This window comes from Myiozetetes cayanensis, unplaced genomic scaffold, assembly GCF_022539395.1.
Source record: "Myiozetetes cayanensis isolate MyiCay16 unplaced genomic scaffold, myiCay2020 scf4, whole genome shotgun sequence".
NCBI lineage: Eukaryota > Metazoa > Chordata > Aves > Passeriformes > Tyrannidae > Myiozetetes > Myiozetetes cayanensis.
The window spans coordinates 68,199,948-68,344,126 of NW_026087631.1; the positions used below are offsets into that span (position 1 = coordinate 68,199,948).

The 144,179-nt window shown below is 39.1% G+C and overlaps 1 protein-coding gene across 1 annotated transcript; it reads left to right on the forward strand.

Moving 5' to 3' along the window:
* Positions 1-17,043: 17,043 nt before the first annotated feature.
* On the forward strand, positions 17,044-82,576 carry PIK3C3 (phosphatidylinositol 3-kinase catalytic subunit type 3). The gene is made up of 25 exons (XM_050329058.1): positions 17,044-17,181; positions 19,172-19,360; positions 19,887-20,030; positions 22,029-22,158; positions 25,812-25,898; positions 28,019-28,114; positions 33,986-34,057; positions 35,145-35,249; positions 35,764-35,856; positions 36,564-36,749; positions 38,058-38,209; positions 39,420-39,507; positions 40,623-40,690; positions 43,717-43,822; positions 44,701-44,817; positions 45,425-45,556; positions 47,599-47,727; positions 48,057-48,126; positions 48,723-48,787; positions 50,798-50,882; positions 51,744-51,818; positions 60,655-60,823; positions 65,509-65,599; positions 78,154-78,279; positions 81,855-82,576. The coding sequence occupies exons 1-25, from the start codon at positions 17,114-17,116 to the stop codon at positions 81,867-81,869; spliced, it is 2,658 nt and encodes an 885-aa protein (XP_050185015.1). The 5' UTR covers positions 17,044-17,113; the 3' UTR covers positions 81,870-82,576.
* The last annotated feature ends 61,603 nt before the right edge of the window (positions 82,577-144,179 follow it).

Consider the following 144,179-nt stretch of genomic DNA (forward strand, 5'->3'; position numbering starts at 1 on the left):
AGGTGTCGGCTGGCTGTGTCTCCTTTCACCTGAACATCTGTAGGAATGTTTTTTTGTCTTTTGGGGGTTCAAGATTCAGGATTCATTGAATCAGAAACCTGATCTAGTGGGTGGCAGGGAACTGGAACTAGATGATCTTTGAGGTCCTTTCCAACCCAAAAGATTCTATGATTCTAGGCAAATAAAGAGTTATTATTTTTACTCAGCTATGTTCCCCCCCTACCCCCTCTACTAGTCTACTAGTAAAAATCATCTGGTCATTCCAATCAGCTACAGGAAGTTCAAGACCATGGATGATAAATTATGTGCACCATCTCTAATTACTCTGTCATCTGTTTTCCCATAAGTACTGGGCAATTTCAGTGAAGCCTGAAGTAGGGAACTCGAGTTGCACTTCCCTGTCACATGTGCACTGTACTTTGTTTGTCTCTCTGAAATACAAATGCTACCATTTTTCCTGTAGCATCCATATTTCTTTTCACCACATCCCTCTAGTTCCTTCTCTCTCTCATTCCCTCTCTCTCTCACAACACTTGACAAGTTTCTTCCTGACAAAATGTCCATCTGTAAAAAATAAACAGAACAATAACACCTTGTAGGCATGACATTAAGTGTTGCTTGGGTTTTATTTTTGTATGAGTACCTATATATTTAATTAAACACAGTCCTGGCACCTTTGTAATTGCTTAAGAGTATTCTAACAAAAACCTAACTGCTGAAGTGGGTAGAATTGCATATTCCTTCATTTTTCTTGCTCTCCTTTAGCGTATTCTGTGCAGTGCAGCAGTGAGTGTATGATTTACTATTGTCCTGGAAGAAGCTCTGCAAAACCCTACCTTTGATTCCCTTCCCCACCTCGGACTTTCACACACACAGGTACACATTTTGTATCTGCAGTGGTCCCAAGGGAAGACCTGATTCATTCCTTATAACTACCTGCAGTCAGTGAAGTTTCACCATCACAGATGAGTTTGGCCCCTCCAAGCAAAGCTCTGTAGTGGTTACAAGATATATATGAAACAACCCAAAAGGTATTCCCTTCCAGATTATGAAGCAGCAGATCAGACAGACAGATGGAACAGCAGGCAGACAGGAACAGATAGGATTTTATCTCAGAAAAAGAAATGGCAAATAATTCCATGGCTGAGCTAGGAGCAATGCAGCTCTGGAAGAAATATTTGAAAGGAATTTCAGGGACTTGGAGGCAAGTTGTGACTAAGAAAATAGATGTAACCAAGTGGAGGAAAGGGTAGTTCTCAGGCATGCTTATGTCAGGTTCTGCTCCTTAACCCCCCTGATGTTATAGGACACACCTGGCCACCAGATACAAACAGTGTGTGACTTCTGAAGACGCTGGGGTGAATCTTTGTAAAACAGCAGGAAATAAAATAAAAACTGCCCAAAGTTTACTTTTGAACAACCTGCACCCTAGAAAATAAGTAACTCCTGGCCAGCAGCTGGTCAAACTGAGGAATTGCAGGGTAAAACTCACATTCAGAGGTTTCACCCGAGGTCTTATTACCAAAGCCAAATCCTTTGGTTCAAAGCCATTATGCAACAGCAAATCTGAGTCATGAGATCAGTGCTACAGCTATTCCTGAAACTTTGTTTTCGTGAAAAATGTTCCTGCTCACAGGGGCTGCCATGAGACTAATGAATAGACTTTGTCCTCAGGGAGAACTTGTCCTGTGCTCAAGGAGCTTTAGGTCAGGCCCAGAGCTGTTGGTTTTCTGTGATGAGGCTTGCCATGGACAAGCAAAGAAATACGAAGCAACACACAGGGACTCACCCTTCCTATGGAAAAGTTAGGTCTAGATAACAGTCATTCCCTACTAACTCTCTGTATCATTTAACACTGTATAATATTTTTAGATGCACCTTTTCAACCTTAATGTTATTCACTGTTGTATAAAGATATCACATGATTGTTTGGGGGGTTTTTCTGTTTTTTTTGTGGATGTGTGGTTTTTTTTGTGGGTTTTTTTTTGTTTGTTTGGTTTTTTTTGGTGGTTTTTTTTTTGTTGGTTTGGTTTGGTTTGGTTTTGGTTTTGGTTTTGGTTTTGTGTGGGGTTTTTTTGTTTTGTTTTGTTGTTTTGGGTTTTTTTTTGGTGTTTTCTTTGCAGTTGGATAATCAGAGATACCAAACAAATATTTAGAGGTTTTAGAGCTCAATGGCACAGAATAAGTCAGAGAAAAATCGTTTGACATACTTTTAGAAAAGACCTGGTGTTTTGTTTTTTTTTTTTCCCGAGAATAAGAATCAGCCTAACCTTTCCATGTACATTAAGCAACAGTATCGATCTGCAAACCTCCAGGGACAGCTTATAGGCAGGAGAGGTCAGGAAGAAATGCTCCCAGTTGCACAGCAGGGTGTTCATCGGGAGGAACCTGAGAGAGATATTTGTTATTCACAATTTCCTGGAAAATCTCGCTGACCTCTCCACTGGTACTCCTGGTTGTAAAAAAAAATTTGGGGAATGAAGCCAAGCCAAAGCACCAGAGTAAACTATTTAGCCTGGGACAGAATGCAAGAGGTTACCCAGCACAAAGTGAACAACAGGTTTGAGTTAATGCTATGAAGTCAATTAATGCTGCAAGACCAAAATCTGCAGACAAGGTACATTCTCAAATTTCCAGGTAGCCACTGCAACATCATTCCTATGGCTGGAAATTCCTTCCCTCCTTACTTTTGGAAACTAGAAGTCAGAAAAGAGAGCTTCTGCAATTGAGCTGTCATTTCTCTAGACCTGCTCCCTATCTCTTCCAGCCTTCCCTCCAGAAAATGTAAAAATTGCAAAAAGTCAAAAAGTAAGACACAGGCATTTATGGCTGTGCAGGCATGTGTTTGCATGCATGTGAAGGAGACAGATGGGGAGAGGATTCCTGACCCAGAAGTGTGATTAAATCCAAAGCAGGTTGATAAAGGATCTACTGTAGTAGGATGTATTAAAAAAGAGAGTTATTGTATCTTCCGAACTGATCAAGGTGATAAAGTAACTGATCACACAGAAGAACTGCTGGAACTGCACCCAATTCTACTCTATGAGTAAACAGATCCTGTGGCTCATTCAAGAGGCTATAAATTTAAGCTTAGTATTTCAGGTCTATATCTAAAGAGTGACAGAACCTCATATCTCCTGATTCATCCAGAAAGAATGCATCATCTTTTTGTACCAGTCTAATCAGGAACACTTTTGCCATGTTCATTTTTCTTTTTAAGTCAAAAGAGGCACAGAAGAGATTTAGTTTCCTTTTTTTTTTTTTTAACATATTTTTTAAAATTTTTTTCCCCCTTCCTACTGGATATGGAGAAAATAAAACCATCCTCGACTTTGCTAAGCCTCTGACACAGGTACCCTCACTACACATCACAGCAGAGCAGCTCGTTCCAACCCTGTTCTTTAAGTACCATCTAGTGGTTACAAATATATTTGCATTTCTGCTGTTGGAAGATCTTTGGATTCAGATTTCTGTCTTTTAGAGCTGAACTAGTCTCACCATTTTCTGAAATGAAACAAAAAGCAACACTCTTCCACCTATTATTCCTCCTCTTTTTTAAAAGAAAGTAAAATCTTCATGTCTTTTACCCACCTTGTCTCAGTCCCACTGGGGGCAACTTCAGAGAAAAAAGGGCTCAAGAAAAATGTAGCTGTGTCTTTTTTTCTTTTAGATATAGAAAACAAATGTCAATCCATGATCCTGCATTATCTCACATTTTTTTTTAAATGTAGTTAATTTTTTTCCATTAAGACCTTGACCCATATGTCTCTGAATATGCATTTGAGAATTGGCCTTCGATTTGAGCCATTTATTACTTTTGAAAGTATTGCTCCATCTATCTGCCTGTCTTACATTAATGTCTCTCTTTGTGTGTTCCACTTTCCATATTGCCTGCCATCTGTTATGTGATCAGTGAGAGATAAGCCTGGTTTGCTTGTTCGATTAGTTATCTTGCTTTCTATTTCAGTGGGCATTGGTTAAATGTACCTGTGCTGTTGCTCCTCTGATATCAGCAAAGTTACACCATGAACAGGGAGAGGTGACCTCCTCTTTTCCATCAAATCTATGTGATCCTCTTCCAGTACAAGGCTCTGAATGTCAGCCCCCTTCAAGCAATTGCCTGGGAGAAATTTTATTTTTACCTCATTTTAAAATGGGTATTTATGAAAGGTTACGTGAAAATGTTGCTGAAGGCACCTGTCTTCTCCCCTGATTACAAAGGTTGCTCATCGATGCAGGTCAGAGGGGGCCCCTGGACCATTCCTTGCCATTGATGTCCAGCATCGGTCACACTCCTCATGAAAGAGCCCTCAGGAGTTTTCTCCTCTGCCTGACCAGGGCTGGAGGGAACAACAGCAGCTCAAAGGGTCCAAAGTCATGTACGATGAGTTGAGACCTGGCGTGCTCAGGCTTTTATGTGCAGGGCAGAGCCGTGAGGGCAGCATGTGGAGTGAGGGTATGATGCTGTTCACCTTCCAGGCCTCAAGACTGCCCCAGTAGCTCCTCAGGAGCCCCCAGCAGCCCTCACTGGCTCCCTAAAAGCTACAAGGACAGCCTGAACACCAGCCTGGACATAAACATCCCTAGGCGTCTAAATTCAAGTGTTTTACTTACACACAATATCCCACTCAATACTTCAGTCAGCTAAAATTTGGCAAGACAAATTCCACCACAGAAGATTACTAATTTCACCTTGTAAGTCTAACTGGCAAGTGATGTGAGAAAAATAAAGACAATAAAACATTTATCATTCTCACACTGCCTCAGCACGGGTTATTACCCTCTCTGAGTTTGTCCCCACAAACATTCAATTTGGTGTTTGTCACAAGTGATGGAGCAGGATCCCATAAAGAAGGTCCTGCTGCTGATGGAAAATGTTTCTGTTCCTAGTCCACAGTCCCAGCTGCTTATTTCCTCTCTTCCACACTGGAGATTTCCAGCCAGATCTGCATGTAACCATAATCTAACTCTGGAGACATCAGGAATATGTGCATGAGAAGAACTCTCATTATGACAGTTTAAAAAGTCAGTAAAGTTCCGGAGAAAAGCATCATTTAACTACTTTCCATTTGAAAAAACTTAGAGATTCCCCCCTTTTCCTGTTAGAATACAACTCATGCTGCTTGTATCATATATCATAAATTGCTGCCTAATGTTGAGCTGTGAATTTTCATCCTAGAAATTCTGCTGGAGACATTTTGACATGAGCACAAGATTTATTGCTGGGCAGCCAGTGGATCTGACGTCTGTGATGACAGATATTCTTTTTTCAAATGAGTATAATGACACTGAAAAGAACAGGATCAAACTTAATGTCCCTGAAGTCTTTTTCTGTGAGTTGCAGATGTACCCACAAGCAGATTTCTAAAGGAATCCCCATCAGCAGAAGCAGCAGCACCATATATGTTTATCGAGCAAGAAAAATGTACATGTCTGTTTTATCAGGAAAATGTATTTTGCCTGCAGGATTGGGGGGCAGGAAGGTGGGGTGTGGAGACCTTAAGCCAAACCAGTGGGGAGATCCTGCTCTTACAAGGGAAGATATGGCACATCCGTGGGCTACAGCACATTTCTGTTAGGTTACCCAGAGCGAATAGTTTATTACGTATCATTACCTCTGAACAACAGATAATCAATTTGGATGTGTCCTTATTTACCTGGACAAACACTGGAAGGCTTTGCAATTTAATGGCCTAACTGTTTGTTAGAACAAATAGACCTATTCAATTCTGAGATCACAGTCAATCTGACGGTTTATAGCTGGTTGGTTTCTGCTTTCAAACTGTGAAACTCTGATTTGTTTTCAAGGTGTAAAATTAGCAGTAACATTTTCACATGCTAACGGATAAGTCCCTTATTGAAACATATAACTGCACTTGCTCATTGCAGAGTGAAAATAGCCTTGCTCTAAACCCCAGCACAAAGCCTGTGGCCTGCCTGAAATCTCACAAAAGCCCTGAAGTGATATCAGGTGTGAACCAGCCCAGGCAGTGGCTGTCTGCTCAAGAGTGAATTTCCTCTACTAATTTACAGGTTGGAGCAGGATGTTTTCCACTCATTATTAAATTATATCATTTGTATACAGCTCTGCAGAGTAGCAATGGAGTCCTTGAGCGGAGCATGGGCATTTAAAACAGTAATTCTTCATTTCATCTCTGAAATGATTAGCCTTGGTAAATCACTCCGAACCCTGAAAAGGGGTGTTAAGTCATCTCCCCTTGGTTTAGTAATATATTCCACAGTGTAATCAGACTACTGTAAATAATCACAAGATTAAAAAATGAAGGAATACCTGAACTCAAACCTCTGCCTGTAGATACCTGAAACCAAAGGAGTGGGAACAACATTACAAGGAAGGGAAAAGCAGCAAGGGAAGAAAATGCATTTTACCATATTAAAACACTGGTTATTTTTTTTCTGTTCAGTTGGGTAAGCCAAACTAAATCTTTAGATTCAGATAGCCAAGGCAAATTTTGAAAATATCGAACCAGACTACAGTGAGAGAGCTGAAGATGGAAAAAAGGGTGGTAAATGGAACATCCTGTAAATCTGGCCATTATGGGGTGGGTTGCTGTGTCTAGTACAAACATCACCTTACCCAGAAATATCCCAGCATTAATCTGCTTGAGAGACTTACTGGAGTTTGGAATTATAAAAATGACACCTATTAGAATGTACTGAAAAATACATGTGGAGTGTATGTAATAAATGAGACACTCCAGAACACAGTGATGTTCCAAGAGGATGCTTCAAAGTGGCACGTGAATGCTTCCAGCCCTCTCTGTCCGGAGGATAGCTCCACCCGGATGTGCAATTTATCTGCACCTATCTGCATTTCCCATTGTTTTTCTTTAACTTTAGTGTAATTTGTTTCTACAAGGAAAGATAATTACACTGTAATAATGTTACTTTCCTGCCTTGACACTGCCCCTTTTGCTTTAAAAGTCCATTCCCTTGTTAATTTTAGTAGTCCTTCTCTGTAGTCATTCCATTTTGGATTTCTCTTTTTGTGGCCTCTAGTGCCTGCAAGATCCTGACAGAAAACTTTTGTACTTGCCTTTCATTTAGTTGCATCACTTTCATGATTTGCAGACATTACACAACTTCTATAAAGCCCTGTTTTTTCCCCCTTCCTCAATGATTACTGATGATCTATTTAAATCAGAAATAGGTAAGTTAAAATTCATCTAAACCTTACAAATGATACCACAGAATAGGTTGAAAAGGGATCTTATCAGCAACCTAAAGGAAAGATCCACATCTGACACAATACTTTTATAAAGTTCACTTACATTGTGGTTATCTCACTCTTAGCCATGCTGAGATGGACTACTTTCTATTTAATAAATATTCCCACTTAGCTCATAGAAATTGAATATAACCATTTTCTGAAATGTGTGTTAGTTAATCACCAAGCTACAGAGAGCAGCTGCCTTTCAGTTCCCAGTGATACCTCTAATACCTCTACTTAAAGACTTGATCACCTAATAACTAAGCTAACACACATTGTCACTTAGATTTCCACATCACAAAGCTTCTAAAGCCTTAGATTTTGTTTGTTTGTTTGTTTGTTTGTTTTCAGTTCTTAACATAAGTGATATTTATCAATCTTTTACTGCATTTTCAATTCAAGGTTTTCATTAAATGGGGAAAAAAAAGCCACACTGAATCCTTCTTATTACCGTTAACACTAATATTGTCATTGTCATTACCTGACAGAGAAGTAAGTTCTTTAGCTTCTTACTAAGGCTTCTTGCCTTGGAATATCCATGAATGACATAGAAGGCTTTTATTGGAGATCCTGAATAAACTTGTAGAAACATTTTTGAACCATGGTGCTGTAAGGATTTATTCAGTTATTGCCAGGGATCAATCTTTAAATTAACTGTGCCTTTATAGTACTAAAATTCTGCTTTTTCATTAGTGACATAGCTTAATTGCTTCACAATCAGGGAAAAAAAAATAGAAATAAGAATAAAGAAAAAAAGAAAAGCAGCAAATACCTGCCTGACTTAACCACATTAAGCAGCATGGTGCAGAATATAACTTAACAGTCCAGTGAACTGTCAGTGGCAGAAGTAATTGGAAATTGGTGGGATAGTTCTCCATGTGATGGGGATAGGAGTTTTTCATGCCTGTTTTTAATGGGCAAATAGCTCTCAGGGCAGCTTCATATTCTGTCATTAATTTGTAAAGATCCTTTATAATGTAGAAAAGTTAAGATAGCAAAAAAAAAAAAAATCCAATTACATGTTTAATGACTTGGCATTTGTGGTAATGCTATCTAGCACTAATTCACCTGTTAGAAAACAGTCTATCTTTTAGCCCTTGGGGTTAATAGAGTGCAAAAGCCTAGTCTTATCAGAGGGTGGGAGAAAAGTGAGTAATTTTTTCCTACCAATAAGAAAGAAAAGCAAGAATGACAAAATTGATTATGAATTTTCAACTCGCTTTTTTAAAGCTTAGCACTATTATTTATGAAATGCTTTTTAAAAGGAAATAACAAATTTATAAATGCTGGTGCCTCACTGGTCCTTGGGATTTTGCAGAGGCACGTGGTGTTCCTTTCCTCTTCTGCCCAACATGAGCACCCACTGGAGTGAGGTGTGTACCCAAATCTTGTCACAGTGCTGCAGTGGTGATGCTGCAGAGCCTGCCCTCGAGATCAAGCCCTGCTTCACTTCTACATGGAAGTGGGACCTGTAATCAAAAATATGGTTTGATCACTCAATAGGTGGGGGGATGGATTTATCCTGGCCTCAGCTGCATGTTCATAACTACACCGAAATCAACAGTGGATGCTTAAATGGAACTAAGAGAATTTGTTCCACAACAGCAAAGAAATAGAGCTTATGCAAACATACATATTCATTTACATGTCTCCCTTTATCAGCCACTGCTTTATTTGCATCTCACCCCGGATAAAAGGTTAGCAAAAGCATTTGTAATGAATGCTTCCATTTTAAAACATTTACATAGTCTGCAGTATAAATTGCATATTCTAACTGACTGCTCTGGTGTGAATTTCTAAGTCCACTAAAAGGAAAAGAGGCAGCATTTACCGTGTTTATGCAACAACTTCTTTGCTTAATACCAGATTTGTCTGTGTCATGGCTAAACCAGGATTAGCAGCAGAAATACTAAATGATGTTAGAATTCAAACAATTTTGTGTAGTCCATGTAGAACATGGAATTACTGGTACTGTAAAAAAAAAAAAAAATAAAACCAAACCAAGACAAAACAAACAATTGCCATCAGTCCAGTCTCTAAAACCAGCAGTTGACCATTAAAGGTAAGTTCTGTCTAATGGCTGGAACACAAGCCCTGAAATCAAGGTTTATCACTCCTGTTCCTGGTTCGTGGTTCATCTGTCAGGAGACAGCTAATCAAGGCTGAATACTGAGCATCCAGACTACTGAAATCCAGTGATTTCATCTGGAATTCTGTAACCTCACGTTTTCTGAATAAGCATGCCTGTAACTTGTACCTGAACCCTTTAGGGTCAATAATGGGTTTTGTTCTTAATCTCAGTTGGACAAGGAAACATTGAACTTTATATTACCTGTACTCCATCATCTCTCATCTGTGGCACAGAAGATACAAAATTCAGCACACCTCAAAAAATTTGGATGTGTCTGATGCTTAGAGAATTAACACTTCCAGTGTGCCCTTCAGTGATCTAGAGGTTACAGATAATATACATTTATCTCAGCTAGGGGAGGGGATTCACCCCATTTAAAAACAGCTTATAGAAACAGGGTTTAATACAAGTAGGCCATGTAGGTCAATTTTTTGAGAAAAATAGGATTGCAAATGGTGGTACATCCTGACCTCACACAGTTATTGAAAGTGGGTGTGATTATATTGCTCTTGAATGTTACCTTGTAACATTCCTTGCCTTACTCCTTACCTTGACTCTAACGCAAGGGGAAGCCAGCCCAGACGAGGTAAAATTATGTATCCCAACACAACAATTTAAATTTAAAGAAATTAAAAATCGTTTGAATCCTTATTTGGATTTGGAAGCTATGAAAATAGAGTCTTCTGTAACTGGATGGATGGATGTATGGATGGACTGTAACTGCATGGATGGATGGATGGTCTAAATTTTGTCTTTCCTGTACGGTCAAAACTTATGTTTGTGCTTTTTATGTTTGTTATTTTTTTTAAGTTGTTATTATTGTTCTTCTTATTTGGAACAACCTAAAAGAGATGTTCAGCTACTTTGCGGATGCATGGGGTGCAGAGTCAAACTTGTTTTCCCTAAGTTAGTTGAAAGTGATGGGCCCTCATTCCCATGGCAAGGAACATTTCCTTTAGAGCAGCTGACAAGTTTTTCAAGGTGTTTCTGCACATCCTGTAGGGAAAGCAAATTGTCATCAAAATTGAAAATTCAGAATATGTTTTTTTTTTTTTTTTTCCCTGAAGGTCCTTAGGGCTCTTGAAATGCTAAGCAGAAAACTGAGCTCAATGCATATGGAGGAGATTTTCATATTTTAAAAGTCAGACAGAGTGTCAGCCGGCAGACGCAGCAACTCCAAGAATCTTCAAAAAGGCAGAAGCAGGAAAGTTTACTGCTTGTTCCACGGACACATTATTTTAGCCTGTGTTCTGCAGATTGAGAGGCAGATTGCCTAAGGTCAGAGGGTGACCCTGCCCTGCAGTTTGAGTATTACTCCTTCTTTTTCTTTTTTTTTTTTTTTTTAAAGTGCAAATTTACATTTGGCTGCAACCTGCCTCCTTAATGATGGATCGGCCTTTTGTGCAGGTATGAGCTCTGATTGATGGGGCACAGGGATAGGAGAGGAGAATGGAGCAAACAAGTTTATAAATTTGACATAAGATTTGAATCGCAGCAGGAACTCTGCCAGTCTTCTTAGGCATAAAATTGGACTGGCTGGAGATATGTAATGCATGTATGATGTTTCAGCACTTATTGCTTTCATAATATCTTTACTTACTCAGTTAACAGACTACTGAACTTGCAAAATCTGGCAGACCAGGGTGTGTTTTTTTTTTTTTTTTTTTTTTTTTAAACAAATTTTTTGATGGGGGGAGGGAAAAAAAGAACTGAAAAACCTAAAATTACATACCAGGTCTTCATCTGGGGTAATCCAACATAATTTACTTGATTTCACTGGAGTTTCACTGATTTTCCCTAAGTGATGACCTGACTCAGTGTTCTTATTTTGTTTTACCTTCTTTTTTTTTTTTCCCTTCTGAACAGGTTGTGTTGACATTTCATGTTTTCCATTATTATTACTCCTTCCTCTTTGTTTTGGGAATTATATGGCTTATTGACTAAACAGCATTAGAAAACTAAAGTTAATAGGCCAAACTCTTTCTTCCCTAGTGCAACTTAATTGTGTTCAAGTTATATAGAGTTGAATGAGTTCAGGGACTCCTCCAAAGGGGGTTATTGGAGAGGCTGATTCTACAACAAAAAGGGAAGTCCACAGCTTTGCTGTCATTTCAATGGAATTTAAACATTGCAAGAAGTCCAGTGCTTCGTATTTAGTTGATGTGATGAAACTGGAGTGTACTGAGCACAAAAACATAAAATCATACCTTGTTTTACTGGATTAGAACAAATACTTTAATATTATCAAGAATTCCTTTAATAATACACCTGTATGTCTACCTGTTCCATGGAGAACTCTGAGGTGTATGGCCAACCAGAATGACCATCTTCTCCACCATATTATTATCCAAGGAGGTATTTTAAAGACATGTAGATGTGGATGGCTTAGTGGAGAGCTTGGCAGTGCTGGGGGAGGTGTTGGACTTGAGGATTTTAAAAGGTCTTTTCCAACATAAAAGGTTCTATGACTTTTAAATTCTATCAGTGGCAACTGAGGGAGGTGCTGACCGACTGGTATGACAAATGACCCAGGAGCAAAGTGAGACTCTTGTGGTTGTGTCAAAATAAATAAGGTGGTTTCTAATCAGCACATTACAAGGACAGCTTTGTTCCAAGGCTAGAACTATAAGAACAATCAGTTTTTAGATCCAAATGATACTATGAGGTTTGAATTTAACTCCAAAATAACTGGTTTTTGTGGGCACTTAATATCATTCAGTATCTATAGCATAAGAATCAATGACCTTTTAATGTCCTTATAAATAAATATAAAACATACATTTGAGGAAAGGAAAGATGGTTTCTTTTCTAAAACTTCATTCTTATCCATTTTTAAAGGAAATACAACAACCACGAGCTAACCACCTCTCCATCGTGGTTCTGAAAACCTGGCCATCACTGTGGTATCCAAATAGCAGAAGCTCTCTCTTCTGTACATCCAGCACGTAAAGTCTTTCTCAGGAAAGACTAGAGGGAAAAAGGCAGTTGCCAAGTCAGTTTTGTTCCAGTTCATTAGTGACCGAGAGTCATTATCGTCTGACAGATGTACTAAGGGTTATGTATAGTTCCTAGTTGTCTCAGTCCAGTTTTTAGTGGACAGATGTCCACATTCAGAAAACACAAAACAAGTCTGACAACAGAGCAACTCTGCTGAAAATCTTCACCAAGAACATGGGCCCTGGTTGAACACCTGAACTGATCAGTCCTCTTGAGTATCGTGGTAGTCCCAGTAACAGAAAATAGATGGTGTATGAGGCATCAGTGTTATCTTCTGGAAGATGGTATATACTTCTTGGTAGGATTAAGAGGTTACATATTTCTCTGTGGCTATCAATCGAATATGAACTGCAAGTGATAGTTTTGCTTCAAAACAAGAAAAATAGCTCCATTCCCTCCAAAGAGTATCATGTCAGTAGCAGATCTCTCTATTGCTCCCACAGTTTTCTTGATGCTTCACCTCACCAGACTTCTGGGACCTGACAAACTATCAGACTGAAACCCAGAAAAGGGATGGGGGAGATTTTAATGCATGAGCAAAGCAATGAAGAGTGTCAACCTCCTGCTTACTATATGTTTTCCCATGACAAGAATGGCATGACATGAGCAAATAACTAAATCTAGGTGCAGCTAGCCAGTTACTGATAGTGTTCATGAGAAAAAAATAGGTTCCGCTTTGAATACTTTTTTTCTTAAAGACAGTGTAAATGCTTACATGTGTTGAGTTAAACTGGTGTTTCAAGATCAGACCCTCAGGTAAATTTTAGGGCACTGCAGGAATGTGTGGCTGGGTTGTGCTGTGGCAGAAAGTCAGAGCCTGTGCCACTGCCAGAAAGCAGGGAAGACTAGTGGGGTAGCCAGGTCAGGTCCAGACCTGGGCATCAGGCATCTCCATGGGGTATGGATCATTAGTCCAGGAGTGGGAATTGGCTCAGTGGAGTCCATGGCTGAACCAGGCAGGGTTGGTGTGGAGTATGAGATTGTTTTCTCTGGCCCTGCTGGGACACAGAACTGCTTGAAATGGGGTCCTGGGCCATAAACAGACCGTGAGGCCTATTAGTCTGTCACACTGCTCTCAGTTCCACCCAAAGAACAAAAGGGACAGATGTCCCTTCTTCTGTTGGCACAATGAAGAATTTGTTTCTCAATGCATCTGAAGCATCAGTAATCTTGACACTCTGGTTCATTTCCAGAATTTGTTCCTGCTGTCACATATATGCAGGTTGCCTCTACAGTGTTCATGCAAGTTTACTCCTGGACTTCCTTCTGGAATATACCAATTAGTCTCCTTAAAGAAGAAACCCAAGCGGAGTTGTCAGAAGACTTTGCTTATGGAAGTGCTACAGATCAGCAACAGAAGAATGGATGTGCCTTGTTTGACACCCAACAGTCAGAATAATCCTGCCCTACTTCAGTGGGCCAGAAACTGAAACACTCAAACACCACAAAGAGCCCTCATGCCATGCCATGCCCTCGTGCCCTCATACCATGGGTTGGTAGGGATGTTAAATGTCATCTTGTTTTAACACCCTGCCATGGACAGGGACACCTTCCACTAGACCAGGTTGCTCCAAACCACATCCAGACTGGCCTAGAACGCTTCCAAGGATGGGGCATCCACAACTTCTGTGGGCAACCTGTGTTAGTCCCTACACAATGTCTATACTACGTTGCCACTTTGAGATGGAAAACACACACATAAGCGATTCCGTCTTTTGGGCACAGAAGTGGTCACTGAACCTTAGAGAAGAGACAGACCAAGTATTATTGCAGTTGGGATGTGGATGGACCAGTCTGTAGGGCCCAAGTCAAGAAAGGGCAGGTGTGATTCACACAAACTACTTGACTCAGGGGCAACAGCCCACGGTGGCTGTTTTCATCAGTACAGATGTTGCCATAAATGCCGAGTGCCCTGAAGGACACACAGAAGTGGCAGCAGCTCTGTACCAAAGGGACCCTGTTCAGCTTTCCTGTGCCACCTCGGCTGTGGGCTTGTGGCATTTACAGACACTGCTCCTGCTCAGGCACCCGTCACCTCTGGCAGGATCTGTGTCAGCAGCGTAGGCAGCGACTCCCAGATATGCACAGTATGCGCATCACCACCTTTTCCAAGTACCTCAGGATCCTTCAGGTCAAAAATACTCTTTCCATCCGCATCTGTGGCAGTATCTGAGAACCTATAACTGTAAGGTTATTTATATGAGATAGTGGTATAAAGTGACATTTCTGATTGAAATAGCATCTTTCCTCAATTTTATAGTCAAAAATGTCTTTTCTTTTTTCTCTTTCCCATTTTTCTCATCTTTTGCTTCACCTAATTTACCCATCTAGTTAGACACACCGAAATCTGAAAAAGCTGGGAAATAAACCACTTCAAAAACTTCTTTTAATGCCGACTTCTGTAATTTTTTCCCTTAGTTTTTTTTTTTCTATGATAAATAAAGTTCAATAATGAACTAAAAATGCCTATAATGGAGAGACAGACTGTGAGACTATCTAACTGAAACTTCTAATTCCATTATTCAAAAAAGAATCTAACTTTTTCTGAGAAAAAATGTCAAAATAGGAACACAGATATAAAGGTAGTCAACTGTTTGTGTACACACAGAGATAGCTTTAAAACTGTGAGATTTATTTGTCTTTTAAATTTTTACAGTTTTTATGTTTTTCTTTTTCTCCACACCCAGGAAGAACAATATGTTTATTTATTTTTGTTACGGAAAGCAGAGATTTTAGGTAAAAGAAGGGGTAGGAACCAAACTACCAAACAAATGGAAATCAACAAAAATTATGAGGCAGGCAATAAATGAATGGCAGCTGCCAGGGCTGTTGAAACTGTAAGAAAAAGTTGGATAAAAGATCACCTTTCCTGTGTAAAGGCATTTGTTAATTTAATTGTGTTACAGTTACATTTTGCACTCAAGACACATACCAGTGCTGCAGCGCTAGAAAGCAAAGACTTCATAGTAGTGATATATGGTTCTGGGTCATGGTCTTCTCTAGTTTCCTAATTGTTTTGGAGAAAAAAAGGAAGAAAAGACCACCTGGTCACAGCACCTGATGGGGAAAAAAAGTAGTGTTGAGGTGAAAAAGTCCTTCTTTCCTGAAAAGAAGCATTCTTCCCCTGCCTTGGCCTCTTCCCTCAGAGCTACTGGTTTGCAAGAAAAGAGGATTAGCTGGCATGTCCTTCCACATCCACCCATTCACTCATTCTTGCTGTGAAAATGGAAGAGAACATGGTTTTTCCAAGTGACAATTATCTCTGTTTTTAGTAAGAGCTGTGTTGGGAGAGAGCACCTCTGTCTGAATGCTTCCTCAGGACCAATCCTGCTCTAAGTATAATGAGCTATAGCAAAACAGCACTTTCTATACTTTTGTTCATCAGTGCTGAGAATTTCAGCAGCTGTGGTGGAATATAAAACACAAAACTCCTCTTTGTCAGCACTGGCTGCTTTGCCTACATTGACAGAATAAGCGTAGGACAGTAATGACAACATGAATATAATATCTACATTTTTGTCACTTAAAGATGCCTACAGGCTGTATTAATACTCAAAACACTAAAGACTTTTTAAATCATATGAGTATTTACAATATGTAAGCTGGTGCCTGTGTCAGATGTAGAGCCATTCTGCACTTAAATTTTGCAATGTTGTTTTCTGTTAGGTGGTGATTGCTGATCACCTACTGCTGCTGACAGATGAGGTTTCAGGAAAAAAAAAAAATAAAAAAATGAGAAAAAAAACAGTCTTAAAGTCAGCAAGGTGATAACAAAATGATGACTATGAATTCAGCGATCAACCTGTCCTCTGGTGGCAGAAGGGCACAGTCATTTGTGCTTGGTCCCTGTCAGAGAGAAGGAGAAAAGGAAAAAAAATTCTTCCCAGTGAGGGGGGTGAGGCCCTGGCACAGGTTGCCCAGAGAAGCTGTGGCTGCCCCATCACTGGAAGTGTTCAAGGCCAGGCTGGGTGGGGCTTGGAGCAACCTGGGATAGTGGAAGGTGTGGAAGGTGGGGTGGAATGAGATAAACTTTAAGGTTTTTCCAACCCAAAGCATTCTGTGACTGTCCACAGGAGGCCACGAGGATGGTGAGAAGGGCTTTGAGGGGAAGCCGTGAGAGGAGTGGCTGAGGGCACTTGTTCTCTGGAGGAGACTGAGGGGAGACCTCACTGTGATCTTCAACATCCTTATGAGGGGAGGGAGAGGGGCAGGCACCGATCTCTTCACTTTCATCACAGGTGGCAGGACCCGAGCGGGTGGCACGAAGCTGAGCCAGGGAAGGCTCAGGCTGGGTATCAGGAAAAGGTTTTTCCCCTAGAGAGTGGACGGGTGCAGGAACAGGCTCCCCGGGACAGTGGTCACAGAACCAAGCCTGCCGGAGTTCAAGAAGCATTTCGACAACGCTCTCAGGCGCGGGTTCTTCTTCGGGTTCCCCTGTGCAGTGGCAGAAAAGTTAGAGTGGGTGATCCTCGTGTGTCCCTTCCAACTCAGCACACGATTCTCTGAGGCTGCTAAAGCGCTCCAGCCACCCCCGCCCTCAGGTGGGACAAGATCTCCCCCCCCCTTCCCGCCGAACCCGCGCCCACCTCGCCGCGCCCCATGTTGGGCGGGGGGGGGGGGGGCGCTTCGGCCCGGCGGCCATTTTGGTAAAGGGCTGGTGCCGCTCCTTCCTCCCTTACTCAAGATGGCGGCGGCGGCGCATGCTCGGAGCGGGGAGCGGCGCTGCCCGGGGGCGCTGAGGGGCAGCGGCGGCCATGGGCGAGACGGAGCGGCTGTACTATGTGTACAGCTGCGACCTGGACATCAACGTGCAGCTCAAGATGTGAGTGAGCGCCGCCGCGGCTTTGCGTGGGGAGCGGCCGCTGCCGCCGCGGTGGGGGAGGCCGGGCCGCCCGTCCCTGGGCGCCCGGCAGTGCCCGGGTGGGTGCGGGCGGTGCTTGCCCGGCCCCGTGTCCCTCACGGCACCCGGGGCTGCGGGTGCCACTGTCAGGGGAGCGGGCGGGACGGGCCGGGCGAGGGGCCGGGCTGGAGCTGGGCTGCGAACGCGGATCTCCGTCTGCTCAGGTCCTCTGAGGCAGAGGTTGGTTGTCAGTGCAGACTGGTAACTTTTCACCTGCCGGTGTCACAGAATCGCGGGATGGTTTGGCTTGGAAGGCACCTTAAAGCTCATCCAGACCCACTCCCCCCGCTGCCAGGGGCAGGGACACCTTTGATAAGCCCAGGTTGCTCCAGATCCCATCCAACCTGGCCTTGAACACTCCCAGGGATGGGCCCGCTTCTCTGGGCAACCTGTGCCAGGGCCTCACCACCCTCATAGGGAAGAATTTTTTTCCTAATATCTCATCTAAACCTGCTCTCTCTCTCAGTTTGAAGCCATTCCCCCTTGTCCTGTCACTCCAGGCCCTGTCTTTACTGCAAGTTGCCCTCATTTGCTGTAAGGCCACCGCAGTGTCACAGCTCGATCCTCAGTGCTGGGGGAAGGAGACAAACTGGTTTGTTTCTTCCTGTGCTTCCGTGAAAGCAAGGTGCTCTTAGCCGGGTTTTTTTATTGGAAGGACCAAGTGCTCCAGCACCTAAGTGTGTTCCCAATTGCACATGTGGAAGCACTTCTGTTTAAGCTGAAATTATCGTTCACTGGTGTATTTACCTTTTTTTTTAAGTCACTTTTCTGCATCGCAGCAGTGGGATATTTACAGTTGTGCAGGAGGGATGTAGCTGGATCTAAAATGTAGTGTACCTGATGGTCATACCTTAAAGTACATTACACTTTTCTGGCAAACTAACTTTGAGAAGGTTATTCAGGGTTATTTAACTGAACAGATGATGGTAGTGGAAGATGTCCCTGCTCATGGCAGGGCACTGGAACAAGATAATCTTTAAGTTCCTTTCAAACCTAGCCTATCTGCGATACTGGAATCAGATTCATGTGTCCTCTTTGCTGTTTCATTCCACCAAACAAAATTAAATTAGCATTTTTTTTTATTTTTTGCATTGGACTGTATGTCATCTTGAAATGTGCAGTGCTAGGTACTTGCAAGTAACTTGTTCGTCTGCTCTGAAGTGTTTTTGTGGTTCAGATAGATTTCTGTTTGCTGGAAGGTTGATCTTATGTCTTTTCCTGTCACCACCACGACAATTCCTTTTTTGTGTTAACATGTGCATCCACTGTCAGATGTTCAATGTGTTTGATTGTTTTCATTGTGGTCTAGCCAAAGCCTAAGAAATTCTGTCTTGACAGTAACAGTGTGCAAAGTGTTGCAAGGCTTTAACCAAGTTTTTTTTGAACAGTCTGCTTAACTGAACTTTGTTTTGTTGTTGATTTGAGAGGTGACTGACATACAAAGCCAGTCATACGTTTCATAAATCTTAAAAATTAAGATTTACTTACCATATCAGGTTTGGAGGTTTGTTTGTTTTTCCAAATAGTATCTGGAGTGCATGTAATCTCATGTTTGGTTTGGTTTGTTGATGATAGTAGCATATGGCATCTCGTTGTTGCCCTACTTAAGGTTCCTAATTTGAAAATCCGCAGATTGTACTAGAAGAAGTTATCTCCACTGAAAAGGCAAACAAGTAATTGTTGCCTCCCCTGCTTTTCCCTCCCGCCTCTAAATCACGATAACAGTGCATTCTGTTCCTCTCTGCTATCTGGATTTCACTACCAGCAAATAATGCAAAGCGAGAATAGCCTTAGTATTGGGTTATCTAAATATGAGCTGTGGAAATACAATAGCATCTCTACTATGGATAAAACAAATTCTGGTTTATCTATGTTTTCTCTTTCTCTTTTTTCTTCTCTGTCCCTCCCGTAGAGGAAGTCTGGAAGGGAAAAGAGAACAGAAGAGTTACAAAGCTCTCTTAGAAGATCCCATGCTGAAGTTCTCAGGACTGTATCAAGATACCTGCTCTGACTTGTATGTAACTTGTCAGGTGTTTGCAGAGGGGAAGCCTCTTGCTCTTCCAGTTAGAACTTCCTACAAGGCTTTTAGCACAAGATGGAAGTAAGTGACTTGCCTTTTATTTCATATTCCTCTTAGTTGCTGGGGCATCAAGTTATATGGATAGATATATATGTGGGGTTTATTTCTGTCAGATTTGGTTACTATTGTCTTTTTCAAATGAGTTATGTTTTTTCAAGTGTCTATATTGGCTAGTGTTACTCTGACAGCACACCACCAATCTTAGGTAAGTGGTAAAATAGTTACTTTTGTTGTTACTTTGTTGTTTTTTAAGTTGTTACTTGGGCATGTTTTACTATCTAAGTAACTACTGAGGCCTGGACTAGCACATTTTCATACTGTTTGTTGACAGCCTTGTCACGTAGTCATCAAGCCAGACTGTTTTTCTTTTTGTCTTTAGCCTTTTAGTCATGCTCAAGACAGGTATTTGAATGGTTAAAGCCCGCAGGAAAATAGTCCTTCTACCCTTAGAAGTTGATAATTCTGAAGAGAATCTGGGTTGTATAAACTAATACAGAGTAACTTGAATTCTAAAACTTTATGACTAATAAAAAGTGTTTCTCTGCAGCTGGAATGAGTGGCTGAAGCTGCCTGTGAAGTACCCAGACTTGCCTCGCAATGCACAAGTGGCTCTGACCATCTGGGACGTGTATGGACCCGGTAAAGCCATTCCTGTGGGAGGAACAACAGTCTCACTCTTTGGGAAATATGGGTAAAAGTGCTTCTTCTTCAGTGATGCGCGTTTAAAGCTCACTTGTGAATAGTGAGGTAGCAGAGGTTATGAGAGAGAAGTTTTTGAATCTTTTCTAAACCAAGTTAACAGTTACATGTTTGAAAAATCAGATACATAGATTATTTACTCACTTTCTTCCTGACTCTGATTTCATTCATGCTACGGTGTGATATGAAAGAAGTCTTCTATGTAACACCAAAATTTAGGCTTTTTTAAGGTCTGCAGGGTTGGATTTTAAGGTAGCAAATGCTGAAATCACTTCATATCTATACTTTTGTAATGCATGGATGCCAGTACTGATTACTTAAAATAATTGATTTAATTGGCTTGCAATTGATCTGTTAATGTAATATTATTTTAAGGAATAAAATATCACTCAGTAAATCAGGGGTTTTCAGAGTTAATATTCTATGATCCAGTAGAGGATACATGGAAAGGATCTTGACTGAGTACAAAGGAGACTGAAAAAATAGGATGTTGTTTAAGGAAAATTATGAGGTGCTGGTACTTTTTGTGGTTTGGAGTGAATGTTAAGTTTTGGATAGTTCAGCATTGTAGTGTACCTGTAAAATGTGACATGAACACTTTATGAGTATATGCATTAGGGATGCTGTTGTGTCCTTTTCCTTACTCATCCTCCATTCTATACAACTGACTTTAAGTAAGTTTCTGACTACTGGGGGTCTGTAGCATTGAGTGTTTAGCAAAAAGGTGTGAAGGAGGAGGTGTAAAGACTAAAGAGTCTGGAAAAAAAGACTAGGAATATTTTCCTAGTATTTCCACATAATGCTGGAAAATGGGGAAAAGTAGCCCGTTCTGTCTTACCAGTAAATAAAAAAATAATACGGTTAAACTGAAGTGCAGAAAAAGTTTGGATTAGCCTTAGGAAAGCTGTTCTAATGATGCTTGAATGCAGGGAGTGACTGTAGAGGGAGAGACTGTCATCGAGGATACTGCTTTGACAAAAAAGATTCACGTTGTCTTAGGGCAGAAAATTGAACTGTTGGTAGTTGTTAAAGCATTAGAGCACAGCACAGGGAAAAAAGGTAAAAATAAAGTAAATTTATAAATCCTATTTTCAGCATGTTGGACCTGGAGGAAATGGAGAGACAGCAGTAAAAAAAAAATTGAATTTTGTAGTTTGTAAATGGAAACCTTGGTAGTTGTATTCCACAAAGTGATGCATTAATTTAAGGTCAGACAGTCCTTCTCATTGTTAAGGGTTGACTTTTTAAGGTGTTCCTTTCAGTTGCATTTACCTGAAGTTGTTAGAGTTTAGTGATCAGCTCTGGCAGAGGTAACGCACTTGATTTCTTGGAGCATCTTTTATAGGTAGATCAGCACAAATATGCAAGGGAAGCAGGGTTTTGCAGAGAGAAGACGTGGTCGATTACCCTGCAGAGTTCTGTTCAGTGCACACTTTCAATTATCAATTCAATTTCAAGCATAGATGGAGAAAATGGTGTGTGGAGGGTTGTGGCATCTTTTTCTTGGTGTGTTTTTTTTTTGTTTGGCAGCTCAGAAGGCTGCTTTATGTCAGTTGACCTTCAAATGAAACTTAGGTAGCTTTTTAGTAGATTTTTTGGAGGGGTTGGCAGACCTAAAGTTACTATTATAATTTGCACACGAAGAGGAATGCTTTCTGCTTCATTACAAATAATAAAGCTATGAAGGTCGAGCTCTGTCCTCAGGTTGTATTTGTACCACCCCACTGACTTTGGGAATTATCCGTTTTTCTTCCACTTGCCAAGTAAATTATCTCAGACTTAATATTTCTTCTAAACTCCATGTGCCAGTAAAATAAAGGCTGTAGGGGGCACAAGGTGCAAGTCACTTTTTCAGTAGAGTTCAATTTTGAAATTTTGTAGTTTTGGCAAAGGAAACTGCTTCATTTTCCTGCAGCTGCTGCTGTATTTTGATTCCTGACAGCTGCATTACTTTGAATTTACTGAAGTGATTCCGGGTTTTTCCCTGCAGGATGTTTCGACAAGGAATGCATGACTTGAAAGTCTGGCCCAACGTGGAAGCTGATGGCTCAGAACCCACCAAAACTCCTGGGAGAACCAGCAGCACAGTCTCTGAAGATCAAATGAGCCGCTTGGCCAAGGTAATGGAATAGCAAGTAGCCTTTAAAATGTATGTGACAAGCTTGCACTTCACTGGAGTGAAAGGAAGACAGGCTGCCCATTCTGTTTGGGTGTTTCACAGGATTTATACAAAGGAGCGAACGAGATCATGCACGTTTGCCTCCAAAGTATTTTTTGAAAGGGAACATATGAGTACCTTCTAATACACAGAGCATTGTGTTGCAACAGCTTAACATCCAAATTCCGTCAGATTTAGTAAGAGCACCTCCTACCAGTAACTGGTGAGGACAGTCTAGTTTCTTTCAGAAACCATCCTTCAGTTTTAAGGCTGTCTGGTGTAGTGTTTACATACGTGTGACATATCTCTGCATTAGAAAGAACTTGAATAGAATGGCAAAAATCAGCCCAAGTTTCATTCATTTCAGCTCATGAATATGTATTTATATTACTATTTTATTCTCCAAACTTTTGATGACAGTGTATATTCTTGCCATCAAAACTACTGCTGGAATTAATCAGAAAATGTTAGTTATTCAAATGTTTTACTAGCTGATCTCTGATTACTCAGGTAGGATTACCCGAAACTTTGCAAACCACTCAATCCACTTACTCTCTGAGCTTTCTTCTTAGTCTTGGTCTCCTAATTTTTATCCTCACCTTTGTACAACTTTCAGTGAAAATAGGTCCAGTGCCATAAACAGATCCACTTTCTCATCTAGACATTTATCACAGCAATAAATTAACTTTCATTTAGGGTCTGTCTTTTATAAGTTCACATAGAATTTATAATGGAAAACTCATTAAAGACACTTGATCATAGTAGAATAAATCCCCTCTGGCCTACAGAATCTCTGTAGACAGACACTAAATATCAAGGCTTGTTTACAGTTCATCAAATGGTTACATGATGTATGCAGTGGGTTTCTGAAAAAGGGTTTTACAGTGTAGGCCTTCCCTTTCACGTTTTTTCTGTTAAGCAAACATTAGCACTTTCTTATTTATACTCCTTAGCTCAAGAAGCACAAATATTGTAGATTGTTTCAGTCTTAAAAATAGCTGGTTCTGCTGTAGCCTGTTCTTTTGGCATTTCCTCAAAGCCTCTGAGCAATAGGAGGGTATTCTTCTTTCCCATGCTATTTGAGAGTTGTTGTTAATGGGTAACAAAAAGCTGATAACATCACTGCCCCCATTCTTTTCTTCTGAAAGCTGTTTTGGGAGATACTAATTGATGAAAGAGGAGAGTGTTTGCATTGGTACTTTGTTGTGGTCCTTTATAAAAACATTTTATATTTAGACAGATGCTAACGAAATGAGTCGGGTTTCTGGGTGGTGTGTCTGTGGGAGTTTTCATTTGCACAGCTGTTTACACAGCAGAGGAGGTTCTTGTGTTGTGTCATTCCTAAATAGCCATTGTTTGAGCACAATCGGCTTCAGTTTCTCTATGACTTACTTGTCAGTTGCTGAATGCCTCCTCATGCTACTGTGTGAAGGTATATTTTAGCATAGGTAAGAGGATAACAAGTAACTCTTGAGAAGAGCTTGCTGAAAGGCCTTTTCTCCATCTAAAAGATAACTTTTTTCTGGACATACTTCTGGTTCTGTGTCTGTATGTGGTATTTATTATTACAGGGAATTTTTATAAAAATGGCAGTGACTGGCTGGTGAAGGAGTTGCATCCTTTTACCTTGAATAATTGATACTATGTCAAGTACTCCCTTCCGTGTTGAGGTAGCATGCCACTGTGCTCTTACAAAACACATGAATGTTGCCGGTAAAATTGCTACTGATGGAAAAGCCATGGCTTGGCATCCTGGAGGCGTGAATGCAGATTTTTTGTGTACTAAGGAATATTAATGAGAAGAGTGTGGAGTACCTTACCATACTCAAATATTAATGACATTAGAATATCTCTCCCATGAGTGGTGCATTAACTTATTCTGCTTAAACTAAAACTACTCTTAAGTTCTTTTTTATCCATTTCCCTCGCACCTTCTGCTGGCTGAATGAAATTAGGTAATAATAATGTTGAGACACTATCTAAAGGGATGCCTCTTATTTACTAGCAGATGATGAATACTTCTCTCCCTGAAGGAAATGCACTATCTTCTCTTTTATTTTAAGCTTTAAATATTAATCCAAGAGAACAGTTCTTCATGTGTACATATAAGTCTGCAGATCTTCTGGGTCTTATATGCAGATCTAATTAATTGCTGTATTTTGACTTTTTTCCATTGTAAGGGAGGCTTAGAGGTTTAAGATACTAATAATTTTCTTCTAAAACAAAAAATTACTTTTTTTCCTTTATTCTGTAGTGCAGTGAACAAGAAAATAAACTAAGAATTTGTGACCAAGTTATGTAAATAACATTTTTTTCCCCTGGACTTTGATAAATGCTATCCTCAATCTGTGTGTCAGTGCTGCATGCAAGTATGTGGTATTCTGAAAACTTTCATGTGTTGGTTTAAGGTGGGGCTTAGAGGGGCTACCTTGAGTAAGTCAGTAAAAAAATACTTTTCTTAGATAAAAAAACAGTGGGGAGTAACTTAGAAGTGGGTAAAGTGATGGACATGGAAGAGTAAGGAATTTCTTCATCGCTAAGGAATTTCTTCAGTGATGGTGTCCAGCCTGCCTGAAACAGCATTTTGGGTTATAACTGGTGTGCTTGCTTTTGGTTCTCTGCTTTTGAAGTGTATATCGAAGTTGCATATGAGGCAAAGGCCAAGTTCTGTATTATCCTTTTAGTACAGTCCTGCCACATTCTGTCTCTGCAATATTGCTGAAATGAAATTTGGTGAACTGGCTGCAGAATATAGCATAAGATGGGAGAAAAATTATCACTGTATTGTGCTCCTGTTTACATTACATTCAGCTAAGCTAAAAGAGCTCAGAGACTGAATTTTTGATTTTGTTTGCATCCAGCATCCTGAAGTGTTATTAAGGATTAGACTTAACCATGTCCCCTGTCTCGTCCTTCTTTTTCTTTTTGTACTGTTAAGTTTCTGAAGTTTGTGGAATCTGAATATTAGCTGTCCCAGAGTTTACTGGAGATAAACTAAATGAGAAAGGCCCTACTGTATCCTCAATGGAGTTCATTCATAGAAGTTTCGGTGGTCTTCCAAAGTTTGCATCAAAATGTAATTCCTTGTATCGATCTGTGCTGTGGTCTAGAGCCTAAAGAAATGTCAGGTGAATCAGCTGCTGCAAGCAGAGAGTCTCATAGTTGTTACTGGATTGTGTTTCTGTGTTTCATGGAACAAGTTCAGAACAAAGGGCATCAGATGATCATGGCAAGTTTACTATTTAGTGCCTTTTGAAATGACCAATCCCTAGCAAATCACGAAATGAGTTAAAAAAATTTAAAAGTTAGGATTTTTCTCCCAACTGAATAGCTTTTTAGTTGCTTTTTAATTTGTGGCTCCTTTTGATTAGTCCTTTCCTTTGGTAGAGCCAAGAACTATATTTGAGGATTAATATTCAGTGAAAGATTTTAAACCTCGTCTCTAGTAGACTTAATAGGAATCAGCAAAGCTAAATCAGATAACATGTTTTTGAAATGAATGAGTGTTGGCATTCAGAGCTGATGCCATGCTTGCTTTCATAAGTCATCTACCTTAAAATTTAATTCCGATCTTGAGAGGGTGCAGCGATGTTATCATTGTGTTTTTTCTTGCAGCTCACTAAGTCTCATCGGCAAGGTCACATGGTGAAAGTGGACTGGCTGGACAGACTGACCTTTAGAGAAATAGAAATGATCAACGAGGTAGGTCACTGAACATCAGATTTGTAATTTTGGGGGGTTTTAACTTGCTAATATGGAGCCTTCACTTGCTTAGGAGACCAACTCTCAGGTACTTATCCTGTTTTTCTTCAACTGCCACTGTATATGATAAATAAACTTCCAAAGATGCTTTTATTTCAGCAATAATAAGAATAATAGGATAGTTTAGGTTGGGAAGGACATTTAAAGACCATGTAGTCCATCCCCCCTGCAGTCAGCAGGGGCATTGTCAACCAGATCAGGTTGCTCTGGGCCTGTCCAGGCTGGCCTCAAATGTTTCCGGGGATGAGGTTTCTACCATCTGGGCAACCTGTACCAGTGTCTCACCACTCTCACAGTAAAGAACTTCACCTAAAAAGTCTAACCCTTTTGTCAGTGTGAAGCCATTTCCCCTTGTCACTCCATGCCCTTGTCTAAAGTCCCTCTCCAGCTCTATTGGAGCCCCTTTAGGCACTGGAAAGGGCCCTGAGGTCATCCTGAATCCTTCTCCAAGTTGAACAACCCCAAATCTCAGCCTGTCTCCATAGCAGAGGTGCTCTGGCTCTCACAGCATCTTAATGGCCTCCTCTGGACTCACTCCAGCAGGTCCACATCTCTTTTGTGCTCAGGTCCAAAGCTGGACACAGCACTTCACGTGGGGTCTTTCCAGAGCAGAGGGGCAGAATTCCCCCCTCACCTTCTGCCCAGGGTGTTTTGGGTGCAGCCGAGCACACAGTTGGTTTCTGAGCAGTCAGCTCACAGTGCCACGTCATATCCAGGTTTTCAGCCACCAGAACGGACAAGTGTCGTATGTGTTTTCAACTTCAAGTGAACTTGATCACAGAAGACAGACTTTATTAATAATTTGGAGCAGCTTGGAGCAAACACTGTTAAGCATGGCTAACTTAGCTCTAGGATTTAGGTTGTGATGGGAAGCTTTTTAGACATACAGTCTGGTCCTTGCCTCTAGACCTATCCAACTGTATTTTTTTCATTTTGGGTACTGAGGAAAGACATTTGTAAGATTTGAATGATTATTAAAAAAAGCAATAATCTGATAGTTAAATATCTGAATGAGGTTTTAACCCTCATTGAGCAAAATCACCTTCCAACTGTTAAACTCATTATATTCCTCTTGCACCTCAGAACTCTGTTTTCTGCTTTGTGCTCTGAGATTTTTGTTGTCTTATTTATAATTCGACCTTTTGGAATCAGATTTTTTTGTTTAACTAAAATTTGTGTTTTTATAAACTCTTATGAATATTTTAGGTTTTTTTTTTAGAAACAAGCCTATCCCCCTTTTATCCCCCCCCCTTTTTTTTTTCTTGTTTTACCCTCTTCTCTTACTGCAAAAGTACAGAAAAATAAAAGTTACTAGTTCCTAGAGCAGTGCTTTAAATAGAGAACCACTTTGCCTATGCTGCAAAGTCAATCCATTATTAATACATTAAATGAACTGAAATTACTCGCTGTTGAAAGGGATGTGTGCTTTTTTTTTTATTAAATGTACATTCCTGGTGGTGGTTATGTATAATAACTTCTTTCTTGTTTCCCACCTAGATTCTAAAATTCTAAGCACTTTTTCTAGGTAAAGCGTCTAAAAAATGCATACATGAGCAAATCTTCCTCTGAAAGTGAATGAGCTGCAAATCTAATCTTGTAGTCCAGGCTCACTTGGCCTCCTTTATGATGTTACCTAAAAAGTGATTTTTTTTTCATATCTTCTGTTTTTTGTCTTTGACATGCATAATTGTATGTAATGATTTAGGGGGGAAAAAAAAGCAAACACCAGCAACCCAGCAGTCACCTGGTAATCCTTTGTTACATTTTTTCACACCTTTAGCCCACAATTGGAAGGCTCTGATGAAAAAAAAAAAGGTTTTTATCTGTTACATGTGGATGTTTATCATGAAGTGGGAATGTGAGGTAGTAAGAATGTCAGGAAGGAGGTGATACTGTCTCGAGTAGTGCTGTGAAATGATTAACTGAATAATTGCTACAACAACTGATAACCTAATTAATCAGTTACAGTACAAGGGAAGTAGGGTAATTGCTGTACTGAGATTGCTCAAGATTGATGCCCTGCAATAAATGATACACATCTGTGGTGGTTCTTTTCTCAGAGGGAAAAGCGAAGTTCCAATTTTATGTACCTGATGATTGAATTCCGCTGCGTCAAGTGTGATGATAAAGAATATGGAATAGTTTACTACGAGAAGGTATGTGCCTTGCAGGCTTTATGGTCGTCCTTAAAAAGCAACATATGCACCTAAAATGGATGGAGTTTTTCTGCTGAGGTGAAATATTCTGCTGCAGGATAGCAGCAGACAGCTGTCACTGGCAGTTGTTTATGTACATACAAATCAAATAGTATAAATGCAACAGGGTTGCAGAAGTCAGTCATTTGTGTAATAGAGTTCAAGATTACAGAATTTAACAAGTGTGAGTGATTAAAAAGTTTTTGATTTATAGTTCCTTCAGTCATCCAGCAGTACTTTCAGAGTAGCTGTATGTAGAATTATGACTTAGATCAGGAAGAAACATACCTGTATTGAGTGGTAACTTTATAAAAGATGAGTTACTAAAACTTTGCATGGCATCTCTGTTGGTGAATATTTTCTGTAAAATGAACAAATATAGAAGCTCAGTGTTCCATGCTGAAAATACTGTGGAAGTGATTGAGTAAAACACTTCTGAATTTTAATGTCTTGCATGTTTTCTTGCTGTTAATGAAACAGATACACAAAGCAGTGCCTTCAGTATTTTTTTTTGAGTTAGAATTTAATGGGGTGAAGGATTAACAGTGAGATTAACAGTCAGCAGTGGACCTGTGTATTGGGGAAAGACCCACTCAGAGAATAAAAACAGTATATCTGTAATCTCATTGCAAAGAAAAATGCCTCTTAAATTTCTCAGCATGTTTAGATCTGTAAGAAGTCAGAAAGTTACTGAGAAATGCAGCTTCATGGGAAAGAGAAAGAGGGTAGAAAAAGAGGCTGGAGTCCTTCTGAGATCAGAAGTACTAAGTTTAAGGAGCATCTATTCTGAGAATTTTAAAGAGTCTAATTCAACACACAAAAATGTTAATACAATGGGAAATGGATTACAAGTATTTCTCCGTGTATGACAACGTTACCAGTTGATGCAGACAGAAAAGCTGTAATCTAACTTCAAATTCATGAAGAAGGTAGTGAAAAATATAGTAATAAATGGCCAAAAGCAGGATTTCAAAAATATAATAAAAATCTGAGAAGATACAGGTTAGAATCTGCTTCAACTGTATGATCTGTTGCAAGTTAAAACTTGTTTTTGGTTTGAGCTTTGGGTGTGTTTTTTGGGGGTATTGTTGTTTGGGGTTGGAGGTTTTTTGATGTTTGTTTTTTTGGGAAGGGGCAGTAGATTTTATTTTCTTTTTGTTGCTTTGTTTTCTTTTAGTTTAGTTTCTTGGTGAATTTTGGTAATTGTAGTGAAACTGTGCCTTGGGCATATGTCTAGGTTAGCTCTTTAGCATTTCAGTTTTTGGACTGTAGTTGACCATGAGACCTCTGTCCACATTTGAAAATCTTTTTGCCTTTAGAACAGCTTGTTTCATAGTGCTTCTGTACACTTATCATAGAATCAGCAATTGTAGAAGACAAAAATCCATTCTGTTACAAATCACAATGAAACTTACAATGTGTCGTATTCTCCCATGAAACAACATAAAGCTCCTTACTTCTGTGGAATTCAAGGAAATATTTGTCTGGAAAGCATAACAGAACATGATAAAAACAGATGTTTTACTAACAGGTTTTTATAAGAGAATGTGCTGTACCTTCCTCAAGGTGCAAACAGATGAGCATGGCTACTGTGTGGCTTTGTATCCTCTTGGCTTTTTTCTTTTCATAAATGAATATGACATTCCTAAAACTGACTTCTCTCCCTTACCCCCTGGCAACCTGCCATTATAGATGAATTGTTCCTGATTTACACACTTTTTTCCTGATTTACGCTCTCTCTTTTTTACCTGTCGTTGTAGTCTTACAGATGTGCAAGGTGCAGGAAAGGAGATTCAGATTTCGAGCATGCACCTTTCTTTTAACGGGTGTTTCTGACCCATAATAAGAGTGCATGGAACAGCATAACTATGAATTGTTATCTCTTGTGGAAATAAAGTAATTGAATGTGTAATAGTACATATTAGAGCTATAACTAACTACAGTTTGAGGGATTTGTTGTTATTCAGTAGCTTTTCAACAAGTTCTTGACCCTTTTCTGACAGCAGTAGGAAATGGTACATAAATTAGTGCCTGTTTCCTCAGTTTTGTCATGCTTCCAATTACAGCCTGCAGTATATGTATGGGGCATCACCAATCCAGTGCACTGAGCATAATGAAAGTGGGTTCTGTTGTCACCTGCCTGTGACCGATAGTTGAAGTGGAGATTACTTGTCACACTTCTGTTGATGTATTTGTTTTCAAGTGTTTAGGAAGAAGTAGCCTGTTAAACAGCGGCTGATAGAATTTGAGATTCTTTGACTCGACATTCAATTACAATGAAGTGAAGTGGCAGTGTCTCTTTCCGTGTTCTCTGTTGACTTCATTTTAATACAACACCCAAGACGTGAGGGATAGAGTCTGCGAGTAATGAAAGAATCTCTTTGGGTTCTCCACTTAGGCAGAAATTCAGTGTGACTTACCAAGAAAAAATAACATCAGCATTTATCATTTATGTGGTTTTGGGCAGGTTTCAAGTGAAACTTGTGTTTGAATAAATGATTGCACTCCTTCACCCAGTTTACTGAAAAGTTTGGTTATCAGAAACTTTTTCATGGATTTAAAGAAAGAAAAAGTAGTGTCTGCACCACTGCTTGTCCTTTTACTTGGGAGAAGTTGGATCTCATTGGTGTTACTTGAAATGATGTTTTGGTTAAATAATAAGATAATTAGAACCTTCTTATTTACTGATGTTGCAAAACTGATTTTCATGTAAGTAGAGAAGAATGTTCCTGGTTTGGAAAATTCTGCAGATTTTATCAGCTGTCTTAAATGGACTCTAATGTTTATACAAAGTCACACACACTGACCTTAATGTAGTGAAATTCCTCTATAGCTCTGTAACACAGCAGTTTAAAGCAAGTTAGTGCTTTTCAGTGTTGATGTTGCTTTTCTGGTGGCACAATAGCCAGGTTCTGGCTGCTGTGGGGAGTGATGCAGCCAAGAGCAGCAGATTCATGGAGTGAGGAGGTTGCTGCAGGCCCAATGTCTGCACCATGTTCTTGTTCTTGGAACTGGCTTTCATCACGTCCCACGGGGCTGGATGACTGTTGGCAGCTGGAGAATGTCAAGGATTTCTAAAACTTCCATGACGTTAGCTAAAGCTCACTACATGGGCATAACAGGAAAGACACTTCAAAAGCACACACCTGACCAAATTCCAGTGATAATTTAGGCACTGGTATGGTTTGTAAGTTTGTATGGTCGGGATTGCGGTGCTACGTGTGATGCTCTCCAGGTACGACACAGTTAGGGCTGTATATTAATCCAGTCAGAATAGTAATTCAGCAGTTGACATCCTCCACCAGAAAATTAATGTAATTGTGCCTTCTTGAGGTTTTCATGAAACAGTCTCTTGGAAAATGTTGACTCCTGACACTTGTCCCACAAATGCTTGGCAAAACTTGGTTTCATACCCTTTGGCTGAGGCTTTGTTCTGTAACACAATCAAACACTGGGAACAATTTTCCTGGTGCTTGACCTCCATGTCTAGAACCTTTCAGCTTTGCTGTCAAGTGTAATCTAACTGCATTCAAAGAGTTTAAGGAGCAGTCATTATAATTATTCTTTTGAAAAGTTCAAAAAAGAGATGCCAGCAATGAGTGTAGAAATCATTCTTCTAACACTAGTCTTGGAAAAAAAATCCCCAATCTTTTTTTTAGAGGGTGTTATAAACATTTGGACATGAGGCAGTGGAAGGCTTTGCACCTTCTTTTAGGTTTGTATGTTAGCAGATTTTAGGTAATAATGCTTTTGTCATTCTCATTCTGATAAGTTCTGAGTTGTTAGTACATGTCATAGACTTCTGACTGTGGGGTAGGTGTTCCACTTTTACAAGCCTGCAAGCTTTCCTTTTACAGTTTATGTATGTGGGTTTTTTTCACTGAGGGAAAGATGTAGTAGTATAGGGTGCTTATCCCTAGAGAATCCACGTGTGACATGGATGTTAAAAATGCCTTAGTAGGATTTTGAATGCTTGTGTTAGTTGCTACTGAATCCACTCCTGTGTCAAGTTTCTTATACAGGATTTTTATCTGAAGGTTTTAAATGGAGTGGAAACCTGTCACTGGGGCTTTGGAATCCTTTATTGTTACATTAAGGTGAAGTCAGACTGCAACCTTATTATGGTTTTGAATTGGAAGATAAAGAATTAGTGGATAGAAATCAGTCTGTTGTCTCTTGTCATCAGATACGTTTATGAAGATAAGGATTTCCCACCCCCCACACTTCCACTGTTTTTTATACAGTTTGACTTTGTAAAATTGCATCAACAAGATCTGAGCATTCTGTCTGATGAGATGGCAGAGGTTTAGTACAATGTGAATGCTGATCTGTCGCTGTGGCTCCAGCTCAGTTCTGTCTATTGTTACAGTGAGGCAGCAGTGCTTTGTTATTATAGAAGTGGAAATACTTTGAAAATACTATTAATTCTATTCAATTAGGTCAAAGTTAAGTTCATTATTTAGGCATTATGGTTTTAGAGCAGAGAAACTGTAAGCAAATGTCATCTTGGTCCTCTTCAGTGTTTGCATGCATGTTCTTTTTCTTAAAGACTAGTTGGAAAAGCAATCCTGCTCATGTTTTGGGACCATCACCAGCCACATCCAGATTGTATGTTTATTTCCCTTAACTAGGAAGGATGTATGCGTTCTTACTGCTTTTATTTTGACCGTGAAATTGTTACTTCAGAAAGGCATAGGACACTAAGAAATGCAATACAAATGTCTTTCTAAACGTGCATTTTAATAATAAGAGATATTTTACCATAGTCAGCGACACAACATTTATGTAGTTGGAGGAAAAAATGTTTCTACTGGAAGGTTAATGGCAATTTTAGCTCATGTTTTTCATTGATGATGAATGATTCTTTTCTTCCTCTTGAAACAAGCCTCTCCTTTGAAAGTTACCTCTGAAAATTATAGAAGCAAAAGCTGTCCCAAGAGGCATATGTGATTGGAAAAAGAAAAAAAAAAAAAAGGACTGTGGGGGCAGAAGTTACCTCAAAGTTACATTACTGAGGGAAATTTTGATATGACAAAAGAACCTTATTCTGGGCTGAAATTTACATCAAAGAAAATGAGAAAAAATTAAGTATAAATAGAACATAGCACACATTATGCTGGTGTTGTTTTGTGTTTTATTATTTTATACTGTCTTTTAAATTAAATGTTCTTTCGTAGCTGATGGCAATTAATGCTTAGCTACGCTTCTAAGTTTAAAAAGCCCAAAACCACACTGCTATAATAAACTGAGGAAGAACAACAGAGTTACTGGCTTTGTTGTATGGTGAAAGGCTTTTAATTTCTTTTTCTTCTGCCTGGTTTAAACAAGAATCTTTTAGCTTCTCCCTTCCTTTATTTACAAACCAAGGTTAGACCCATCTAAGGAAGGCCTCTGGAACCCTTATAGATAGGTACATGTATATCTTCCTAAATTTGTCTGTGTTGAACCTTTAGGAAGTTTTTTCCGGCAACATGTCAGTTATTTCTAGGAGATGATTTTGTTTTGGTGGAAATACAGAGCCTGGTTTGTTTTGGTTTTGTGCTTGCGGAGGACATGTGAATGATAATGGCAAATTTTTCCACTCATCTGTGATGCCAGCAGAGTAGTGAGTTGCCAAGCTGTATATCCTTGGGTGAACTTCCATCTCTCTTGCCACAATGTTTGTCATCTGGGCAAACTAAAAATAATTCCTCTTTTATTTTTTCCCTTTATAACTGTCAAAAGTCAATCGGATGCAGTTGCATCATTCTTTCACTGTAGTACAATTCACTGTGCACTAATATGATAAGTTGGTTAATATCGTTAATCTGTCGTTAACTTTTTGTGATATAGGACGGTGATGAGTCATCTCCAATTCTAACAAGTCCTGAAATTGTTAAGATTCCAGATCCCCAGATGTCTATGGTAAGCATGCTCCATGTAATGCCATCTATATTTTTGTTGAACTTTTCATAGAGATGAAAGCTTGCTGTCTTAAATGCTTTAAAATTCCAGTGCAAAGGTGTATTTGACCAGTTGAGAAGTATCAGTGGGTTTGAATTTTATAATTTCTTTTTCTGCTGCCACTGGTTTAAAATAAAATAATTGATTTAATGCTTATGTTCATCTGCTCCTTTCCATTCTTAATGTGCTTGCTTCTGAGGTGTAAGTAGGGAAGCAGAGAAGGGGACTGTTGGCAAAAGAGGTCAGAGGGTGGGAGAGTAAGGTAAGAGGTAACTGAAGAAGAGAAAAGTAGAATTTTAGAGGCTGGTGCAGTAGCTCCTGGTCAATTCATCTGTTAAAATATTTTCTCCCTACGCTCTCTTGTATGTTGTCTTTCATGTAGACAGTGCCTAAATACAGTTCTAGAAAAGATTTCCATTATTGTGGATGCCAATTCAGTGGGACTGGTATTGGCAGCTTTGGGAACCTTAATGTAAGTGGGCTTGTACTGGCAACACTGTTTGAGCACCTTGTAATCTAACACTGCAAGAGCAAGTCTGACAATGCTGGAAACTGCCTTGGCTGCTGAAATCTCATTGGCACTGTGGCTCCTATTGTCTCTCCTACTGTTTCTAACATGGTATTAACAGTGGGACAAGTTTTTGAGATGTTCTTCTTGCATACAGAGCTTTATGCTGCAAACATCATCCTGAAAAGATGTTTTTGAAGTGTCTGGCACGTTTGAGTGCTGTCAATCATGTATGTGTTGACTGAAATGCTTACCTTTTGCAGCAATTCACCGGAAGGCAAGGTAGAGTTTGTTAACTGTGTGAAGTCATAAACCAAAACAAACCCTCAAAATTCCCGACAACCCTTTACCCATTATTAAAGGAGTTTTTTGTAAAACAAACAAATAAACAAAAGGACAGAAGATACGGGAATTTATGTGAATTTTAACTGCCATGCATTTTTCAAGAGGCTGGTGATCTTCGCTAGATGGTTTCATTTCAATAGTAATTTTCTGTGACTTATAAGTATTTGTGAATACTGACTTACCCTCTGCGTTTAGGAGAACTTAGTAGAAAGCAAACATCACAAGCTTGCTCGAAGTTTAAGAAGTGGACCTTCTGATCATGACCTGAAGCCTAATGCAACTACACGAGATCAGCTTAATGTAAGTCAGTCATATGATGGCTAAATTCAATTTTATTAGGTAGGTTAGTGATAATATGTTTGACAATATATTATTAGTCATAGTATATTTAATTGGTGACAAATTAATTTCAGTTTCTAGAAAACCATTAATGATGAAATGCTGTTAAGTGTTTGTTACAAGGACTTAGTTAGAAGGGTCCAGCTCAGAGAGAAACAGAAGGTACTTGCTCATTTTTTTTAAAACAGTTTTGAGTGGGTAAGAATGTGTCTTTTGTACATACCATGTAGGTGTGAATGGTAGTCTTAAAGTAACTGTATATATTCTCCTGCACTGCCAGTTCAATCACACACATAGCCGAGGAGCGTCACCGTGATAGCATGAGAACTTTGTGTTATTGGAAAGCTCTTTTTTTATCCCCTAGCTGTTTTTGTGTGCTGTCAGTGTTGTGCTTTGTCACAGTGTACTCCATTAACTTGCTGCTAATTTGTCTGTTGATGTTTCTAAACTTACTTTCTGACCATGTATCTAATAGATCATAGTGAGTTATCCACCGACAAAGCAGCTAACTTATGAGGAACAGGATTTGGTTTGGAAATTCAGATATTACCTTACTCATCAGGAGAAGGTAAGTTGAATCATGGAATGGTTTGGGTTGGGAGGGACCTTGAAGATCATTTAGTAATGATCTGGAATTGTTTGACAAAACTTCTTAGTGAAAGAAGAGCATCATCTGGCAGTCTTTCTGCAATATCCTGTCCTTACAGAGATACAGAGCTTCAGTGTCTTAGAAGCTAGTCAAGATTATTTTATTTGTTCTGTAATGTTAATGTTTTAAAAATTAGTGACTGACATTTTTCCCACTAAATCAAGTGAACTGGGTATTACTGCAGTAGTCTTTCTACAAACACTGACAATCAGCTTAAAGTGCCAATTTTGCCAGCTTTGTCTTCAACAGAAAAAAATTATTTAGGAGGAGCTTCTTCATCCCTTTTAGACAAGGGTTAGTATTACAGGAGTAAGGAGCAGCACACCAAAAACCCTGAGTAAATTGAATAATGAAATAATCCCTCATCAGTAGGCGTTTTTTTATGTAGTGCTAATTGTGATAGAGCAGAAACAATTATCTTTACATTTTATTTGGATAACTCAGCTGCTGTTTTTTGGGACATATTAAAAGAACTCAATATTGTATTGTCAATTACATCAGCAAAGTCTGTGTTTATGTAAATATAATCTGAATCTAGTTCTACCTTAATGCAAAACATTAATTGTTGAAATAATTAGTTCAGCCTGACATTTTACTGATGAATTGTCCCATTTCTTTCTGGTAAGGCCCTGACAAAATTCTTGAAATGTGTCAACTGGGATCTACCACAAGAGGCAAAGCAAGCCCTGGAGCTGCTGGGCAAGTGGAAGCCCATGGATGTGGAAGACTCTCTAGAACTTCTGTCATCCCACTTCACCAACCCAACAGTTCGGCGCTATGCTGTTGCCAGGCTCCAGCAGGCTGATGATGAGGTATTCACTGGTCTGTGGGTGCAGGCAAAAGTCAGCTGGTCTCAGGAGTTTTAGTTGCATTGAGTACTTGAAATGTTTGCTACGCCTCGAGGTATTCAAGGGAGTAATAGTGAAGGAAAACACCAAATAATTCACTATTTTGCTATTTACTGTAACTTCTCTGAGGAGCAAAGTCTTCACCTTATTAAATGTCACTCACTGATAATTGCCTTAGCATGAACAGCCAGTAATAGCTGGTTTAGTCAAACAAGATAAAACAACCGTATGTTCTCCCCAGAAACCCCTGATAAATTTTGATTGTTAACCTGCATAGAAGTGCTCTGAACTTAAATAGTCTACTAAAGGATTTTCAACAAATCCATCTGGTAAATTTAAGCAATATATCATCATACTCTTTTGCTAAAGAAAATAAGTAGAAGAGCATCTGTGGAAATAAGGTGTTTCTAATTGTATACTAATTAGAATATCATGAGCTTTGATTTGTGAGTAGAGCCCATGTAATAGAATCTGTTAATTTTCAGTTATTTATATATTTTGTTTTCTACTGACGGTAAAAAAAAAAAAAAAGTCAGGTTTGAATGTATTACCATAACTCTTGAATCCTTGGCAATCAACTGAGTTTAAAATAGGGAGCATAAATATATCATACGTTCTCAAGCCTGCTTCAATAGCCAAGGTCATACTTCTTTGACTTTAAAAATGTACCTTTTACAAGGTATTTGAAAGTAGGTAAATGAAGGAATCTATGAATAGTATAGGCAACAAGTTCATTTTAAACAGCAAGATTAAAATTCTGTTGCTCAGTCTAAAATAAATCAGATATGTGGGTTTTCCTCTTTGAATCCCCAGCTACACAAAGGATTAAAATGAAAGTCCATAAAGGCAGAGAGAATCTCACTTCTGGATACCATGACCCAGAGATAGTTTGATTTTTCTTCTTGGGAGTCACAAACTGAAAAGGGTTTTTTTTGTGGATACTGAAAGCAAGTAGGGCAACTTAGCTAAAGAGAATTTTAAAGTAGTAATTACACTTAAATATTCACCAAATTAGCACTAACTGTCTTTGAGTAACTAAAAAGGATATGGTAATTCAGTATCTTTTGGGAGTCAAACTGCATCCAACACCAGTTTTTCTATTCTATATTACTTGTTAGGGAGACCTCAGTTTCCATGTTGTTACAGCTCACTAAATCCTGACCAATTTTTGCTATAAATTAGAATTTTGAAAACATAATGGAGTTCTAGTTTGCTTTAACTGACACCCTTAATTTACTTCCTTTTGTGTTTTTTTTTTCTTTCCTCCATAAGGATTTGCTGATGTACCTGCTACAGTTAGTCCAGGCATTGAAATATGAAAATTTTGATGACATAAAAAATGGACTAGAGCCTAGCAAAAGGGACAGTCAAGGTTCAATGTCAGAAACTATGTCAACCTCTGGAACTAATGCAGAAATAGACAGGTAAGAAGCTTAGACTTCCAACTGAAAGTCAGAAACATGTAACATTCTAAGCAATCAAATTATTTCTTCTTTTTTGGGACCTTTGCATATTCAACAAATTATTTTATAATCTGAAGCAGTGACTGAAAAAGAAAATTAATGTGTTTCCCAATTACAGATAGTTTACAGAGCAAACATTCTTAATCTTGAAGTTGTGGCCTTTTCACCTGACTGCAGAAAAGGAAGACAGCTTCTGGAGAGCAGGAAAAACACTGTTGTTGCTTCCTTCTGCAAAAGTTAGGATGTCTTCAGTAAAGTTCTGTGAGACTCCAGTTCCTACTTTCATGCACAGAATGTGTATCTGAAGTGCAGTCAATCTGAAATGGAAAGAAATTTCATCCCACTTCTGCAAAAGGTGGTGTAGGGAGAGACCTGGGGAGTCACACTTCTTATTCTTGCAGGAATACAAAGAAAGACTGAGACTAATTAATAAAGTATTAAGCAAAGTGTAAACCAACTTAATCAACCAAAGCCTCCTGTGAATATCTATTACAAATTGTCAGGATTTTTAGTCTTAAGCTTCTCATCTTTTGTATCATTGGGGTATATTTTTTGATGTTACAATTCTACAGCTTTTCATTAATCATTCTGCAGAGCTGTAGAGTGGGTGTCCTGGAATGTGTGGTGTATTTTCAGGCTGCCATGATGCTTAGACATTAGTAGAGCTATTTGCTTGCTTCCTTTCAGGTAAATTTACTGTCTGAAAATTTTGCCTTGCAAATATTTCATTTGTCTGCTCTGTAATGTGTAGCTGCCTTCCAGAGACAAGTGCTTGCAGGTGTTGTATATTAGCAGCTTCATCTTAAGCACTTTTGAAAACAGCTTCTCCTGAAAATGCAGATCTGTTAAGTTCTTATCTATGTCTGCTTATTTTGTATGGAAGATGAAACAAAATGCAAAGTTTGATGTAAGTGAATGTCCTTCGCAGCCATAAACTGTGTACAGACACAGACACAAATTTTTGCTGTTTTCAGGAACTGCAGCTGTCAGAGTTGCTGTTTAGCAGTTTGTTCTGAAACAGGGTTGGATTGCTATCTTCAAAGACACTTCTCTTTCAGTTTTCTGAATTTATGTGCTGTGGAAGTGAAATTCATTGTTGTTTCCGGGCATGCTCCCTGGTCCCCAAGCAAGAACTTTGAATCATGCCAATTACATGCTTTCCTTTGTGTAGTTCCCAGATTATGAGTCCTATTCCACCTGTCTCCTCTCCACCTCTTACTTCTAAGACAAAAGAACTTGCAGAAAATGAAAACCTTGATGTAAGTCAGATTTATCTTGTATTTTTGATACTTTTTTTATTGACCTGATACTGTTTCTAGCTTTCATTAGTGAATATTTTGGTCTTTCTCCAGTATCTTGCTGAATATTTAAAGTGTCTAAAGACTATAAATGTAAACTAGATGCTAAGAAAAGAGCAATACAGGCCATTTATTTCCATGCGTGGTCACACTATCTAAAGTTGGGGCATTGAATTTTTCATAAAATTATTCTCTTCTTTGAAGGAGAAAATTACTACAAAGGCTATCAATACTTATCCAAAATTGACAGTTGATGTGTTCAAGGTGTTTTAAAGCAGGTTTTTTAATGGAAAACAGTTACCCAAGTGTTTCAGCCTCTGCAGTCTGTTCTTCCTGTAGCCATATTCTTTGGCATGTCATCCTTTTCAAACCTGAGACACTGTTGATTTATTTCTGCACAGGATTATTCTCAGTTTAAACAACAATATGAGAAAAGTAATAGAAATGGGACTGGACAGAGGGAAAGATAGAAGGTAGAAAAAGTTCGAGGGAATCTGGGTTTAATATGATATGCAGATTAATTGGCCTTTGAACTAAAGATCGCTGTTGCAAATCTTCCTATATGAGTCTCAGTACTGAATAGAAAATAAGACTCAAACTGAGCATACTGGTAAACATACACAGATTTCTTGTTAGTTGAAATATTAAACCTTAAAGAAGCAGCTAAATGCTATGTATCCTCTACTTTTTTAGATTCTCTGGATACAAAACAGGTTAGGAAATGTCTTTTGGCATTGAATTTTACAGCAAGGGATAATTGCATAGGAGGAAAATAACATAAATAGAAACTGTACATTAAAGGTTTATTTTTGGAGAACATCATGTACATTTGAAAATTTGGTAAATATATTACTGAAGTAGTAGACCTTTTTTTACTTCTAATGGTGTTGATGGATTTGAAGTAATATTAAAACTAATATGATTTAGATATTAGGTTGGGTTGGATTGTGATTTTATAAGGGAATGTATCTCTCAAAACTGGCTTATGTTTATTTGGGATTTTTTCTAAAGTTTGTCTCTTTCAGATGCTTAGACTTTTTTATAACTTAATTTTGCTCTTCTTAAATCCCTTCCAGCAAGACCTTTGCACTTTCTTGATATCACGAGCATGCAAAAATTCCACGTTGGCAAACTACTTGTACTGGTATGTTAGAAATGGTTTATTGTTGTGAGAAATGGTTATTTATTCATACTGTATCAATATGTAATTGAAATCAAAGTATAATGCCCGGAAGGGTGCTCAGCAAAAGATGACTTGTCTAGAGAACTAGAGAATCTCAGTTTCTCTTGGGGTGAAGTAGTAGATTTAAAATAATATGAATTTGGACATTATCATTATTAAAAGGAGGTTTTTGAAATGCACAAATATCCTTTACTGTTAGACAAAGAAAGGTGATGTCTAGGGAATTAAGTACATTGTTATGAGAAACAGCCCAACTACAGGCTGTAAGTTTTCATTCAAATTGTTAATGGTGTTGGGGAGGAGACAAAGTTCATCTTCTGCTCTTCTTTTCTGTTTGGTTTGTGTTTATACTTTTGGCTAGAACATTGAAGTTATGCACTTCAGTGTTAATCAAGAGTGTATTTTGTGAAGATTCATAAAGCACTAATTTTTTTTTCCAAGTTTTGTTTTTTTTTTTATTCCATTTGTGGTTATGCCATGAGCACAAAATGTACACATGTGCTTTCTTAGGGATGAACTCTAGCTGTGAACAGCTCATCTAGGTAGTGGAGATGTAAGATTGCTTGTCTAAGGATCTTGTGTCACCTCACTGGTTTAAGAATTAAATTAGATGCCTAAACCAGTCATCTGAAAGCCTTCCAAGTAAGCATTTGCAGATAGGAGTTACCTCATTTGAAGAAAGCTGAGATTAGTAGAGCTGTGATGTGAGAGTGTGTGTGTATATCAAAGTACATGTATGGGCATATGCACAGCACACAAAACTATTTACTTGCATATACACATGCATTTTAAAAGTGAGAGCTTAGGTGTCTTTTACATGGCTAAACTCAAGTCACATGACTCTCATTTGTATTCTCTGTAGCTTCATCTAGTAATTAAAAATACTAATATACAAGGTCTTATTTTAATGTACTAAGAATATTAACCACAGAGAAGTTGTGAATTGGGAATTTGACATAAACATAGTAAATTGTTCTTATAAAATTCTTACAAGAATCCTACAACCTATCCTGAAAGAGACTCCATTTATAAATGTAATTTCTAACTTTTATTATTTCATTGTTTTTTTTACTAGCTTGAATTTGAAGATATTTAAGTGCATGATATATGTACAATTGTGAAGAGTAATTAGTTCTGTTGCTGTCACCAAAGATAATGTTTGGCTTGAGTTAAAAAAAATGCTGTTAAATTCAAATGACTGAAATTATTGCAGGATGAATTGATGTGAGTAGAAATCAAGTGCTTGACCAAATCAAATATTGTTCATTAAGATATGTGTCGGTATTTGGTATGTTACCGTATTTCTACCTCACTGATAAAAACTGTTCACTTACATTTCAGTGACATCTCAGATATTCAGGCTACAGAAAGTTCAAACATCCATAACTCTGAAGTTTTTGACTTATGACTTAAAAAGATTTCAACAAAACAAACAAAAAAAGCCCACCAAACCAAAACCTCCGGTCAATTTATTCTTTGTTTTCTTTCAGACATCTCAATTTCTCAGTGACAAAATACAAATGTTGCAGCCACTGTTTGAGCTGACGTAGCCATAAATCCTCATGGCTCCTGATCAATTGTACATTTCAACTGTCCAGACACAGCATGCACCTAAAATAATCAATGGAAAAAGTACAATAACCCTTGAAAATCAAACCTTCTGCTCGGTCACTTGTCATTGTAAAGCTATCCTATGCTTTAACAGCAGCCTCAGAAGTCAGTGCTACTGCTTTTTCTGTCTCCTCTGTGGACATATGAGACACCTGTCCAAGTATGAAGCATTACTCTTAGTCCTTATTTCAAGATAGCTTTGAGAAACTGTCTAGGGCCTTTTAACAAATGAAGATGAACATGGCATGTTTCAATTCATTACTTCCAGTTTTCCTTGAAGTTTAGGTGTGCAGACTTTGTAAATAAGGACTTGTTTTTACACATGTGTTCATGAGGGAGCAGTGTATAATAGTATATTAGCCAAGTCCTACAAGGAATCTTTAGTTACAGATTCCATGAGATAATACACATAGAATAAGTTACATACACCTTAGTGTATGTAATATACTGAGTGTTTATAAATAAGACTAGTCAAATCTGATAAGCTGCAAATGAAAGACCTCTGATCTTGTCCCACAGTCATCCAGTGGCAGAGAGGTTCTGCATAAGTACATAAGGAAAGGGTAATTCCAGCACAAAGTCTGCATCCAGTTTTCGAATGTGTTGCTTTCTTGAATGAGTCACTTTTGAATCCAAATACAGTGTTTGAAAATCGACTAACTTGCTAATTTCTGCTTTTTTGAACAGTGTTTATTATATGTTTCTACTTTTACTATATGTTTACTGTAAGTTTTTAATGGGTAGTGCCAACTGACCAACAGAAAGGCCTTCAATGCATAGCTGCTTTTTACTTGTCAGTGCTGCAAATAGAAATAAGCACAAAAGCATTCCAAATGACTTATTAATGTCAAAACATAAATTCAGTATAACTGTCCCAAATTATACTGTTTAAATCTTGTACCTGGTTGGTAATTTTAGAAATGGAAACTTACTTTGGAATGTAGACTTTGCAGAGCTTCTTTAGGGGCAACACCTGGCTCTTCCACCACTGCTAATGGTAAAACAAGGCACAGGTAGGGTGAGATTCTCCTTGGTTTTGCACGTGTTCTTGAATAGCAAGTTGGCAGGCACTGTATTATGTCGATGGTGTTAGCACAGTGGAAAGCCTGTTCCTCTTCTTGTACTGCTTGGTTGGAGTGTTCAGGTGGTTTGGACTTCAGACTTGTCCTGTTTGAGTGATGACACTTTAGTGAAATACCTCTGCAACATTAACGGGCTCTCCTGATCCAAGTGGGAATTTGGGACTACGCAATTTTGAAGGGTTCACCTGTCAGTTGAACTAGAGATCTCATTCAAAGGTCAACTTTATTAATGTGTTTCACTCAAATTGTGTAGGACAGGAGTACAGCATAACTTGGGTTGTTTTTATTCTGCAGGTATGTCATAGTGGAGTGTGAAGACCAAGACACTCAGCAGAGGGACCCAAAGACTCACGAAATGTACTTAAATGTGATGAGAAGATTCAGCCAGGCTTTGCTGAAGGTAATGCCTCTGTGTAAGCAAATATGTAGTGGTTTGGGTTAGTTCTTCCTTAAGAATGCAGAGGTGTCTAAGAGGAAACTTTCTTTTTTGTCATATGTATTGAAATTGTATAAAAGCTTCTACTTTTGCTTAAATTTTTAATTTTGTAGCAAAATCAAAGAAACTACCAGAAAGGAAAAGAACAGATACTGAGAACTCTTCATTCTTGTTGCTTGTTGCTGGTAGTAACATGCTGTTTCTAAAATCCTCTGCCTTATTATGGGTCTAAAACCCTCTAAAAGCCTGGTGTAATCAGGCTGGTTTATTTACTGCTTCTTTATTGGAAGTACTTGTCCCTGAAGTGCAAATGGAGAGACTGATCTGCTGAATTCACAAACAGCACTCGCTGTTCTGTGTGTTGGCAGCAGAGGGTGCTGGAGTAGCAGGAAAAAGTAGCTAAAACAAAGCCAAAAAAGCTTCTCTGAATTGGATGTTATAATTTATAGCAGATGTGCAGTCTGTCCTGATTTTCATATATCTCACACTCTATATTATTTCCAATTTTAGGGACATTATTTGAATCTGACTCTTACGCTTCGTAAGAATATTCCACAGTTATCCTTACTATCTTACTTTGGCTGTGTGAATAGGTTTGTCATGCATGAGCGTTCACCACTGAAATTGTGGATGCAAATTGAGGTGCACTGTTAGGTCAGATAATTGATTGCACCTGCAGTGATTCTGATTGTGTTTTACAGAAAATACCTTTTGAATTGACAGGAAATTGATCGTTATTCACTTAGCTCTTAAAAGCCCAAAGGTCTAAGAACAAAGGAATAATTTCTAGATAAAATAATTACAGAACAAGGAACTAATTCTGTTTCTTTTCATTCTCTCAGGGTGATAAGTCTGTCAGGGTTATGCGCTCGCTGTTGGCAGCCCAGCAGACGTTTGTGGACCGGCTGGTTCATGTAATGAAAGCAGTGCAGCGTGAAAGTGGGAACCGCAAGAAAAAGGTAACTAAGAGGTTGGAAAACCTACCTGTGGCTTGAATCTGACAATAAAGATGTTAGCTTTTCATTAAAAATTCCTAGAACTGAGATTTATAACAAGTGTCCGTCGTCCTGTAATAATTTTGCTTAATTGTAAACAAACTTAGGAGAGGTTTCAATGGGTCAGAGTTCCTAAGTGTTCTGAAAGTTTGTAGATGAAGAACAGAAGAGGCCCTTGAGAACACTCTTGGGGTATTTTGGCAAAAGAAGGATATGAGAGTAATTCAGTAGCTGATAATACAACAGTGAACAGTTGTGTGGGGCATGCTAAGGTAACAGCGGTTATTGTGATGTATTATGCTGGGATAGATAGTGAAATTTAGTTAACATCTGTATCTGTAATTTATAAAATTGCTTGACTATGTAAACACTGGATCGAATATCTCCTTTCCTATTCAGATTACTACAAATTTTTATTTCCCTGGATTTTATGAGTGAAAGCTTGATTGTTTGGACATATAAAGAATTGAATAAATTGATATTTGTTAATAATGCATCCTTTGTTTTACATACCTAGTATGTGTTTTATGTTTTGTAGGTTTTTTTCTTAAACAAATTTTCATTCTTTTAGAATGAGAGGCTTCAGGCATTGTTAGCTGATAATGAGAAGATGAATTTAGCAGATATGGAACTTATTCCACTTCCTCTGGAACCTCAGGTGAAAATAAAAGGAATAATCCCTGAAAAAGCCACACTCTTCAAGGTGAGATCTTCTGCATAGCTGAAATACAAACAAATCTTTTGAGCAGTAAGCTTAGAAATATTAGTTGGGAGATTTAAATGGACAGACATAATTGAGGCAAAATGTAACCATAGCACTCTCTGAAGGTGATTAAACAGCTCTTTATGTTCTTTTTTTTTTTCGAGTTCCAAACTTAAAGGCACCTTTTATAAGACTGATACAGATTATGAAGTTCAGAATTTCACAGAACTGTCTTCCAGTGTTCAGCAGGAATACCTAGGATCAAAATTGTGCAAATCAAGGCAGATGTGCTGCCTCTCAGCTGCATGTGTGTATCTGCTCCATTGCAAAATAAAACTTAAGTTCACAGGGAGTAGAAAGCAATGAAGTGGCCATGTCATGCAGTTGCGGTCAGGTAACAGGTAGATCCTGTATCCCTACAATTGGTAATTCCTAATCTGTAGCAGCTGCTTGTGATCATGTGACCAGCCCTTAATCTTAACAACCAATGTGTTGCTTAAAAGGCTGGGGTTATTTTGCTTATTATACTACTTCAAATGTAAGTTAATGCCTGCGGTGTAAGTTATTACCAGTGGTCACAGTGATGTAGGGCCTCTTTACAAATTTGCTTTCAATTCGTATAGGTGACTGTAATCTAATTTTAAGATGACCAAAATATGCTTTACAAGCTGGGCCTATGTCCAGAAGGCATTTTCTTCCATTTAAAAAAAAATGTACAAGCTGCCGTGACAGCCAGAGTTAATCTGTCATCTCTTCTAGGTCCTGAATTTATTATGCTCAGTAGTTTCAGCAGGCTGCTTGTTGACTGTGATATGATTTGTGTTTACTAAAAATCAGAATATTTTTGCATAGTTTTCTACCAGCTTTAGCTTGCTTCTTTATACACCTGTTCTTTGAACGGTATGCATGCTCTTGCACCCTTGGTTGGAGGCAACATTGGAAAGATTTTGTCAGGAAAACAAGGTTTTGCAGATTTGAGTCAGCATTTTTTGTGAATGTGATTTAAAGCTTGAGGAAAGAATGTGGACAAAAAGATTGCTGGAACTGCATCTAAATGTTTCCTATCAATAATAACAGCCGAAGTTGCTCAAAACAAACTTGAATCGGTCTTTTATATATTGGTCTTCTGTAGCAAGGCAAAAAATTTAGGACCAAAACCACAGGATGTAGCTTGTTTGAAACTCAGATGTCTTTTTCTTCTGCTGATTCTAAAAAGTTACAGATTTCCATTTAATATCTCACTCTGTGGGAAAAAAAAAACAAACAGATCTAAAAAGGGAAGAATGACTAATTTTGAGTGCCTTGGACATCACAGGTTAGGACTGTGTAAAGAGTGATTTTTCCTTTATTTATGGAACTTAATAATTTTGAAACATTAACTATATGAAAATCTAATCTAACTGCTCAATATTAAACCCTGTATCCTTGATTATTTTTGTTCATTTTGATTTGGAGGGAAGTGACTTGGTCAGTTGCAGTAGATTATATCCTTCATGTAGGTAATTGATCCTCTTCAACCCATTTTATGCAGAAAAATATTAAACAATTAAATGGGCTTTCTCAAACAGTAATATAAAAAAAGGCATTTTTGCTTTTACTAAATAGGTTAAGGAAGCAATTAATTGTTTAAGATGTCTTGCCCCAAGCAGTTCTTTGTTGTTTATCCTATAATTGTGTATCTTCTTGTTCTGGACAGTTTAAATTAGTTTTGTTGTGACCTTTTGTATACTGCTTCTTTGTTGACTGGAATTACATGCATACAGAAAAAAAATAGAATACTTCTTTCCTCTTCTGCCACCATGGGAAGGGGGGAATGTATCCTTCATATTCTTTGATTAAAAAAAAAGAAGGAAAGCATTTTAATATGTTTTCCTTTTTGAAAACGTGGTTAGATCAGACTTTTGGTGATTGGAAATGGTATGCTCTGTCTGTTGAGTCACTACAAATGCAATACAAAGACTTGTATTTCAGAACTCTGTTGTAGCCATGTATTCATATGAGCATTGCTATGAACCAGCTTAGTAGAATATTTCCTTTTCCAGAGTGCCTTAATGCCTGCTCAGTTATTCTTCAAGACAGAAGATGGAGGCAAATATCCGGTAATTTTTAAGCATGGTGATGATTTACGTCAAGATCAACTTATTCTTCAGATTATTTCACTCATGGATAAGGTGAGAATTATTAATCACCATCCTTGTCTTCCTGTTTTCACGATTTTCCTTGTCAAAGCAAGACTGTTAAACGTTGTTAATGCAGCCCGTATTGCTAATACATTCCAGAGTTCTCAGATCTTAGGTGGCTTTTCTCTTTTCATTATAGTCATGCAATTATCCTGTGTAGATTATAATTTTTTTTTTTCTTAATTGCCATACAGGCTTTCACTCATTATTAGCTTCAGTGAGAAACAGTGGAGATCAGTGTCCAGTACACATCCTTTTAGAAATGGAATCTGCCTTACTGTTTCATTCATCTTTGCATTTGTGTGTTGCTTTTTTTCCAGCTGTTAAGGAAAGAGAATCTGGACTTGAAGCTGACACCCTATAAAGTGCTGGCAACTAGTACGAAACATGGTATGAATACTTTTATTTCCTAAAAATACAGTATGGAAAAGAAACTTATCCCTGTGTTCATAGAGAGTGTGTAACAAAATCCTGTTGCAATGCAAGTCATGAAAATAAACACCTTGAGTGACAACAGTATTCCCTAGGTCACTCAGATACCTTCAGTGAAAGAAGCCTGGTCTGGATTTTGGAGTAGGTGACAAGCAGCAGTCTGTCAGTCTTTGCTGGTAGCTTGCTGTGTGATCTTGAACAAATAACACTCATATTTTGGGATGTTTGCATGAAATTGAGGAGAAAATCAAAACAGAATCAAACTTGGCTATGCTTTTAGATACATTCTTGATAAATATTTAGAAAGCCATTAAGGCTCTTTCTCTTCTCTTGAAAACTTGGAACAACAGACCTTTTGCAAGCTCATTTTGGTGACAAGTTGTTTTAAAACTATTGAAGGCATAAAATTGGAACATGGGACAAAAACGTGGGGTTTTTTCCAATGAGAAGCAGTTGAATGACTGTGTGTTAGTGTTGTGTGTTCATAAACATGCATTATAGAGTAGCTTGAAAGTTCTCTGTGTTGGAGACCTTCTGGTTGTTTTCTCTCACAGGCTTCATGCAGTTTATTCAGTCAGTACCAGTTGCAGAAGTCCTTGCTACTGAGGAAACAATACAGGTACGTGGTGGAGGAATTTTAAGTTGTCTTCTGATCAAACAGTGTAGCTTGCAGGAGTGGATCTTGTACAAAATCCTTTCAGTCTATTAACTCATTTTTTTAATCTGTCTTCAGAATACAAATTACAGCTTGAAACATTAAGGGTATTTACGGCAGACGTTTTGCTTTAAAAACATATACTTAAATGATTGCTTGAGTATCTTGTGTTCTAAAAGTAATATGATTTAAATAATTAAAGTGTAATTTAGTTGTGAAATTGCAATTCTGGCTTTGCTGTAATGATGAATGGGAGATACTGGACACTGTTTTCTTTTTTGTTTCACAGTGTTTGTCATTCATTCATTAGTTTTGACTTGACACCTTGTCAAAGTATGCTGTAATGATTCTTTTGATGTAACAACTAGTTTGTTCATATTTCTGAAGACCGTTTCCTTACTACAGTGGACGAAAGACACTGTAACTTGGCTTTGTTAGAAAACTTTCTGTAATTCTCATGGAATTGAGTAGGGACACATAACCACAGTGGCACACAAAATTCGTGCTAGGTCCAAGCACACAAGCCAAGCTAGGTAGCAGAGCTCAGCTGGTTGAGATAAATATAGCTAGATAAAAACATACTGAATTGCCATATGAGCTAGTAAGTTTTTTAATGAAAACAGAGTGTATTTATTTGGATTCAATTTGTCACAGTACCTGTTTTCAGTTTTTTGTAGCTGATACTGAAGTTTGCGTTTGTTTAAAGCTCAGTAACAGTGAGCCAAAGCACATTAGCTCCGAGCTCCTCTAAACGTATTTTAAAAATATGGAGATTAAAAATTGCTTGGCATTGGTCATTATCATTTGCTTAACAGATAAGAATATCAAGTGCTTATCACTTATAAAAAATGGTTACCATTTATCCATGAGCAGCGTAAATTTATTATCATGTTGTGTAAGTTTATATAGCTTTCCATTCCGTAAAAGTTGTGGCAAGCTACATCTGCACAGTCAATAATCATACAGATTATAAAGTGTTTTCTTGGCAATCCTTTGTAATCTTAGACGTGTACTAGTCATAATTTAGTTTGTTATGTTTTTTTATAAAATAACGTGTTTAGAAATGCTTGTGAAACTGTAATTTTGCAATTACTTATTATATCAAATTCCAATAGGAAAAAATTGTTAATCCAAATAGACAAGACACCAAAAGAATGAGGGAGATCTTAGTTTGCTGCACTGATCAATGGCAAAATACATTATAGAGCCCATATTTCCTATGATGAGGCATGATAGAAGAGCTGGGCATTGTAGGCCAGGGAAATAAAAACTAAAAGAACACTTTTAGGTGTTGTAAAAGTTTGTTTTACTCCTCCTGTAAATGTTCATTTTGGATTTCACAGCTGTTCTAATAAAGATGAGCATTGTATATAAACATTAACTTATGAAAAGATTCAAAGCAAGTAATCCAGTACTGGCTGGTAATGCAGATCTGCAGGAAAGAAAAGGTGTTTTGATATTTGAGTGTTGCTTACCTTCTAACAACAATCTTAAAATGACGGTTCATGTTTTAGAATTTCATTGAAATAATTGTCCTAATTTTTTCATAATGATTTTAGTCACCTATATGCGTCCAGGTGACTGCTATGCTCCTCTTAGGTGCTCCTCCTCAGTGCTTTGGTTAGATTTTGCTTACTGTAATGACCTTGTGCTTAGGCTTGGATTTAATCTAATTATCTTTTCTCTTAGACAAGATAAAATCAGTTTTCTTCTGTAATTCTTTCTTCGGTAATTTTCTGAAACATTTAATAAAAAAAAGTGCTTTTCAATTTGTATATTGAGTGTAAGAATGTGATGAATGAGAGAGAAAATAAGTAAAGCAATATTAAATAAAAGTAGGTATTTTGAGAGTGGTTATTAGTTTAACGGGTTTTAATAATGGCCGTTTGTGGTCTTGATTCAGATATTTTTTTTCTAAAGACCCAGTTTCGTATCATGTGGAATAACTAAATATCTTCATGACATTCTCTCCAGAACTTCTTTAGAAAACATGCTCCTAGTGACACTGGCCCTCATGGGATAAGTGCAGAGGTGATGGACACATATGTTAAGAGCTGTGGTAAGTTACAGTCTTACAGCTGATAACTTCATACCTGAAGTCTGAAGGATGGAGGGGATGAGATTAAGACATTTCAGTTCAGATGACTGCAAACAGGACACTGTTCGTGTACTTACTGTCAGAATTCCAGGGAAAAATATCATTTTGAGCCTGGCATGTCATACACAAGTCCTCTCTTTACTTCTTATAGGAGAGGATAAGTTAAATACTCTTTACTTTCCAGCAATAATCTTACCTCTGCCCCCTCTACATTTTGAGCTGGGGTCTTCATAATGCAGGGAGATCTAAAGCATTTATGTAATAATTCTTTTGTATTGAAATTATAATTTGTTTTGAAAACATCAGGGCCTTCAAACTGTTTTAGTTAATGGGTGAAAGTAACAATTAAAAGAGTTTACTCTTTTTCACTGCCAGGCTTTTACTGCTGGGCTTGTAAATGATGCTGACGTAAACACCCAGATTCATATCAGTGTCTAACACTTGTTTACAGTGCCCTTAGGATATCTTCAGTTCAAAATAGCTACAGTCATTTTGCTCAAAATATTTCAGCTTCCTTTGAAGTATCTTAATCCCAATATTGAACCAATTTAGTCTTTTTAGTGTTAAATGTGTAATTTTGTATTAAGAAATTAAAATCTGGGCAGTACTGAGTAAATTTCAAGTGTTTTATTCAAATTTTCTTCATGGTGCTGATAATTTTGATTTTTCTTCACCAGCACCATTCCTACCCAAGTCTCTGTGGTATATTTACTACTAGTGAGCAAGAGCTAAGATAATGTCATATACTTTCGTTAATTGTGTGGAACTTGTTGCTCTCCAGGAAAGGTGCTTACATTGATGTTTACAATTTACTTGTTACAGCTGGTTATTGCGTGATTACTTACATCCTTGGTGTTGGAGATAGACATCTGGATAATCTGCTGCTAACAAAAACAGGTGATTCTTTTTAGCAGTATAATTTTATAGCAGCGTTGTTTAATTTCTAGTGTGTTGGCACTTTTTTATTCCATTTCCCCTGTGAGTATAACCCACTGAATGTTGTAGATTAGAATATATTTTAAAATGTAAGTTACATTGTATCATTTAAGGTAATAGTTGATCCAGTGATTAAGAAAAAGGTTTCTTAACTAGAGTAAATGAAGGATTTTATAGCTAAGCTACTTCAGCTACTAGAATCAGTGCTTTGGAATGGGGGGAAATGCAAGTGTTTTTGTTGAAAATGAGTTCATATATCTGCATAAATCTCACAAAGCTTTTACAAATAACATTTCTTATAGGAATTTTTTTTCCAATTTTTGTTTTGGGCTTATTTTTACTTGCTTGCTTACTTCTGAACTACAACTTCCATAGGAGTTCTGATGCTTTGAATACTTCATTACATAGAGATGGAGAGTTAAGAGTTGGGGTTAAATGTTTATTATGAAGTGAAATGCTTATTGAATGAAAAACATATAAACAAAAAATGTTATTTGGAAAAAGAAGTGCATCCACACAGGAAGCTTGTTAGTTTTACAGATAAGGCTGAAACTTTGAACAGGCCTACTCTGAAAGAGTAGAAAATTAACTCTGGGCCTTGATTAGGGTAAAAGGTCTTTCTCTAAGCTCATGGGGGAACAACTGAAGGAACTGTATTTTTTCCTTATCTGCTTGAAAATGTACAAAAAATAATTTAAAAATGTGTCTTGGGAGGTCTCTGTCCTTATGCCAACGGTGATAGGTATAAATCTTTCCATAGCAGGCTCTGCTTGCTGAAGTAGCAATAGTTTAGTGTTTTGATTTGGGGTAAAATGCATCTTGCCTGTCTCTGTTAAAGAGTAGCATCACAGTGGCTTAGTGGAAGAATTTAGGGAGTGCAGCAGAGGGCAGTGCACGCCCACTGTACATCCCCAGCCTGACTGCACGTGCTCTGCCACATACTGAGAGGTTTTGTGAGAAATCCTTGTGTTCCAAATACAACAAAGACTTACTGCAAAGGCTTGTGTCTTGCTACTGAGAATCGCTTAGCTTTAAGTTGGAAAAAAATAATTTCATTCTTCTCTTGAAGGATCCGTGCTCCAAGTACCTTCTTTGAAATTGAATAACCCTATATGCATCCTTTCTTTATGATATTTATTTAATGAATTGAAGGCTTTTAGTACAGTAAAGAATGCTGGGTACCAGCTGTGGTTTCACATACTTCTCTCGGATTTATATGGCAATAAATATCATTAACATTTTTTGGCTCTACCTTTTAGTTTGGTGAATGCAGCCACGTTTCTGTTTGACTCCTTCCAATAGAATTAGTGCCCCACCTTCTGACATAGAGATATCTATGCTTATAATAGATACAGTGTAATTTAAATATTAAGCAATAGATACTGATGTTCATAAAAACAAGGTGTTTCCCACACGGTGTTAGGAATGTATTTTTTACATGACCATGTCGATTATCTTGATGAAATAATGTCTGCTGTCTTTATGAGACTTATGCCTATAGGTCTAGAAATAGAATGACTTCTTTTTAGTAGTCTTTAGTGGGACATCTAAATTTTCAGGTTTTTAAATGTTCTGTATCATTATATTTCAAGGACAACTGTAGAAGTGTTTTTGGAAAGAGATACGGGAAACCTTCAGGCAAAACATCCTTATCTGTCAGTAATGTTAAAATTACAAGAATACTTGCATCAGTTTCATGAATGGGCTTTAGCTGATGACCTGAAGGTCATATTATATAGTCGGTATTGCTTAACAGGAGTCTTTATTTTCTCTGAAAACATGGAATTTTCTGCTTCTGCTGGAGATGAAATATGTTATCAGTTGCTCTGTTTTAATTTCTTGCTTCTGAATCTTTAGCAGCAAATATTACTGTGCCTTGTGAACAATAAGACGCTGTTTTGCGGCTGAATGCCCAGTTTTAAGCAATATCAGGTCTTCCTTTTAGAATTACAGACTGCTTTATATATCAAAGCCAGCATCTGAATTAACAGCTAATGTTCCCTTTGTTGCCTTGGAAGGAAGAGTTGGATGATTGTGAAGCTGGATTGTGGTGCACAAGGTGTAGCTGTTCGGTTAACTTTCATGGAAGATGCGTTAGGCTAGTGTGTTGCAATTCATGCCTTTACCTGAAAACACTTTGTTCTGCATTTGTTCCACTCTCTGATTTTGATTGGCATCTAGGTACTGAGAAAATACCCAGATATGGATGTCTTCATCTTTCAATAACCCTTAGGGACCTACGTGTAGATTCAAGTTCCCAGTATGGGTTCCCAAAATTAAGGTGCTTTGACCAGAGCCATACACCTGAAATTGTTCTTTAGCAGGAGGGCAAATTGCTACATGGATAAAATCAGGTTATAAATATCTTCAGAGTAGGTCAAAGACTGAGCAGTCAGAACTTGAAAACCACATTTGCTTTTAGCATCATATGTTGACAGGTGAAAGGGCTGTACTGTCTTCTCATGTAATACTCAGAGCTGTGGTCTGTCTCCAGTGTGAAGTGCACCAATTGGCATCTGATTTATTCTTCAGTCTTGGTTAAAAGGGTTGCCAGGTAAGACAGCAAGGACCTAAACAGATCCACATGTGAGATGATGCCATGTGTTGTACTTCAGTACTTTTCAGTCAAAACAATCTATCATAAAGCAGATTTGAAGATTACAAAAATTGAAAGTCTGTGGGATTCAAACCTTCCTTCTCTTCCTTCGAAATTGTCCCATCTCGTTGTTTAGATAAGTATGTTGTTAAATACATTTGTTGATGTTGCAAACTACTATAGTATATAAAATTAGTGGAATTTTTAAACATGTTTTCAAATGTTACTGGTCTTGATAGGGGAAAATCCTTATTTAAAAAAAAAAAATACAACTAAGACATAGTTTGATCCTTTGTATTCTCTCTGGAACTCCATTTTCTGTGATTGCAAAATGACCATAACTCTTAGCTGTTGATCTGCTAAAACATTTTCTCTTATAGGTGTCTTAAACAGTATTCTTATTAAACAATATACATCAAATATATTTTTTTTTCTATAATATGCTTTCTTGGAGTGTATTTTGAGAATGGGCAGCTTGAGGGGGGGAAGCTGGAAGTTACAATCCTCAGGACAAGCTGAGCTCTACCATCATATGGATGACAGTGATAAGCTTTACCCCCAGCTGTTGCTGCATAATGACTTTAAAACCTGTATCCTGAATAAGTCGTTAAAAACTCATGTTACTTTCACTTTTGTGTAGTCTTGGAAAAGTTGTAACATACTGTTGATGAAAATAATGACAATAACTTAGGAATTCTGATATTTTTTTTTGTCATGGCAATGCTCTGTTAGCAAAGGTGAGATTTTGACAGTAATATCAGGACTTCCTGGGAAAGCCAGAAAACCCATCCATCCAACCATTTTTATCAGAGGAGTTTTTAATCCCATTGTTTCAAGTTTAAAAATAGGAATTCAGTTATAGTAGTCACTAAATTGTACTTTTCTGGTATGAGCCAGGTTAAAATAATGGTGGCACTTGGGGATTACAGTAAAAGTACTGAAATACTGAGCTTGGGGTTTGTTGTGTTTTGATTGATTATTTTTTCCCTCCAACAAAGAACAGAGCAACTTGAAATAATTTGAAAGACTTTTTTACTATTAAAAGACAATTGTCGTCAGGCTTATTTTATTTCAGTAACTGCATCTAATTTGCTTTGTCTTCTGCATTTTATTTAAGGTTTTCAGAGCCCTGTAGTGGTTTTCAGTAGTTTTTTGTAACTGCCCTCTAATGAGATGGAAAAAATTGCTGCTATATGAGAACTTTCTCCTTTACTAAATCTAGGTATTAACAGTAAAAGTGATGGACAAATCAGCCTCTCCAGCTGCACTAAGGTGTTACGGGCTATTGCAAGCATCAGATATCAATTTTTAGTCTCTAAAGGTCCATGCTTCACTTAATCAAAGATCGCTCTCAAGGCTGAAAGGAACTCAGATGGACTTTGAAATCCCTGATGCCCTGACTGCTAGTCAGGGAAACTTTCAATGTTTCATGCCATTTCCTTGAGGTCTCCAAGGGCCTGTCCTCTTTATTCCGTATGTTAGAAATCCAGGTATTCAGCAGAAAAATGTAGTCAAACCCATGAAATAAATAAATACATTTTTAAAAAGGCAAGCTTAAAAGTACCCACCACTATCAGCTTTTAGGTTTTGAATGAAATAATTTTGTGTGCATGCTGTGTTATTGCTTATTCCTGCAAGCTTTTTATCCTCTTCCAGTCAGTATCTGCCTTCTCTTGCTCTTCCTACAGTAAAATACTTTAAATTGGGAGTTCAGAGTGGGTTTGAAAATGCAAAATATATTGAATGTATTTAAATGGCAGCTTTGGACATACGTTACTAGGGCACTGTTTTTTAGGTAAGAGACTCTGCAGGAAGTCTTTTCTGCAGAGATTTTTCCTGCTTCCTGAAAGGAGTCTCTTAGACTTTGAGGAATGAGCCACTTTGAACACCAGAAATGTCTCTCCAGAGCTCTGTATCTTGGACTCCATGTAGGTGCCTGCAGTCTTCCTCTGAGCCTTGAGACAGAGCAGGAATTTCCTGTATGCCTCTCTGTGGTCTCGAGGTGTTTCCTGAATTGTTTTCTCAGATGCCTGAAATCCCCAATTTTTGTAAGGAATTCATTTTTAATGAAGTGTCTAAAGATTTCAGTGTCTATATATTAGAGATCCAAGGCCTTTTTTATCTAGCCCTACAAGAATTTAAGAAGCTCAGAGTGAAATCTGTTTCACCTTCTGTCTTAAATAACTCCTGTTTTTAGTTTAAATCATGACTGAAAAGAAAAAAAAATCTCCCCCTTATGATTTAGCAGTCATTTGGGAACAGTAATGAACCAAAGCTAAAGGTCCAGTTTTGTCTGTAATTTATAGGCATGCCTAATAATAAAGAACCCTTTTAATTAAGATCTAATAAATCTGAAGAAGTTGGATCGTGGTAAAACATGATGGCCTAAGAGATAGAAGTGTATGTGTTATGACACTCACACTGTCTGTTGAAGGAAGGACAAGTAATTGTTTTATAAAACGTGGAAGTTCAAAGCCTTTAGAGGAGGTGGTGTTACACAAGGGTCACATGCAGTCTAATTTAGTGAGCAGTCAGGTGATAACTGTATATAAATACCATGATATGAGTATGAAGGATTGCAGTGAGGCAACTGGTACAGGTTGTACACTCCATCCCTGGAGATATTCAGAAACTGCCTGGACATGGTCCTGGCTAAGGCAGCTGGCTCTGGGTGGCCCTGCTCGACCAGGAGGTTAGACCAAGTGTCCTCCAGAGGTCCTTTCCACCCTCACCCGTTCTGTGATTCTGTGAAATGAAGGTTTCATAGAATCGTCTTCTAAATTCAGTTGAGAAGTGTGTGTGTGTGCTTCTTGCCAACCATATTACATAACTAAGAAACTGTCAAATACAAACTGCACAAATTTTGTGACACTCCAGAACTAAAAATCTCCCTGAAAGCCTGCCCAAACAAGATGCTCATTCTGCTGTAGAATCTTTTTTTAGCTATGGTTGCTAGACAAGCAGTGTCTTACCTGGAGCTGACAAATTTCAAATGAGTAAGTTTGAGTAATGTAAAAAAACAAACAAATGAACAAAACCAAATATCTTTGGATTGGCCAGAAAAACAATTCTGAAGTTGTTCCTGGCAGTTTTTGCCCCATCCTTAAGACACGTATCAGGAGTGATGGCTATGCTACAAGACAATGAGCTTTTCACAGTGAAAAGTGAAGTCTTACATAATAAAAAATCTTATTAAATGTATTTTCTGTCTTCTTAAAAAAATGTATATTGGCACAGTAATTTTTAGAGCAAAGTGGGTTTTTTTTGTGTTTTTGTTTTGGTTTTGTTGGTTTGGTTTGTTTTTTTCTAATTTGTTTTGAAGTTCATATAATAGACAAAAGTTGGCTTTATATACACTACATTGTCCAGATTCCTATTTTTATCCTGCTCTGTCTGCTACTATTTAGTATTTTCTGGCACTAAACCTTGTCTAACAGATAACAGAAAATTTCTCCAGCCTTGTTCTTGCGATAGGGCTTATGCTGAGTGATAATATCACATTCATTAATATTATGAAAGTGGAAAAAACATTCAGGGTTATACACTAATATGAATTTCACTTGGGATGATCACTTGAGATACTTGCAGCCTTTTTTCTTAGTATTAAAAGATTTCAAAGCATCAAGTTTATTACCTTGATAAATTTATTATTTATTAACATAAGTAAGAACATAAACATCGCCTAATTGGCGGTATTAAATTTGCAGCCACTTTAATTTGTCCAAAGCAGTCTTGTTCTTCACTTCTCCAGTTATGGTTAAGTCCTTGAGGGGAACATGGGTCAGGTTTCTCTGTGGAAATCTCTGGGACTGAAGTGCTCCCTCAGGCTGCTCCTCTGTGCTGGTGTAGGAGCTTCGGGCAGGCCCCAGGGAGAGCCCTCTGCCCACGTTCCCTGACATGGTGGGCTGATTTAGTTGATCTTGAAGAAGCTGCATTAAAATTAGTCAGACCTGTGTTTAGTTCACGTGTTTGAAAAGTATTAAATATATTTAATGCATTTAAATGGAAGCTTTGGAGGTACATTTTTCAGTCAGCTGGAAAATCTGCTGAATTTTGAAGTTCGGCTAGTAAAACTATAATGTTAATGCAGGATGGCCTCATCTCATGCTTTTTAAGTGTTTATCACTCAACTATTGAAATGTTTTTAATGTTTTAGGTGTGTCTTTGTTACCTGTATAAATTATTAATTATCATCTTTTATTTCCTATCTCCAGAGCAAACTAAAAAAAAAAAAAAATATTACTGCCACAAGAGTCACTGTTTTATTCAAAATGTTGTCTCCTGACTCTTCAAGGTGACAGGTTTGAATAAGTGAACAGAAAACAGGTCCCCAAAACTGTTTAATTAAACATTTTTTGTAACTTCGTGATAGCAGAGGTTGTGCATGTTCTTGCTTCGAGAAGTTGGTGTACAAAAATGATCTCTAAAAGTAACTCCTGTACCACCACAGAAAAAATATATTGAAGGAAAGAATAGTTTTTTATAGCACAAATGAGTTACACAAAATATAGTGGTTATGCCATTTATGAATCAGTAAGTACTTTGCCTTGCTTTTTAAGGTTCCTCATGATCTCCCATAGAAAATTGACTGATGGAATTTAATTCTTGGGTTGAAGAAGTGCTTATGACACATCTCAAACACCCTTCTCTGTTGATACTACATTATTATTCAGTGAAATAGTCAGAGGGGTGACTAACTGAAAAATGCTGACTCATTTTTTTTTTCAGGAGAGCTGAGCACTTAATCTTATGAAAATCTCGGTAAATACAGGTGCTGTAGGTTAAAACACCTCTTAGCAAATGCATCCCTGTATAATGCTGTTCAGTTCCATAATTCTGAAACAAGACCCTATGTTCTATGCTGCCTGTCTAGATAACACTCATGCATAATTTTCTACATTCTTGTTTAAAAGATCTTTTATCTTGTATTTCTGTGAATATCTGCAACCTCACCATCTTTTTGTAATGTAGTTCTGCTAAGGCCCAAGTCAATTAACTTACACATTTCAAACTGAAAAAAACATTTGCAGAACACTTTGAAAAACTTTTTTTTTTTGCTTTTTTAAGTAAATCAAGAATGTTCCTTGAAAATGCCCTCCTTAGAATTATGAATTGTTCTACTTCGATTTCTATTCACAACATTTTTGTTTGTGTATTTACATGATATTTAGTCTTCAGTATATTTAGATATTTTAGGTTTTTTGCAGTTGCTGGTAAACTGAGCTTTAGCAACTGAAGTTCAATTGCCTGTTTTGCCGCTTGTTGCATCTCCCACTTGGCTCAGTACTATTGAAGGAGAATACAGTGAATTCTCCCAGTAAAGGTGTGATCACTGTGGTGAGCAGCATGGCCATGTGCAAGCTCTTGATGGGAAAGGAAGTTACCTTGTATGTTTGAAAACAGGAGGCGTATACAGGTTTTTGTCACATGAATGCTGCAGAAATGTTTTAAATGTAGTCAGTTGATCTGAGAAGGGAAAAGGTAGTGACCAAGTGATGTAGTTCATTTTAGGACTGAAAGAGTGCAGGTCAGCCTTTGGTTCATTTGCAATACAATTTTAGATTTGGAGTTGTTGTGATGTTTCTTCAATATATTTCCAAGCTGTTGATAAATTTTGATGTTACTCGACTCACAAGACTTTTGAAACCACATTGAAATCTTCTTTGGTATTTAGTGGTTTCCAAAGGTGGTTGTTAGGATCCTGAGTCTTATTTTCCCTTTGTTGTATTAGTTCTGTGTCAAGTTTACCTTATTTCATGCCACAGCAACCAAACAGCATGCACACATTGTACTGCTTTTAGTATTATTTTAATTGCTAGTACATTATAAAGACAGTGCAAAGACTTAATAGTATCTATTATATAAACTTAGCATTAAATATCTACTAACCTGTTTCAAATATTGGTTCAATCTTTGTGAATATACTCCCTGTGTTTAAAAATCAAAAAAAGCAGAAAAAGTGATCTTACTTTTTAGTACTCCTGTTGCATTTGAAATCAGCTTTACCTCTTGAAAACCACAATTTCAAGATAACAACTGAGGATGATAAATATACTGTTATAAACCTTACAGGAAAGAGTGAATTTTATTTTCTGAGAGCTCTGTGCTGTCTCTAGAGACTGGACTTTAGGATTCTGTTTTTCTGAGCTTTGCATCAAGAACTGATACTACGTGACGGGTTTGCCTTTCCTTCTTCTGCAGGTAAACTGTTCCACATTGACTTTGGTTACATTTTGGGCCGGGACCCCAAGCCCCTTCCTCCGCCGATGAAGCTGAACAAGGAGATGGTGGAAGGCATGGGAGGAACACAGAGTGAGCAATACCAGGAGTTCCGCAAGCAGTGCTACACGGCCTTCCTGCACCTCCGCAGGTAACAGGGCAAGTTCTGTGCTGAAATTTGTTAGAGCCACCCTAAAGCAGGAGAGAAGAGGAGCAAATGAATCACTGAAATGTTTCTGTTGAAAACATAAAACTTGCTTGAAGTGTGAACGTACACTCAAGAACTTGAATGAAACAAAGGAATGAAAACGTCATAGCGCTGGTGGAGCTTGAATGTAATTGTTCTTCAAGTTAAATCCCCCAGTTTTGTGTGTTTAATAACTTAAATAGCTTTATTTCAGAACCTGAGGGGGGTGTCAAATTATGTATTTCTCTCTTGGATATGTTTTTGCCCTTAAGCATGTTTTCCTCTGGTTATTGATGATCAAGTAACTGTCATTTTAACTCTTAAGTCATTACTCATTTTCTGCTTTATCCTCCTCCAGTTTAGATTACTGATGATCAAATTCTTTGGCTTGAAGCTGACACACACATATGCTTATTTGACTTCAGGTCTTATGGGACAAAAATTAGCTGCTTGTAGTGACAGTCAAGTATGTTAGAAATTTCTTTATATACCCAGAACTGTGGCAGCTCAAACCTCTTTAGACTCTGTGTATCTACAGACCAACAGTTCTATCCTTTAAATTTGGAATCAGCTTCATTCTTCTGCAGTGACTGTATTACTTACCATCAACTTTCTGAGACAAGTAGCTCAGCTTTGTTCTGTTTAAACACAGGTAAGCACTCTTGGTCTGTCCAGGGATTTGATTTAGCACATCTTCAATGGAGATGAAATAATCTCACTTTAATATCAAGATTACATAATGCAAACCTGCAAATACGTGGAAAAAAATCAGTAATATGGAAAACATGTGAAAAGTACAATGTAATATGAAAAGCAGTCAGTCAATGGTACAAAAAAAAAATGCTGCATGTAGTTCTCCACTTGTTAAAAGGAGAAAGAGTAAGGAGTTGGTGTAAGAACTAACATTATTAATGGCTTAAAAGCAATTCAACAACTTGAAAAAACAGTGACATGTTTTCAGCAAACAATACTTGTGGCATCAGAGAACAATTAGAAAGGCTAATGCATATTCCAACTTCAGAATTGCTTAAAGCTGTTTTGTAATGCTTTATTTCTTATTTGTCATATACTTAAATTGTTTTGATTGTTTAAACTTAGCTGTTTCAATGGACAGGTCTGTTGTGTCAGTGAAGGATTATTCATTGAATTAATTTATGTAATGATTTGCTACAAAGATCATCATTAGGGTGGAGTATATCAGTAATTCGAGTATACAACCTAAACTGTAAATCAAGATAGGTTCGTTTTTTATGTCTGAGATTGTAGTTGTAATTATAGTCTCTCCAATATTTGTTCAGCTTAATAGGGAAATATTTTTAAATGGTTCTGCATAAACATCCTTAAGGCTTTCAACAAAGATAGTGTAGGATAATATTAGAATTACTGTAGCTTTAGTTCAAGCAGCTAGAACTAAAAATTATTGAGCTTACTTGCTTATTGAAAAAAAGAATAATTGAATGTGGAACAGCTTAGTTCTAACAGTTCTGCATGTTGGCAGAAACCCACTCACAGATACGCCTTCTGGCCAAGTGGTGTGAAACCATAACCTCTGATTGCTAAGACAAAATGCAAACTATGTCATGTCCCCCAGTTTGTGTTTCGTTTTTGTTGTTTATTTCCCTGGGGTATAACCAGTTCCCTACATACGTCAAGTACTGTATCTCGGTGTTTCATGATTTCTGCTGGAATGGTTGTTGCGTAGTGAAAACAAATATAAGGAATTTAAAAGTTACAAGTGAAACAATAGTTCTGTTCATTGTTCCAGACTGTAAGCATTTTGCCATTATTATCGTGATCATTATTGTGTGGTTTTTTTGTTTGTCTGGGGGCTTTGGGGGAAGTTGGGGAGATGCCTTCTACTTCTTTGAACAGCAGTTATGAGCTGTGTGTTTTTCTCAGCAGTGCTGTAATGAAGGAGCAGCCTCTGCATTCTGAATATGTTGCAGGGCAAGTTGTGGCTGCTATCATTTATGAAAGCCAACTGAAGATGATAGTGATTGGGGAGTATAGGTAGTCTTGTGAAGAGGTGAGCCATGGGGCAATCCCAAGTTACACTGAAAAAAGGCAATTGCATTTTAAACTTAGGAATTTTTGAGTTAGACCAGGTAAACAGGGCCTTAATCTGGGACTGCAAATAACTGTAAACTCTCCTGTCCTTGTCTTGTAGCTTTGAGTTTGGTAGAGTATTTACAGTGTCAACAGCTGAATATTTAGTTGCTTTAGGACATCTATATGCAAAGGAGCCAAGTAAATGTTGAAAAAATAAATAAAGGAATGCTTTGGATTGAGCATTTATTTGAGATATTAAACACTTAAAAACAAAAGTTTCTGTTCTCTGGAAACACAGCAGCGAGAAGTTAAACTTCTGTCTGTTGTGCATTTCTTTCTTGATACATGAGGCCTTTTCTATTGTAGGAGTTATTTTGTTGTATTTCTTAAAGTTTAAGAGCGCTTCATGTTCACGTCATAAGTTAATCAACCTTCAGCGTAGCCAAGTGCTCATCTGTTTTCTAAGTTAGCTTGTACTGAGCTTTGAGGAGAGCAAAGAATTACATGAGAAGGATTTAGGTTTGGATTTAGGTGCTTAATTGAACCTCCTTAAACCTAGGAATTCCTGTCTCCAAGTTTGTTCTGATTGTAAATAGAAGTCAGCCATTCTGGAGGACTTTGTATTGCAGATGTCAGAGATGAGTGATACCACTTGCTTGACAAAGGTGTTTGTTTTTTACAGGTCAGCCCCCTAGCTCAGCAGAATGTCTCCTCTTAGGATGAATTTGGGCTGTCAGTTCACCAGCTGTGAACCTCATGGCATATTTGCCAAAGATGTAGCCTGTAAGAAGGATGACAGTGAACTACTGAGTTATAGAAATGCTGGGGTGAGGGGCAGAGGAGAGACCTGCAGATAATATAGTGAGCAATTCTTTCTTAATTTGAGTTTTTATCTACTCAGTACTACCCCCAAAACTACCTTTCCTTTTTTTTTTTTTTTTAAATGAGGTTCTTCAGATGATCTTATGCTTTAAGAATCAAAAGACCTGATTGTGCAGAACAGAACCAGCTCTTAACTGGCATCTAGCAATGATGACTAGACCTTTAAAATCTTTTTTACAAGCCTCCATCACATAAATAAGTCCAGTAACCCACCTGTAGTGTTCATAAGCACTTATCCTCTATGTGTTTCAAGAGCAAAAGGGACTCAGGGTCAGTTCAAAGGAAAAACTACTACCAATAACCTATGAAGGGACTTGAGAGCGCATACCTGTAAGATTTAAGCATGTTTAAAGTGAGATTTGTTTGTTTGAGGCAAGTAGGGGGAAAAAAAAAATCATTACTATCTGTGACATGTGTTTCTGGCAGCAAAGCAACTTGACTACCAGGTTTCTTATCCGGGTCTGAAGCAGAATGGTAGAGTAACTCTTCTACTTTTCTTTTAACTTGTGATAAAAGTGATTTGCCTCAGCGAAAGTGAAGCAGAACGGCTGAAACAAATTAGACACTGAAGATTTCTGGCCAAACAGTTTATTTTAAATGCTTGTGTTATAAAACCTTAAATCTTATACTGGAATGTGTTAGGTAGTGCTAGTTCCAGGTAATAATTAAGTGTCAGGAATGTTTGATTGAATGACACTTTTCTAGAGAGGTGTTTTGTTGAGCAGTATTTATTTTGTAAAATATGCCCATGAAGCAATCATTTTGTATAGTTAAATTACTTTGTACTTGCAATTGTCAGCTTATATACGTTCAGCAGCTTCCTAATAAACAGTTTTTGCTGCTAAGAATTCATTTTCTGTCATCTGTGAAGTTCCTGACGCTCTTAGCAAAACAATATTTCAAATTTTGAGGTCTGTTACATATGTTGTCTCTTTAAGAGAACTAGACCTCTTTGCAGAGGAAGGGGAGTTTCAGTTTATGTTGAACAGCTTGAAAATTATCCTTTCAAAAAGCAACTTACAGCTAACTGCCTTTAAGGGCAAAATGGCTTTCTTTAAAAAAAATAGTCCTGAGTGCTCCCAACACCATTTCAAAGCTGAAAACTGTTCTCTGCCTTGTCTGTTTTAATGGTTATAGATGACATATGCACTTCCTAAGTGTAGATGCTACCACTGTTATTGGAGCTTAACTGAGCAAGTGAAGACTCCGATCTGGTTAAATATTTAACTTGTTATGTCAAAAGCCCTTACAGTGACTTGAAAAGTCATGTCTTGTAATTATGAAGAGTTCAGCTCTTTGAATGCTAATTTATATCATCCTGCTGTATCACTTTTTAATAAAAAATAACCTTTGAATCAGTATTCTAGCAAATGTTTGTCCTACTTGAGGTAGAAAATGGCATTAAATCTTAAAATATATGAAATCACAGTTTATATTTGATGTGTCTCTGAGTAAATGTTCCAGTAATTTTAGAAAATTATAACAAAATCAGGGCAATTTATTCAGTTTTGACTGTGTGAGAAAGTTTGAGGGTTAAACTTTGATGATTAATGTCAATATCTTATGTTCTTAGCATAAATATATTCAATTAAATGTTGCAAATGGATCTCTGAAGAATTACCAATTCACTCTTAAGATGATGAGTTCTTAAGTTGTTTACCAAAAATGTCTTTTTTACAGTTTACAAAGTGTTTTACGTAATTTACTCTTCTGCTTAGGTACTCCAACTTGATCTTGAACTTATTTTCTCTCATGGTGGATGCCAACATTCCAGATATTGCTCTTGAACCTGACAAGACTGTAAAAAAGGTAACTGAATAACTTTTCTTGTCTTTTGGCAACCCAGGTTATCTCATTAAGAAATGTTCAGTGTGATGACTTATTTGTATCTGACCTGAGAACACTTGCTACCATTTAGGAAATTTTGATCAATTTCTAGAATCATTGAACTTAAAGATAGGAGAGGGTACTTTGAGACCACTTAACACATCTGCCCATAAATACAACATGGCTTTTTATCATCCCTGCAATAGTGCACAGTCTGCCCTAGCACTGTGTTCCAAGGGGTATTTGAGGTAAGAACAGTGTTCCAACCTCATCAAACCTTTGATAAGCAAAGCAATCAACACTGACTATATCATGAAAGGTTGTTCCATCTAGTCCAGAGTCCTGTAAGTCATGGATGGTTTTATAAAACCAGTGTGCTGAAGGTTTGAAACCTGTAGACTGGTATATCTTCATCACCAAGACATTTTTTTTTATTGTGAAAACAGACTGATGTCCCATAATTCTGACTTTGTCCCTCTACTCTAGCTTGAGTCATTCTTCTCCATTTGGTATTTGAGCAAAAGTTGACATGGAAAATACTGGATCCCTGTTTGTCTAGATTTCATTGCACTTACATTTTAAACAAATGTTGGCTCTCTTATAATCTCATTTATAGTGAAGGGCTATCTATTTTAATTCCACAAAGGACTTTGTGGAGCCTCTGTATCCAATGGAAATTAGTTCAGTGTAATTTTTATTCCAGCAGTGGATTTTCTCTAAAAAAAGGTTGTTCTTCATTGTTTTCAATAAGCTATGAAAGCAGAGATTCAGCATCTTTAAATTAATATTTCATGTTCTAATATAATTTCCCTAAAGAAAACTAAATTGTGACTCGAACAAATTTTTTCTTTTGCCTTCAAGAATCTGAACATTTTTGTTCAGACTTTCTTGGTTTCAGGCTGATACATGTAGAGTTCATGTAGCTGTTCAATTTCACTTCCAGGAAGGCTGAGCTAGCCACAAATGCTATGTTTTGTGGTAAGGATGACAGCCCTCCCTCCACATGACTGTTTTCTTGAGAAAATGACAGCTAACTCTTTTTCTATATCAATGTTTGAACCTCACCTCTGTCCCTAAATGCCCTACAAAGACTGAGTAGGTAACTCACATAGAACATAGGAGATAAAAATCCTAAAGTAGCCAACTGAAATGGTTCAGTACCTACCAAGTTCTGGGAGTAACTATGTTTTTGTAGAGACACCTTCTTTTGCAGGAAGAGACCTTCCTAGCAGTATGCAACTCCTGTCTATGAATTTTATTTTTATACAGACTTGTTTAGTTCTGGCTACCCACTGGAAAAATGCGTGATATACAGTAAGGGAGGGGAAGATTTTTTTTTTTAATTGCAAAGTCTACATAAATCCTAGGAAACTTGAAGTATGTAACTACAGGCAGAAAAGAGGCTAATTTTTGGGAAAGTTTGTTGTTGACTGAAATAGTCATCAAGAAACCAAACAAATGGTTTCATTGAATTCCAGAAGTGCTGGTTCTTTCATGTTTACATCAGTATATTTGAGACTTGCTGTGCATTTTAATCTTACTTACTATGTATTCAGAGTTCCCTGTCATTTGATCATAGAATCCCAGAATGGTTTGGATTGGAAAGGGTCTTAAGATTCATCTTATTCCAACCCCCTGACATTTCAGGGACACTTTCCACTAGTCATGTGACAGTGTTCATTCTTGCCTTGAATGCTCTCTGGTGAACTCTGATATGTTTTTATGAAACAGAATTTCCCAGTGCTTGCTAATGAACATGCAGTATCCTTGTTTCTTATTAGTATCTTGGCATTGCATTTTTTGGTAGTAAACTCTCTAGAAGTGCTGTCCAAGGGTATGTGCTTCCTGTAATTAATGGTAGTAGGACATCAGGTTCTGTAAAATATAGCAATGTTTGAGTATTTCAGACACTTCTAAAAGTCTTTTACTCCATGTAAATTTCCCATATAATTTTCTTGAAATAAGAAATCATAATTTGTTACAGAATTGAAAGCCAACAAGTCTTTTCTACAGTTGAGAAGTATGTTACAGTTCACTGATATACAGTAGTTAAAATCAAGATTATGTAAAGCATGATGGCGTTGTGTGCAACTGGAGGTCATGGAAGGAAGCAATATCTAAAAGGAAGTTGTGAGAGCTGTGAATTAGATCCATGTGGTTACTTCTAAATTCCATTACAAAGTATAAATAATAGTGCCTTCTTTGCATGAAAAGCGTAGTTGTTGTATGACAGATCACTATTAGATCAAATGCAACAATTAGTTACTGGGTTTTTAACTCTGGCAGTGACTGCAGCTTGGTTAATTGTGGCTTTTACCCTCATGTAAGTTCAAGGCTGTCTATTCACAGAGGCTTTAAAATGTGTTAAGAGCTAGAACTGAAGCAGTAAGGCAAGTGCTTCTGACAAGGAATGCAAATCCCTTTCAAATGTTTTGAGAGGAAAAGATCCTGGGTCCTCTAAGTTAGTTGAAAGTGTGCTTGTTCCTTTAAAAACCAAAAGAAGACCCGCACAATAATGTATTGTCAGAAAGATAGCCAAGTTGTTCAGATCTCCCAAGTATTTTTATTTTATGTAAACTTTTTTTTTTTCCTGACTGCTCAGCTGTTTTTTACCACTATTAGCAGTTCAGATGTAGGCTTTTTGATTCAAAATCAGCCTTTGATTATACTCCCTAAATTTGTGTAAAAAATAATACATGATATGGGATCCCTAAAGATGAAATGAACAGAGGAACTTTCCATAAAGCAGTTGTTGATATTGTAATCTACTGGATGCATATAACAATGTTGAAAGCTTATACTACAGTAATTGTTTTGTTTAGTTCTCAATTTTGGGGTTTACTGTTTTACTGGGAAAAGAAACCCAAAAAAGCAAAAACAAAACCCAAACCAACCAACCAAACCAAACCAACCAAAAAAACCCAAACAAACAAGAGAAAAAAAGAACCAAGAATCACAAGAAAACCAGTCAACAGATGTAAGTGGGCTAGAATCAGAATCATCTTAACCCCTTATAAAATGGGGAATAGTTCATTTAGTTAGAAAACTTGGTTTGGGTATCTTTGTTAGTCCATCTCAAATCATTTATAAACTTTGTTAGTACTACTGAAAAAAAGGAACAAGGTGTCTTGCATCTCTTGGGTTGAGTGGCAAGTTCGTTCAGTCATTTAACAAGGTAATACTGTACCTTGTTGTAGGAAAATTGAATAAATGCTTTCAGCATCTCAATTGATTTTTATTTTTTTCCTTAAAGCTTTAACAAAAAATCCATATATATATCAACAGACTCAAATTAGGTAAAGATTCATTTTGGACTGACCTGCAGAATTAAATTACCTTTGATGTGTGAGACAAGTCAATAGCCATTTCAGCCGTGGTATCCCTTTCAGCGGAGACAAAGGTGGAGATTTACAAATGTTTCTGTATCTAGGAAGGTGTCCTGGTAAACAGTGTAGGTGGAAGTTCATAGACAGCATTTTCCTCATTGGTGCTGCGGTACCACTCACAGTGATTTTTGTAGAGCCCTCCTTTTGGTCCACGTTCACTGGAGCCAGTGAGGCTCTGGTCTCACAGGCATCTGAAGTCAAGTCACTGGAGTAACTAGTTAGGTTACCTTTACCTATATTTTCAGATTAATCAGAATACTAATTTTATAATTAAACTGCATGGAGAATGATGGTAGAAAAAAAATTCTTTTTAAACAAAGGACTGCTTACTGAAGTATTGTATATATTACATATATTGTAATGCCTTTTGAAGTATTATACTGCAGTTATTTTGTCAAACAGTTTGTTTGGCATAAAGATCTTTGGTACTGGAATTTTAGTAGGTGTAGCTATACTGCTGTTATCAAGTAGGCATGAATTACTCTAAATGTTATTTCTAAAGAACGTTTCTTTTCCGTGTTAGATGGTAGCTCAAGTTCAAGTCTAATCTTTATCTTCACAAAGAGACACCATGTATCATCCTCACTTCCAGTAGCCAGGGAGGTGCTTTATGTTGCAGAAAGTATCTACCTGCTGGTGAAAATACAATCAGATGTAAAAACGTGCTGATGAGTAAAGCTGCCTTTGGAAATAAAATATTTTTTGTATTCCTCTTTCCTAAACTTTCTGCTGAGGTCTTAGAGCCAGAATGGAAGTTTAATCTTAGTAATCACATGCATATTCTAAATAAACATAAAGTTTGCATCTATCATAGGGTAATGATGGCTAGAGTGAAGTAAATTGAAAAAAGAACAAAGAATACTATTGACATGGTCCATGTCTCAATTTCTTGTACACTCTCCTGTCATTTCCTGTGGTATATAGATGTATTATTACAGGATGCTCACTAGTTAGACTAGTTAAGAGAACATGGTTGAAAGTCAGCAATCCTCAGACTTTTCTTATGTGCAGACAAGTAAGGAAAACAAGTAAGATCATAAAGAAACTTATACAGAGCATGTCCTCTTCAGTGAGGCATTGGATGATTTGAGTTGTGATTTCATTTTTTTTTTTGCTTTAAGAATTTAAGACTCCTATGATAAATGAGACGTTTTAGAAAAAAGTGCAGAAAGTATTCATAAGGAATATCACTGCTAACCTGGGGAACAAAAGGGAAGTCAGGTTCTTTATCTTTCTTTCCACAGTAATTTTTCTTTTCTCTTTTGCAAAATACTGTCTACTATCTAGTAACAGCTTGACATCCCAGGAAGCTCATGACAGAATGTAATTGTATAATCAAGCTTAAAATCTAACTAAAGGCATATTGCCCAGGTGTTGTTTCTGTCTAAGAGTGTTGAAAAGTCTTGGGAGAAATGCAGATCGGGCAAAGTCAAAATTGGAACAGCAGCTTGTGTCATGTGTAACTTTGTGCAAAATAAATTGCACCTCTGACATGGTTTATGGCACCAGTGTGTTCCTGTCCTCCTTGAAGATAGTTTCACATTCTTCCTGTTCAAAAGACAACAAACTCTACAGAAACTGATTTTGCCTATCAGAGAAAAGTGGCAATGGCTATATTTTTTTTTTCCTGCTGGCATGAAAAGAAACAAACTCCCTATGGCTTCAACTGGAGATGTGGATTTAGAGCACACCAAAAATTGACATTCCCTTCTTACGACATTGCATAACGTTTGTTTTCAGAAATTAAATCAGTGCTGACCTTAACAATGCATTCCCACAGCTAAAATTGGACTGACAATGAGTGAGTCAGCATTGTCCTGATAACAAACAAAGCTCTGTTTCACAACTGTTCTTGGAGAATGCGTGGAAAAATGTTTATCCACTACTATCCCCTTGCAGTGAGTATACCCAATATTTATAGATAGATAGGCTAGTCCCTTTCAGCTGTAAGAAAAGCTTGTTGTACTGACTCACTTGCCTCATTCCATTTTTGATCACTACTTTTCCCCACAGAAAAAAACGTGAAAACAGGGATTACCAGCTGCACAAAATCGTTTCCATCCTCAGACCTCCAGAAATCGCCTTCAAATTCCTATTTAGTTTCATAGCAAAAAGCTTGTCAATTTTTGACCAAGAAAAAGTAGCTACAGAGCTTAAAATTAGTTGTCTTTTTGATCCTTTCATCTCCTTTTGTCCTCTCCATACTATTTATAAGGAGAGCTGTCAGTATAGTGTGTTTCATCTCATGGTTCACGACACCATCTCCTACTGCCACTCTCTGATTTAGGCTTTTCTGAAAACCTGCCGTGGCTCAAAAATGTCACAAAATGAAATTAAATTGAAAAGTAGCAGGAGATTCTCCCCAGTTTGCCTCTCCTTTTCTGTGGCCTCTGAGGTAATTGCCTTTAAATTTTCCACTCTTCGCATATGCTTTTCAGTTTTTCAGGAAAAAGGCAGAGCTGAAATCTTTATATTGACCTGTCAATGCATAACTGATAATACAATGAAGTTATCCCCACACTCACTTTTTTTTTTTTTCTGCCAGTGCTCCTTGTTTTTCTGTTTCCAGCACAGCTGCAGTGCTAATTGCTAATTGTTGGGCTTTTTAAAATTAGCCAGTGCTATAAATCCTAAGTAGTAATGACTAAAATCTAGAGTCAATTATGTAGCCAGTTTTGCGTAAGGAAGAAGTAGACCATCACTCTTCAGATGTAGCTAATGGATTCAGCATTGTCACCTCCTAACAAAAAAAGCTTTTGATTTTTCAACAGGAAAGCCAGATGGTTTCTATCTGTCCTTCATAGCAAATTTGACCTTTAAATGAGAAAACATCAGGGACCAGTGATTCATTGGCAGACAAAGGACTCAGCAGGCATTAAAGGACAGTGTCCTAATTGCCTGAGCTGTGTTTCAGATGCCCATTGATTAAAGAAGGTTCTACAAAGATGCTGCATTACAGGAGAGGTTATTGTGAGCACAGGCAGCACAAATACCTGGCTCCGTGCAAGCAGGAGGTAACTGCTGTCTGTGAAAGTGGCCCCATTCAGTTTTGACAGTGCCTTTGGATACACACAGAAAAGGCTAAAATCAGACTGCTCAGAAGAGAGGAAAATCCCTCTGTGGACTGGAACACTGGGAGCACCCTCTGTGTTTCCAAGTCTGATGAGGGGTCATCCCCCTTGATAAGAAAAAAATCACTGTGGTTATTTGGAAACTAGCTAGAAGAGGGAGCAGACTTTTTTTGTTCCTTAAAAACTGAATATATCAAAGTAAAATTATTCTTATTCTACAGGTATAAATGCTGAAGCAGAGATGTGACTGGAGGTATAGAAAGAGTTTCTGAGCTAGTTTGTTCTTAAGCCTGAGCTAAATTTCCTTTCTTTTTTTTTTTTTTAAGTCTGGCTTATAGTGAAACTCCTGCTGCTCTTTCCTGCTCCTATGTCCTCCCCAGTCAGTCAATGGATAATTGAGAGTTGAGTTCCCAAGTTAGTGAAATGGAAAGGACCTCTAACTTGGAGCTTGACAAGCCTTTTTAGGCAGTGATTTTCTGTCCCTTTTCACCTGACTGAAAATGCAACTGTTTGTTAGAAGGTGGCACTAGGAAACCTTCCTGATGCCAGTAGGAAATTTACATTTAGAGGAGAAATAAACTCCGTTTTGCTTGATTAGAGTATGTTTGTTTCACTAGTCATATTTTCTTGCTGCTCTAGGGAGGTTTATTCTTTGTAAAAGTGTCACATTGCCACAGAGCTTATTTTGCTTCGGCAGACATTCATCTCTGTGTCCATTTGGGTAATGATGCTGCAGCTGCACGCCCAGCTTTGCTGTTTCTAGGTTGTTGATTTTTCGTATATGTTAATTCATTTAAAAAAAAAAAAAAAGTTGGAATAAACATCACAACATGAACAAAGTGTTAGAACACTCTTGTATTCCTGTTGCTTTACATCGCACTCTCTAATTGACTGTAAGTTTTTGGCCAGCATGATGAAATTCTGAGCTAGAATAGTCTCATCTCTGTGTACTGTAACAGCTGAAACCTTGATTTTCACAGAAGTTCAATTTAGAGATGTTCTCTAACATCTTTAGTACCTTCTATTTCAAAAACAAAAATTAGAGAAGCCTACATGGGCTTGTTTAGAAACTGCAGTTTGTTCAATTCAGCCCTTGAAAACAAAGGCTGTTGTTGGTATAGTGTTCCAAATGAAATTGTTCATGCAAATAAAACATCTGAATAGTTTGTGCTGTGAGCTGTTTAGACTGCAAGCAACACGGAAAGCAAGAAAGTATTCTACTGAAAAAGATGGAATGTGATAAGGGTTAAGCAAAGCATTTAATGCCAATTTCTGCTACATGAATTTTGGATACTGAGTGCTGGTAAGAATTATAAGGCAAAGCAGTAAAAATAATCATGGAAACATCAGCAAATACTCTTGTTTTCTTTTTTTGGCCATAAATTGATCTTTGTCTGAGGTTTTAGTTGTGATGACATCCAATGTATATTATGACCTAATGGATACTGAAGTTTGTCTCTATAAGCAGCTGATTTTTCGATGAGTAATCCCATACTGGTGTGATAAAATTATATAAAACACAAGTAGTGCTGCTTAATATTGCTGGAAGAATAAATACTAGAGCAGCTACCAGTCTTCAGAATGGCTGACTTGCAATTTGTCTGAAACCTAAACAAGGTTGAGAAAGGGTTCTCATATGTACATCTTCTATGTCACCTTAAAATGCACTACTAACCTTCCTCAGTAGTGATGAAATGGAGAGCTTCATGAGTATTCAGAAAGTGTGGATTTGGATGCTGTCTTGAAGATGATAAAAGCTTCCACAGAATTTTTAAAAAGTTCATCTTAACCTTGAGCCCTAAGTATCTAATCAATTTTAGGTAATATTTTAGCAGTGAGAAGATGCTTTCTAGTGAAATTGAAAAAAATTTCTGAGTTTAATATGATTCCCATGGCCCATATTGTACAGTAGATCAAATCTGAGGACAAAGAAAAATAAAAATCCATACAAATCTACTCTTTGGTGAGAGAGAAAGGGAGTCCTGTGGTTAAGGAACAAAAGACCTAAGTGAAAATCTTGCAGCTTTACAAGAAAGTGCACTTACCCATGTAAGCACTATTCCTGACTGGGTTTATGTGTGATATCTCAATCCTAAGCCTGTCACACTTCTGAAAATGCAAAATGCCCGAAAAGGGTAAACCTGGGGAGATTTATTCAGCGGAATGAAGGCACTGGCCTGCCATTACCTCAGACCTTTAACTACATTTTTTTATAAGATTAGTGTGTTCTTGAGTATTTCATCTCTTCTTTTTACCCTCATGTTTTTTGTACTTTACACAGCTCTGTGGGCCTGACTGGGAGTTTTCTATGAAATCAACTTCATAAACACACTTGGTGTCCTTTTCCAAACAATATTAATTCTACTTCTCCTTGAAAACACTTCAAACAAAATTATAGTCCAAATTTATTAGCAGTTAGCAATGCCCATTATTCTGGCACATGTTATGCCCTTCCCCTCTCAGTTAACTTTGTGCTGGGATAATGGTGTGAAGTAGTGTTTCTTTCTTTTTGTTACTGTAAAATACATTTTTTTCCCATGTTTTGGCTTATCTTGCTAAGTTCCCATCCTATGTGGGATTCTGCTGCAGATGATGATCAGCATTTTCTTAGCTCATCATCAGATCAGCAAGTAAGTAATTTATATTTTCTTCTGAACTGTCCCTCATGATCTCTTCCTCTTATAATTTTTGAAAAATAAAAGCTCTACCTTCATAACAGACAGTAGCTTTCTCACAAGGCGCTTTAAATTTTACTGAAGGATAGTAAAATTTCTAGTCACTCAGTTTCATATAATTCTGCAATCCTCTTGTTTTTCAGTTTATTACTAAACTATCCACTCTGCAGGTGGATAGCAAGTGGACAGTTTTAATTTAATTTCAAGTTGAATATGAGTACCTGCATGGACTCTACTTGTTCATTCAACCTTTTCATCCTTGAATGTTCAAGTTCTTCTGTTGAGACCTAATGTTAAAAACCAGTGTTTGTATATGGTGTGGGGTTTAAAACTTCCTTTTCTGGAAACAAAGCAAAAGTTTAACCAGATTCATCAAATATATTTCTGTTCTATTTAACAAATACTAAACTAAAGCTGTGCTGTTGATTTAAATATCAAAGTGACAACTCTAAGTAAATCTTCAGTTGCAATATCTTTGATACCTTCATGGTGGTCATCCTTCATAGGTGTGTAGAATGACATAATTGTATAACTCATCATCATTATTCAACCCCCAAAGTCACCTGTATTTTTAACACTGTGCAAAAATCTCTTCCTGGTTGGCCTCCTCTGTGAGAAAATACTGGCTCTTAGAATACATAATTTACATTGGAACTCAGAGATTTCAAATAAGAACTACTGTTGGTTTTCCTACAAGAACTAGAAGTCAGTTGCTGCTCTTGCAGCTCAAAAAGTAATTTATAATTCTGCTGTGTTTGTTCTCATCCAGCAGTCAGTTTAAGTGTAGGGCTGAAAAACTTTCATGCAAAGATCTGATGCTCAGCAGCATTTGATCCTGCTGTTCGTTGCAAACTGATTTTAAGATCTAACCATGGGTAAATTTCTTTGCACATACATCAGTGTGCCAGTGTGTTTCATAGGAAGTGGGTTTAATTAGTCATTAATTCCATAGAATTAAGCTGCATCTTAATATCCCTAACTGCAGGAATTCTGAGAAGGTCTTCCATGAGCAAATTAGAAGATTGCTGAAGTGTTTGATTACTAGAGTTGTGTAAAAGATCGTTACGGTGTTTTTTTCCTTTTTTTTTTGAAACCTGGAGTGAGCAATTTTCCTGAATTCTCATTAACATCACCTTTTCTGTGAGCATGGAAATAGATCTGAAAGAAATCTGTGCTGTAATTTGAGGAGGTATTTAAGCTTGTGCATAATTGCAAGCATGTGAATAGTCCATTAACTTCAGTTGGATTCTACTGCGTGCGTCATTGGCTGTCTAAAAACTTCTGATATGTCTGTGGGAGATAATAAACCTCCTTCTCATGGTGTTTGTTACGAAGATAAAAGTTCTATACTATTAGCCTGAAATATCTGCTGAATCTCTCCCTGGTATATGCTTTGTTGAAAGTTTGAACTTTTTCTGTTAAATCCATTCTTTCATGTTGATCGAACTTCTTTTTGAGAGGAAGCTGAGGAAAAACTCAATTTATGCTTGCTTCCAACATATCAGTAACAGAGTTATAATGGTATTTTGAGTAAAGCAACTTTATGATCATAGAGCTCTTTTCCAGCCTAATCCATTGTATGATTCCATGATCTTTCCAAACTTGGCAGGCTAACTTAGACATTTATTACAGCTCTGAAGGGCACTATTTTATAATAGGTTGCCTTTGAAAGGAACACAGAGTTACACTAAACTGCGTTCTTGGAGCATTTTTGCTGTCATAAAGAGCGTGGTTGAGTATGTGGTATCCTTGGTGCACAGAAAGCATACAAAATAGTAAGAAAAGGCTGATCATCTCACAAATTTGACCTTATTAAGTGCATTGTTGAAATATTTTGGCTTACATTTTTTTCAATGCCTGAAGAAAAGGGAACATATGGAAAACGTTTAGGAAAGACTTGATTCCGTCTTACAGTTAGTCTCCTTAGCCACAGCTACAAGAAGGTTAAGAAGCAATGTAAATCATCTGATATTTGCCTACATGAGGGAGATTTCTGATTGACAACTCTTTAATAGAAAAAGTTTTGATGAGCTCAACTGTTTGAGATGGAAATTGGACAAATTCAGATAACAAATAAGTCACACTTGTTAAATAGGACAATTAATCATTGAAACAATTTACTGAGGATGTGAAACATTCCGTCTTTGTATAAAGATACCATAAAGGAGATTCTCGTAGATAAAGTAGAAGATAAGTACCTGGTGAAAAAATTGTGTGATACCATTTTATCTAGTTCATTATGCAGGAGGCTGAAGTGCTTGAATGTGATGGTCTCCAGAAGAGCTCATGTCATTTGAGATTTATCTTTATGGGAATAAAGCATGTTACTGGGTAGCAACAATAAATTTTCTGCAACTAATGTGAATTTGCTGGGCAATTTACATACTGTGATTAGCACTGCTTTGCAAGGTAACAGGTACTTTGAGGGGATAGTATTGATTAGGCAGTGCTCACATCTAGACTTCTCAAGAGAAATTCGAAAGGGGAAGGGGATAAAATCAAGCTCAGTAGAGTTAAGGCTGGGTAGCCCTATGTGATAGAGAGTGCTGCCATCTGGATCAATTCTGAAAAACTGCCATGGAATTAGTTGGGAGTCACAGAAAGGCCCCTTCATTAATGTTCTTGGCTTTGCCAAGATGGAAATAGGGAAGTATGGATGTTGCTGTATTCTTAATTGTAGTGCATTGAGCTTTTAATTCATACATGAAATGTGTTACTGGAGCAATGATTAAACCATGTTGCTGTCAAAAGAAAAAACAATGTGAGCGGTAGCAGTATCTCCAACTCCTTGTGGATGGTGGATACAATCAAAGTTAATGAACTTCACACCCACCCCATAAAGGTCAGTTTTGAGAGAGTTGATTTGCTCACCCCTTCCTCTGATTCTTTATTCTTTACTTAACTGCCTTACAGTTTCTAAAAGATGGTGTTACAGCCTGAAAATAGGTGTAGAGTAAGGAAGTGTTACACCTTTTCAGAAATTATTAGGGTCATCCACACTCTTCCAGATTTGTATTTAATGTGCCAGGCTGTGTGTTTTATCTCAAGTGGCATTTCATTTTTAGTAAATGTTGAGTATTTTCTCTTTTTTTCTCGTACCACTTCAGTTCTGCTTAAACTTGTATGTCCAAGTACTTCCCTTGACTTTCTGGCCTTGAACTTTGAAATTACTAGTTGAGGCCTGTTTCTACCTTATTTAAACACCAATTTTCATGAAAGGCTTTGAAATAGGTGTTTCGCACAGCACTGTAAATTTCCAGCAACCTGCTGTAACTTAGAAGTAAAACAGAGATTCTCTACTAAACTTCCTTTGCTGAAATCACTTTGTCTGCTGCTGTATACACACATAGCACAGTGCATGTTTTAACTGTTGGACTAATTTTAGCCATTTCTGCCCATTCCAGGTGCAAGACAAGTTTCGTTTGGACCTGTCTGATGAGGAAGCTGTCCATTACATGCAGAGTCTAATTGATGAAAGTGTTCATGCCCTCTTTGCAGCTGTGGTGGAACAGATACACAAGTTTGCACAGGTGAGATACCTTCTGCTCAGTTGCTGGTCTGTGTGAAAGCTGAACAAGGTGAGAGGTTGCAAGGGGTTGAGTTTGAGACATAACTTCACTGTCTGTGATGTCTCTTTTAACTGCCAGGACTGGAGAACAAACTTCGTAATGATCCTAGAAAAAGTTGGGAAGTACCTTAGCAAATATACAGGTTCTGTCACCTGGGTTAGGGTAGTTCCTGATATCAATCCTGGCTGGAGGATGAAGAGATTTAGAGCAGCTCTGTTGAGAAGAACTTGAGTTGCTGGTGAGTGAGAGACTGGACATGACCCAGCCATGAGCACTCCCAGCCCAGAAAGCAGAGTGTGTCCTGGGATCATTCCCAACAGTGAGGGCAGCCTGGCAAGGGAGGTGATTCTGCCCTTCTGCGCTGCTCTGGTGGGACCCCACTGGCAGTGCCACCTCCAGCTCTGTGCTGTCTTACTGCTGGCCACTGTAAGACAATAAAATACTTGATTCTCATGCTAACAAAACCATGTTCACAAAGGCATTTCTGCTTTGAATTTACAGTGGTTTTTTTTTTTCCCTAAAACCATCTGACATTTGGTTTGTGTTTGCCCAGGATTTAAGATATTACACTGTTTGCCTTAAGTATTAGACTCATGACAAGAAATGGAATTAAGAGAAAAAATGAAACTGCTCTGAAAAACCAGTCATTATCCCAGTTGTTTTTATTGATTCTTTCTTCAAAATGCTCATCAAATTCTGATACAAACTGAACAGAACTGTTTTTATGGCTATCCATTTTGCTAAAGATCTTCTGTTGTTGTCTTCAAACCTAGTTTTTATTTTGAAGAATTGCACTGTATAGTGCAGAATAAGAAGAAAAATGTCATTTACATCTGTATATATATTGAATAAAGGTGATCTTTTATGTGATTTGAAAATGATGTGAAATTTGTTGTCATTCACAATGGGTTACTTTGGTCTTTGTAATTTCATAACACAAAGTGAGAAATGTCTGGCATCTGTCTTGGAGTTCAAATAAAAAAAAAAGACATTACAAAGATTCAAGATCAAAATTTTAAGTGCCTCCAATATATGTGTAGATCTTTTTTTTAATCATGTACAATCACTTTTTTTAAGACATGTCTTTTTACTTCGTTGGCTTTAGGTGACTGCCAAACTCTCCCAGAAAATTGTTATTTCATTTGTGAAGCTTTGTTAGTAAGTCAGAGTTTACAGGTTTGATTTAAAAGACCTTTACTTTTTCCATTCAGACTTGTTCTTGCTTGATCTTTCTTCAGCACTTACATCTGCTTTTAAAATCTCAGGACAGATTGTTCAGAATATTTAAAAGTACCAAAGAATGTCATCCCTGGCTTCTATGGGATGGGCCTTAGAGCAGCCTGGTCTAGTGGAAGTGTTGCTGCCTATTGCAGGGTTTGGAACTAGTTGATGTTTAAGGTCCTTCCAAGCATTCTATGATTTCAGCTCCCAGGAGTGATGTTCTAAGCAACAAGCTGATACATACAGCAGAATCTTCATATTTTTAGGAGTTAAAAAGCAAGCTTAAAGTGCAAATTACACTTTGGATACCAAATAAGCAGATGTCATAGTCACTGCTGTAGGCCTGATCTAGTTGTCTCATTTTGGGGGTTTTACCTCTCCAGTGGCCCATGCTGAACTGCAGCACACTCTTGGGGGTTGTGTTTGCTGAGGCCCTGAACTCCCCTTGTGCACTGCTGCAGAGTGTGCAAGCTGCGTGCTTTTAGCTTTCCTTTCTGCTTTTGGCATCTGCTGCCTACAATGAAAACAGTTGTGTGTTGCTTTGTAAGTGCTTAGGGCATCTCTTGACTCCGTGTGATGTAGGATTCTTCTGCTAGTTTTAGAGTTCCAATTATTGCCTTCATTCATGCTCTAAAAACAATTACACTTACAGGCTTGCCCCTGCAAGGATACTGGATGCTTGCAAGTGTGAGGAGGATGCAAAAAGAATAGTCACAAATTAATTAGCTGCTGACAAGTCTTAAGAATCTGAGCTCTATTCATGTATTATAAAAAAAAAAAAAAAACCTTACAAAAAATTAATTGAAATTAAGTGTAATTAATGTCTATTTCCTTTATATTACAAGTGAAATAGGACGCTTTTTAGTGATATTTAGTACCCCTTTGGTCAAAATCATTATCATTCCTTTTTGTCCGAGGCTGTCTTAAGAATTTGCTGCTGTAGTCTTCATGGAGTCTGTAAATCGTTAAACAAATGAACAATTAATGGGTCATTGAATTTGCTGTAAAGGGGTCATCTCACACAATGGGCAATTGAAGCTTTCAATTTGTTCATTTATAATTCTGCATTGAATTGCCAATGGTCTTGCTCTTAATAGTATTATAAGTCGTCAGAAAAAAACCCCAACACTACACAGGTGTTATGACACAAGTGTAAAAACAGCAGATTTGGCTTAATGCCACATAATATTTAATTTTAAATGCTCTTCAACACCTTTTTTGTTTATCAATAGATATTTATTCTCTTACTGCCTCCAAAATAGGCCAACAAGGCATCTGTGCAGTCTACTGCAACACTTAAGAGCTTTTTAATAAGGTTGGCTATTACAGTAACCACAGTGTTTCAGTATTCTGTATGTCACTCTGTAGTAAGTTAAACGCTTGGATAAAGTACTCAGGATGTTTTGGAATCAGGTCCATATTGTTCTTTTGTAACAATATTGTAAATTGAGTTCAGTTTACTGCTGTGTTATGCAGCCTTTGAATTAGTTTCTAATGTATCTCTAATCTGTTATTTTATCAGATATTTTACAGACCATTTTATGCAGTACTTGTCTCCTTAACAGTTATCTAAAAAACATTGTCTGAAAAGTAAATAAATCTAACATTTAGAATAAGATAACAGTGTTGTACAATAGCGCTCAAGAGGAGGAAGAAGTGCATACCAATTTTAATCGATACTAACAAAGACTGGATAGCCATTTCTCCCTGGAGAGTCATTTTCATTGTAGCAGCATTATTTATTTCTGCAGAGGAAGGAAACAATCTCCAGTTGAAGTGTCTAATTTCACATTTTATTTCCCATGTAAATTTACAAATCAAGTCTGTTGCATTTAGGGGTGATGTTAAGCAGTGATTAGAAAAGTGAAATTTTGTGGGTTATGGGATGTACCACCAAAAGTGTAGCTGTACAGCTTTGGGGTTTTATTAATGCTTGATTGCTTAGGAGCAAACTCAGTTACTAAGTTGTGGAAGTTCATGGCTTTAGAATATCTCCAAACTGCAATCCCAGTGCTGCTGCATCCCAGAATGCAGGGACCTCAGGACAAGGCATATGTTTCTCTTCCTATTGGATGCCACAATAAAATAGGGAATGTCTGTCAGCAGAATTGTGTGGATTAACTGAAATAATTTGTCAAGACATAGATAGAGTCGGTTTCCATGCTGTTTTTTCTCTTAAAGGGTCATGAAAATCATCTACCACTAGCCATTTCACCATTCTTTTAAACACAGAATTCCATTTGCTCAAAACATTTGTTCTTCGAGAGTAGTAAATAAGGTTGAATAAACTCTGTTCTATGTGTTTTTTCTTTCAGTATTGGAGAAAATAAACCTTTTGCCTACACATGGTGGAAACAAACAAATGCTCAAGAAAGAGACTTTCTCAAGCCATTGTGGACTTCACCAAGCAGCTTTGGAAGGAAAAAGCTGCAGATTTAGGAATATGGAGAACTGAGAGCTCAGAAGGTAGAGAAGCTTTTTGAATCTCTGTTCTTCACAGATTTAAAACCAACCAGTTTTTAAAGGAAAATGATTGTTTATACCATCCTTTGGGGCCTCAAAGGTCGAAGTAAGCAACTTCCTCTCAAGCCAAAGATAACTGGAAGAGGCTGGATTTGATGGGGAATTCTTGTACCTGTTAATATATTTTCTTATTTAAAGTATAAGTACATACAAAGTTACAGCAGTGAGGCCGCAGTTCCCCGGTGCAGTGAAAACCCCACAGAACTATGGCAATCTCCTCTCATCCCTTCCCACCAAATTTGGGTAAATTTTAAATGTCATGTTATATGATCCTTTATTTCCCACCTCGGGCAATGTTATCATTTAGAAAGGACAATCATTTCTTGCCTGCTTACAAAAATGTTTTCAAGTGTTGATAAGTTACCCAACCATAGGCAGCCAATTAAATCATCACTAACAGGCTCAGCAACCAGAATGCACAGTGAGTGGTTCAGTATTTCACGCTTTTACTCTCAATGTTTTCTGTACAGTGATTATATATTCCTCACTCTAATAAAACCTTCGTTGTCGCAGTCTTGAGGTGTTCTGTTTTGTCTTTTTAATCTTACCTGCTGAGACATGGCATATTGGAGGATTATGTTTATAACTCTTGGCTTTTTGTGAGGATTTTCACTTCTCGGTTCACTTGATGCTGAAATAAGGCCACTTTTGAAATGACTTTTGTGCCACATGTTGAGTTCATAATGAATCTGTTTTGTATGATCAACAATGTAATTAGCTCTTCATAAACGTGTGGCTCTCTTCAAAGGGTGCTCCTATACTCCTGTATTTTTCTTACATAACAATTTAAGCCAGGAAGAAATGCTTCCCAATTATAAAGATAAGAGGGACTGATTTGAATCTGAATCTAACTGATATTTGTGAGTGAATCTTGCTTTGTGCTCTTGCCCTTCTTTTCCCCTGTACGTGTCACTTAAGAACTGCATTACCCTAGTTACTAATAGTGGGAACACCCAGTGCCACAGAGGAGCCACACTAGTACCTCTTACCTTTCTTTACCTGACTCTTCTTTGGAGAAGTAGTAATTACCCTTTTGTTGCAGGTTTTCTTTTGGTCTGGCACACTTATATACTTCTCTACTGCCTCTGTTTTGCATGAGCTCATTCTACATACAATGCTTTGTGGTATCTTCCAAGTATAATTCCGAGAGCCTGGACTTTTCAGACATTCAGAGAAAATTCTGCAAAAGGTGTTTTGGTTTTTTTTTTTAATCTATTTTGAAGGTGCATCTTATGTGCTCACACAACTTTTGATCTGTATGAAGCAGCCACACTTTATTTGACTTGAATTCTTGTCTCCTAACCCCCAGCCCTTTCAACCATATATATTATAGGATTTTTCCTCTATTTTTCTTGAAGAAAACTTTCTGTTCTTCCTGCTCCAGACTAATTGCCAGTTGACCAGACAGGCCAAGGTTTGTCTCCTCATTAAAACCAAAAAGACAGCTTAATCATATAACACATTTCACTTTGCAGAGAGGTTTATAAAGTGTTAAATATTAATTTTTATGAACCCATTACAAAATAATACATTGTTGTTCAGTATGTTGTGTTTTAAAATTAATTAACCTGTTAATATGCTGGGCTATACCACAGCCTATTAAAATTGTACAGTAAGTCAGTTAAAAATGCTGTACACAGTGGGTAAGGTTTAGGAAGATCCTGACTTCATTGTAGATCACTGAACACTTCATAAATGGAGAACATTCTTCTAGATGTAAATAAATGTACACTTTATGCCTCATCTTCTAAATACCAAGTATTGTTGAAAATTGTTCTTACAAGTCCACACATCAGTAGGTCTTTTTTTTTTTTTTTTTTAATATTCATATACACAGTTCTGGGTTTTTTGGTAAAATTTGGTACCTCTTGGTGCCTCATGTGGTGTCATTTATTTCAAGTAAAACACACAGGAAAGAAAAGGAAAAAACCTGAACAAGCTGGGGCATTAGGGGGAATAACTTGCTTTGTTTTAAATTAAAGGTTTTCTTTTTAGATATGTTAGTTTAAAGCTTTGACTTACTAAATTAAATATATGTAATAGGTTATCTGTCATGGTTCAATACCTCGGTATAATACTATGAGTATATTATGTGTCTGTTGTCTCTAATAACTTCCAAATCCCTTGAATAGCTACTGCAAATTCTGTCTTCAGGAGTACAAGTCTTGAAGCTGAAATCCTTACATGTTTCACAAAGGTAGATCCCTAGTCAGGGCAAGGTCTTCAGGGGAGTGTCAGACAGGAGCTTTACCCTGCATATTTATTTGTGTACATGCATATGGGGTGGGTGCACACACAAACACAAACTTCTGGATAGAGTGAGACTGTGAGCTCCATCATGTATCAGACCATGATGCAGTATTTGGTAGGAAACCAGGCTGTACCAGTTGTGTCACGGAATAACTTGTCAAAAGTCATCCTGTTAAGTGTCTCCAGGAAGCATTGCAGAGAAAACGAAACAGAACAGTAATTTTGCCATGGGCTTGTTTTGCCCAGCAGTTGTATTTTACATTACTGGAGATAAAAAGCACAATAAATCTTGCTTGTGGGTGCTTTATTTGCCTTTCAGCATCCCTCTTGGCTTCATCATGATTTTATTCTGGAATCTCTGGTGGTTTTTCTTTGGGACTGAGGGTGGAAGAAGCAAAAGAAATCATTCCATTGTTTTTAATTCCCTACCTGTAGACTGTCACTGATTGTTTCCAACTGTTGGTGCATCCAGAGCAGAAAGTACCGCAGTCAGCTTTTCTTTTGGGGATGAAGAAAAGTAGAATTTTTGGGGAGAATTGAGTAGGGGAGTGAGAAAGAGATGAATGGGGTCTTTGCTTTAATATAAAAGGCATGTATCCTTTTGGCAAGAAATGTCCCTGTCCTTATAGACAGTTACCTGGCTTTGTTGTTCTTGTGTGCAATCTTAAATAAAAAGCACTTTTGAAAGGCTTTAGAGGGGTAATGGCTTTGGGAAAGGGAAGAAGGAACAGAGAATGGGAATCTTAACACCTCCTCTCAGAGTGGGAATAGCAGAAAGAGAGGCAGTCTAAATAGCCTGTCTTTTGAACTCAGCAGAGGTTTTACTCACAAGACCTGGTGTCATCAGCAGAGGGTAAAATACTGTGCTTATTATGAAGTATCTGAAGCTCCTACATTTAAGGAGTCTTAAGGGAGTCATTGAAAACAGATTGCAGGTGGATTGTGTTAAAATAGATTTTTGTAACCTCTTCAGCTGATGTGATGATTCTTTGAAATAGTGAAGCTACTTGAAGTGTGATATTCGTGTCCTGACTTCCATGATTTAGTCTGGGCCCTACCAGGGGGAAAGAATTTTCACTTTGGAGGATAAAATGCCCAACCCCACTTGCTTCCAAAGTACTGAGGTGTTTCACCTGCATGGGTTCAAACCTGAAACAGCAAGAGCACTGCTTGGGGGGGGAATTCATAGCTCATCTACACACAGGCATTAGTCAGTTAAGCTGTGTGTGGGACTGTCCTTTCCAAAGGGGATTAAGCTAAACCTCAGGGAGGTACTTAAATTCCAAATAAAATCTCTCCACAATTAGAAGCTGTGCAAAACCTAACAGAGCCACTTTGAATTCCTTCCCTTGACAGAAAAGCATTTGTCCTAATTTTTTTCCCTACTGCCTTTCATCAGTGGTGAGGGATCAGAGGATGGCAGTTTCACAGCCTCAGCCAAGGATCAGTGTTCACAACCTGCAGTGCACAGAAAGCCCCATGAAAGTGTGGCTGAGCCAAGGAGGGGCTCTGGGGAGCTCTGGAATCTGTTCTTCTGTGTTGGAGCCATTCAGCTTGGCCAGGCCTGTGGTCCTCACAGTGAAGTCAGATAATACCACTTCCCTCCTCTGACTGGGTGCTTAGATACTGATTGGAATACGTAATAGGTAAATCATACAGATCCACTTTCCTCAGTGTCAAACTGCTTTTTCTGTACATGATCTCTGAAAGGAGAAGATATTTTGCCACAGTCCTTTTTTTCAGTGTGTCTTCTTTCACTGTGAATCAGATTGTAAAGTTAATTGTAGCCAAAGGCTTTCCTCTCTTGTGTCTGTTTAATAAAACATCTCTCTCTGATTAGAGACTGAAAAACCCACATTACAAAAGAAAGATGGCTGGTTTTTAACTAAGTTTATTTTCTTTCACAGGCGTGTGAAAACAGTTTTCTAGCAGAGAAGATGGGAGGTAATTAGGTAAAATCTTCGCTTTTAACAAACCAATCACAAATTACTTCCCTTTGAACTTTAGGTGGAGTAACTTAGGTTCCATGTCTGCGTGCATGTGTAGAGAGCTGTGTGGTGATGCATCTTGCCTGTCTGATGATGCAGTGCCTTGTGATGGGGCACTGTTGTCCCCAGAGCAGGGACAGAGCTTTTTTTCTTTTCCATTAAATACTGGATTGTTTTTTTTTCCCATATCTGGGGATGTCAGTTTGTACTCCTTCAGTGCAGTCAGCTGCCTGTCACTTTTCTAATGCTGTATTTTCATCAACTGACATACGAATGAGAGATTCCTGACAAAAGCACAGCTGGTCTAGTAGCACTGTCTATTCCCTGAAGTAGCCAGCTTCCATTTCATCTTACACTTGGAATTTTTCTCATCTGATGATGCAGTGACAGACTCAGGTGCTGAGTTTTCTGTCCCAGTGGAGGTAAAGGGTAGAAGGCTGATGCTGTGATGGTTGTCTGAGTCATTCACAAGCCTCAGGGGTGAGGACAGCAGCTTGCATGGCTGGAAGCTCTCTCTTTAAAGGAGTGGTTCAGCTGAGGTCTCTGATCAGGTTCTGCCAAGGCTGCATTACACTGGAAGCTAATTCAGCTTCTTTTCCAGGGGAAATCACAGCAACAAACCTCGGGACAGTGAATGAGGTTTTCTTGGAAGTGAAGTACATGACAGAGACTTGGCTATGATGAGAGCTGTATGCACTGAAATCCTGAATATGGGGAAAAAAATGTGGTTATATAGTTCAGAGGTGTTTTATGTAGTTAGTCCACAAAATTTAGTAAAACCTATAGGTGGTATCTTCTCAAGGATGTTGGGCCATATTGCACCTATCTTTTCCAAGTTGCAAACAAAATGCCAAGTAACAAGGTGCTGTGGCGTCTTACTCTGCAGATGAGGAGATGGCAGGTTTTAGCTCCTGTTCTGCTTCTAACTTGACAGATGCTGCTGTTGAAATGAGAACTGAGAGGCTCTGTGTTACAATACCTGTGGCTTTCCTTGTCCATCAGCCTTGAAGTTTTTTTGCTTTTCGAACTTCCATTTCCCTCCCAGCTCTGTAAACTCAGCGGTGCAGGACCCATCTTTAGCTTGTCTCACACAAGAAGTGCCATAGCTTTGGGCTTTAATTTCATTTGGATCTGGGAAGTGCCACTTGCCAAATAGCAGTGTGTTTTGATTGCACTTTGCATTCAGACTTGGTTCACTGGCTTGTGTTTGTTCCATATCTTAGAGCTCAAAAGTGCCTGAAGAAATGTACTTGCTGGAACCCCCGTTCCTGTCAAACAGTGTGCTGGCAGTTCTCTCCATCCTTCTGTTTTGGAAAGCTGTAGTTAAAACAGGGAAAATTAAAATGTTTCTGTGTTTTCTTTAATTAATCCTAAAGTTCTGTACATACACAAGTAAAATTTAATTAAAATAGAGCAGTTTTTCAGCTTAAGCAAGCAAGAGACATTGTCAGACCTTTTTGTTGGGGTCCACATTTTCTGCATCCATGTTTTCTGCATCCATGTTGTCCACCTTAATGGGCACCTGATCCTGATTTAGTGTGCTGCAACAGATAAATTATTTTATTCAATTAAGAGATCCAACCAGAGAGATAGCTGGAAGCTATGTAGTTTTTTTCTAGTTTAACACCACATGGATTGTAAATGGGTGTGTACAAGAAAAACTGAGAATTACAAGTCCCAAGCATTATTTTCTCATTATCAGCTTGAGATATATAACAAGCAAGAAGAACAACTCAATTAAGACTTGGAAATCAGCATAGATCAGGACGACCCCAGCTCAGTTTTATATCTCCATTATCTGTGTGCATCAAAGGCTTAGTTAACATATTGTTTTTCCAAACTGTTTCATTGTTTGGTTGCCCCCATTAATACCCCTGGTCACGTACCTACTAATGTCATGTACCTACTAATATCCATGGTCATGTTCCTCAGTAGTTTTAGTGCTGAGCCTTTTGTTCAACCATAAAGGTTGTTGGTTTTACTTTGAGTTCTATTTTGGTTTGCCATTTTTCAACCATGGTGTTGGTACCCATGTTTTCCATGTTGTATTTGCCACCCTGCCATGGAAGGGGTACCCCAGACCATTTCAAATGACAGTGTGTGTTTAGTTTTAGCCAAATTGAATCAAGGTCTATGTGCCTACTTTAGAACAAGCTGATTCTGAAATTACTGCATTCCACTGAATCTACTGCAGAGATTTCCATGGACGATGCTGGGAACTCGCTGCAGGTATATATATGAGGCTGAAATACACACAGGACAGTTCAGTTTTCCTCTACTGCCATGTTGCTTGCAAGGACCAAACAGAGAACATCCCTAAGTGGATGTCCCAGTCATGGGAAATTTGGGTAGTTTTAAGGGAGTCTGAGGTTCAAGGCACTAGGCCATCTCCATCTCAAAGAGGAGGTCGTAGCCATGCCATGCAGACACATTGCTCTCTGAGCAGCGGAATTCTCTGTGAGATGTGGATTAAGTGTGCATCCAAATCCCATTTAGGCTTTGATTTGTTTGTATGGTCCCACACTTGTTATCTGAGAGGAGTCATAGGTACAGCAATGTCCCTGTGTAACCCAGAGAAAGAGTTAATCCTACCACGTTTTCGTCCAGCTTGTTACCTTGAAAAAATCTTTTTTTCCGTGAACTCAGCTTCAGCAGAAGTTCAGAGCTTCACATACAGTAAAGTGTTAGGAGTACAGCCCCATCACTGAGCACCAGGATACTTTTCCTACTCTGCACTGGTGCAGCCTCATCTGGAATACTGGGGCAGTTTTGGGCACCACAACGTGAGAAAGATATTAAACCATTAAAGAGTGTCCAATGAAAGGACATGGGGATGGTGAAGGACCTTGAGGGGAAGCCGTGTGAGGAGTGGCTGAGGGCACTCAGTGTGTTCAGCTGTAGGAGTCTGAGGGGAGACCTCATTGTGGTTACAACTTCCTTGGGAGGGGAAAAGGAGGAACAAGCACTGATCTCTTCTCTGTGGGGACCAGTGGGGATGGTCCTGTGCAGGGCTAAGAGTTGGGCTCGATGATCCTTGTGATTCCCTTCCAACTCAGCATATTCTGTGCTTCTGTGAAATGCCCGTGGATGGGGCTCTGAGCAATCTGGTCTAGTGGAAGGTGTCCCTGCCCATGGCAGGGGGTTGGAAATAGGTGGTCTTTAAGGCCCCTTCCAACCCAACTCACTCTGTGATTCTTTGGTACCTAGAACGAGCGGCCTCCCACAGAACCCTGGGAGATGGTGGTGTCCCAAGAAGACAGGCTGCTCTTCCCTGAATTTATTAGTGGGTGATGCGGCAGCAAAGATGGCACATTTTAGAAATGCCGTCTTCTCAGAAGCTGGAGCAGATTCAAGTGTATTTCACACGACTAGGCACATCAAGCAAGCTTAAATCACGGAGTAGATAATTACATTGCCCCAGGAAATCAACTGGCTGTTCTGTTATGCCCAGCTTTGGGCTCTGAATCTTCACCTACCATCCAATTGCCATGGTAGCAAGGCTTCAGATGTGCTTGCTCTCATCTCTCTTATTTACCTTCTTTCAGGTGTTTTGTGAAGCTTAAAATAACAAGTGTGTTTAGTTCCTGGCAGCGGAAAGATGCCAGGCAAGGCATAAATTATTAACTTTTCTAACGTAAAGTTTGCATTAATTATCTGATGTTAAACATGACTTTCTACTCATACAGCAGTTTTTGAATGTCTCTTGATGATTTAATTGATCATTCCCTTCCTATTTTGTTTAATTCCATAAAAGCCAGCATGATAGAGGGTGGGGAAGGGGACTACTTTTTTTTATTATTTTTTAATATCTTTATTTATATTTATTTATTATCAATTACATAATTAAAGAAAGGAGCTTTACTTGAATTGGAAATCATTACAGTGAATTTCTGCTGACACAATAAAGGACAGACTTGATCCCAGTCCTCCATAGATACCATGCCAGCTGTTTGCCATTTCAGATGCATGAAGAGTTTTTGCAGTCTCCTTTAAAATCCATGTAACAGGCATCAGGGATCCAAGTGGTTCTTATTTCATCTGTTGCACCCATCTGTGTTGTCATCTCTTGACCTTTTAAGTTTACAAGCTCTTCTGAGCAAGGACCATATCATTACATTTGCATAGTGATTATTACCAAAGGTCTGGAATCAATGAGCGTCCCTATAGTATAAGTAATTATGGAAGAAACCAGCAATCCAAGCCCAAATGATGAGGCATATGTAAATAACAAAGCTAGATCTTGATAGTTAAATTGACTGTAAAATGAGAAGGAATGCTGGATAGTTGCACAGAAGACAGGAGAAGCCCTCTGAAGGAAAAGTATACTCACACATTTTCGGTTTGGTCATCCTGAAAATATCAGAAAAGAAAATGATGGTTTTGTTTTCTAAATCAAAGTGAGAAGAACTGACAACTATTTTTTTTTTCAGCCAAACTACATAAGCAACCAGTAAAATCCTTTTAGTCAGCTTGCTACACTGCACGAAATAACTTCTGGTGGAGAAGTAAACAGGTAGTACATTCAGAGACCTTACCATTAGATAGGATAGAGCTGGAAAGAAATGTCTTGTCCAAAACTCGAGTCAGAAAAAATGTTATTGTCAAGGTGGCAGTAATGCATTCCTGTGAATATCTGACTCTGCACCATGAGGCTGTGTGTTGGATTGCAAAAACAGTTATCCAAGATTTATCTGTAACAAAATCACAGAATGATAGAATAGTCTAGCTTTCAATGAATCTTTAAAGACCACCTAATCCAACCACCCTACCATGGGCAGGGACACCTTCCACTAGTCCAGGTTGCTCCAAGGCCCATCCAACCTGGCCTTGGACACTTCCAAGGATGGGGCAGGCACAGCTTCTCTGGGCAACCTGTGCCAGTCCCTCACCACACTTACTGTAAAAAATTTCATCCTAATATCTAGTCTAAATTGACCCTGTTTACTTAAAAAGCATTAGCTCTTGTTCTATTGCTTCAGGCCTATTAAAAAGTCTGTTTCCATTTTTCTTTTAAGTACTCAGTGTTTTGAAAGCCTGCAGTAATTCCCAGTAGATTCTTCTCTTCTCCAGGCTGACCACCACTAACTCTCCCAGCTTCTCAGGAGAGGTCCATCCTCCTGATTATGAAACAGTTTTGCCTTTGGCCTCCAGGGAATTTTGAGTGCTTCTCACCATTTTGGCATGAAATTTGAAAATACTCCAAGTCCTACTCCTGTCTTTGAAAAACAGGTTCCATAGAGGTAGGTAGAGTGGGTAATGAAGGTATGGGTGTTCTTTCATGTTTCCTTCTCTATTTCACAAACCAGAAGTCTTCAGCCTTTGAACTGTTTACCCTACATGTGACTAAAATAGTGCCCACAGTGTTAATAGAGGGGTCTGAATTCTTCTGTCACTGCACAGACTAGACTGTCAGTGTAAAAGACATTCCAATAAGCTGTGCTGTAGCCATCTCAAAAATCACTTTTAGGATCAATATATTACTTCAGTAGTCCATCTTTACTTATACATTTCTACTATTTATATCCTTCTCTTTATATTCCCTCCTCCCATTCTTTCACTTCTCTGTTTTGCCCTAGGAAAATAACTGAAAGGGGGCAAAAATGCTAATGCAAAATAAATTACTTTTCAAGTTTTTGAGAAAGCAAAACCTGAAGGAAGAATAGTGGGAAGCATTTGAAAATAGTAGTAGTGGTAGTAAAACAATAACAATAATAGCAATAATAATCCAACCACCATAAGGGAAAACTGACATTATACAACTCCGACTGTTAAAATGCATATTCAGAAAAGAGATCTGAGAGTTCTAATACACAGAATATTTTTAGGAAGATGTCTTTTTATGCTCAGTAGCAGTCAAAGAGCAGGATTTTTTGGAGTAGGAGTTGAGAGAATGTACAAAAAAACATCCTCATGCTACTGCCTATGTGCACCCACACAGCTGAGCGCAAGCAAAGCTATGGTTGTCCCATTCCAAAATGGATATGTTGGGTCTAGAGAATGGGAAGATGAGTAGAAAGCATAAGCAAGGGAAGAAAATGCCTCCTAACGCAGGGCCAGTAGCTAGACCAGGAAACTTCAAACTAGGAAAGAAATGGGTGAAAAAGAGTGTGACAGAGGTCTTTAAAATCTGCAGTATTGTGTCCAGTAAAAGAAAGAAACTTATTGAAGCAAGTCCAGCAAATAATAACTAAGGGACTTGCCCATCTTTATTGTAAGGAGGGACTGAGGGAGCTGGAACTGTTCAGCCTGGGGAAGAGAAAGCTCAGGGAGTTCTATCCATGTGCATAAATAGCCAGTGGGAGGGAATAGAGGACTGAGTGTCCAATTCGTCTCAGTAGTGCCCTGTGTCAGGACAAGAGGCTGTGAGGGTCGCCAAATTTGGGAACAGGTTGCCCAGAGAAGCGTTGGAGTCTCCATCAGTGGAGATGCACAAAACCCAGCTGAACAACACCTGCTCCAGGTGACCTTGCTTGAGCAGAAGGGTTGGACTGAGCGGTCTCAAGAGGCCCCTTCTATTCTGTGAAAATCCTGAGTCATACAGGGGGAGGGGGGGAAAGTGAACAAGAAATTGTTGGTTTTTCCTCTTTCTTAGTGAACAGATGGTATCAAAAGGAAATTAGCAAGGGAAAGGTTGGAAACAAATAAAAAGAAGAGCTCTTTACACAGTGCATAATTGAACTATGGAGCTCCTTATCATGGAGTTTTGCGGATGCTAAATAGCAATTAGATAAACGCATGGAAGAAACATTCATCAAGGTCAGTAGATGCAGTATTACTCACAGTTCTTGAATTTCCTGAACCTACAAGTCATTGGAAGCTGAGAATAAACAGAGAAATGCTAATATATTCTTGCCAATATAGTCTTACCCTTCTCATAACTCCTGACTTTTGTTACTTGTCACAGTTCAGGACATGACATGATACAGCTGACCTTGCATAGGTGGTCCTGTGTTTAGTGGTATAATGCATGTGCACTTTGTGGTCCATTTCATTGCAAATGCTCTGTTAAAAGAAATAAATACATGAAAGAAAAGGGTATTTGTCTTAGAAAAAGAAAATATGCCTTGAGAAGAGGAATTAGTTGCACAGAGGTCAGATTTGTGGAGCAAGAAAGTTCCATTTTTATAGCTGCTATTGATGAATGCTGTATTTTAATTTTTTTTAAAATTGATGTTTAATATATAATACAGGCAATTCCACACTGGAAACTACTCAAGCACAAGTCAATATTTAATATGCTTTTCAGAGGCCTGGTGTCGTTTTGAAGGACTTTACTTAAATGACATAGTGCAAGTGGAAATTAGGAAGTCTGTGGCTTTTGCAAAACACAAGAGTATGTTAGGAGACTAAAGAGTTTCCTGTTTAAAAAAGCAAACAGTGCAGTTTTAGGAAAATCTGAAGCATATGCTGAAGAAATGTTTTATCATAATTAATTCTTAGGCAAAATAGCAAAGGACTTGATTTGCGCAAGCCAGAAAATTGGCAATCTCTGTAATGGTTAAAGTTGAGAAGACTGAACCCTGGGGGTTATTTTTAGTTTTGATTATGACAAACCAAGCAAATAAAGAAGCTTCTACACTACTGACTTGCAGTGCAGGGAAGGAAAAGTCTGGATAAGAGTTTTCATATTTCTTTTTTGTCTGAAGACCCGTGTGCTGAGGCAAAGAAAAAAGAACAAGTGGAAGTGACAGGATTCTGTGCAAAGAATCTGTACAAGGTTGAAAATGTTGAAAAATTAGACAGCGTGGGGATTAATTGAAGTCTGGGCAAGAAAGTTCTCTCTTGAAGATGAGAGCAGCTGAAGCTGCCTTTGAACTGATGTCAGTGGGACACTGTGATTAAATACATCTTGTTTTTAAAGCACTGCTGGTCCCTGTGGAGCAGTGATTAGGAACCCAGATCAATTATACGTCGGTATTGGTTTAAGGCTGCCTTTTTTCCTGCAGTGCAAGCCTTTGGAATGAGATGGTAAAAAAGGAGGAACTGCAGGTTACTGACCTAAGAATGCTGTTAGTTTTTGGGGGGGAGGAAATGCCTCATGGAATATCGCACCTAGTCCTTCCTCTAAGTCCATTTTGGATATTCCAGCTTTGTTTTGTTTTTTCCCCTGTTTCTTTACCCTCACACCTGCCCCGGATGAGCAGTGTCCTGCTGTGGCCAGCACCTGAGCCTGATGCACGCTGTGTCTTCCAGCTGTCATGAGCTTCACTTGGAGAGCTGAACACAGCTGTAACTGTTCTAAGTACCTCTGTCTGTAGTTTGGTTGCTTTGATAATATTCTTCTATCATGTGGGATGACGATTAAAGAATATTTAAAGTATTGGGACAGAAAAGGAGTAGTGCTGGAAATAGGGTAAAAGTATTTAAGTATTAGATCTCAGGGAAATACAAAGGAGGAACCTGAGTCTTTCAAAGGGCTTTTAAGCAGAATTTGAGTGTCTGTGGTGGTGACACCTGCCACTGAGTCAGGCGGGACTTTGAGAAATCCCTCAGTCTCTCCCTTTGACCTTAAAAGTCTGTGCCTCATGTTCAGCATGATCTTATGCCTGTTTTGTTAGGTTTAAACAACATCAACACTTAAATCAGGACTTAGGTTACCCTCTCAGTTTGTGGCAACCTCATTCTGATGGGTTTACTCTGAAGAAATACAAAATATGTGCCCTCCAGAAAACTCAGACATCGTTCAGAGTTTCACCAGCCACATCACACCAGTTGTCAGCTACTGATAAAAGTTCTCCAGAAGAAGAGACAAAGCCTTGCCCTTCCTGGGCTCCTGGCTACACAGCAGGGGTTGGCATCCTTTCCCTGAGGGCTGTTTCTTTCCAGGGGCTGTCCTGTGATTTCCCTCAGACCTCTCTACTAAGTGAAAGTCCCACCATACTCGAGGGGCTGGAGCAATGAGATGGCCAGAACCCCCCTGTGTGTGGTGTAATCCCCCAAGCTACTGGACTCCCTAGTCATTAGAGCTCACAAAAGCAGCTAGTTTTGATGATTGATTGATATTAATTACCTTTAGGATATAATCCCTCCTGTCTCTGACTATTCAAATACTCGCCTGAAAAGTCAAGCGAGAGAAAAAGAGTAAAAAAAAAATCCCTCTTGGAAACTGCTTCCATATCCATTATTCTTAGCCCATTGGCTGTTAATTATTCACTGTGTGTGAGCTCACATTATCATGCCTTGCAGAAAAGGCACCATGAAAGATGTTATAGATAGCATTTATGAACACAAAGAGCTTTGAAAACCCACTTTTAGTCCATAACAGCCAAGCCAAGCCTACACTCCAGTGAGTCAATTGCCTCTCAGATGGTTTGGACAGACTTTTCTAAAACTCAGCACATAGTGATTTTGTTCTCTTTAATCACTGTTCTACAGAAGGACTTGCTATGAAAGCAAACCCTGGCCCTGCTGATAAATGGAACTGAGAGTATTGGGGTTTTCTCCCTTCTTGGGAATGTGAAAGCTATAGACATATTTGCGCATGTTTCGTTCAGCTTTGTTTTCAGAGCAATGTTTTCAGCTGGTGGAGCTGTTTGATTAGGCAAATTAACTGGAAATAATGTCAGCCACAGGAATAGACCCAGAGTGACACAGCAGGACATGAGAGACTGCTCTGGAAGAGGCAGTTTTCCCCTGAAGGCAGTAGAGCTCATTTTGGGATTCCACTTTAATCATGTGCTGTGGTCTCTCAGTATGTAAAAGAGACTCCAATCAAAAGGGAATTACTGCCTGCAGGTCCAAGAGACATGAAAAATGATGAGCTGCTTCCATGGGGAATGATTTACTGGCTCAGCACAGGTCCATGAGAAAAAGGGCTTCTTTAATTCTGTTTCTTCCTAAAGGATGAGGAGAGCACATCTGTGCTGTGGCTCAGAATACCTATTTCAGATCTTATTCCTAGTGCCTTTCCACGTGAGATTTTCCCCTAGCAGCAAACCCAGTTTAAGAAATCCTTTCCATTCCATTGTCCCAAGGGCTCATTCCTGCCTCTGTGTGACACTGTAAGGTTGTGTGTGATGAAATCATATGAATTAACATGAAACACAATGAAAAACCCAGGACTCTTCTGAATGAAGAAATGGGATGAAAAAAGAATTTAACTGAGAGAAGTGACAAATGTAGTCAAATTCTTACTGGCTGAAAGAATGATATGCCTTTTTAGTACTTAAATGGACATAAATCAACTCCTGTGCACCACTTAGAGCTCCAAAAAGTTGTGATATGAGTGAGGAAAGCTCCCTACATGATGAGGAATGGACATAGGTGCTGAACTATGGGAGGAATAGGGACTCCAGACAACCCCCTTTCCCAGACTTTGGGGAATGTCTCTATGTTTTTGAAAGGCAGCTGAGCTTCCAAAATAAGTCCAGTCCTTCTAAGGAGTTTCTTCTGTAAGGGGTTGAAATGCTTTGCAGAAGTTTCGTTGTGGGCTGAAGGTGGTTTAGAAGATTGGTGCCCATTCATCTTGATGTCGTTTAATTTTAATAATCAAATAATCTAGTGGGACAAATGAATGGCATATAGACCTTTAATGATATGGATTAAAATTCTTGGAAACAAAGGGTTTAATAGCCATTAAAAATCTATAGGAGACTGCTGTGGAGTTTGAATTAGGTGAACTGAAGCCATGTTCTAGGAGACATGCACATGTGAAGGAAAGTAACCAAATTCAGAATCAGGTACAAAAGGAGAAAAGAGACAGCATTAGCTTTGCTTTCTTCTAAGTACAGATCAAATCCAGGCTGGCATTTCTTGGACACCCAAAATAATGTACTGAAACAACTCTTTCTTTGAACATTGAAAGTCTTGAAGAATGGAAGAGGCTGATTCTGTTGTGGAGGGGTCAATTAGCTGAATTTTCTTTACTTGCTAAAGTGCATGCAGTGACAGTGTTTCTCATTTTAGTCTTGGGGTTTTTCTCCTAAAGCTATGGGGTTTAAAGTTTTGGTACTACTTCTCTGTTTAATGATTCTTGCTCTCACACTGCAGCTGTTTTAATCAGCAGAGAAATTAATAAGGTCTCCTTTCTTGATTAAAGATTAATTTCCATGAAACTACATTCATAAAATCTCTTTGAGACCTCCCCAGCCCACCAGATGTAGTTGAAATGAGCTGACAGCTTTAGCAGTTGTGCTGTGAAGAAGGACAGAAGGATGAAAAGTGATAACATAAACCTCCTATCACTGAAAACGCTCTTCTTAGCTTTGATGTCTTTCAAATAAAACTATGCTAGTTAATGTCTTCCCTATCAATCCCTAAAATAAGGTCTATTAGGAACTTGGATTTTATTTTTTAAAAAAATCTATGAAACCCTCATAGTGTCTTGTTGAAAAATGCTGGTTTATCATTTTGGATCAAGGGTGAAAACATTCATCTTTGCTGGGAACCTTTAGCCCTCACTTCTCATTGCCTGAACTGAACAAACTACTTCATTACACTACTTACTATTGCTAACGTCAAACATTAGCAAAACAACGTTTACCTGTAATTTCATCTTTTGGATATGCCCTTCCCACTGTCCTTCAGTGTCTTTTTGAAGACCATGTGGCAAATTTGGGCAGCAGTTTCATGGATGCAAATGAAAAACACCCATGATAAAGCCTAGACCTACCTCCTGAACATCCTTGTCTGCATTTTATTGCAAGCAGCTTGAGCAACCTGAGCCTGATGAAGGATTTAAAGTCCTGCTCTGCAGCTTGAGGATCATCTGAACTTTACAGACAGCCCAAACAGGGCAAAGAGCTGCACTTTGCTGGGATTACACAAAGTTCAATCAGGGTGAAACAGCTGTAACAGCCTTATCCAGCTTTGTGATTCTGGCTTCAAGCTTTCCAATAAATCACTATTTCCACAGCCTTGATGGTTTGTGATTTCACCTCTCTCACAGAGAACCCATTTTTTTTCCAGGTTTCAGCATCTGCAAAGAAGCTTGAGTGGCTGTAGGAGAGACGAGGAGGCAGAGAGTGATCCCTGCAGCTCAGACAGGGATACAGTTAAGGGCACAATAATCTCTTTCTCTCTGAGAGGTGATGGAAGAGCTCCATAATGGAGCAGACATTCCCTGAACTGTACAGATGTCACATTAATGCCGTACCCAGGTGTACAATGGAAGCTAATTGAGGCAATTGAGCAAAAGATTGGTGCATTGCAGAAGTTGTCAGTCCGGCACAGGGAACCCAGGTGTGCGGTGGGAACAAATTGGATCAGGGACCGAAGTTGAGACGGGGCTTTGACAGGGGAGGCAGGAGGCTTGGGAGGGAGGAGAGATGAAAGAAAGGAATAATTCAATTATAGAGTTTGGTACAGCAAGGAGTGGGGGGATAGTGGTGAAAATAAATGCACAGCGTGTGTGTCAGTGCAGGGCTTTGAGGCAATCAGTAGGATTTGATGGAAATCCCCTGGTGATGTACAGGGAGGGCTGTTCCTCACCCAGGCTCCAGGGTGCTGTGAGTGCTGCTGGGAGGAGAGAGGTGAGTTGCAGAGGTCCAAGGATGTGTGTACTCCACAGGCCCCATCACAGAAGGTTAGAAAACACCTCTAAGATCATTGAGTCCAGCCATTAAAGCAGCACTGAGCTGAGATCTTTCTCAAGCAGATACCGGTCCTGCCTTTCAGGTACCTCAAGCGTTCTTTAAACACCCATTTCAAGGTTACTTCCCTCTGCTTTAAAGGCAGTCTGAGGCTGCTCTGAGCTCCTGCTGGAGAACAGACCTCCCATCCATTGGAGAATGCGGAAATCTGGGCACAACAAGGGCTGGGCCCTTCCCACCTTCGGTGCCAACTCGAGATGAGCTACATCCTGGCCCAGGGGTAGTATCTGTTTCTAATAAAGTAAGTTAATCTGAAAGCTTTGCTGCATCAGGCTCCCATTGCTGATGTTGCAACATCTGCCTGGAGAATTTGTTTGCAATCCATGGGATTGCACACTATAATTTTTGAGCTGTTTGCAGACTGAGCGTGTGCTTTGCGCAAATTAAGCTGTTTTACTGCTTCTGTTTACTGTTGTAACTTAACAATGATGTAAAAGTGGTGTCAGTTCTGAGTTTCCCATGGAATTTGGCTTGTTGTGCCACCATCTGTCAGTATTACTGACTTTCAAAACTGTAGCCTGTGAGATAAAGACTGATAGTTTATCAAGCCACCTTTCTGATGTTTAGTTTTTTTTTTCAGGCAGACTGATGAAAACGTGTGTTGAATTCTAGTCTTATATGAGTAGCAAAGATTAAGGCCCAAAGTAATCAAATTGAGCCAGAGGAGGTTTAGATTGTACATTAGGAAAAATTTCTTCACGAAAAGGGTGATCAGGCAGTGGAACAGGCTGCCTGGGGCAGTGGTGGAATCACTGTCCCTTGAAGTGTTCAAAAAATGTGCAGATGTGGGGACATATTTCAGTAGTGGACCTGGCAGTGTCAGATTACTGGTTGGGTTTGATGGTCTTAGAGGTCTTTCCAACCTTGATGATTCTGTGATTCTAAGTAGTAACTATTCTGTAATGCCTTAGAAAAAGGTAATGAAGTATTTTATACCTCAGTGCTCTGGCTCTTGTATGACTCAATCTTCTCCAAAGAAGGGGGTTCAAAAAAAACCAAACAAACCCAAAACGCTGGGGGAGGAGTGGTTTATTTCTCTGAACAGTGGTTTCTTAAAGAAAAGGATCTGTAGAGGGCATGATGACACTTTCTTTTTAAACTGGACCTTTTAAGTGATTTCTGGAACTTAAATATCAATAAATACATTAAGCTTCTCATTCATCATAGGCACCTGATGGTGCTGGAATGATTGCAAACCTAAGAAGTACTCTGGGCTCTGTGTTTTATACATGACTGCACTATAGGAGGTATGATTTCTAGCCTGCCTTATACTTTGTTGTTTGGGGATGAACAAAAGTAGTTCCAGTTAGAGCATTTATTTAATTCATAGTAACTTTCTCAGCAGTTTGTCTTGGGCTTTTAGGTGAGTCCTTGGATTTACACTTTTCCTGTATAATTTCTTCTCATCCTCATTTAGATTCTGTAAAGTCAAAATTAGATTAGAGCCTCTAGTTTTAAAAGACCATTTATGTACATTAACTCAGGGAAATAAAAACCCACCACACAACACTTTGGCACTGAGCAAGGCCCTAACTGCCGTGCAATCACGTTGAGCTGAATCTGTCCTAAAGTTTGTTCTCCCCGGGCAGAATGGGCACAGCAAACCATTGGACTGAATGGCTCTGCTGGGAGCAGTTATATCCTACATTTTTCCTGCAGCACACGCAGTTCCCTGCTGTCCCTTCAGCTATGTGGATACAGCCATGTGTGGGGCTGCAGTTTAAACCAGGGCTGCAAAATTATCTGGGTTAAACCAAACAGCACAACCTTATTTGGTGATTTATGGCATTGTTCTCATATGTTTTTGCCTTGCCCAGCATCTCTGTAGAGTCTGTTGTGCTGGTACAGCAGAGGGGAGGGGAGGGAAGGAAAGGGAAGGGGAAGGAAAGAGAAAGGGGAAGGGGGAGGGATATTTTGAGAAGAAAGCTGAAGGGACATCTGTGTTTTCATCCTTTCTGTGCATTTTGTTTTCTTGATAGGCAAGGATTTGAACTTAGCACATTGTAATGGCCAATTCCCTTTGGAAAGGAAGAAAGATGGACAATGACCTCCAAGTTAGGGGGGAAGAACCAGTGCAGGAATGTCGTGTGGTGCATGCATTTTCCTGGCACATATGATAGATATCTTTTTAATACCCTCAGTACTTTGCAATTTGAGCTGCTGCCTGCTATTTGTTTTACTTTAATCTGTGTCATTTGTCTGTGTTTTTTATCTTCCTTCACACTGTCCCTCAAGTTATGTATTTCTATCCAGCCTCCTACAATATTAGGGAGCCTTTTCATGAAAGGAGGACTGTGTTTGTGACGAGGGAAAGGTTCAATAAATTATCCATGCAATTTGTAACTGTCAGAGTACAAAACACAAAGTACTTAAAAAAAACCCCAAACAAACACAAATGTTTGCATTTACATTCCATACTGGGAACTTATATTTTCAACTAAAACCAAACCTTTATCTGAACTGTCAATGTTATAGATGGTGCCTTTATAAATATAAAATTTGCATAGTTTTTATCAAATTGATGCACTTAACTGATTTAACATTCCAGTCTTTTATTTAGGAAGGGGGGAAAGATAATATTTTAAAGGAATATGAAAAATGGAGTGCCTTTGTTTGGGTCAGTTCATCAATCTGCCTTGCATTAGTTCACTTCAGACACAGCAGCTCTTTTTGGTGTGTATTCAGGATATACTGTCTGAGAGATGGATTCTGGGATTAGTCCTCCTTCTTGGTTTTCAAACTCTGTTTAGAAATTAGAACTCCTCCCATGCTCTTTTGGTACCCAAAGTCCTGCACATGGTGGTGAATGCCTTGACCAATACTGAAGATTAATTTAGGAATCACTAGTTGCAGCAAGGAGGTTTGGCTTGGTTTGGACTGACTTGATCTAGTTTGGCTTGTTTTGTTGTTTTTGTTTTTGTTTTTAAGTTGAGCACTAAGTTCTGGATTGCATTTTCAGATCTTGAGATCAGCTTTAACCTACTGGTCACTGTGTGCTGTGTGACCTTGCTCTGCAGATGGTGCAAATTTACTGTGGTTCTCCCAAACTACAAATTCCTCATAGCCTAACTCAGTCTGCCAGAGCTACCTTTCCCTGTCCTAGCACTGGGTTGGTCCCAGTTCAGGCAGCAAGCCAACAAAATCCTGATTCATTGCTTTTATAGTATTGGATTTCTTATGGCTGAACTCACTGAACTGATTTACTCAGTGAGCTCAGGAACACAAGGGGTGGTGCAAGTGGGGCAGGGTGTCTGTCTGTGGCAGCCTCAGTTTAACTTATCCTGCCGTGGAACAGCACCTTTGAACCAGCTCAGACTGTTGATACAGACGATTTTAGCACTGAACCTGCTCATTTTGGTCCCTGGTGCATGCCATGTGGTGGTTTGTTTAACAGTGTTAACCAGGGAAATGATATTAAGGAGTGTTCAATCCAGTGCACTAAAGCATAATAGAATTGGATAGCAGGAAGGTTAGGTCAAATAAATTCAAATGGAAAAGAATGAATTCTGTCAAGGTGTTTAAGCACTTTGTAAGCTTAGCAAAGAAGGTGGTAAATTCACAGTGGAGCATTTACAGCGAGACTGGATGTCTTACCTAATGATAAGCTATAGTTCAGCTACCAGAAAGTTATTGGGCTTGATAGTGTTCAGTTAGGGAGAAAGAAAGAATAATTCCCTCCACCATGGTAGGTGAGATCCTATGGCCTGTGTTAAACAGAAGGTCATGCTTGCAGAGGGCTATGATCAATTCTCCTTTGAGATCTATGAATCTCTGATAGTTGGTGTTTTAGGTTTCCATTTGCTCTGTGTTTTGCTGAATATGTGAAGGGAAATCCCAGACCTCTGTATGTGACTGCAGCTGTATTAATCTCTCAGAAGTTACCTGGCCTTTGGAAACATACACCTCAATACAAACAGTACAGACTGCGGTGTCATTTAGGCACTCCCAGGTTGCTAGAGCCCTAGAATTTGTGTTATAGTACTAAAGGTTTAAATCCTGTTTCTGTGAAGGAAGTGGATATTGGACACAGGTTCTTTCAGATTTAGGCTTTTGTCCTCCATCATCCAAATGTCTGCAGCTTCAGACAGCCTGGATTCACATCTGTGAGAATCTAATAACTGAAAGAGATGGGTCCTACTCCTGTGAGTGGAGCAGAGAGGTGAGATGTGTCTTACTGAAGTGGGCATGTATGTCTGTGGAAAATCCAACTCTGGAACCCTCTCTAGACAGTAGGCAATTTTTTCTGCCTCCCAAAAGTGATGGTTTCTATTCTTCTACGTGATACTCCTTGTCATGTCCCTCAGGAACAGGAGTTCAAACTCCACCCTACTGGGTTGATGGCGTTTATCCAAAGCCCCAGGCTCTCCACAAGCATCAGAGAGTCATAGAATATACTGAGTTGAAAGGGACCCACAAGGATCATCAAGCTCCTAACCCTGCACAGGACACCCAAAGGATCCCACCATGTGTTTGAGAGCATTTTCCAAATGCTTCTCGAACTCTGTCAGGCCTGGTGCTGTGATTATTACCCCCGGGGAGCTTTTTCCAGTGCACAACCATTCTCTTTTCCTAATATCCAGTGTGAACCTCCTCTGACTGAGCTTCTTGCCCTTTTCCTGAGTCCTGACCCTGGTGAAGAGATTGAAGAGCTCAATGCCTGTCCCTGCTCTTCCCCTCCCAAGGAAGTTGTAACTACAATGAGGTCTCCCCTCAGTCTCCTCCTCTCCAGATGAACACACCGAGTGCCCTCAGCTGCTCCTCACATGGCTTCAAATCAAGGCCCTTCACCATCTTCACTGCCCTCCTTTGGACACTTGCCAATGGCTTAATGATATTGTGGTGCCCCAAACTGCCCCAATATTCCAGGTGAGGACACTCCAGGTCAGAGCAGAGCGGGACAATCCCCTCCCTGGCCCAGCCAGCCCTGCTGTGCCTGATGCCCCCAGGACAGGGTTGTCCCTCCTGGCTGCCAGGGCACTGCTGACTCTGCCAGGCCACTGATTGGGACTCCCAGGTCCCTTTCCTGTCCCTGCTTTCCAGCCTCTCATTCCCAATCTGTCTGTATATCCAGGGTTGCCTCAGCCCACGTGCAGAATCCGGCACTTTCCCTTGTTGAACTTCCCATGGTTGGTGATTGCCCAGCCCTCTCATTTGTCAAGGTTCTTCTGCAGGATCTGCCCTCAGGGAAGTGGACATCTCCTCCCACTTTAGGATCATTGGCAAAGTTACTTAGTATCACTTCCAGTCCAACGTCCAAGTCATTTAGGAAGGTGTTGAATAGAACTGGGCTGAGGATGTAGCATCCACAGGGAAAAAATCCAAAACAAATCCATACCAGATGCACAGGGAAAAAACAAACCAACAAAACAAAACCCACCCCTCTACCCCCCAAGAAGAAAAGGAAAAAAAAAACTCCCTACAAATCCAACCAACTTCAACCAAAAAGACACATATACAAAAAAAAAAAAAAAAAAAAGTCAATATACTCATAACCTCCATTATAAAATTATCCTTTCCTCTATCTTCAGTCTTCATTAAATTCTGTGCTCTTCCTGAAGCTTCCCCAAGTTCAATATGAGGCTGGAATCAGGGTTCGAATATTCTTTCGTCTGCTAAGCTGGTTTACTTCAGTTGCTCCCAGGTTTCACTGGCCTGTGGAAAGAAATGCTAACTTAGTGAGTACATTCTTCTCTCTCTAGACCATTCTGACAGCTTCCTGTGAACATTAGTGGCACTGGAGGGTCTCCTAGATAGTCTGTTGTCCACAGAAATGTGAAAGAAGTTTTATGAGCCCCATGCCCTTTGATCCCTTTCTATATAGAGCTTTGACAATCAGGGTTCAGCTTATTCACATAAGAGTCTTTAGTTTATCTTTTAGAGATGAAAATATCTCTCTCTAAAGTGCAGAGAAGAATTCTCAACTTCCACCTGAGAGGAAGCTGAAGGTTGCAAGTTGTAACACAAGTTTTGTTTTTTTTTTTTCTTTGTTGAATGTTGTGATTCTTAAACTTGATCTCACCATTTTTTAGGTGGGAAAGGGCAGAGCAGTATTGTTATCCTGCTTCTCTCAAATGCCTGCTATTCACTGCTGCTCCGGAGAAAAGTGAGTTTTACTACTTGTCAGGATTATGTGGATCCCATGCAATGGCAATTACGGTGTTTTATGGCAGCTCTGAGGATGGGGCTGCAGTTCTAATGTGGGCTAAATCCCCCACTGCTGTCTCCTCCTCAGCAGTAAGCGCCTCATCCGTTCTCCTTGTTTCCTCTCTTTGATGTTCTTACTGAAATTAATCACTTGACAGCAGCAAAGGCTTGCAACTGGCCTCCTGTGACTTAGCTATCTATCATGGATTTTATTTAATATAATAGTACAAAACCTTCTTGCATTCAAATCTGTTTTGATGTTTGTTTAGGAAGTTCATGAGTTATTATCTCCCTCCCTGCACCCGCCGAAGCCGTGCAGAGCTTAGGAATTGCTGGTTGTCCATTCACAGCCTTTGTGGACACCCCAAGTGATTGTTATCACTGGAATTAAACTAGGCTTGTCCTGCTCCTTAAGCCCAGTTTGCTGCCTTTTTATCTCCTCATAGAGGTAAAGGTTTGCACAGAGCCTATGAGACATACCAAGGACACAGAAACTCTGCCATGTGATACTCTTGGGTCTGGGAATATTCTCTCTTCTTCATATTTGTTAGGCTGCGATCCACCCGAAACAAAACTTCTGACACTGACCCAAAACAGGTCTGGAGTGTAATTCCCCATGGAAAGACAGGGCTGTTTCTCAGGGAAATGGGTAGGGAAACAGATGCACTTAGGGAAAAAAGGTTCACTGGAGAAGCAGATGTGGTACTGAAGCAGATGTCAAACAGGAGCACAAGGAGCCTGTTTGACTGGCTTGGGATAGGTATTAGATGGAGCCCTGAGCATCCTGGTCTACTGGGAGATGTCACTGCCCTTTGCAGGGGAGTTTGGAATGTGGTGGTCCAAGTTCACACAGTAAGGGTGTGTCTTGTTGGAGAAGGCTGAAGGTCCTTGCCAGTGCCTGACCAAGAAGGTCGTTGTCTCCTTACTCCTTCCTTATCCTGCTGAAATCAGTGAGACCTCAAAATGCTCTGGTAGTTGAACTAGTGAAGACTAAATGGAGACTGACAGTGAATTTGTTTCAAAATCATGTTACAGCTCCAAAACAAACCAAACAGCCAAACAAAACTCCATAATCTTGTTTTCTTTTCTTACATGAATATTGCAAAGAGACATTTTTCTACCAGAGACAGAACAAAGCACCAAACCAGTGCTCCACAATGTGGGATTATCAGTGCTCCCATTTCAAGACCAGAGTCTATCTGCCCCGTTCAATAATACCATGAAGCAAAGAAGTGTGTGTGTTTCCTCTTTTTAGCAACTGGCTTATTGAAATGATATCCAAGTGTTAATCCTGTGGTGTTGAAATGCTAATTAATTTTATTATTTTATTTTTATAATTATACTTTGTATTTATTATTCCATTATTTTATTTTTTATAAGGATACATTACGTTTACTTTATTCTCTGAAAGGGTTCTAATGGTAAATACCTATTAGCAATGATGAAGTGGATAATTAATGGGATCAGTAACTGGAAAAAAATAACATTTAAAATACTTGGAAGTGGTCTTATCAAAATTTTTCCATAATTTCACTTAAAATTAGGGTAAATCTCTTCAGTCAGATGGTGGAATGACAATTTGGTATTATTTCATTCTTTGTGAAAGCTTTGTCACTGATTAAAGAGAGAAGACTACCTGGTCAAGGAGGTTTGGAAGTTAGGAGCACAGCTCTGAAATGGTGAAAGACGGAAAGAATGGCATATTTTTAAGAAAATGGAGCTGATGTTTGAGGGATCAAGCTTTTCAGCTTTAATTCAGATTGACTATGTTGTTTTAAGTAATAATTTAGGGTTACCTAATGGATAAAACAAAGTTGGACTGTAGCCACCCTCCTGCAGTCGGTGGAGATAGGTGCCTTCAGAGGAAGAATGCAGTGAGTAGTGCTGAGTTTGGAACACCCTCTTTCTTTTCATTAACATTGTAGAGAGTCCAAGTTGAACTGGGGAGGAAGAGAAAATAACCCCAGTGTTGTAATCATATGTAGAGCACATACTGGTAAAAATATGAAAGTAACTTTTGTAAGTGTTTTGAGATCTAAAGCCATTAGAACCAATCATTGACTTCTGCTCCCGAATTTTTATCTTAGAAAAAAAGATACAGAAAAAATAGGACTTGCTAAAAAAACACTGGTAGTGCAGCCATGAAAAGAAAGGTGAGTTGGAAATAATATATTGGTCTCAGCAGGGTATATTTATTTACCTAATTTTCAAGATCTCACATGTGTTGTGTTGGCTGAAATATTTTCACCATACTTTTCTATCAAACACCTTTCATTTCTTCTGGAGCATTATCTCCACTGCAGCTACTGTGTCAGACAGAAATGGACAAATTGATTCTTGAGTTTTCTTCCATGACACAAAACCTTTAAAATTAACATGTATTGACTGAAGTACTGCACCATGTTAAATATTCAGAGTGCCTGAGCTTGTGTACCTGTTGACTCCAAAGGTAAAACAAGCAAAACACTCATGAAATTTTACAGTATTTTACAGGACAAGCGTAGTTCTTGTGTACTTTCATATTGCAAATGACTGAAACGTATCCTTTTTATATTTTTCCTTCATTTAAAGAAGAGCTGTACTCACAGGAATTTAAAATAACACTACGAGGTTAGTATTGATGACACCTCAATAATTTCGTAAATAAACAGAAAACTTTTAGTGGTTTATGGAGTGGGTTCTTCTATGTTAGAGAAAGATTGCTATCCCAAAGCTGTAGTTACATATGTCTAATTCATCAATTCTGGTGGATTCCTAAGGGAGATTCTGTCTTACGCTGCTAAAGCGGAGCATGGCAATTAAGAACAACTGCAGCAAAGTGTTAATAGCAGTGAGAATTGAGGAGGGACTGTTAAAATCACACAACAGGAGCCTCCATTATTGTCTGTTAGATTTCTCCCAGGAAAATCTACCAAGAGACTGGCAGAACCATTTATGAGGATGTTTGCTTCCTTTACCTGTTGAGTCAACACTGTGTTGGTACAACACCACTGGGGTCTTCCTGGAAGGAAAACACCTCTGTTAAAGTCAACCAAAGCCAGAGACTAGTAATTTAATATGCCATCAACCCCATAATTTGATTTCATTATGTATTGAATTCATGCAGCAATTTGATCATTCCGAGCCTATTGATTTACTGATTTAATTTTAATTGTGACCTCAATTTGACCATTGCGTTGTTCAGTCTTTAATTGTCCTAGTAAAAATGTAGTATATTAGCTCACTAATAGGTGTTCTTAAGTGAACATTTGCTTGCTCATCCTTTTAAATAAATCCATTAGAAATATACAGAAAGGTTTTATTCTGTCTGCCTGCAATGTGGGTCACGCGTTCTGAAGAGACAATTAACCTCAAGTGAGAAATTTGCAAGCCACCAAGTTATTGCATTGAAAAGTAAAATCAAGGTCTTTTCACCTTATTACGTAGGGCTCTGTGAAACCTCCAGTTTCTTGCTGGAGAGAGAATTCCAGAGAGGAGATGAAAAGATAGGATAAAATTAATAGAAATGCTGAAGTTTGGGGTTTTCTTTTTCTTCTCTTTTTCGTTAGCATATCACTGAGCAAATACAGTTCCACCCGGGGTCCATCTGGTGGCACTGTTAGCTGAAGTCTTTATTTCACAGGCAGAAGGACAAATCATATGCAAGAAAAAGAGAAGGAAAAGGGCGAATCTTGATGATGGAGGTTTTCGTGTTGCAGTGGTCAAGTGACCATGTATGGCCAAGCCTTATTTTAAGTGCCTGTACAATCCTGTTCTCTACAGTCTCTACAGAATTCCCACCCAGGGAGTATTGATTTTTTCTCCTTTTTTTTTTTTTTTTTTTTACCTCTCCCTCCCACCCCCCACCCCCGTTATAGCAAATACCAGAAAATATAAAAACATCCATTTGTTAAATAAATGCCCAAGAATGAGAAAATCTACATCTATATGTGTGTGAGTATGTACACTTTTTTCACCCTGTAGTATCAGAAATTTGGTAACACAGAGCCTGTTAAACTTATTAGCATTCCTAAATAGAAATTCAAAAATTTGAAATGCAGATGTGCTGAACACAGGTTGAAATGTCTTATTTATTACTTCTCCTTTTATACCTCAAAAAGCATTCAATATGCTACTACTTGAACCTGTTTGTGAAGACACCCTTGCTTTTTCACACTTTCAGCATTAATTAAGAGTTAATATATCCCCTCTTTTAAGTCACTGAGATTATGGAATTTTTAGTGGCATTGATTGAGGTCACTGATGGAGAGATTCAGGTACCTAAACCTAAAAGTCCAGGGACATCTTAGGTGCCATAAATTTGATCCAAGACACCTCTGCTGTGCTACAGGTAAGGCACAGGAAATTTGGAGCGGTTCTGTCCTATTGAAAAGCTTGCGGGCACCAAGTAAGAAACCCCATGAGATAATCTCTTACAAGGCCTTTGTAAACCCAGGATGCCTCCGTTCCCCAGGGAAAGAGTGCAAAGGCTGCTCACAGCAGTGTCTAAACATGGCACTGGCGTGGGGCTCCTTCCACTCCCGCTCCTGGGTGTATTCTCCTATCATTTGTTTGGTCCTGCCTTTGGCACTCTTAGGGCCATGTCTCAGGGAAGGAAAGAGTGCTGGCACCTTTCTATTGTTTTGTTTAATTGTATTGGTTCAGCACAGGTCCAGAATGAGCTCAAGGGAGGGTGGGACCTCATGGCTGTGAGAGAGGGATGAATAAGAAAGGTGGAAACCTCCACTTTTGGCAGCAGAACCCCATCATGGCATTTCCTCCATTTGAATCAGCACCCTTTGTGTTTCCCCTCGGAGGGCTTTGGCACTCTATCCACCAGGCCAGCTGGCTGCTTTAAGGCCCCAAGCCAGCATCTCTCCCCCAGATTTGATTTGAGAGAGTATTTAGCATATCCCTCATCATGGCTTATACCCCCTCTGGAGTTACTCAGTCAGCTTGGTGGTGCTGGGGGAGCTGTGGATTTTGGAGATGGGACTTAAGCTGCTTTTATGTGAAAGGTATCCCACACCTAAAATTGCAGGTAGGCACTTTGGGGCATTTCTGAAAGCATCAGCAAACTGGGCATCAAACTCCAGATAAGGACTTGTGAAAGTCTTGCTGTAGTCTTGTTCAGAAAGAGATGTGATAGCTCAGCCTATCTTACCCCTCTTATGTACTCAGCCCCTAAAACACTCCTAGTTAAGTCAGTAGGGATGGATCTCATTTGTGGTTGCTGTGAAAGTTTGACTGAGTTGAAGCCCCCTTCCTAAGCAAACCATTAACTTTTAAGGAAGCAGCAGAGAAGAACACAGTGTAACAGCAATAAAAATAATTAGGGTTGGAAACAGGTCTTTGTTACTGTCTGGGAATTTGCAGAGGAAACCTGAGTTTTGACATACACTGTTATTGTCATGCTGCATTGATATTCAGACTGATGGTTGCTCAGTGAATCTCTCTCTCCTTTTCCCACTATAATGTGGGACAAATTTGCACAAGATGAGAATGTCTACGTGTTCAAAATGCAGACTTTCAACCTGATACTGTAAGAAAGGAAGTTTGTAATTGAAAATTAATTCATACTGGAAAGTGTAGTCAATAGACAATTACTGAGATACAGCTTGTGTTTATTGCTTGAGGAATTTTACACAAGATTTATAACAACTAAAAGCAATTACCTTTACATGTAAAGAACAGTCTAAAAAGATGAAACTTAATTAATGTAGAAGCCTTCAAACATCCTTTATCTCATGTAAATAATCACCAAGCAAGCAGTAATCAAAAAAAAAAAAAAAAAGAGATGTACAAGTCAGCGTGTTATACATGTCAAAAAAAATTACAGAAAAATCCCCATATTGTCCACAATTCTTGTCCTATTAGTTTTACAGAAGTGTGGCACCATCATTTTACTCCAGATGCAAGACAAGAAAATTGGATATAATGTTTCTGAAATTGGAGTCAAGTAGGCAGAAAATTTTTTAAAGTATTCAGGTGCATCACTGCCTCTTTCATCCTCCATGCCACCCTTCAGACCCCACTGAAAAACTCAGAAACGTGGGAGTTGCATTCTTCAGAAGAGGTTTCCCTGGGTGTATTGATTTCCATGTGTGGGATTGGAAAAAACAATATGACTGTTGACCCAAATCAGAATCAATGGCCTACTCAGAGCTCTACCTGAGAAGACATTCCTAATGACGTCAAAATGGGATTCTTGTGCCTGAGGCCACTCTTCAGCCCTTTTTTCTGATCCAGCAGGTGTGGTCATGTTCATTAAAAATACTTCCTTGGGATAAGTTACAGTGGAGACAAGATTCCTGCTACAGTGAGGACTATGTGCTACCTTGGAAAGTGTGTACCTGGAGTGATATGTCCAGTTCTGGGCTCCTCAGGACAAGAGAGACAAAGAGCTCCTGGGGAAAGTCCAGTGGGGGTGACACAGGTGATGAAGGGACTGGAGCGTCTCTCTGATGAGGAAAGGTTGAGGGAGCTTGGCCTGTTCAGCCTCGAGAAGAGACGCTGAGAGGGGACCTCATCCACGTGTGTCAGTGCCTGCAGGGAGGGGACAGAGAATGGAGCAGGCTCTGCTCGGTGGGACCCAGCAACGGGTCAAGGAACAGTTCTGCAACAGGCAGAAAATGATGCCCAGGAAGGTCCACTTGAACATGAGGAAGAACTTCTTTGCTATGCAGTGACCGAGCACTGAACAGGCTGCCCACAGAGGGTGTGGAGTCTCCCTCACTGGAGATATTCCAGAACCATCTGGACACAACCCTGTGCCATGTGCTCTGGGACAACCCTGCTTGAGCAGGGAGGTTGCACCAGGTGACCCACTGTGGTCCCTTCCATTCTGTGATGCTGTGATTCTGTGAAAGTCAAAAATTGAAGGCATAGCATTTCAAAATGCAATTTCAATACTTTTCAAAAATGCCAGAGATAAAGGATCTGTAACAACACAAAAGTAAAGAAGTCAGATACAACTGGGAGTCCCAATCCCAATTATAGATGGTTCAGATGCATGAACACCACCTCAGAGTAGCAGGAGCCCAAGGGCACTGGCCAAATTGGAACAGTATTGAAAAAAGAAAAGGTGAAGCCTCTTTCTCCAAAGCCCTGGATTGTTTGGTGCCCACACACCCAGAGCCAACACCTGCTGGATTCACGTCTGGAAAGATGCTTTCCCACATCTGGAAAGCATTCCCCAGACTTTGTTTCTGTGAATCACCATTTTGGTTCAGATTTTGGGGAAGGTATGAGGCTCTCAATTTATTTTTTTTCCCTTTATGTTGTGACTCACACTGAACAGATCTCAATATGGTATCTGAAGAACCTCAGACATTATTACTATCTTGTCCTTTCTTTTTTCTTCTAAGAAAGACAATGGTTTAGACTCAGTGACTAAAATGCCTAACTTTAACTGAGGTGCAGAATCAGGACAAAATATGGAAAACATATGCAATGGTCTGTAGAATACAAAAAGTTAGATAGGATAAAGTAATTATTCCTTTTTCTTCCCCTTTAAAATCTGTGAAATTCAACCTGTGGGCTTTGGTCTTTTGATGAGTTAGTATTTTTATAATTTCTATATAATTTTTATAAGAATAAAATATTTTTATAGTATTTTCCCTTCTGTCCAAAAATCCAAACAGAACACCCTAAATGAGGGGGGTGAAAATTATTTCACCATAATTAACTTTTAGATATTCATTCTGCTTTTTTTCTTCCTTTTTTTTTTTTTTTTTTTTTTGTTAAAGAAAGGAAGATCACTATATGAATAAGTGGTTGAGCCTCTTGCTTAAAAATATGTCCAGTCTGAAACTCTGTGAGTAAACACACTGTGGGTATTACAGGGGGATTTTACCTCCATGCACAGGTGCAGGGAAGAAAAACAATGAGAATTGAAGTACAATTTTACTCTGGAGTAAAGGAAGCTGCAAATTGGTGTAGAGAGAGAAGTAAGTGTGAGAGGAAATTTTCCACTGATCTTCCCTCTGCAAATTAGTTCTAAGATTAAAAGAGTAATTAGAATGGAGAATAAAAAAAAAGCCACAAGAAGATTTATTGGCTAGTCTAGAGCTTGGGGTTTGTGCTGCTTTTTATGGAGCTGCAGCCATCTCTGGGTTTATTTTGGATTCTGGGAAGGCATCTTTAACACCTGCACTGAAACAGAAAGTAGTACTGAAGTGATCCAGAAGAGGGAAAAATGTGCCAGAGAAAGTACAACCTCCTGTGATTGCCCTCACAGCATCGCTGAGCCCACTGGGATGAGCTGTCCTGTGCGAGACTTGACAGCTTCTCCAGGGCTTCCTCGGTGAACAAGAGAGATTTCCTGTCTGTCCTTTACATACTTGGACTTCCTGAGGAGGAGGAGTAGGTGCAGTGTTTGACAGGCAGACAAACACCCTCCTCCTCTTGCAGGCCCTTCCTGAGCTCCAAACCTGAAAGTGAAACGTCGTGATGTGCAACTGCAGGATACGGATTAATGGGGGGGGGGAGAGATCTTTCTGTTTATCTGGTCGGGACTGCCAGAGGGCCACAAGCAGGGCTGGACCCCGTGTGACACCTGTGGAGGCTTGGAGCTCTCCTGCCGAGGTCAGTCTGCTCCTTTCTCCCGTGCGAAGGGGGAACCAGGACCTGGTGGCAGAACAGGTTTGGTCCTTTGTGAGCGTTTTTTGGCACAAAAGACAAAACGTGTGCGTGGGCTATTATGCAAAGACCTCCTGAGTGACTTCTCAGTACTTGATTACACTTTAATTGTTTTTCTAATGTGAAAGTGAGCCTACTCTCCCGAGAAGAAAGAACTGTTTCTATTAATCTATCAGGTTGTAGCAGGGGATCAGCAATTAGCTGTGTGCTTTCTATTACACTATAATTATTAATAACAAGGGGCCTCCAGGAGCCCCATTTTCCATAGCAAATCCCATTCAGTCCAGCAGTCAGATGGTTTGTTTTGGTCTAGGTTTAATTTTATTATTTGTTGGGTTTTTATTTTAATAGACAAAATCCATTATGACCACTGTTCTACTGAAAACTTGCAGCTACTCAGAATTTCTCCAAGAGAGGCTGAAGTGCCAGTGTGCAAGTAACAGCGGTACCAGAAATTGTATGTGTTGTGTATGAAAAACATCACATGTTCAAAAGAGATTTTGGGAACCACATTTTTGACACCCTCATTTAATATGCCCCTTTCAGTGCAGTCCTTTGGAGGGACTGAGACTGCTGCTTCCCAGGGTGGCTGAGGCTGAGAAGTAATTTTCCTTTCCTCAGCTCTTGCTTGGCATGAAAATTTAGTTTGTGGGGAAAAAAACACAAAACCAAAACATACATGACCAGACAACACACAAATACAGAAAAGACTGTGAACTAAAACCTCAGTTCTAACTTATCTGAATTCTTCAGATCTTGATACTGCAACCTGATTTTTCTTTTAAGAGTGTTTTTGGCAATTGTTTCTGGACCTGGTAGCTTCCCAGCAAAACAGAGAATTTAATAACTGTAATTTTATTAAGGAGTCCTGCTTCTATTTGATAACTTCTGCTAGGAAAAGAGCTTTACAAGATTAGTGTCCCTCTGAGCAATTAAGTAACAGGGTCCCCTAATCTCTGAAGTCATACACAAAACAAGTAGAGTAGTAGACTTTGCTTCTGTGGGATCATAACAATTATTTATTGCTTTTAATAAGGCGAGTTTTCTTATATTTGTCAGAATATCCTTTTGAGCTAGTGTCAACAGGAGTAATTCTAACAGTCCATGGAACTGATAAGTTAAAGTCAGAATTATGACCTTTTTTTTTTGTTTGTTTCGTTTTTCTTGCATTGTGAACAAAAAGGAAAGCCTAGAAAACCTCTCTGGAACTTCAGACCCTGCGGATTTCTGTCTCTTTCATAAAAACCTGTTGTTTTAAAGTTCCAGCTTTAAAGGGCTTCTCTGACTTTTCCACTGTAAAGCTGGTTCATAGTGAACTTCCACTATTCAAAGTTTTACAGGACAGAAACCCACTCACGTTGATGATCTTTCATAGTTTTGCAAAACAAGGTTCCATCACATGTGGCACAGGTGCAGGTGTGAAGAGGGGGGTGGGAAGGAGCTGCCAAGGCTCTTCCACTCTCACAGAAGCCAGACCCAGTGCCCCTGAGAAGAGGGACAATGATATCTTACATCAGTAGCTTATCATATTTTGCTGTATTTGCCCACAAGGGTCATATTCTAACATGAGAGAGGCAGTCACTGCTAAAATTCCTGGAAGAATACATAGGAAAAGAAGTAGTAGGAATGATGTAGAGAATCATGAATTCTCCCCTCCATGTTTTCAAGCAGGCAAGAGAACTCCAGCGCTGTGGTTATTTTGCCCTGGGAAGTCGCACCGCTACCTGTATCCAGCTTTACATGATCAAGAGCTCCATCCTCAGCTCCCCTGTCTGGGCAGGAAATGTGCTTGCAGTTGGTTTTTGGCTTGATTGTGTTTACTCCTGGAGCCGCTTGATGGCAGCCACCCATGTAACAAAATTGTGTGTACACCCATATGTGTTTGCCCGTGTTTATAAGACCGTAAGAATCATTTCTTAGGAGCAACAACAGCCTAGTCTGCTTCACTGTGTGTTGAGTGGTATCTGTCTTCTTTACACTATGATTTTCCATATATTTTCCTACATTTCCATAGCCTTTTAATAGCATTCACCAGCTTCTCAAAACTTTCCCCTGAAAGCCAACAGTCTGGACTAAGACAGGCTGTCCTTGAAGAGCGGAGGTAAAGTTTGAAAACATGTTTTCACAGCCATCACAGTAAATTGCTTTCATGATACAGCCTTCAAAACTTGTAAGTTTGACTTGTATGGCACTTGGATAGGACTTGTATGTCTATCCTCCCATGCAAAATGTGCTCTCCTGGAAACTGTGTGTGCAGAAGCAGATAGTCAATATGCACCAGCACAGGCTTCTGAGGGTGAGCAGTAAGGGACAGAAGCATCAAGTTATCAGGGAGATGGGATTTCTCACTCAATCACCATTCTACCTCCAGCCTCTCAGTCCTCAGCCTCAAGTGAAAGATACTCTACATCCCACTCTTTCCAAAGAACACCCCCAAAATTTTTCAGAAAATGAGTGTATGAACTGGAATCCAAAACTGCACTGAATGCTAAAAATCCTGGACTCTGGAAAGAGGTGTGTTTTGTTTTCCTTTTCCTTCCCCTTGCCACCTCCTACCTTTCCCAAAGGTGATGAATCACCTGGCTCTGCTTTCCTGTTTCCCTGAGAACACTAATTTTTTCTCCACAGATACCAGCAAGATTTTCCCTCAGATGATTTAACTACTTATCATACCAAGTTTAAGTCATAGCAGTTGTTCTCCACCTGAATTTAGCACTGACAGTTGCTGCTTCTCTGTCAAACCCAAAGAAGGGTTTGTATGTCAGAAAGCTTGTCTATTTCCCCATCCATAGCAGATATTACTTTTCCCCAAGCTGCCACTACCTTTAAAATCACAGCAGAGCTCTAGGACTGCTCTCCCAAGGCCCATGTTTCATGTCCTGAGGATTATGGCAGGCATTTTAAATGCAATTATTTGATACAGCCATTTCAAATGAATAAATTACCTTTCCCTATTCCAGTCCTGGGTAAATCTCGATGAAGGGAACAAAGAACTTTGTTTCAAGGTGGCTGTGCTGACCCTGTTGGGAGTGCTGGTCCATGGGGCTGTGAGGTTGAACAGTTAAATATTGCCTTGGGGGGCAGCAGGCAGTAGATGTGACTCATCTCATGTCAGGGCTGGCCTGGCCTTTCCTGTTTGCACAGAGAATGAACTCACTGTCCATGCTGCAAATATTCTCTTTCCAGCACACATTTTCCATGTGTTATTTACAGTAGGAAGGAAATTTTTAGGTTGAGTGGTTGTGGGGTTTTTTTTTGTTGTTTGGGTTTGTTTGGTTTTGTTGTTGTTTGTTTGTTTTTTAATTAAAGTCAAATAATGGTAAGTCCCATTGCCCTTCCTGTGAATCTCACCAAAGGGAGACAGCCAAAGAGATTCTCCCCAAAAACCTTTCAGACTAAAAGGTAGAGGGCCCTGTGTTGCCTCGTGTTGCCTACAAGAATACAGGACCTGTCATAGGGGGTGTGGAGAAGAGAAATGGGGAACTGAGTAAAATTCATAGTGGTATGTTTAAAGGGGATTATGGGCATGATTTACCAATTGGGTGTTTAGGGGAAGGGTGAAAGGTGGAGAAACTGGTTCAGGGGAGATGGGAAGGAAGAAAGCATAGGGAAATAAAAGGGAAAGGGGGTAAAAGAGGCCAGTCAAGAGCAGAGAGGTGACTGACAGACACCCCTGCCCTGTGCTTGTCCTCTGTCCCTATCAAACGATATTTCTGACTGGTTTTATCACAGTCATGTGTGCCACTAGCCAGCTTCAGGCAGGATAAGAGGTCTGAGTACAGACCACGAGTCTCAGAGGCATGAGAGTCCAGAGTCAGCAGTGAGCTGGGGACAGAGACAGCAGCAGCCCAGCTCTCTGGGGCTGGGATTGCAGCAACTCCCCTCTGTCCCACAGCACACCCAGTCAACAACCTCTCAGCCACTGAATTTCTCAATAGTAGTTCCCTCCTTGCTTTTTAAGGGAGAAAAATCACATAATTGACACTGCTGGAAAAATGACATGCTTCAGTCTGAGTGCCTTTATTAACTATCAGAGGGCCTCTGAAACCGTGTCCCACAATGTCCCACCCATCCTGGAGAGGAACTTGCCTCTGCATTTAAGTTTACCAAAAGGTTTATGTAAGGCTGTGTGCTGTGATTTCTGTCAAGTTTAATGGTGTTTGAAACGACTGTTCCAACAGCAAGAGACTGCTCGGTGAATTTTATGCTGGAAGTTTCTATTAAATCCCTATAAACAGATGTATCTGCAATCACAGTAGCTGTCTTTCACGCTAGCAGCTTAAACACCAGCAAGATTGAAAGTGCTGTAGAACTGAAAAACTGAAAAAAATATATGGGGACTCATTCAGGAATGTCTACGCCGTTTCTAGATGAAAAAAAGATTTTTATTTGTTCTTATTTTTATTGATGTTTCTAAAAAAAAAATCATAAAATCTAGCAAGGGTGTGGGTTTACAAAATACTTTGTTTCTAGTGTCTATTAGCACTCTTTGGGAAATTAACTATTTCACAGAAGCATAGAATCATAGAATGGTTTTGGTTGGAAGGGATATTAAAGATCATTTAATTCCAACCCCCTACCATGGGCAGGGACATCTCCCAGTAGACCAGGTTGCTCAGGATCTCATCCAGCCTGGCAGAGGATTTCAGAGGATTCTGACCTGTACTAACAAAGGGAACCAGACCTGAAGGCACCTCTATCCAAAACAATAATTTCTGGTGGCTTTTGAGAGTCTGATTATGAGTTCTTCAGAAAGAACTTCCCAGAGTCAACATCCAGGTGCCAATTTGCAGATGTATCGCTATGATTAATTTTAAATGGGAACCCAATCGTGGTTCTGATGTCTTCATTTAGACACAAATGCAAATATTAAAAAAAAAAAAAAATGCTGAGCACAAACCAGCTCATATAAAATCTAAAAATCCGCCTTTTCTCTCTCTACACTTCCATGCTATTCTTTTGCACCTACCAAATTATTTATATCTCCAGAAATTCTGGTGAAAATGTGTTTGGTGCTTTGAGGTGATTGACAGGGTACAGAAGTGACCCCACATGGCTATATCATGCTGAGAATATCCTTGCATCACTTGGATAATTCTTATTACTGCCAAATGCAGTTCAGCTCTTTCTCTTCTACTTCATATTGGCATCTTTACTTTTTACTAATTTTTCCAATTGACAATTAAATGGCAGGTATTGAGGATCATGAGACCCAGACATGTATCTGTTTTTAGCTAAACTGCAGACAAGCCACCTAAAGTTTAGAACTCAGGATTTCTCAGTTCTAAAAATGCAGGTTTTCCTCACTGATCACACTGCAGATCTTCACAGCTATGTCTCTCTTTTATTTACCTTTCTGTACACTCAGAGCAAGTAAAATGGAAGGTGACTTGTAGCCACGCTGTTTGTCTCTTCAACCAAGACAAAAGTCTCCTCCACCAGCAGTACCTCAGCTGTGCTCTGCTGACAACAATGACCCAGGAGGTGATCCCTAATCAATCTTCAAAATCATAATAATTTATAATATTCCCTCACAGATAAAAATTCTGGCAGTAAGAAAGCGTGGTGTTGCAGGAAATATTTTGAAATATTGCTCAAGAAGCACTAGGTGTTTTAAAGTTGTTATTTTTTATTTTCTTTGCAGATAATCACGTTGTGTGACACACTGTGTGTGTTAATGTGTGTATGTGTTGTCTTATTTTCTTTTCTTCACTATATAATTTTTTGGAGACAGGAGAGAAGGGGAGAAGAGAAAATATTCTACTGTAAACATCATCCATTTGAGAGAAGGTGTAAAATAAAAAAATGCAAAACAAGGTAGAATTTTTTTCAAAATTACTCAAATAGGAAGCAAGTTTATTTCTTTTTTTAATTATCTTTATTTTAAGAAAATTTGTGATTAAGTTTATCTGTTTATCACAATTGGTAAACATAGAGTCATACCTATTGAAAAATACCCACACCCTGAGGTTCTAATCTGATGGTTAATGTGATTATGTTGGACAAGCTTTATCTAAAATATCTGTGCCCTAAGAACATGCAGTGATTTCACCATTACTCAGGGTCTGGATTAATTTCATCCATCCCTGTTTCTTCCTGGAATTTAGCTATGCCCTTTATAGCAAGGCTCCTTTCACCACAGTGGTGTTGCTATATACATATTGGCCTTTGGTAATACAATCTTGTTTCCTTGATGGTCTGCATCCATTTGGAGGGGATGCTCTGATTTAATTACTGTACATACCCTGAGCTTCCCTCTCTCTTCCCAAACTGAAACAGATTGTTTTTTCAAGTTTATAGGTTGAGGTGGAGCTCCCAGCTGCTCCCAGCCTAATTTGCAGTAGGTTTTTTTATAGAACCATAGATTTGTTTACGTTGGAAAAGCCCTGTGAGATCATTGAGTCCAACCATTCCCCCGGCACTGCCAAGCCCACCAGTAACCCCTGTGCCACAGCTACATGGCTTTTAAATCCTTCCAGGGATGGTGAGTCCACCATCGCCCTGGGCAGCCTGTTCCAGTGCCTGACAGCCCTTTTGGTGAAAGCATTTTCCCTAATATCCAATCCAAACCTTTTTCAGGAACTAGCTGGTGCTGCACGCTGAACAGGGGTAAGGAGAGGCTGCACCTCTGCAGTACTGCCCCTGAAGTTATGGAAGACTTCTGCTGGAGTCTGGGAGCCACACAGAATGAGACATTTGGGGAAAAAAAAATAAAAGGAAAAATCAATATATAGAAATTAATGTGCCTTTGTGAAGATTCAAAACAGATGGGGAAAAGGTCAAGGATTCTTTGTTGCTAAGTGCGTTTCTATGACAACTGCAATGTGTATGTTATGAGTGAGCAGTCATTTGTTCCAGCTGCTGGATCATTAAAGGGGCAGCATTTCCCTCAACATGGGCAACGTTATTAATGGCTTATTTACTTTTTGTTTACCCCTCTGTAAACCAAGTTTCAACAGGTGAGACTCAGCGAGCGTGTGAACGCTTCAGTCGGTCACAGTCGGCTACACCATAGGTCTGGATGAGTCTGGATTGCAAAGTGCCTGCCTTAGAGGATGCTGGGGGAGCTTAGCAAGAAAATCAGGGAGATTAATTTAGATCCAATCATGCAATTAAGTCCATGCAGTCATTATGAGACATTCTATGACACTGTGATCCTGCACCTTGTTGGATGTGTTTCTGTGGAATTATGGCATGACTTGAGAGACACACGTGACTTGTCTCACATGGAATAACAGCATGTGCAGAGACTTGCAAAGTGTTTGGATATTGCCTTAGAAAAAGTTTATTAACTAGAATGATGATAGAAATCTATTTATTTCTTCACAAGTTAGAATAAGGGAAAAAGCTGCAATCATGGCCTTGTCAATTGCCTCAAAGACATGGCAAAGAAGCCCAGATTTTATTGTCCATGGTGTGGTGGGTTGACCCTGGATAGATGCCAGGCACCCTCCAAAGCTGCTCTATCACACCCTTCTGCAAGTGAACAGGGGAGAGAAAACATAATGAAAGGTTCATGAGTTGAGACAAGGGCTGGGAGGGATCACTCATCAAATGCCGTCACAGACAAAGCGCTCTACTTGGGGATATTAATTGAATTGATTACCAAGCAAAATCAGAACAGCATAATGAGAAGGAAAACAACTCTTAAAAACACCTTCCGCCACTTCTCCCTCCTTCCCAGGCTCTGCCACCTTCCCCCCAGTGGCACAGAGAGACAGAGAATGGGGGTCATGGTCACTTCACCACACGTGGTTTCTGCCCCTGCTCAGGGAGAGGAGCCCTTCCCCTGCTCCAGTGTGGGGTCCTTCACACAGGAGACAGTCCTCCAGGAACTCCTCCAGTGTGAGTCCATCCCATGGGCAACAGCTCTCCATGAACTGCTTCAATGTGGGTCATTCATCCATGAGATTCAGTCCTTCAGGAACAAGTCCTACCAGCAAACCTGCTCCAGTGTGAGCTCCTTTCTCCATGGAGCCACGGGTCCTGCCAGAACCCTGCTCCAGCATGGATTTCCCATGGGGTCACAGCCTCCTTTGGGCATCCCCTTGTTCCAGCATGGGCTCCTCCATGGATGCAGGTGGATCTCTGCTCCCCATGGACCTCCATGGGCTGCAGGGGCACAGTTGCCCCACCATGAGATACACCAGGGGCTGCGGGGGAATCTCTGTTCCAGCATCTGGAGCTCCTCCTGCCCCTCCTTTTCCACTGACTTGGGTGTCTGCACGGCTGGTGCTCTCACATGTTCTCTCTCCACTCTAGGTGCAATTACATGTGTGCAATACCCTTTTCCCCTTCTTAAATAGATTATCCCAGAACTGTTACAATTATTTCTAATTGTCTCAGCCTTGGTCAGCTGTGGATCCATCCTAGAGCAGGCTGGAATTGTCTCTGCTAGACATGGGGGAAGATTCCAGAAGCTTCTCACAGCAGCCACCACTGTAGTCCCCTTGGTGCCAAAATGTGGTCATGAAATTCAATACATACAGAAATTAAATTTGTGAAACCATTCCATCCATTTTACCTGTTTTTTCCTCACTGATGTTTACGTTAAAAACAAGCAAACAAAACCCCCAAATGAATAGCACAACAACACCAGAACAAGGGTGATACTGAGTCAATACACATTGCCAGTTCCACTGAAAAACATGTTGGCAATATTTCTGTTCTGTGAATACTGAATCTGGAAAAGGGGATGACTTCAGTGTGTCTGAGCCTATCAGACACTTCTTGTGGCACGTGCTCTTCCCTACCATTGCTGCACTGAATCACAGTACTCCAGCCGAGAGCCAGAAAATGCTGCTCTCTGACTTTCAATATGACATCTTGCTGGCTTCTGGCTGCTTTGCAGTTTGCCATTCTTCCATGAGGTTCTTGTTTTGTTTTGGCTTTGGAGTTCTTTTTTTGCATATATTAGCACAATAGAAAACATAGATTTCTACTATTTGATTAAAAAACAAGGGAAAAACACATAGTCCCAAAGACAATTCTGTGTCCACTGGGACTGACTGCTTCTCTGGACTTTTCAATCTTGTCTAGGAATTAGAATTTCTTCAACTGCTTCTGACTTCATAAGATTTTCTTTGGAAAACTCACTGCGCAAATCGATGGCCCCTAAGAAATAAAACTCAGGGGAGATGGATGTTGTGGAAAAGCTTTGTGCAAGAAGCATCAAGAATCTCTGAACTTGCCTGGTGGTAGACAGGACAGCCCAGTTGCCATCAAAAGACTCGTTGCATCATGAGAAAGAGAAATTATTCCATTGTCATGACCTGCTTTGACCAGGCATCAGAATTAGTGTTATTTAGTTGCGAAGTTCAGTTTTGGGCCTTTCAATGAAAAGAAGGACATTGAGGTGCTAGAGTGTGTCCAGAAAAGGGCAACAGAGCGGGAGAAGAGCCTGGAGCACAAGTCTGACGAGGAGAAGCTGAGGGAGCTGGGGGTGTTTCACCTGGAGAAAAGGAGGTTCAGAGGGGACCTTCTTGCTCCCTACAAATGCCTGGAAGGAGGTTGTAGCCAGGTGAGAGTTGGTCTCTGGTCCCAGCTAATAAGTGACAGGATGAGAGGAAATGGCCCCAAGTTGCACCAAGGAAGGTAGGATATTAAGGAAAATTCCTTCACCAAAAGAGTGGTCAAACGTTGGGAGAGACTGCTCAGAGAAATGGTGGAGTCAGCAGCCCTCAAGGGATTTAAAAGCTGTGTAGGTGTGTCATTTGTAAACATGGGTTAGTGGTGGGTTTGTCAGTGCTGGGGCAATGGTTGGACTCGATGATCTTAGAGGGCTTTTCCAACCTTAATGCCTCTATGAGCTATGCAGTGGAAGTTACAATAAAAGCAGGCTTTCAACATCAGAAACATCGGGTCATAATGTAGGCTTGGCTGGCAACTTTTCTTTGTCTTCTGACAAGTGTTTTTTCTCCTTCACGCAGTTTTTTTTTTTTTTTCCTCACGCTTTCCTTGTTGCAGCTGGTGGAAGAACAAAGCAAATCATCTGCTCTGTGTTTTGGATCCTGTCCATCTTGCCTTGCTTCGCCATATGGAGTGATAACGGACCCTGCTATTCAGATCTTCTTTTGTTCTTTGAGAAATATGGGGAGGGAGTTATTTTTTAAATTCAGTCAAGAGCAGCAGGACTGAGGCTAAGTGTCCTGGAAACTGAGCGTCCCTCAGTGATTTAGCATCTATGTGCTTGACTGTCTTTCTGGAAGACTGGGCTCAGCTGTCCCCTGCAGCACAGCCCTTCATCCCTCAGTTGAAGCTTTTCACAGTCAGCCATTATGCACATTTCTCCATGCCATCTCATATAATTTTTGCTGGGGCAAAGAGAGCTTAATCTCCATTTTTGCAGCCACAGCCTGGTGAAATAACTAATTGCATTAGTGGTTTCAGCTTGGAGCTTGTGCTTGTAGACACAAAGATTTGGACTCACATCTGCTCCAACCTGAGCACAGAGCAACTGAAACATTGCAAAGGTCGTTCCTGTATTGGGTCACTTACCCTTGGAGGATTGGAACTAGGAGATGTGGGAAAAGAACTCTGATAGAGTTTATGTCTGCTGACAGTGCAGCTAAGAAGGAACAAATTGTACAAAGGTACAGAAACAGGATGAAAACTGAGGTACTGCTGTCTCAGTGCATCTCAGATCAGCTACCTTAGATTAGCTACCTGAGAGGAATGGCAGAGAAAGGATGTCTGGGTGGAATGAGACTAAGACATCAGTACTGGAAATAAAGTAGAATTGGGGGAGTTCTCCAGGTGATGCTGATTTCCAGAGTCTTCAAGGTGAAGTCAAATTCCAAAGTCTTGACATCTGCTGTCAGAAAAAGTCATCTTTTCATGTGGGTGCATCCAAAAAGATAAGATGACAGTTTATTACTTCTGCCAGTTATCCCTTTAGCTAAAGTATCTTAGGTGTCACAGTCCTGAATTTGATGATTAGCCTCCTTTAAAAATCTTGGAAGAACTTTTAGTTTTCCTCTTTTCCCAAACACTAATCACAGAAAGCCTTGATTACAGCACGTAAATATTTTACCCTCACTAAAATATCAAATACATTTCGGGTAGCGGAATATGAGTTGCTTTGAGCCACGTTCAATCCACCTGTCTCCTGTCACACAGTTCCCAAGGTGCTGAGCCTTAAGCTGCATAGGTGGGACGGGGCTACAGGGATAATCTTCGCTGAAACCTTATTTTTTAAGGATAAAAAGTTAAAGCTCTAGGAAATAATATATTTCATTCTATTACTGAATCCCCCACTACAACCACTTCTGAAAATGCAAGAAGTGACCAAGAAGTGCTGCGATTTACACGGACTCTCTCAGCCCATCACATTTGGATGACGCTCCAAATATGACCTGGCCAAATATGAGTTGTATAGGTCAGTTTCCTGACCTGCTGTTCTCACTGCCACAGGCTTTTACAGTCTACCAAGGGATAGAAGAGCTCCTTTCTCTTAAGTCCTTTGTCACTCTCACTGCTGTCTGGCCTCCTCCTCTCCATTGCATCAGACGCTCTCAGAGCCTTTTGTGTGAATATTTGCATATTCTGCACCACGCTGCAGATGTGGCTCTCAGATTAACGCATCTGTGAGTCCTTCAGGACAAAGTTTCCTCAGTGAAACTTGCCTTCATCTAAAGGGCTGTTAGCTACGAAGAGGGCAGAAGAATGAAACACGAGTTAGAGCAATAATCAAAGTGTTTCAGGGTGGAACTATGTGCTATTGTGCAAAAATGTGAATATTAATAAGCACTTGCAAGGAAACATCAGTTATTTCACATGGCATATGCTGTAAAATGGAAATTTATTCAGTTAAAAGAAGAAAATAGAAAAAAAACCCCAACAATCAAAACCTTAAGACATATTAATCAAAACATAGTATAATTTAAATTATGTATTGATTTATTTATTTTGCTTTTTTTTACCCACTGGAAAACTCAGAGGCTCAGACAAGTAGAAAGATCTGATAAGAGACAGAGCCAAAAGAGCCAAACTTACCAGCCCATGAAAGAGTCACACTCTTCTCTCCTCTGAAGTCACCTGAATGGCTCCAGTCAGTTCAAAAACAATTACAAAAATTAATTAACTCAGAGGACTTATAAGAGCAAGCTGTAGTAACATTAATTAAACCTCAAATGAGAGTGAACTGGATCACAACTCTTACAGCTTTTGAGAGCATCGCTGCCATAAGGTAGAAGCTGAGCTCCAGGGGTGCCAAGAAAGCACAGATCTCCACTAGGCTTCTACCTCTCCATCAGGCTGGAAGCTGTGTCTGCAGCCCTGAAGGACAGCCCTGCCACTGGAAAATGTGCCCAGCAGCAGGTCAAGGGGTTCTGGATGCTGTGTGTTTGACAGCTCTTTTAAAAATCCCCAAAACAACCTGCTCAAGGATTGCACAAACAGGTTGGGAAATTGAAAGCTGCCGACTTGACAGGAAAGTAACCTAAGGCAACATGCTCTAAATGTCATAAACACTGGTTACATTGCTTGCCCTTAACCAGTTTTAGTTTATTTTATGAAAAGAGAAGTTTCAGAGCTGAAAAGATTTACAATATTTATTTTGTTAATTGTTTCATTTTTTTTTTTTTAATGATACTCAGCTCTGGGGTGCACCTTTCCTGATTTAGTGCCCATAATAAATTGTAAAAGATTTTTCTTAAATTCAATAACTTCAAAATAGCTCTCTAATGACAGGATGTTTTCATTGCAATCAGTAATAAAATTCTCCTTAATGTAAGGGAATTGATAAGTAAATGCTCTCTGTGTTTCCAATACTTTCCTTGAAGAATTTTTTAATTCTATTTCCAAGCTTGTAATTTAAAATCAAACAACTGAAAAAAAAAGTAAATCTGTGAGAAGCCCAAGTAAGGTTTCTCTCATTTAGGACTTCTAGCAGAGCATTCAAATAGACATAAGCTTAAAACAGCAGGTAGGAAAGAATCTATCATAAATGAAGGATGGTATCTCACTCTTCAAAATTAGAACTGGAAGTTTTTTACTTTTGAGGATCTAATAAAATTTGACTCATCTAAACAGGCCTTTTTTCAAGATATTAAGGTGTTTCTTGTGCATTTCTGAGCTGGAATGTATTAGAGAAATGTAGATTGTCACTGCTGCTTGTTAACAATTTAGCCTGAGTTTTTCAACTAGAGAGTAATTATTTACAAAAGTATTTCAATCATAATCCTTACCCACCTCTGCTGATGTCAGTATGAATTTCATCTCCCTAGGAGGGTTTTTATTCTATATGTTATTTCCTTTGTCATATAATTATCCGTTTCTTTTACTTTAAGTTCAGTGCATCTGCAAATCCCTAGGAAAAAGTGATTTTTGCAGTGATGGTTCCCACAGATATTTTCCTCACAACTGTCAAACTTTTTGAGGTAAAAATAAAATAAGATAATGCCGCGTTGGGCCTCTGTTTTATTTTGCAGGCTGAACATCTCAGGGCTACAAATATGAAAAGAAGGAGTTTGTGCTGATAGTACTGCTGATTTCAGTAATGGGCCTTCAGAAGTGTGTGTGAGTATTTGCAGAGGAGGAGTGAATACATTTGCTGCCAATTCAGGGACAAAAAGAAGAGGGAAAATGTTTGACCCACAAGGACAAAGTGCTGATCATTCTGAAGGAGATGAGAGCTAAAGTACTGTGGGGTAAGAATGTGTCTACGAAGGTCTGAAGAAAGTAAATAATGAATAATAAAACGCTATGATTGAATTGGGATACAGCTGACATGGAAGAAAGGCAAGTAAGTACTAAACCTCTTAGTGTTCAAGGCCAGACATTGTCAGGTGTTCAAGGCCAGACTTTGTCAAATATTCAAGGCCAGACTTTGTCAAATGTCCAAGGCCAGGCTGCCCCTGGTTTTGTGGAAGGTGTCCCTGCCCATGGCAGGGGGGTTGGAACAAAGTGGTCTTTGAGGTCCCTTCCAACCCAAACCATTCTATGATTAAGAAAGGAACCTACAAAAGCTTAACCATTACCTTTTGTTTCCACAAACTTACGTGATAACCCTTGCCACTTACTTGGTATGTGTTAAAAACAGTGTTCCATTTAGAGTCATGAAAGAATTAATTCTAAAATATTCATTCATGTTATTAAAATATCGATATCCGAGGTACCGATTGAAAAGTTTAACGTGGGGAATATAAAGATTGATCTTAAAAAGTCTCACGAGTAAAATAGATTTTTTTTCAGGAAAATAGGCCGCGTTTGATAATTGTTATTTTTCTGCATCCTGTATCAGAAGGTTGCAATAGATTTGACAACCCCTAAGGTTACATTTCCCTGTTAAGAGTCAGCATGCAAACTGGTATTAATAGGAGTAATGATTTTCAATGCTCAAAGAGTCAATACAATATGGTTCTCTCACTGACAGAGTAAAACATATTTCAGAAACTCCAGAGTGATATTAAGCCACACAGATCACCATCTGAATAGACTACTTAACTACTTTAAATTAACAGTTTAAATATTCTTCAACTTGTTTAAAAAGGCAGATGATTTATTATCCAGTACACTCTGACTTTCTGTGCAGAACAGCAGCTAATGATCCCTCAAGTGTCAGTGGTTGAAGTCTTACAAGTTTAATGGGATGCACGCTGTGTAATCTTTTTTGTAGTCTTGATAAATTCAGGGTAAACGGCTTTAGACAGGGGTTTGTTGCTACAAGCACTGGGAGGATGCAGGTTGTTGCCCAGTAGGTGGGAGAAGCTGGTCTACCACCAATAACACAACCAGGAATTTTGGCAAGAGGGAGGTAATTTCATTGGAAAACCTCTTGGAGTAAGAACAGCAGGTGGAGACCTTCAAACGTGAAAGAAATTCTAGGGGAGCATGGGACAGAAGGCTGAGGTTTTGTACAAAGTGTGTGTTATTGACTTCATGGGCACTTTGATCCCTTGAAAAGTTCATAACATACCTTATCGCATCTTTGTATGTATAAAGGCACGTCTTCCACATGCCAGTAACAGCCTTGTCATTTTCTCCAGCTAAACACAGCTCTCAAATAAATCAAGTATTGTAAGTGAGCAGATTTTGGTAGGTGAAGGAGAGCAAAGCTACCAGTGAGGCTCTCCCCTCTACCAGAAGTCAGGACATGTTTTCCATCTCTCTTGTCTCACCATCTCGTAATGCTCCAGGGTGAAATTCTACTCTTTCTGAAGCAAAACGGGAGGTTTCACTTTGATTCCACCCAACCAGAATTTAATCCTTTTGCTTTGTGTTTCCTTTAGTCAGGTTGGTTTCCGTCCTTCCTTTCTTCCAGTCTTACCACAGAAAACTCAGTTAACTTAATTGCAAAAAAACCCCAATCCAAAGAAACAAACAAAAAACCTACAAAAAACCAAAACCAAAACCAAAACCAAACAACAAAAAAAACCACAAAACCTACAAACCCAACAAACAAACAAACCCACAACAAACTGAAACAAGGACCAACCAACCAAAACAAACAGAAAACCCCAACAGGATAGTTAAGGATAGTTTCACATTATTGTTTTGATACCAGAAGGTCTCAGCTGAGGACTGTACTCCTTGCAGTATAAAATGAAAGGGTAAATAAGGTCACTGTGGGCTGGGTTATAAATTATGTAAAATTATGTATGTTTTAAAAAAACTTGGGATTTGTCCCTGTTTTCCCTATTTACTTTGCTTTTGAACAATAATATGGGAAAGTCCAAGAATTTGTTGGACTCGTGTTACTTTCTATATTAGATTCTACAATTTAATTTGTAGATTAAAAAAGAAAAAAGGATCCTAACATCATAAGGCAGAATAATATTTCTGTTTCTACTGTCCAAATGAGTGGCTTTTCACTGGTGATTTGGTAACTCTTGTATGATGTGATCCATTATATTGGCATCTGGAAGGATACCTGCATAAGTAAAACCCCCCTTATACCAGACTGAAGCTCTGAACTGTGATCTATGTAAATAGGCTGTTGTCAGCATCCACAGTTTTATCTTGTATGTCAGTGCTGGGTTATTTCTAAATGCCCCAGGTTCATGGATAATGCAGTGACTTGAGAATTCTGTTTTTCTTTGAGAATCAAATACAAAAATCAGCAAGTCAAAAAGCAAAAGCCTGACCCTTACCCAGGACCTCAGAGGAAACACAGCTGCAACTGCAGGTTTAGCTCAAACCAATGCATGGGTGAGTTAAGAAGGCTTTGTGTGCCTTAGTAGATTAAAGGTGCTTATAAGGGTTGTTTTCTGAAGGTTCAGAGGTTTACAATGCAACCAATTTCCCATATGCTTGGTATCATAGCGATAACCCGTCAAAAAGTCCCATTGTACCACAAATACAAAGGACTAAGCTTGTTTTTTATGCCTCAGGCCTTTTCTACTCCTGTAACTGGTCATATTGCTCTTTTTCTTATGATCTTACACTCTTTTTTTGTTCCTTGGGTTTTGATTTTTTGTCCCTGATGTTTTAGTTGGGAATATCAAAGAGGAAGTCAGGCAAAAATGCCAGGAGGCCTGCGTGGATGAACAAGGAGCTCATGGACAAATTCCAACACAGAAAAAGAGAGGCTACAGAGGGTGGAAGCAGGGACAGGTAGCCTGGGAGGAATACAGAGAAATTGTCTGAGCAGCCAGAGATCAGACTGGGAAAGATGAAGACCTGAATGAATGAAATATGTCCAGGGGCATCAAGGGCAGCAGGAAAAGCTTCTAGAGGTACGTCAGTGATTAGAGAGAGACAAGGGAATATGTGTTCCCTCTCCAGAAGGAGACAAGAGGCCTCATTTGCTGTGAAGTTGCTCCAGTCACACTGCCCAAGTCACAGAAGGCAAGGGCAGGGAGTGAGAGAATGAAGAACTGCCCTCTATCAGGCAATGTCATGGAGTGGATTCTCCTGGAAGCTGTGCTGAGGTGATTGGTGACAGCCAACATGGTATCATTTAGGACAAATCATGCTTGATAAATCTGGTGGCCTTCTATGATGGGTTTATAGCAGTGGTGGATGAGGAAGGAGACAGAAATAGACACCATCTGCCTGGACCATTTGGTGGATAAGGATTTGGCTGGATGGACACAGTCAAAGGGTTATGGTCAGTGACTGTTGTTGTCCAAGTGTCCAAGCTGTGATCCAAGTGGAGACCAGTGATGTCCTCAGGGGTCAGTATTGGGGCTGGTGTTGTTCAACATCTTTGCCAGAGATAGCGAGATTGAGGGCATACTCAGCACATTTGCCAACCACACCCAGCTGTGTGGTGTGGTCACTTGCTGGAGAGAAGGGATGGGCCATCCAGAGGGACCTGGAAAGGCTTGAGAGGTCAGACCATGTGAACCTCACAAAATTCAACAGGGCCAGTACCGGGTCCTGCTCCTGGGTCAGGGCAGCCCCAAGTGCAAATACAGGTTGGGCAGAGAATGGATTGAGAGCAGCCCTGAGGAGAAGGCCTTGAGGATATTGGTGGACAAGAAGCTCAACATGTGCACTGGCATCCCAGAAAGCCAAACAAGTCCTGAGCTGCATCAAAAGCGACGTGGGCAACAGGCTGGGGAGGTGATTCTCCCGCTCTAATCCACTCTCATGATATCCCACCTGAACTGCTGCATCCAGCACTGGGATCCCCAACACAAGAAGAACATGGATGGACCTGGTTGGAGCAGGTCCAGAGGAGGCCACCGAATGCTCTGAGGGTTGGAGCACCTCTGCTGTATAGACAGGCTTGTGGAGCTGGGGTGGTTCAGCCTGGAGAAGAGAAGGCTCCAGGTAGACCTTAGAGCCCCTTCCAATTCCCAAATATAAGAAGGGGCTTATAAGAAAAATGGGGACAAACTTTTGGCAAGGTCTAGAGACATAGAACAAGGAGTAATATGTTTAAACTAAAAGAGGGCAATTTAGGTTTAGATATAAGGAGGAAATCCTTCCCTGTGAGGATGGGGAGGCCCTGGCACAAATTGCCCAGAGAAGCTGTGGCTGCCACATCCCTGGAAGTGTTCAAGGTCAGGTTGGATGGGACTTGGAGCAACCTGGGATAGTGGAAGGTGTCCCTGCCCATGGCAGGGTGTTTGGAACTAGATGACCTTTAAGATTGCTTCCATCCCGTATCATTCTATGATTCTATGCTAATATTGTAATATTTTTAAAGTTTATTCAGATGAAAAAAACAAAACAAAACAAAAACAAACCCCACCAGCACACCTTTGGATTATTTTTTCAGTACAAGATATCATTTCTGTCTGCTAAAAAGTGTCCAGTTATTTCATTTCTGTGATGTGCATAAGCTACTAAGAGCAAAAATGCTACAGTGGCCATTGTTTGCTTTGGGAGGAAAAACAGTCAGATTCCACTATCTTATTAAAGTGCTGATAGCTCTTTCTGATGTCTGCAGAACTCTTCAAAGAACAGCTATCAGTTCATTGATGTGCTAATACAACCAAAGAGATAACATCTTCTGTGATTTTAGATAGAGCAGGAAGACACAATTAACCAACTGTGATCTCTTTAAGCGTCTGGTTCTCCAACACTGACTCGAAGATATAGCTTAGGATCTGATTATTCACTGAATGGAATCCAATAACTGAGGCATTACTAACAAGCTGAGATGCCAGATAAGTGTTCCACCTTACTGCTCTTTCATGATTTTAAGAAAGATGGTTTAGAACTATTTTCCTGTAACAAACCCTCAGTTTGAATAAGCTTTTTACTTTTCTGACCAACTCTGGATTCTTTTATTTATTTGTTGCATTATGGAAATGCAGAGGAAAGATGATCTTTCTATAAATACACATAAAATACAAAACAGATTGAAATATGATTTTTCATCCTGTTGCATGTGGTAGAAACACAGCCTTTGGATAAGCTAGCACAAAAAGACACCTGCCCCTTGAAACTAAATGTTACCATCAAGTGGTCAGCTCCAAAAGTGAATCAGAAGACACAATGAGCAAAAAGATCTGTTTAGAGAGAGAGTCACTGATGTGAAAATAAGAAGGGAGTTCAAGTTGTCTGAACACATCTGCTGGGTCTGGCTGTTAGAGTCTGCTCTTTGGCTTGAGAAGCAGCAGCAGTCACCACGGAGGAATCAGCTAAGTTATAAACCTAGGGAAAATAAAATGGGATTTAATGATACTGCACGTCAAAACACAAAATGCAGCTCACTATGGAGCCAGAAGAATCTGTGCACCTGTCTGGTCTGTGGGACAGGAAGGAAGGTTCAAAACAGCACCTGGGGCTCTTCTCACTTGATGTTGCACAACCACATAGTGCAAAACTGAGGCAGCGTCAAAAAGATTGGAGCTGAAATTAAAAAGTCAAACCCTTACAATCTCCTCTTCATGGATGAGGAGTGAAAAAAAAATGGTGACACCTAGATTCCTGTATTTTCTTGGCCTTGGTGCTCATTTCAACATGAATGCTCAGATAGTCTGAGCTACCTAAATTTTTCTCATGTTCTGGTTTTTATGGGGAGCAAGCAGAAAAATGTCAGCAAAAGGTGAAGATCAGCTCCTGCTCTTGCTCTGCCTCTACACACAGAATAGATGCAATGGGCCTGAGCCTCTTAACCCTGAGATACTTGATCCAATTTCACTGTAATTGAGCTGTGAGCTCCTAAAAGAGCACAGATATAACAAAAAAAACCCTAAATGTTAGGGGGTTTATACTTCAGAAGACACCTTCTTGAGTGGGACACTAAGGGCAATTTTAGCTGTGAAATTAAATATTTTCTTACCTAATAGATTCTTTGATTCATAGAATGATTTGGGTTGCAAGGAATCTTGAAGATTATCTCATTCCACCACCCCTGCCATGGGCAGAGACACTTTTCACTAGATCAGGTTGCTCAGAGCTCCATCCAGCTTGACCTTAAAGACTTCCAGGGATGGGGCAGCCACAGCTTCTCTGGGCAACCTATACCAGGGCCTCACCCTTCTCACAGTAAAGAATTTTTTTATAATACCTAATCTAAACTTTTTCTTTTGCAGTGTTGCCTTGTCACTGCATACTTTTGTAAATAGTCTTTCTCCAACTTCCTTGTAGCTCCCTTCATGAACTGGAAGGCTGCAGTGAGGTCACCCCAAAGCCTTCTCTTCTCCAGCCTGAACAATCCCAATTCTCCCAGCCTTTCCTTCTGGGAGAGGTAGTTTGTGAATTCATTAACATCTCAGCGTTTTCAGAGGATTTTGAAAAATAAAGTGTGCTTTTTATTGTTTCATAAAACAAGCTGTATTTAATTACTCACTTGGAGTTCAGCCTCTAAGAATCATTTCTAGAGGCATCCTGACAATACTTCTCCTCTACAGGGAACTGCTTCTGTTGTCTTAATAATTTTATAGAATAAGGTTACACCCACACTGTTTCAAAGGCAACCCTAAGATCTAATTTGCCAGCTGTCCTCAATGTCTACTGTTGCTTGGGGCTGGTGGTTAGGTTTCAGATGACCACCTGGTGCAAGAGGAGGGAAAACCTTAAATTTGACTGCTAAGTTTAACTGCTCTCTGGTGCAACATAAATGGAGCTTCAGAAACTAAGATATAGGTTGTCAAAACCTGCTAGTTCCCTAAATGCACACAGCTGAGGATTTATTCCCACACCAGCTGACTAGCTGTTGAAGGGAAAGGACTTAATTCTTGATCTCAGGCTCATTCTTATTCCTTTCTTCTTAACCCAGAGCAGATCCATAAGTGAAGTGTAAGATAAGGAGTAGCTCTTACTATGCATATTTTCTTTTTGTTGGCTATTCACCACCACTGCTAGCCACAAATGAGTGGTTTGTGCCTCTAAGAGATGACGCAAAAGCATAAAGAATTCTCTGTTTAACAATAAGTTTGATCAAAATGCCGAAAGCTTGTTCGCTGCTTTGTGTCAGACCTTGAAAATGGCATTTATGAAGAGAAAGCCGAGATGCAACAGTGGTTACCTGGGTTATTTCAGTGTTAAGTTGACAACCTCTGTGTGGTTTAAATACTTTTTCTTCAAAGGTAAGTGAATATTTGCCATGTAAGCCCACTGCTCCAATAAGCTCACTCTTTGTTCGTGTCGATGTGTTGCCAAGGCACTCCCCAAGCAAGAGATATTTCTGCTTTTCACTGCTGCACGGCTGGCAGGGTAACAGCTGTGTCCCCAGGGAAGTGTCACAGACATCACAGAGGGAGGAGGAACATGAGGTGCATCCCAAAGTCCTAAATGCCAGGGAGAAGAGAGAACTGTAAGGTTACCTCGTCCCACCCCTCTATCCATGCAGGATTGCTTCCAGTTGTACAGGCTCCAATCTAACTGGAAAAGTTCAAGCCTGAGGTCTTCACCTCTTCTGAGGAGGAAACTCTTGCACAGGCTAAGGTGTTAGAACACTGAGTGAAGATATAATTTCGGTTTGGAATGATGGGAAACAAGAAAGAAAGCAAAAAATTCCACGGTGTTATACTTTTTCAGGGTACTGAACTATCCTGGCAATATTTATAAGTGGTTTGAAGAAAGTAGAAGTCATGGCTGCCCTCACAGAACGTTTAAAGTTGGAAAATCACTGAGTCCAACCACTCATTAACCCATCGGTGCCATATTCACCACTAAACCATGTCACCAAGTGCCACAAACACACATCTCTTGAACACTTCCAGGTATGGTGATTCCATCACTTCCCTGGGCAGCCGTTCCCAGTGCCTGACCACCCTTTCAGTGAGGAAATTTTTCTAATAACCAATCTAAACCTCCCCCTGGCACAGCTTGAGGCTGTTTTCTCTCATTGTGTCACTTGTTACCCAGGAGAGACTGAACCACACCTGTCTACAATTTCTCTTCAGGTAGATGATAGAGATAAGATTCCCCCTGAAATCTCCTTTTCTACAGTCTAAAATACACTTTACATGTACCCTACTTGAAATTAAAAAAATATCCACCAGGTAACATTGTCCACTTCTCTTCAACAGCTATTTACAAATATTTAATTTCTTTCTGACTCTCTGAGCTTGGTGTAGATGGATATAAAAATATGAAGGATCTTAAGACGATAGTAAGAATTTTGGTTAACTGGGAACACAGAAAGATCAAGTTCAGACTTTTGATGGACCACCAGCAGAGAGGAAAGGATAAGGAAGAACTTTGCATGGAACTTTCCTGTTTGGAAGAAAAACTACCAGAAACGTCCAAAGAAGAAGAAAAGGAAAAAACCCAAAAAAACCTATCAAAAACCCCTAAATGAATACCAAGCTGCAGAACTGAAAAAAAAGATTGAGGAGGAAGAAGAGTTACCAATATTTCTTTGGGCAATGGCCATTAAAACAAGAATAAAGAAGGATTTGGCTCAGAGGAAGAACCGCAGCAATGTCAGAAGAACTCTCTGATACCGAGAACTTCAGTGTTCATAGATGTTATTTTTCATGAGTTTAGAGGAAAGAAAAGCAGGCAGATAGAAAGAGAAGCATAATGATTCATTACTTTTCACACGAGGTTGTAAAGAATGAGTGAATATACCTGTATTTATGATGTCTGTGGTGGGTTGACCCTGACTGGATGCCAAGTGCCCATCAAGCTGCTCTAACACTCCCCTCCTCAGATAACAGAGGGGAAGGAAATAAGATGAAAAATTCTTCATGACTCATTGCAAATCTCAGCCTGATGCAATACAACAGAAAATTAGGGAGAAAAGTTGCAAGTAGTCTACCAGATTCATAAAACTGTAGGAACTAAGCTCAGTTAAGTCAAAGAAATTCAGGGAGCAATGGTGATGGTAAAAGGGAAGGAAAGGAAGGTCTTTTGTACTTGTAATCACAAGTACACAGCACCTTCTTTTTCCTCTTTTTTATCCTCACTATCACAGGTACACACCTGTAATCACAGACAAAACTTGGGCAGACATGGGAAGACATGCTGGGCAGACATGGGAATTAATTCTTGGGAGAACTGTTTGAGGGCACCTTTTTGCAACACAGTGACATGAACAATCACAAAAACCTTTTCTTCACAAAGAAAACTACTGATGAAGGGGGTCAGCCTCTAATGGAGTAATTGACACATTTGCAAAACTGAAGAAAAACAACCCATTGATCCTGCTCCCACTTCCATCCACAAGGCAGAAAAAAGTCAAGTTGCAGATTGCTATATTAGCTAGCAAAGAGCTTAATTTGCCTTCGTATCCATTTTGGAATAGCTATTCTTATTGGAATTCTGTCTGACTTTGCAAGGTGAGATGGTTCAATTATTTAATCATGCCATCACTCTCAATTTGAAAGGCCAGTGCTAGAGCAAATGTGCTTTCTGTTTAATTTATACCAATACTTAACCTAGTTGGTCTGCTCCCTGTTTGCATGTCTTCAGTAATGTATCAGAATGTAATGGATATTTCCTCCATTTTTATATCTGTCAAATTTTATGAGTCCAATATTCCTTGGGTGGCTCTGAGTATGAAAGCTTTGTTCATGTCTGTGTGCTTTTCCACAGACACAAGGATTCCGAGGGAGTGACGGTAAAACAGATACCATTCTAAGTCTGCCCTCCTTCATATCAAGAGGCAAAGATTTGCAGTTTCAGTACACATCTGCAATTAATTTATAAATGCCTTTACCTGCTGATTATTTCCATAGTAATTTGTTTCATTTTTGCAAGTATGTTAGCTTTCTGTCAGTATTGTAGTGAATAGAAACCTTTCAAATACAGGCTTTCTCAGCCTGTGTTACACAGTCTAACAACACTTTCAGCTTTTGCTGAAAAAAAGACCTTCTAAGAATTTTTTTGATGGCCATTTAAAGTTTGAGTCTTCCTATAGATGTAAAATATTAACAGCAGAAATCAGGACAAGAATACAAGAAAAGATGGTGGTTTGGTTGTTGTTTGGTTTTGTCTGTTTTGGTTTTTTGTTTTGTTTTGTTTGTGGTTTTGGTTGCTTGGTTTTGTTTTGGTTTTGATTTTTTGTATGCTTTTATTTTTGGTTTCCTAGCGAATATACTTTATTTTAAGCCTACCTAATCAAATTCCTCACAGAAAAACTGAACAAACAACAAAGTAAAAATAGGAGATATACGGAGGAATCTCACAAGTGGGTGATGAAATATACGCTTTGCCATTTTATGTTTCTGAAGTAATCTTGGCATTCCACAGAACTAGCTTTGCACAGGATCCAGAAAACCTTTGCTCAACCAACCTCAAAAGACTATTCACTTGGATGAGATAGTAAAGCCTCCTGAAATATTTTTTTTCTTGGAAATAATAGGGAAAAAAGTGCAGTCCCGATGTAATTAAAATGTGTCTTTACACTATGTGAACACTCTTTCGGAGAAATTACAAGGAAGGAGTTGAGTGAAGGAATGAAGCTCTGACAATATTTTGGCACCCCCTGTAGACATTTTGGAGTGAAATGTTTTGAACATATTTTTGAAGGAACTGTTCAAAGCCATGCTTCTTCCTCTATATTATAATTTTTTTAAAAAATGTTGAAATCTAAACATTTCAAAACATTAAAAAGCTTGACTTTTAAGGATGTTCCTAATGCTTCAGATTTGTTATAATTTTAAGAAAACAGATTTTCTGAAGTCTCCAAAGCAGTGTGAAGGGGTGACACTTTTTCGTGGTATCACTTCCCAGCCACTTCATGACCGTGACTGATCTCCAGCTCCCAAAGTACTCAACCAATCATGCTCTAAATGGTAGTGGTCTTTCTTCCCATATTGTTCTTTTTTTTTTTTTTTTTTGTAAATGGAAATGACTGAAGTTATACCTCTTCAGGTTTGTGACATTACTTTACCTACAACTGTACCTTTTCTGACTCTAGGACTGTTTAATTCTACGTCTGCTCTCTCTGCTTTTTCAAACAAAATTGACAAAGCACCACAGGGAATTGATTAGAGATTATTAACTACAGGAAGTCAAGTGAAATGGTGCTCAGAAGGTCTTCACTCATACACCATTTATTTCTAAAAAATCCTTATTAAAAAAACAAAACCACAAAAGACAAAGCAGATAAGGATTGTGCCTGAAGAAGCATGCTCAACTTCAGTATTCTCCAGTGAGGTGACAACAACAATTTGCTCTCTAATTTTAATGCTTACTGTGCTTTGGCTTTGGTTTGAGGCACGACATATATTTTAATTTCTAACTTTCATGAAAATAATATTCAGGCAATATGCTTTCTCACAGCAATCTACCTGTCTGCCAGGCTGGGCCACCAGTGCTGTGCAGCACACGGGAGTAGAACCACTGTGTTACTCTTTAACATGGCGAGACAGACACAGGGAAGGCATATTTCAGTAAAAACAGTGTGTCAACTTGTGTTTGGACCAGCTATGTGATCCCAGACCAGCATCACTTGATGGAAAAGCTTTTGTGAGAGCGGCAGGGTCACACTGGTGCAATGTGAGTTCAAAGGAAGTTTCAAATAATATTTGCTAAGGGACAGGGAACAGAGGCTGCAGCTGTTTGCCCAATAAAACAAATTCAATATCCGAATGAAATTGGAACATATAATCAATATTGGTCCAGCGAGAAAAGAAACAATAATCTTGTAGCTCACTGGAAAAGGTGTAGCTTTGTTCACCTCCTGGTCATGCTGCCATGCCATTTGTTTTTCTTCCATCCTGTTTTGTGAAAGATTTTGAGGAGGACGTAATCTGAGCTTGCTGTGCTGCAGTGCCAACCTATGATTGTTTGTATTTGTGTTGATCCTATTATTTCATAGTAATGAAATTATTTCATAAGAATAAGTGTGCAGGAAGGACTACAGAGGAACAAGGAATACAGAGCACTGGTTTTGCAGAAGTAAATGAGCCTGTATAACAGGACCACATCATTAAAAAGGCAGGCCAGTGGAAATGACAACTTCAAATGTTCAGGGAAGCTGTCCACAGACTTACCATGGATTTTAAGTATATGGCAACATTCATAGAAAAGAGGGAGACCTTTCTGCATAAAAGGACTGGTAATTTTATGAAGATGATGAAGGTACTATAACATCTTTCTTGTGAGGAAAGACTGAGGAAGCTGGGCCTGGTTAGCCAGGAAATGATTCAGAGGGGATTCTTATCAAAGTCTATAAGTGTCTAAGGGAGGATGTCAAGAGAATGGAGCCAGGCTTTTTCCAGTTGTGCCCAGTGATAGGATAAGGGGCAGCAGGCAAAAACTGAAACAAAGGATGTTCCCTCTGAATATGAGGAAAAACTTTACATTAAGGGTGACAGAGAACTGGAACAGGTTGCCCAGAGAAGTTGTGGAGTTTCCTTCCCTGAAGGTATTCAGAAGCCACTTCGATGTAATCCTGTGCAACCTGCTCGAGGTGAACCTGCCTGAGCAGAAGGGGTTGGATGAGTTGATCTTTAAAGGTCATTTCCAGCCCAAACCATTCTGTGATTAACTCTCACAGGAGATGGCAGCATAAATACCCTAGGAGCACACATCAGAAGAACTGTTGAAGTATAAGACTTGCTGAAGCAAAGTTGAGAGAAAAGAGGTAAATTTAGTGATCTAGGCATTTTTCTTTCCTACATCTGTACTTCTCATTTTTCTATGAAATTTTACATAATACTTGATTTTTATAACTGTTTCTTTTTTATTTCCAGTCCTTACCTCTACCTTGAAGTGAATTGAATTCTCCTGAGATACTTTAATACCTAAGAATCTAGTTAACCATTACATTTCATCCTTAAATTCAGAGTCAAATGTGGATTAAAAGGTACTGTTGGAAGCTCTTCAATTCCTGGGAGCTCTTACTTTGAAGAATACAAGAGCTTTAGAATGAAATGAGTGACACAGGTAGACCACAAAATGCAAATTTGAGATGAGAATTGGAGGTGAGAAGCAAAACTGCTCATGAAGGTCTTGATTGGAAATCAAGGGCAGGAGGAGTGAGGGAACAAAGAACATGAAAAACTACTAAGAGAAGGGAGGAAAAAGAGAAATAAATATCAGGCTGGAGTAAAGAGGATGAAGTGAAGGAGGAATGCCAGAGAAGCGCCTAAAACTTACTCTGTTCAAGAAATAGAAGGAAATGAGGATAGACTGCTCTTTTAATTGAGTATTTTGTCAGTCTCAAGCATGAGTTCCACTAAATTACTTAAGAAAGTAGAGTTGTCATGTGTTTTTTGGTTTTTTGGTTTGTTTTTTTTTTAATACAAGAGTAAAACTTGATATCCACTGCTCTTGGAACAAAGTGACAAAATATCACATGTGTAACCTTATCTCTGCAAAGCTTAGATTCCAAGCTTTTACTGGGTATATGAGGCACTTCTCATGTTCTGTGAGTGACAAGGATATTGCCTATTTATGTCTTTCTGCACAGTATCTGTCACTGACTCTACATTTAACTACCATGGCTTTCAAAAATGGCAAAGTCTAAATGGCAAGGTGCAAAGTTTTGAGTTGTTCTGCTAGTGCACTTTGCATGCTAGTAGTGGAACACACACGATGCATTTCAATCCTGAATATACCCTGCATAAGAGATCAAAAGCAAAAAAAAAAAAAAAAAAAAACACAAAATAAACAGACTGCAGTGATATTTTCTGAGTGATGACTGCAAAACAACAGGTAAAAGTGCAGAAAATATTCACTGGCAATATATCTTTCCAGTGCCCTATGAACACAGCAAGTACAAATACATTACAAAATTATATTCTTATTATTTTCTTTTGAATAGCTTTTTAAAGCAGGCTCATTACTTTTCTTGTGTACATGGAAAAGAACTGATTTTAAAAGATCATCTAATCCAGAAGGTTTGAAAATGGGTTCATTCTCTCTGCACAAATTTAGATGCAGTGGATGTTGTAAAGAACATTGAAGCTATCGATAATCACAAAATTCCCCTCTGTATTTGCTGCTCTTCTTGGATTCCAAGCAGTTAAAACCTCTCTGAAAGTGCACCATGCTTCCAAATGAGAGTTTCTAAACCAAGTCTCGAAGAGATCCAAATGTGCCATTTAACATAATTCCTCATCTGATGCTGAGCCTGCACGGCGGGCTCCGTAACTCCCAGTCACTGAATGATAATTTAATGTGCAGCAGTGCCATTTGGAAATTTAAGTTGGAGTCAACTTTCAATAAGCCATTTCTCCTTTCTGATAGGAAGGTTTTCTTTCAAAATGGACCTATTTGTGTAAATTGCAGGCAGGCCTGACTACTTTGCACAGCTGAGGGAAAGCAGGCTGGTGCTTTTTATGGAGTGAGCTATCAGGTAGATGCACATTTGACACGGAGTGCGCTGAGTTATCAACTTTCTCCAAGGGCAATCATATATCTTGTGCATCCAGAGCCAAATTAAATCTGACATTTCATTTAAAGCCTGAGACATCCTGATGCTAAAGCAGAGCATGAGTGGTAAGAGTAGGAGGGTGTTCAGTTTTTCTGGATGGATGTTTCCGTTCTGTCCATACTTGTCTGCGTAGTATACGAGGTCTAATTGCCCCCCATCATCCTATATTTTAGCCAGATGTAAATCTCAGATTTAATTATTTTCCAATAGCATTCCTGCCTATGTTAGTTGATGCCTGGCAATGTTAGGGAGGGGCAATCTGATCTAGCTTCAGATGGCATCATAACCGGCATTATTTATGTAGCACGTTGTGAAGATTTCTTTGGTTATACCCACAACTCTCACATCAACCCTGGTAGTTTGCAGATAGAAATGCAGTCCCTGCATTTCCCAATCTCATTCTGTTCAAAATCTTTATATCTTATTATAGGTGTTCATTGCAGACAATCTTTTCGTGCTTTCAACCTCGAATTAAAAAAGACTCTTTTGCTGAGGTGGTGGCTGCATAAAGGTCACCAGGATGGGTATGACAAAGGTAGTATAAACAACTCTTATCCTTCATTACAACCATGGAAATATTCAGTTCCTGGACTGTTTTGTGATATTTATTGAAATAGACTCATAAATCCTCAAAATTTACACAGTATCACCCAGGAGTCACAGGATATAGTCTATATCTATGGAAGTAGACTGAAATTCTGTGTTCATCCCACCTTTATTATGTTATTTTCCAGTGAAAACTGGATCAACAGTGAAGACCCAGTCCCAACAGAAACATCCACAGCAGAATGTAATTTTCTAGGTATTTCATAGCAAAATTACTTCTGTATTTTTACACCTCCTCAGCCATGCCATCCGGGGTCTGTTGTGAACATTATTGTATGCAGCATGATTATTATGAAGGAGTATTTTTCCTGATTAAGAATATTGTTCATGGCAGCAAATGCTATTGCTAAGGCTGAGGAGGCCCTTTATACATACTTCTATTGTTTCCTTCATTATACTTTATTTCACGTGTCACAGGCAGGCACATATCATACATCTTAATTATTTGATTATCTTCCAAGATGGAGACATCTTTTGTGCCTCTAAGGTGGGAGAAGTTGCAAGGAGTGGGAGATATTTTATTTAAGTAGAAACAGAAATAGAGGAAGTCACACCTTATATCAAATTGTTTTCACATTTCCTTCCCTATTGATTTTTCAAAAGATAATTATTGTGGGTGCAGTTTGAGCTGCTGTCATTAGGAACCCATTGATTGTTAGCTATTATTATTTCTTCAAATCTTGAAACTGGGAGGGAAAAGATAGAAGGAAAAAATAGGGTCAATATTTTATTATTAATTTGTTTGTAATTGTAGACTTTGGGCACTTCCCTTCCATTATTTTTTTTCTGATAAAAACCCTGGAATTTTTTTTTTTTTTAAACGTATTGACCTCCTAGCTTTTATTAAGGTCAAAGAAGAAATGTTTATTCCTTCATGAAGAGCAACCTTGGATTGATTGAAAAGAATAATAGCCCATTCAACCCTTTTATTGCAAAGTGGCCAGTCTTTCAATTGCATCCGCACTAACCTGTGCTGGAAAAAAGCAGAAGCACTATCGTCCATTTAGCAACATCCTCCACCACTGTAAATTCTGTTGGAGAGGGCCTGTTCATTGTGAAGTTATCTCGTCACATGATTTCCTAGAAAGATCAGGGAAACCTGCGAAATGCTGCTAAAATTCAAGTTCTCGCCTTTCCCGTGTTGACAACACTTGTTTCAAACACCTCTTTTAGTCTAAGGAATTTTGTATTGACTCACTCCACAAAGCCTTTCTGCCTATTCCAAAGGACTCTCCTCAGTTTCCACATTTCTGCTTTGCTGTCGCTGCAAAGATCTTGTAGTTTTTAGCATACTAGTACAACAGACCCCAGAGGTAGAATGAAGGGATAATCCCCAAATCCCATGTGGGAATCAAGAGAAGAAACTTGGCAAAGCCCCCAAGGACACCTGGGCATTGTGTGCCCAGCTCCATGGCAGAGTTCCTAACAGAGTTCATTGTTCCCGTGGAGCTGACAGGAAGGGTTGGAGTTACAATTGGGATTCCAGGCAGTCAGTGCAGATGCTGATGACAAAAAGGACAACTCAGCCATCCCCAAAGTATATTTTCTCCTGCCATTGCTGGGTTTGGGAGACAAAGTCTGGAGTCCTCAATGAGGTCAAGACAGGCTTCCCTAAAATATCCCAACTTCAATTCTATACCTGACTGGGAGCTGCTCAGGGTTTTGTTGTTTGGTTTTGTTTTTTTTTTTTTTTTTTTTTTTTTTTTTAACACCAAAGCATCTCTACATATATTTGTTTCCTTG

Bases quoted from the DNA above. Each gene is read 5' to 3' on its own strand.
- PIK3C3 (XM_050329058.1), top strand. From the start codon at position 17,114: ATGGGCGAGACGGAGCGGCTGTACTATGTGTACAGCTGCGACCTGGAC. The intron at 22,159-25,811 runs GTAATGGAATAG...TTTTTCTTGCAG, and splicing joins AAATGAGCCGCTTGGCCAAG to CTCACTAAGTCTCATCGGCA. The intron at 65,600-78,153 runs GTAACTGAATAA...TGCCCATTCCAG, and splicing joins CTGACAAGACTGTAAAAAAG to GTGCAAGACAAGTTTCGTTT.